Below are 132,779 nucleotides of genomic sequence, written 5' to 3'. Positions count from 1 at the left end.
AACTGAGCAAGTCATGAAGGCTGTGTTGCTACTGATAAAAGCATGGAGACCTATTAGATAAAAAATTCAGGGCCCATCCTTTTTAAAGGAGGGCGGAATGGGATGGGTGGCCTAATCATGTTAATACACATTTTTTTTCAGAATGTTGAGTCTTTTGCCTTTGCAAGAATGAATTATTAATGAACAAGATACAGTACTACTACCATTATAGAAAAACAGTAAGTTGGGGATGTAACTCAGATTAATAAACAATGAGGTAACAGTACTCATAGATACATTCATCTAAAGTCTATTCAATTTTTAAATGCAAGACCAACTTGCATTTCCAAGATAATAGCGATATATTGCTTTTATAGGCAACTTGAGCAATAATCCCTACTCTATGAGTAGAATAGAATTTTTATTGGCCAAGTGTGATTGGATACACAAGGAATTTGTCTTGGTGCATATGCTCACAGCGTACATAAAATAAAATATACATTTGTCAAGAATCATGTGGTACAACACTTAATGATTGTCATAGGGGTCAAATAAGCAATGAAGAAGCAATATTAATAAAAATCTTAGGATATAAGCAACAAGTTACAGTCATACATTATGGAAATACAAAAGCCCTATAGTACAAGTGTTTTCTGGTTTCTACCTCTGTGATTCTGTTTACATATACCACAGAATGAACACAGCCTTGTTACATTTTGCAGTGAGATGCTTTCTCAAAAAGTCCTGAAGCTGGGCCAGCAAAGCTTTGAAAACTGGATAACAATGCTCATCTGATCTCAGCAACAGTGGGATATATTTAGAAATCCTTATATCTAAAATGCCTTTTCACAGCCTCTCAAATAACCTGCCATGCAGGATTTTTCTTGACTAGCGTAGGCTGGCGAAATAATTTCAGCAAATATTTATACTCATTTAGATTCTGAATGTGTATAATTGCTACTTTCTAATACTTTTTATAATAGTTTTAAAGAAAAATGTTTTTGTTTGAAGTATTTATATGCTGCCAAGCATAGCCAGCCTTTGGTAGGCTCATTGGAACATTGCTTCTAAAGGATTAGCAGATTGTTGTGCAAGTCTCAAAAATCTTGCACCAGTTTCACTTTCCTCCAAAAAAGAAAACTTCAACATGCCGATGGTTGAACAAACTGGATATCAAGAATTGTGCCACAATAAAAAGGTAATTAATTTCTCCCCATTTTTATTCATTCTTCAAACTATGGCATTTAATTGTAAAATTTGCATGAATGTGCACCTCTCTTCAAAAGAAAAATAATAAGGAAATAAATAATAGCCAGTCACTCCCTTCCATTAACACTTTGTGTAGATTATGTTTGACTGAACTCCTTGGCATTATTTTATCAGATTAGAATGAGAAAATATAATTGTTTAAATATTTAATGGCCCAGAACCAATTGCCACCCCCACTCCTCACAGCAATTTCTAAAACATTACCAGTGCAAAACACAGCTATAATCTGTGATGTATTTTATTCCCTAGTGAAAATAGGGAACAGGCATGATTTTTAATTCATCCAACTATAGAATATTCAAAATAGCTGCACATGTATAAAAACAGAATTTAGTGAAATACATAAATGAAATGCTGACATTTTAAGAAACATGACCTCACCTCCAAAACTGTAACTTAGATAGACCCATTAAATATTGTCAACCTATGCAAGTAATATATACACTGTACAATGATTCATATTAATACACATCAGTCTTAGAATATTTGTAAGGAAATATTTTTCCTACAACTTCCCCTAGATTTTGATTCATCTCAATAAATACCTAGTAAAAGCCCAGACATACATCTAGACATGCTCTTTAGAGATACCTACCTTATCAACAAGGATGAACAATACTAGGGATGTGGTAGAATAAAAAATAATGAAAAATGTCAATCCACACCTCTTTCCTTGGGGATAGGAAACATTTCTTTCCTTTTATTTTATATGGGTGAGGGAAATAAAACTGCAAAACAACTTACCCTAGAATTCAAATGTTTAGTTTTAGGTGGGCATATTTTTACCAGAGGGTTAAAAACACATCTGGCTCTATCAGTTCCATTGACAATTCAGTCTGCAAACAGCAAAAATGTAATTGCTTTAAACAAGTTATCAATCTTTGCAGCCAGAAAGTACTAGGACTTTAAAATGATTTTATGTCATAAAATACAAGAATTTAATTAAAGGATGCTCTCAGAATAGAAACAAACCACCACTGTTCATAAATATAATAATTGCATAAGTAATACTTCCAGGTATTACTGGAAATACATTGTCAAGTTGTATTGGATTATTTTTAGAGATATCCCCTTAAATTTTGTGTTCAATTGAATGGATGACCATAGATTTCAAGGGAAGAAATGAAGAACATATGTAAGATAAGATTATAGAGAAATGTGCCACACCTTTAAAACAGCTAAATTACTCTACAACTTAGTGAAAACATCTATTGTGTACTAAAGCTTATCAGACACTAGAATCACAAAACTGAGACAAGAAATTGTATCAACGATTATATTTCATTGTTATAAACAGACAAAACATAATGCAAATTGTCATTAAAATTTTAATGAAATACCAGTGATTTTTAAAACATTGTCACATTTTACAAATGTCATATGAAGAGTTCGGTTTCATGCAATCATAATAAAAAGCAAAATCAATATAATAAAATGTGTTCAACTTATGTTTTAATGAATTACTTGGAATTGAGTTTATTGAGGTTTAAGAAGTTATCTACATTTCTATAAATATAGACATTAAGTGACTTTTAATGTCACTAGTGCAGATACATATAACCACCATACAAAAGCTCCATTAGAAGCTACTTCAATTCTTTTGAAAAGGATCAGGATTTTTTTTCTTTTTTTAAAAAAAGCTTACACTTTCAGTATTGGAAAATACTAAAGTGCATTTTTGGTTACCTTCTAACCAGTTTCTGGCTATAAAATTTGATTTTACAGAAGTTTATTTCTTAACAGTCAGAACAATAGTTAACCCTCCCTAAATCTGATCAATAAAATTATACTAACTTTGTTGATTGTGCAGAAGGAAGGACAAATCTATGTTCCTTTCAAGTTCATTTAGTATTGGAATTATAATTTCTCACAGCACCAGTAGAGTAATACAGGCTTTACTTTAGCCCTTTGACCTGCTACCCATACCAACTGATTTTTTTGGAAAAAAAATTGTACCATTAAGAAATGTTTCAATATTATATGCCATCCCCACTCAAACACTGTTTGCATGACTGTAAACAAGAAAAGCTTAAAGCATAATTAGAGCAGACATGTCACCTTTAAATTCTTGTTTTCCACAGTGTCAAAGTTTTCAAGTGAATAATGATTCAGTACATTCCTAGTACTACAAAAAAAAAAAATTCTTACATAAACCTGGCAGTACATTTCAACAATATTGGGCACAAAGGACATGTAGCTTTGCTGATATTAGTTTGACTTACAATGAGCCACGATCAAATTTTATTGCCATCAATTTAATCTAAAGGTAATATTGCACTATAAGAATCCTGAAACTCCTTATGATAATAGTTTACATTTGTCTAATTATTTGGGGGTTTTGTCTAAAACATGTCTTCTTGGAACAAATAAACATGGTCCAAATCTGATTACCACTGCTTTTAAAGATGCACAGCTATTTCTAAATAACTCCTACACACCAAGACATGCTATATTATCAGGAAACTCATCAATACTCTTACATAGTCCATATTTTTTTCTATCAAGCTGCAAATAACATGACTACCACAATAGTAGTAGTTCAAATCATTTGAGTTCCAAGTAGTACTTTCAGAGAAACCAGTGAAAAGCATATACTATTCAACCAATCTTTCACATTCACAGCCTCTTAAATACTGGTTGTCTAGACATTATTTTAAAACTGTATACTGTATTTATCTAAAAATCCTACTGACACAAGCAGTAGGTGAAAAACTAATGCCTTGAATGGAATTTACCTGCAAAGGCACTCTCAGACATGACTATACCATCAAGCAAACCACTCTTCATGTTTATTTGGTTATTTAGATATCCAGATTACATTTACCCACCCATCTGTTTCCTAAACCTTTTATACTATGTAACAAGGGAGCTGCATTTTTTTAAAGTAGTAGTGCCCAAATACATATAGGAAAATCATAAAACCATCTGTCTGCAAAACTTCCCACCAGGCTACATGTTTAATCAATCTGTACAAGATCCAAATGAGCAAATCTGGTGCAGTTGACTTTTTTTTTGTCAAATATCAAGAGAGAATTCACCCACACAGTCACAGCAGCTCATCTTTTCTTCTTCTGTTGCCTCAACATTTTCCTTCGTTTAATTATCATGTCATGCAGTTTCTCCAGTCCTTCTTTAAGACCGTCTCCTATTATAGCACAAGTGGGCTGCAGATGCCAGGGAGTGGAAGAGGTCAGCTCGCTGGTTGCCAACATCTTTTCCACCTCCGAAAGGGACAGTGAATGTCTCAAGTCCTGCTTGTTGGCCACAATGAGCACAGGCACTCCCTGGTTCTCGGAAATCCGTGTGATTTTGTGAAGTTCCGTTTTCGCTTCTTCCATTCTTTCCACATCCACGGAATCCACCACGAAGATGATGCCGTCCGTGCAGCGGGTGTAGGACTTCCAAAGCGGCCGCAGTTTCTCCTGGCCTCCGACGTCCCAGAAGTGAAAAGTGACGGTCTTGTGGTTTCCCAGCGTCACCTTGATTTTCTCCGTGTTGAAACCTTTAGTGGGCACAGTGTTGACGAATTCGTTGAACTGCAACCGATAGAGGACGGTGGTCTTGCCGGCACAGTCCAGCCCCAAGATCACGATGTGGAAGCACTGGAAGGAAGGAAGGCTCGACAGGATCGGCGTCTGCTCCGACAAGCCATTCCCCATCGCAGGGGAGGGGCTCGCGGCGAGCAGAGGGCACCAGTCGCCCGCTGCCGCTGCCGCCGCCGCCGCAAGGCTTCGTCGCCTGTCCCAGGCTCCTAGCGACGATCCTGCTTCCCCGGCAAGCAGACGAGCGCAGGGTCAGACCACACAACGAGCGCAGGGCAGAAAAAGCAAGCCACGAATGCAGAAAATCCCCATCCGCTGGTCAGCTAAAGTCTCGCCGCCGCTTCGCCGGAGGCTCCGAGAAACCACCTTCCAACGCTGCAGCAAAACCCGCCTGTGCTTCTGGTCGGGCCGCACCTCCTTACAGTTTCACCCAACCCATCATCCTTCCCACCCCTTCGTTCACGCTCCGCTCGCCATTGGATCAAGGCGGCCTTTCCGAGGAAGCAATTGGGCGGCAAAGTAGGAAAACCACTCTGCAGGCTCTGCTATTCCTTTTCAGTTACTGGCTCCAACAGCCACCCATCAATCTGATTGCCCAATCTATTTGAACCTCATTGGTCAAGCTGAAGCGCGTGAAGGCAGGAGGAAGTTGGACGTTACCGCCCCGGGGCTGGCCTGCTCCCTTCCCCCCAACCTTCTCCCGCCGCTTTTTTTCCATTCACAGCTGTTGAGAACGGAATGTGCTGCAGCGCCTGTCCCACTTACTCCTTCAAACAGAAAGGGAGTTGCCTCCCGTCCTGTTTTCGAGAGAATGGGAAAAGATCAGTGAAGCCGAAGTCTGGCTCCAGGTTCTCCCCTCCTTTTTTAGCAGGAAACACCCTGCCCGGGCTAAAGAACAACTGCCTCTTGGGCGATTTGGCATGGCGACGCCTGCCACCTATAGGAACATTGAGATTCATTTCTGGAAGTCTTACTCTTAATCCTCTTTTTGCTTTCTCAACGTGGAAAGAGGAGGAAAGGGGCATTTTCAAGATTCATGAGGTGAAATAACGGCTAAAGGCGCTCTACCTAACAAGCTTTCCACACATTTTACAGGCGAGTCTTCGACGAGGGGCGGCACACAAATCTAATAAATTATTATTAAATTATTATTAAGTTCAGTTGCGTTAGGCCAGTAACCGAAGGGTTCTTCCGTTGGCCTCCCCGTGCACTCGTATCCTAGCAACCGTTTTCAAATAATGCCCTCAAGTAACCAGCGAACGCTTTAGAACTGTTAGAAATCCCTCTTCCCACCCCCAACCCCCGGCTTCTGGCACGTCTTTCCCGAACAGCCCTGCCTCCTCGGAGTTCTGCCTACAACGCATTACTTCTCAGCGCTTCTCGGCCATGTCACGTTAATGGCAGACCGGGCGCCTCGGCCAAGCCGGTTCATTTGTATTGATCGAATGGATCAACGCGGCCTTGGTCACCTGATTTTCCGGGGAAAATGTTAATTTTTCCTATTCCGAAAAGAAACTCGCAGTTTTCGGGAAGAATGACAAAAAACCAAACCTATTCCATGGAGAGATTTAAAAACTACCCCTTTTCTCTAGCAATAAAAACATCCCTCCTTAATTGTACAGGGGGTTCTGATTAGAAAATTTGCCGACCTTAATTCAAAATTCCGCTCACATGTATTCATGTTGATAAACTCCATATTATAAGATGTTTCTAAGCCAGAGATTCTTCTTTCTGCTACTTAATTATATTTGACAGCCATTCCAATCTTACTGCAGTGTTGTGCTAATGTTATTCCAGTTGTTAGTACTATAGTCCAGGTTGTCAAACCAAAATTTAACATTGAATTTAACATTGTATATAATTGTGTATTGGTAATGGTGCTGTTATTCCACCCAGCTCTCTGCCTCAACCTTTGTAGTATAGAACCACCATATAAATCAAAACTAATCCAGGGTATATGGTGTGGAATCCCAAATCTTCACTATTTACACCAGGGTCTTATTTATAAAATCACAAGATCTCAAACAAGTTCTGAGCAATTGTTAAAAACTACGTTATTGGTTGTAACATGAAAACAACATATTTCAACAAGATAGGTTATGGAATGAAATTATCTAAGGCAGTGCTTCTTAATTATTTTCTGTTATGCCTCCACCAGGAAGAAGTAAACACCCCCCCCCCCCAACTCTCCACCGGGACAATTGTTTGCAATATTTCACTGAAAAAACTCAAGCAATTGGGGTATAATGTGTGTTAAGTGATGCCTTAATTTATTTGACTACATGCTGTCTGCTGTAAAGATTTTTAAACACAGTAAATATACCACTCTTTCCTCATCTCTCACCGTAGTCACAGTGAAGCTAAGCGCTACATACGCTCAATGTTCCCTCTATTTTTTTTTCGGTGTGGCCGGAAAAGTATAATGTCTCAGCAGCCCATTTTCATGACTGGGTGTGGATCAGTTAGAAACAAAAGGGGGTCACGTGACCTCAGGACACACAGCAATGGTCATAAATATGAAACGGCAGCCAAGTTTTGATCCTGCGATCATTGGGCTGCTGCGAAGGTCCTAAGTATGAAAAGGGTGCATAAGTCACTTTTTTCAGGGCCGTTGTGACTTTGAACAGTCAGTAAATGAACCATTGTAAGTCGAGGACTACTTGCCTTCCCCCCCTAGATGTTTTCTGTGGAGCTTCAAAATGGACTCTTGATCTTCTAAAGAGTGCACTGGTCAGACAGATAATCCTCAACTTCTTTTCTTCTGACCCCAATGGAGGCCAACATTTCTATCTCCTGAGTAAGACGGTTATTAAGTGAGTTCTGTCTCACTTTACCACCTTTCTTGCCACAATAGTTAAGTGAATCCCTGCAATTGCTTGTCAGAAGATCCCAAAAGATGTTCACATAACCCTGGGACATTGCCACCATCATAACTACGCTGTCAAATGTCCAAAGTTTGATCCAATAACCCCTTTATTTTTCTAACAAAGTCCTTCCTTCCTAGAAGGAACAATAGAAAGAATAAAATGGAAAAGGGGATTAAAAGGGGATATAAAAAAATTAAAAAGAAAAGGGTTCGGTTCAAAGTTCTGCTCAGATTAAAGAAATTGGAGTTCGAGAAGGGTTGATTAAGCTTGGAGTATTGTTTTGTTTGCTCTTTTTAAATTATTTTTTCTATTTAGATATATGAATTTAGGAATTGCTGATCAGTTTTAATAAATTTAGAAGTATTGATTATAGTAAGATATATAGAAGGTGATACTGATTTGGATTAATGCATAAATGGAATTGAATTCAGAATTGTTGGGGAGATTAATGATATTAATGATTTTTAATTGATTGAAAATAGAGAATATTTAGAATTTTTTCCCTTTTTTTTCCTTTTCTCAAGTTGAAATTTAAGATTAATAATTAAGTAAGAAATGTAGATAAGTATTGGGCTGAAATAATTTTTAAATTTGGGATTAGGTAAATGCACTATTTAGAAGTGGGAAAGAAGTCTGAAAGTTGTATATGTTTATGTTTTGTTTTTATTTTTCTTTTGTTAACATCTAATTGGCTATACAGTGATACCCCGTCTTATGAACTTAATTGGTTCGGGATGAGGTTTGTAAGGTGAAAAGTTTGTAACATGAAACAAGGTTTCCCATAGGAATCAATGGAAAAGCGATTAATGCGTGGAAGCCCAAAACTTACCCCTTTTGCCAGCCGAAGCGCCTGTTTTTGCGCTGCTGGGATTCTCCTGAGACTCCCCTCCATGGGAAACCCCACCTCCAGACTTCCATGTTTTTGTGATGCTGCAGGGGAATCCCAGTGGGGGAATCCCAGCAGCGCAAAAATGGGTGCTTCGCTGACAATGGAAATCCGGAGGTGGGGTTTCCCAACGAGGGGAGCCTCAGCAAAATTGCAGCATCGCAAAAACACGGAAGTCCGGAGGTGGTGTTTCTCATGGAGGGGAGCCTCAGGGGAATCCCAGCAGCGCAAAAACAGGCGCTTCGCTGGCAACAGAAGTCCATAGGTGGGGCATCCAGTGGCGGCGGCTTGGGTTTGTAAGGTGAAAATAGTTTGGAAGAAGAGGCAAAAAAATATTTTTTTAAATAATATTTTTTATTAATTTTTAACAAGCTTAATATATACACAACATAAAACAGTGCATAGTGAAATGTGCCCACCACCCTGACACACACACATACCCCACCACCATTCGGGGTTTTTTCTTATATAATCCATTTTGACCCAAGAGCAATACAGTCATACCTCGTCTTACGAACCTAATTGGTTCCAGGGAGAGGTTCGTAAGACGAAAGGTTCGTAAGACAAAAAATTGTTTCCCATAGGAAACAATGTAAAGTCAATTAATCCGTGCAACCAAAAAAAAACAAACGCAAAAAAACCGCTGCCGCCCGGCTGTCACCTTTTAAAACAGCCTGGGGGCTTCTCAGCGACACGCAGAACGCCAAACCCGAACTTCCGGGTTCGTCGTTCGGGAGGCCGCCGAGAAGCCCCCAGGCTGTTTTAAAAGGTGACAGCCGGGCGGCGTGGCTTCCCAGCAGTCTCCCAACGCCGAACGCGGAAGTTCGGGTTTGGCGTTCGGCTTCGGAAAGCTGCTGGGAAGCCGCCCGGATGTTTTAAAAGGTGACAGCCGGGCTGGGGGGCTTCCCAGCAACCTCCCGAACCCCGAACTTTTGCCGAACTTCCGGGTTCTGTGTTCGGGAGGTTGCTGGGAAGCCCCCCAGCCCGGCTGTCACCTTTTAAAACAGCCGTGCGGCTTTCCAGCAGCTTCCCGAAGCTGAACTGTTGCCGAAGTTCGGGGTTCGGAGACTGCTGGGAAGCCATGCGGCTATTTTAAAAGGTGACAGCCGGGCTGGGGGGCTTCCCAGCAACCTCCCGAACCCCGAACCCGGAAGTTCGGCAAAAGTTCGGGGTTCGGGAGGTTGCTGGGAAGCCACGCGGCTGTTTTAAAAGGTGACAGCTGGGCTGGGGGGTGTTGGATCAGAGGGTCCTACCTTGCAGAGTGCCCAGCCTGTTAGGACTGAGGCAAGACCTTCCGGAGGCAAAGGTTCGGGGTTCGGGAGGTTGCTGGGAAGCCCCCCAGCCCGGCTGTGACCTTTTAAAACAGCCGGGCGGCTTCCCAGCAGCTTCCCGAAGCCGAATGCCAAACCCGAACTTCCGCGTTTGGCTTTCGGAGACTGCTGGGAAGCCGCCCGGCTGTTTTAAAAGGTGACAGCCGGGCTGGGGGGCTTCCCAGCAACCTCCTGAACCCGGAAGTTCGGCAAAAGTTCGGGGTTCGGGAGGTTGCTGGGAAGCCCCCCAGCCCGGCTGTCTCCTTTTAAAACAGCCGGGCGGCTTCCCAGCAGCTTCCCGAAGCCGAATGCCAAACCCGAACTTCCGCGTTTGGCTTTCGGAGACTGCTGGGAAGCCGCGCGGCTGTTTTAAAAGGTGACAGCCGGGCTGGGGGGCTTCCCAACAACCTCCCGAACCGAACCCGGAGTTCAGAAAAATTTTGCCTCTTCTTACGACGCAAAATTTTTCTGAACCCCGGGTTCGTATCACGAGTTGTTCGTAAGACGAGGGGTTCGTATCTTGAGGTACCACTGTATATCTATTTACATATTATAGAGTGATTCCAATTTATTTCTTATAGCTTGTTCTCGGTTTCTACTCATCATATATCATCTTACCTTGTCCCACCGTCCCATCAGTTGTCTCAATTCAGTTTCATTATCCAAATTTATCCTTTTATCCATAATTTCAAATTGAATATGGTCCACCATGTACCTATACCAATTTTGCATTGTCCATTTTGTCGCATCTTTCCAACCCATAACTATTACTGCCTGAGTGTTTCTATTGCTGCTTGTTTTATTTCTCTAAATTCTCCCATCGCATTGCTTTTAACTAGTACTGCCATTTCCTTAGTGATTGCCCATTGTATGTTTAGCATTTTATTGATGTCCTCTTGCACTTTTTGCCAAAATTCCTGCACTATCGGGCATTCCAAAAACATATGCATAAACACTCCTTTATCTTGAAACCCATGCCAACAAATACCCCTGACATTTTGCTAAAAGTGTGTGAGTTGAACGGGAGTAAAATACCACATGCAATATTTTCCTTCTCATTACCCTGATTCTTGTATTTTTAATTTTCCTTATATTTTCTACTATATTTTTCATCTCTTGTACCTCTACTTGTATCTCATTTTGCCACCATTTAGTCAATCCTTCAACCGTGTCCCGGTCTGACTGCACTAGCAATTTATATATATATTGGTTGCTTGTGCCTTTATACCCTCATTTTTTTCCCTCTTATTATTTTCTCTAACCCTGTCTCCTCCCTCAATAGTACTTCTTTATTCAACCTTTCATTAAGATATTTACATATTGCATTTATTTGTAGCCACCTTCCCTTACCTAACCACCATTTTACACAGTTTATACTTGGTCTGCCATCCTTCTCATATAAGTGTTCTATCTTAGTTATCCCTCTTCCCTTCAACTCTCCTATAACCCTATTTAAATTCGTTTCATTATCTCTATTTATTACATAAAGCGATGACAGTTTAGATTTATATTGTTGTGATTCAGCCTGAGGTTCCTCAGGGACCGGCTGGATCTCTGCCGGATCCATGCCCAGAGGAGGAGGACAGTGAACAGGAGGGGGAGGACCAGGCAGACGGGGGAGAGGAATGTCAGGAAGAGGAGGAGGGAGAGCAGCCTGAGACCCCGGGGGGGGGGCTCTCCCCAGCTAGTAGCCTGGATTCATTGGACGAAGACGCACAGGCTATAATAGACATGAGGCAGCGACGAGCAGCTCAAAGACGGGGCCAATTAGAAAGGTATTTCCATCCCTGAATTGGCAACAGCTGGGTTTGGGTGTGGTTCTCCTCAGCAGGGTTGAAAAGGCAGGCCCGCCCTTACAGTCCTGTGGAGAGTTATCAATTGGGAGTCCTGTGACCTTGCTTCGATCCTCAGCGTCTCTGATCTTGGCTTGTGGCCTAGAAGTCTGAAAGACCTGGGGGAGGCGTGGGTTTTATTATCTCCAGCGTTGTTTTTGCCAGCAAGAATCCTGTTTTATTGCCTGGCCTTTGTGAAACCTCTGTGAAGCTTCATAGTGTTCCTGTCTGTAAGAACAGTTTTTGTTACCTGTGTTTGCTTTGAATTATATAAACTGCCTTTGCTTTTTACCAGTGTGTCTGGCTACTCTTTTTGGTTGGTGTTGGCATCTGGGGGGACCTAGACAGAACATATATAATCCTATTTTCCCCTGCCATTTTTTCCAAATTTCCATAGTCCCTTTCATGGGACGTATTAATTTACCTAAGTCGCTCCTGTTCCACTTTGTAAAGATTAATTCTCTATTCTTCATCCTGTTTATCTTTTTTTCCAATTTCACCCATTTTTTTTCACCTAATTGCAACTCCATTAACCTTTCCATTTGAAAAGCTTCCCTATACAGCTGCAAACAAGGAACTCTTCATCCCCCCTCTTTTTCATTCGCAATTAACCACTTTTTCCTTATTCTTGGTCTCTTATCTTCTTCAATCCAATAATTAAGTTTTTTGTCCCCCTCTTTAAACTTACATGCTGATAGCCCCCCTGACAGCACCTGAAATAGGTACATCATTTTGGGAGCTATCATCATTTTTAAAGCTCTTATTTTAGAGAGTCTCCTTAGCTTTTTCTCTTTCCAGCTCCTCATCTGTTTCAACATTTTTCTCCATATTAATCTATCATTCACCTCCTCAATTTTCACTGGGTTTTTCAATAAACAAATATTTAATTTTTTAAAGTCCCAATTTCAACCCTGATTCTTTCCTGATTTCAGTCTGCTCTCTTGGACCTGTATTTAAACACATAATCTCTGATTTTTCCATATTAACCGAGAGTCCCGATTCCTGTTTAAACTCTTGTAAAATACTTGTTATACCTTTAATCATCTCCATCGGGGAGGCAAAAAAATCTTAAACCTCGATTTGAATCTCGAAAAGTTTGTATGACGAGGGGTTTGTAAGATGAGGTATCACTGTACAAGGTTTTCTTGGTTTATAGAAAAATGTATAAAGAAAAAAGGAAGCACTTTGGCATAATGGTTAATAAGTTAGAAATATAATTGGTGTTGTACTTTTTGAAGGAACATTAAGGAGGGAATTTAAAAGAAAAGGAATTATTACTAATTAGGTTTTACAATATGGCTAACTTGGTTAATTATTGAGATTTTAATTGGTCTCATTCTTTCTCTCTCTTTCTCTCTTTCTCCCCCTCTTTCTCTCCCCCTTTCTCTCTCTCTCGCCCCCCCCCCCCCGACGGTCGGTGGGCTGGTGGCAGCATGCAGTGCATGGATCCATTCCCCCACAGACAGTCATCGGGCTGGCATTGGCCAGCGGCAGCATGCGGCGCTTGGATCCATGCCCCCCCACAGATCATCATTGGGCCAGCGCCAGCCAGCAGCAGCATGCGGCATGTGGATTTGTGCCCCCTCCCACAGACAGTCATTGGGCCGGTGTCAGCTGGCGTCAGCATGTGGTGTGTGGATCCGCCTCCCCCCACAGATGGTCAGCAGGCAGGGGCTGGCCGGTGGCAGCACGCGGTGCATGGATCCACGCCCCACTCACGGACACGCTCCCTCTCATTCTCTCTTTCTCTTCCTTTCTTCTCTCACTTTCTCAGTCGATGGCAGGCACCCGCGCTGCCTCTCTCACATGCTTCCGAGGCGTCGATGACCCAAATGTCCGGTCAACGAAGCAGTGGATGTGATGTGCCGTTGCCTGGAGGCTGTTGGGGTCTGGATGGGACAATTCCATCTGTCTATCCATCACCCTCGGTGGGGGAAAAATCAACTTGGGCGTCCTCGATCCACATCTGACATTAGAGAAACATCTTTCAGCTGGGGGGAGGCATTCGCCCATGTTCCCCTGGTGCACCAGTTGCAGCCCTATTTGGACCGGGAATTACTGCTCACAGTCACTCATGCCCTCATCACCTCGAGGCTCAACTACTGTAACGCTCTCTACATGGGTCTACCTTTGAAAAGTGTTCGGAAACTTCAGATCGTGCAGAATGCAGCCGCGAGAGCAATCATGGGCTTCCCTAGGTATGCCCATGTTACACCAATGCTCCGCAGTCTGCATTGGTTGCCGATCAGTTTCCAGTCACAATTCAAAGTGTTGGTTATGACCTATAAAGCCCTTCATGGCATCGGACCAGAATATCTCCGGGACCACCTTCTGCCGCACGAATCCCAGCGACCAGTAGGTCCCACAGAGTTGACCTCCGGGTCCCGTCGACTAAACAATGTTGTTTGGTGGGACCCAGGGGAAGAGCCTTCTCCGTGATAGTTGGAGTCAGCCTTCAGATAGGGTTTTTCTCGTCCAATCACATTGAGGACTGAGCCTGTCAATCAAAATAGCATAATGTACATATCCGGACACCACGTAATATCTCCAGTTTGAGACTCAGTCCTCCATGAGGAAGGACGTGGAATTCCTATCTGACTGCTGATTAATAGGTAGCCACAAGAAAAGAAAATTTAACACTACAAGACTTTCTTCTGCTGTTATCTCATCACAATTGACTGCATTTTTAACTTGGCTGCAATATTTTACCACAGTAACCGGACTGCTTGTCACAGGCTGTACTTCTCAAAGTCAGCTCAGGACAGCAATCCAGTCATACTGATGACAAAGGGCTTGCCCGATCATTTATTTATTTATTTTATTTTTTATTTATTCTTTGTCCAATATACAATACATATGGAAGAGAATAGACATTAAGTAATATATATAAAGATAGAACGTAAAAAAGAAGAGAATATATATGATATAAGAGATACGGAGAGAATATATATGATATACAGTGAACCCTCGATCATCGCGAGGGTTCCGTTCCAGGACCCCACGCGATGATCGATTTTTAGCGAAGTAGCGGTGCGGAAGTAAAAACACCATCTGCGCGTGCGCAGATAGTGTTTTTGCTTCCACTGCCGCCCGCCCTTCGCCCGCCCACCCCGTTGCTCGCGCCTGGGGTGCGCGCGCGTTTGGGGACTCCCTAGATCCGCTCCCCAGCTGGGGAGCGGATCTAGGGAGTCCCCACCGCGCGCGCGTTGCTGGGGAAAGCGCGCGCGTTGCTGGGGAAAGCGCGCGCGTTTGGGGACTCCCTAGATCTGCTCCCCAGCTGGGGAGCGGATCTAGGGAGTCCCCAAACGCGCGCACTTTCCCCAGCTGGGGAGCGGAGCTGGGATGTCCCCAAGCGCGTGCCGCCCGCCCGCCCACGCCGTTGCTCGCGCCGCCGCTGGGGTCTTACGGGGGCAAGAGGGGGAAGACCCAGGGAAGCCTCTGCCCGGCGGGGAAACTCCACCATCTATGCATGCGTGGAAGGGCACGCATGCGCAGATGGTGGAGTTTACTTCCTGGTTGAAAACTCGCGAAATAGCCCTTTCGCGATACTTGAACACGCGAAACTCGAGGGTTCACTGTATATATATAAGATAGATAGATAGATAGATAGATAGATAGATAGATAGATAGATAGATAGATAGATAAGGAGAGAATATATATGATATATGAGATAAGGAAAGACAATTGGACAGGGGACGATAGGCACATCAGTGCACTTATATACGCCCCTTACTGGCCTCTTAGGAACCTGGAGAGGTCAATCGTGGAGAGTAAGGGAGAAATGTTGGGGGTTGGGAGTTGACACTCGACAACTCGATTGTTAAAATCATATTTTTTACAGTCAAGTTTGGAGCGGTTAATATTAAGTTTGAATCTGTTGTGTGCTCTTGTGTTGTTGCGGTTGAAGCTGAAGTAGTCGTTGACCGGAAGGACGTTGCAGCATATGATGTTGTGGGCAATACTATCGTGTTTTAGGCGCCGTAGTTCTAAGCTCTCAAGACCCAGGATAGTTAGTCTATTTTCGTAGGATATTCTGTTTCGAGTGGAGGACCCCGGCAGCGGCGAGAAAGCGGCTCCTTTAACTCCCGTTGGCTTCCGATGAATGAACTCCTGGCTGGTATTTGTTTTTCCGCTCTACAAGGTGATTACCGGAGTTTGCTCCAGTCACCAGATTTTAAATCTCCCGTGCATGTCCACCATCTTACAGGTGCTGGGGGCTTGCCGCCGCCTCCCCCAAATAACAAACAAAACCAACCAAAAAACCCCCACAACAACAACAAAAAACCAATAGCTTCAGGCTGTGTAATCCAGCCTGTCAGCAGATTCCCTCACTGGGCTGAGGAAAATCTCTATGGAGGATTCACAGCAGATTTCCCAACAGCTGATGCCATGCAAGGAGAACAAAACAACAACAAAAGCAAAGGCATCCCATTCTGAGCGGAAGGCTTCTTTGCCTGTTGAAATGCCTCAGTCATCCAGAGCGGGAGAGCCAAGTGACAAAAAGCATGAGCAAACGCACAAACCTGGCAATAAAGTGGAAAAGCAGTCCTCTTTACCACCTCACTTTTCCTCAACTTCAACAAGCAAGACCAGTCAGCTTTGGATTATGAGAGGGTGTCTCTAATTAACACAAATGTGGTGGGGGAAGGCAGGTTTTTAAGCCCCAGCTCAGCATGTGTCCCTCCCCCCTCAGGTGGCTTCAGCCTTTGGATCCAATAACCCACCCATGGCAACTGCTTCAGTTACCACTGCTAGTTAGTAATATAACAGCCATGCCTACTACACCTGGCAATTCAGGTAGGATAACAACCAAGGACTGTCCAAACAACCCAGCCACCAATATTGGATCCTAACAACATTCAAAATATTATTGCCAATACTATACAACAGTGTCTGGCTGCTTTTCACAAATGGCTGTATTTCCACTCTACATGGTGATTACCGGAGCTTGCTCCAGTCACCCGCAAAACCAGGCCCAGCCTCTGCTGAACCAGCCTCCTTTGCAACACAAATCCTTTGGAGGATTAGAGGATCATAATTATTCAGATACCTCAGATAATGAGAGCCAAGCCTCAACATGAAGTTGAGTGTCAGAGTGTCAGGATGAGGCTCTCTCTGCTGATGAGGCTTTACCAATAGAGCAGCCTACTCCTGCAGGCCTTTTTTCACCAGTCTTATTTAAATCACTTCTCCAGAAGGCTAACAATGCTTCTGATTTGGCCACACCTCCTATCACAGGAACTGGAAACAAAGCTTCTACTTCCCATTCAATATATTGCTGAACAAGTCTAGGCAGTGGAACTTATTCCAGCTCCTCAGCTGTTCATGGATAACATTCAGAAGCAGTTCACTGCTCCTGTGGCAGGCTCAATACGTTCAAATTTTGAAAAGAAGCATTTCAATATAGCTCCTGAGCTAGCAAACTTGCCCAAAGCCCTAACTGTAGATCCTCCTGTGGCTGCACTCCATTCCCAAAATTCCATACTGGGAAAGTGGAGGAGTTGAATCCGGAGGATAGATGTTTAGAACAACTGTTTAAGACACAGTATAGTTCAGCTTGGGCGGTGCGAGCCTCTTCCTCAGCTTTGTTCTTTGCCAAAGCATCATTAATTTGGCTACGCTAACTTCAGAAACAAATACCTACCTCAGAGGTTCGGCTCCACCAGACTGAAGATATTTTTCCCTGAAGGGTAAACTGCTATTTTATACAAAAGTGTCATCATTTATCTGGTTCATTAAATTGCCACAATATATTTTGATATCTTATCTAGTCTTCCTGTGTTACTCTTCATATATACATCCCGACACCTTCAGATAGTTACAACCAGGTCTTGCAACCAACACTTTCAGATAATTACAACCAGGTCAATCTTGAGCTCTGCTATCGGCTACAGAGGCCTTCAAGAAGCTGAGGATGAGCAGCAGTCAAAGGCTACTGCCCAGAGAGAGGTGGGAGATACCATCTGGGTAGTGAAAATGGAGCTGAGCGTGCAGCTCTAGCTGACCGGTGAATGGGCACATGCGCAGGAAGCAAAATCTTATGCAAGGATGCGCACAACAGTGAGATTTTGGCATTTTTCACCTTTTTCTGCTTCTGCACATAGAAGCAAAAAGCAAAAAAACGCCAAAATATCACGTCCCATGCCCCCTCGCGTGAGAGTTTGCTTCCTGTGCATGCGCAGTAAAGCAAATCTCATGCCGGGCATGCCCGCCAGATCTCTGCCTGTGCATTTGTGACCGCTGCCCCCCAGGAGACATCTCGGCACACAAAGGTAAGTGCAGCCCTCCACTGATGAGCACACAAGTTAACTCCTGGTTAGCTCATTGGATTGTTTTTGCTGTGGGAAGAGGAAAAACAGCAAAAACAACAAACCCCGCCAAAAATTAAATGACCAGCATAAATGTTGGATCTGACATAGGACAACTCCTTGCATGAGCTCAGATATGGCTCCAGGTGTCAACAGTAGCATGCATGCCCCAGGTTCGCCGTTACTGGTATAGGTCCTGCTTGAGCCAGGGATTGGACTAGAAGACCTCCAAGGTCTTTATAGTGGCCATTCAAATTTACAACAGTACTGAAAAAAGTATCTTATGACTCTTTCACAATTACAGTAGTCCCTCGATTATCGCGAGGGTTCCGTTCCAGGACCCCTTGCGATAATCGAAATTTCGCGATATAGCGGTGCGGAAGTAAAAACACCATCTGCGCATGCGTGCCACTTTTCCATGGTGTTTTTACTTCCGCACCGCCCGCCCGCTGCCCGCCACTTGTCCGCTGCCCGCCCGCTCACCTCGCCAGCAAGAGGGGAAGACCCATGAAAGGTTCCTTGGGCCGCCTAGCAGCTGATCTGCTCGGCAGCGCAGCAGCAGCCTGCGCTGCCGAGCAGATCAGCTGCTAGGCGGCCCAAGGAACCTTCCATGGGTCTTCCCCCTCTTGCTTGTGAGGGCGCTTCAACGTTTCCGGACGGCAAGCTCGGACTCTTTCTTTTTCCCTCAGAGGACGCTTATGACAGGCGGCTGAGGCTTCGAGTGTGTCCCCTTCCACCGCCAAGGCCTCCCAGGAGTCCACACCCCCTTTTAAGGCGCCCGCAGATCAAGCGCTCTAGCCAGGCCCGGGCGCACGCCCCCTCTTCCCGCTTCGGTGGGCCTGCCCGGCGCGGGGGTCTCTTCCCCCTCATGGACACTCTTCGTGCCTGGCTTCCTTCTCTCTCCTCCCTTCCCCCCGCTTTCCTCCGGGCGTGTTGGAGAAGAGGGTCTTCTTCCGCTCTTATTGTCTTGGGTGGGCGGGAGGCAGGAGCTGCAGAAAGGGAAACTTTTTGTTTTCCTTCGCTCCGCCACCCAAGAGAGCGGAGAGGCAGCGGGGGGCGCAAGGAAGAAGAAGCGGTGGTGGCGGCGGCTTCCTTCGGGGGCAACGCCAGCAAGAGGGTTTTCCCCCTCTTGCTGGCGTGCGTGGGCGGTGGGGAAGACCCATGGGAGATTCCTTGGGCCGCCTAGCAGCTGAGGGTCTTCCCCACCGCCCACGCACGCCAGCAAGAGGGCGAAGACCCTCTTGCTGGCGTTGCCCCCGAAGGAAGCCGCCGCCGCCACGCCCGGCTCGGCTTCCCTGGCTCCTTGGCCGGGTGGGCTCGGCCGAAAGGGGATGGAACTGCAGAGCCGAAGGGTGGCCTTTTTGTCTGGGAGGGAAGATGACGCGCGGGCGGCACAGGGGGGGGGAGGCAAAGCTCTGCGGCTCCAGCCACTTTCAGCCAAGCCTCCCCGGCCACGGAGCCAGGGAAGCCGAGCCGGGCGTGGAACATCGGCGCAGGAGGCAGGACACGATCGGGCGACCGGAGCAGCAGCGCCGCCGCCGTCACGCCCGGCTCGGCTTCCCTGGCTGCGTGGCCGGGGAGGCTCGGCTGAAAGTGGCTGGAGCCGCAGAGCTTTGCCTCCCCCCCCCTCGCCCCTGTGCCGCCCGCGCGTCATCTTCCCTCCCAGACAAAAAGGCCGCCCTTCGGCTCTGCAGTTCCAACCTATTATTATTAAAATGTGTCTTGCTTAACCAAAAGGCCCAGGAGCCGTAAGGCCCCCAAGCCTGCAGCAGGCAACCCCTGCCCCGAAAGGCAGAGAAGCAGCAACGCTGCAAACGGGGGCTAATCACCCCCCAACGAGAGGGCACACGCAGCTTCCGATCGCCTCCCCGGTCCCGGGGAGGCAGGCTGCACCAATTACCCCCCCTACCACACCAGCGACGGGGAATCCCCGAGCGATCCCTCCAACTCCCGGGAGGGACCCCGACCCCCAACCGCTGCAGCAGCAAGGCTCCTCTGAGCCCAAGTCGCAATGAGTGGTGAACCGGCTAAACAATCCGGCTATGCTAATAGCCTTCCCACCGAAACCGACACCAAACCGTTCCACGAGCCTCCGTTGAAGGGCGGCCTTTTTGTCTGGGAGGGAAGATGACGCGCGGGCGGCACAGGGGCGAGGGGGGGGAGGCAAAGCTCTGCGGCTCCAGCCACTTTCAGCCAAGCCTCCCCGGCCACGGAGCCAGGGAAGCCGAGCCGGGCGTGGAACATCGGCGCAGGAGGCAGGACACGATCGGGCGACCGGAGCAGCAGCGCCGCCGCCGTCACGCCCGGCTCGGCTTCCCTGGCTGCGTGGCCGGGGAGGCTCGGCTGAAAGTGGCTGGAGCCGCAGAGCTTTGCCTCCCCCCCCCCTCGCCCCTGTGCCGCCCGCGCGTCATCTTCCCTCCCAGACAAAAAGGCCGCCCTTCGGCTCTGCAGTTCCAACCTATTATTAAAATGTGTCTTGCTTAACCAAAAGGCCCAGGAGCCGTAAGGCCCCCAAGCCTGCAGCAGGCAACCCCTGCCCCGAAAGGCAGAGAAGCAGCAACGCTGCAAACGGGGGCTAATCACCCCCCAACGAGAGGGCACACGCAGCTTCCGATCGCCTCCCCGGTCCCGGGGAGGCAGGCTGCACCAATTACCCCCCCTACCACACCAGCGACGGGGAATCCCCGAGCGATCCCTCCAACTCCCGGGAGGGACCCCGACCCCCAACCGCTGCAGCAGCAAGGCTCCTCTGAGCCCAAGTCGCAATGAGTGGTGAACCGGCTAAACAATCCGGCTATGCTAATAGCCTTCCCACCGAAACCGACACCAAACCGTTCCACGAGCCTCCGTTGAAGGGCGGCCTTTTTGTCTGGGAGGGAAGATGACGCGCGGGCGGCACAGGGGCGAGGGGGGGGAGGCAAAGCTCTGCGGCTCCAGCCACTTTCAGCCGAGCCTCCCCGGCCACGCAGCCAGGGAAGCCGAGCCGGGCGTGGCGGCGGCGGCGCTGCTGCTCCGGTCGCCCGATCATCTCCTGCCTCCCGCGCCGATGTTCCACGCCCGGCTCGGCTTCCCTGGCTGCTTGGCGGGGGGGGGGGGAGGCTTGGCCGAAAGGGGCTGTACCCGCAGAGCTTTGCCTCCCACCCCTCGCCCCTGTGCTGCCGGCGCGTCATCTTCCCTCCCAGACTCCCCCGGCAAAGTGACGTGGAGGAATGGAAAGCTGAAACCGGGCGGTTTGAGTTTCCCATTCCTTCAAGTCACTTCGCCGCTGCTCTCCTGGCTAAACTGTGTGGCAGGAGACAGGCTTTGAGTTTTTGGCTGGGGGGGAGAAGTAGAACCTTCCTAACTCCCCCCCCCCCCACCAGCCAGAAGGAGCGGCGAAGTGACGTGGAGGAATGGAAAGCTGAAACTGGGCGGTTTGAGTTTCCCATTCCTCCAAGTCACTTTGCCGCTCCTCTCCTGGCTAAACCGGCGGCAGGAGACAGGGTTGGGGGGGGGGGGTACTGGGAAGCCCCCCAGGCCGACTGCCACCTTTTCAAACAGCCGCGCCCTTCCCAGCTGAGTCCTGAAGCCAAGCGCCAAAGGCGAACTTCTGCGCTTGGCTTCAGGACTCAGCTGGGAAGCGGCACGGGTGTTTTAAAAGGTCTCCCCCGGCATGGGGGGCTTCCTAGCACCCCCCCAAACCCGGGTTGGGGGTTCGGGGGGGTGCTAGGAAGCCCCCCATGCCGGCGGGAAGACCCAGGGAAGGTTCCTTTGGCCGCCTAGCAGCTGATCTGCCCGGCGGTAATGCAAACTCCACCATCTACGCATGCGTGCAGATGGTGGTGTTACTTCCGGGTAGAAAACTCGCGATATAGCGTTTCGCGAAGCTCGAGATCGCGAAACTCGAGGGATCACTGTATCTTTCCAGACTCCCATAATCGTGTGATTAAACTTTGGACACTTGGCAACTGGTTGATATTTATGACTCTACTGTGTCCCAAAGTCTTGTGATTCCTTTTTGTGACTTTCTGGCAAAGTCAACAGAGAAGCCAGATTCACTTAACAACTGTGTTACTGTGCTGTCCCCAGAGACAGAGATAGTTGGACTTTATTTAGATATTTCTCTTTAAGATATTGCATTAGGGGAAATGTAGTGAAATTGCACTCTGGGTAATGTATGACCACATTTGTGTATTCCTATTGGCTCTGACTCGGGATGATGGGTAATTGGAGAGAAAATTCCAGAGGGTCTTTGTCTTCACTCTTTCATTAAGCCAGCCAGCATGTACATGCTCTACCTAGAGCCTGGGTCAATTCAACCTCTTTTTACCTGCACAATGGGAAGGATTATACTGCAGAAGAATCGCATCATAACTGAGTTATTGTGAGAATTCCTGTAATAAAATTATCAGAAGAGAGGACAACAAGGAGGACAATAGTATACCCCACTTGAAGCCATGCCAAGAAGAGCTCATAACTTTCAAAGACAATCCTGTCCTAGAAGTGATAGAACTCCAGACTAACAAGGAAGACAATGATGTAGACATATCAATAGAGGACAACAAGGAGGACAATGACTTAGCCACCTCAATAGAGGACAAATGTTCTCCACAGCTCATAGAAGGAGAATTTAAACAAGACACTAGCGGAAGCTGGGTTGCACCACTGCCCTTTCAACACTCGCCTAACAACCATGAGCAAGTTTCCTCCCACCTTTTTAACTTGAGAAGACTTATGAACAAGAAGCCTGAAATCAAAGCTCACCTGGTGGAGTTCATGGACAAGATGATCCAGAACGGACACACTGAACTTACCCCATCTCCTAAAAGAAACAAAGAATGGTGGTACTTGCCATTCTCTGGAGTGTACCTTTCACAAAAGCTAGAGCAGAAATGAAAAAGGGAGTCAAGACATACCTCCCTGAGCAGTCTTCAAGGCATCAGTATACAATGCCCGCCTGCTACCATGATGAAAAGAGAGCTGCATGTTTTCTCAGATGCATCCACGCAAACAATAGCAGCCATGGCATATACCAGAATCTACGGCGGGGAGCATAACTTCCAAGCCTCTTTTCCACCTTCTGTTCCTACTCCTGCTCCTGTTCTTGTGGAACCTTTCCCACTTTCTCTTCTACTTTTTAGTCCAGGTCCAGGTCCAGTTTCTGATCCTGTTCCAGGTCCAGTTTCTGATCCTGATCCTGTTCCAGTTCCTATGGCATCTGCTCCTGTTCCTGATCCTGTTCCAGTTCCTATGGCATCTGCTCCTGATCCAGTTCCAGTTCCTACGACATCTGCTCCTGTTCCTGATCCTGTGGAACCTGTTCCAGTTTCTCTTCCAGGTCCAGATTCTGATCCAGTTTCTGTTCCAGTTCTGATTGCACCTGTTCCTGTTAATCTGTTCCTGTTCGTGTTCCTGTCCTGGTTGCACCTGTTTCTTGTCCTGTTGCAGGACAAGAACACATCTCCAAACTCTTGGCACATGGGACTTGTGTTCCAAGTTCTGCCCAGCACAAAGGACGTTCACCAAGAAGATCTATGCCATACCAGTCACCAACCTAGTCTTGCTGAAAAGACAGATCGAGCTTCAAGACTGAACCTCAAGCTTTGCATGCCTTGTGTCTACCTCAGTGTTTGCATTGTTTGATGATATGCTTCATTGACCTTTGTTATTTAGTTTGGATAGACTGTTATTCTATGCCCTTTATTTAGTCAATTAGATAGTTATGTTACATATGTATTGTTTACCTTAGTAAGATAGTTAAGCTGCACTATTTAGCGTATATCTTTGTTTATTTCAATTTATTCGCTAGTTAGTGTGGAATTTTACAAATTCCAGACGGGGAGTGTGCTGTCCCCAGAGACAGAGATAGTTGGACTGTATTTAGGTATGTCTCTTTAAGATATTGCAATAGGGGAAATGTAGTGAAATTGCACTCTGGGTAATGTAGTTCTATATATGACCACATTTGTGTATTCCTACTGGCTCTGACTCGGGATGATGGGTAATTGGAGAGAACATTCCAGAAGGTCTTTGTCTTCACTCTTTCATTAAGCCAGCTAGCATGTAGATGCTCTACCTAGAGCCTGGGTCAATTCAACCTCTTTTTACCTGCACAATGGGAAAGATTATACTGCAGAAGAATCGCATCATAACTCTGAGTTATTGTGAGAATTCCTATAATAAAATTATCTGTGATATACCTTTGTGCTGAGTTATCTGACTGGGAAAAGTTGACCTTGTACCAGAACAGTTACTAACTTACCAGCTGCAATGATTCATTTAGCAACTGAATGCAAGAATGCTCATAAAATGGGGCAAAATTCACATAACAAATTTCTAACTTAACAGTGACAAATTTTGGCCTCAGTTGTAGTCATTAAGTCAAGGACTACCTGTATCCATTTTCCTGATTGAGTGTGATATACAGTAGACTAAAGTTTAAAGCTTAATAAATGTCTTGAAGTGTTTTTGTTAATATGTCTCTCAGACTTATAATGATAATGGAATCGGAAGAAATTTATGCACCGTATTCTAATATAGTTTGGAGAAACATAAAATTAAATGGTTACTTCTGCCAAAATAATTATGTATATTGGAGATAAACTCTTTAGAAAGTGATCAAGATAATAAATTGAACATGTAAGTAAATCAAACATAATTATATAAAAAGAAGTCAACTATTTAACAATAGTTTGATTAAACAGCTTTATTAATTGGAAATGTAAAATTCATATTTTAAAAAATCTTATGTTTACCCCTCCCCTTCATCAATAATAAGAAACTGAACAATTATTCTCACTTTTAGATAACATATTTATCTTGATCCTTCATATTCTCATCAAACTGAGGACTTACATAGTTGGTCATATCAAGAAAGATAAAATTAAAGGTCAAAGCATGCTTCTATATTTTCTTAATCAGAACTGAACATATAGTAAATAGAAATAGACATACCAATCCAAATAATAATGCATAACAGTTCTGTTTCTCATTAAGTGCATAAGTAAATCATTTCAGAGCATCTTAAACTGGAAACAAAAAAAATTAAACTGGAAACAAAAAATACTATTGAGATATATTCTTACAACCAGTAAATATAGTACATATCAGTACTGTAAAAATCTCAATGAACAATTGTAACTAATGAGTTTTTTCTGTATTTCTTTCCTGCCATGTAATGGTCATTGTAATTTTGTGTTTGTGTGAAGAATCAGAGCAGAAGCACTGTAGGTCAATACGTTTTTCTAAATGTTCAGATGTCAAAGGAATATACCGTGTTTCCCCGATAGTAAGGCAGTGTCTTACTATCTTTTTACCCCCAAAAGCCCCACTGTGTCTTACTTTGGGGGTATGTCTTACATCTCCCCACGCGCCTTCGCCTTCCAAGCTCCCCGCGCGCATTGCTTCCAAGCTCCCCGCGCGCCTTCGCATTCTCCCCGCGCGCCTTCGCCTTCCAAGCTCCCCGCGCGCATTGCTTCCAAGCTCCCCGCGCGCCTTCGCTCGCCTTCGCTCGCCACCGCCTCTTCCCCTGCCGAAGCTCAGCTGCAAGCGGCCAGCGAGGCCGATCGGATCCGAGGCGAGCGGCCGGAGCTGCGCCCTCCTTCGCCCGCCTCCTTTCCGCTCGCCTCGGAGCCGAGCGGCCTCGCTGGCCGCTTGCAGCTGAGCCTCGGCAGGGGAAGAGGCGGTGGCGCCGCGGCGAGCGAAGGCGGGGGGCGCGCAGGGAGCTGCCGGAAAGGAGGGTGCAGCTCCCTGCGCGCCCCTCGCCTTCGCTCGCCGCGGCGCCACCGCCTCTTCCCCTGCCGAGGCTCAGCTGCAAGCGGCCAGCGAGGCCGCTCGGCTCCGAGGCGAGCGGAAAGGAGGCGGGCGAAGGAGGGCGCAGCTCCGGCCGCTCGCCTCGGATCCGATCGGCCTCGCTGGCCGCTTGCAGCTGAGCTTCGGCAGGGGAAGAGGCGGTGGCGAGTGAAGGCGAGCGAAGGCGCGCGGGGAGCTTGGAAGCAATGCGCGCGGGGAGCTTGGAAGGCGAAGGCGCGCGGGGAGAATGCGAAGGCGCGCGGGGAGCTTGGAAGGCGAGCGAAGCTGCAAGCGGCCTCGCTGGCCGCTTGCAGCTGAGCTTCGGCAGGGGAAGAGGCGGTGGAAGAGGCCGCGGCGAGCGAAGGCGAGGGGCGCGCGGGGAGCTTGGAAGCAATGTCATCGCCCCCCCCCCCCCGCAATACCGTTTATACCGTGTTTCCCCGAAAGTAAGACATATGTCTTACTTTCGGGGTATGGCTTATATAAGCCGACCCCCCTGAAACCCCCCATATGTCTTACAATCGGGGGGGTCTTACTATCGGGGAAACACGGTAACATTGTCTTTAGCAAATTTTCATTCTGAACAATGGTGTATAGTTTTCTTCTTACAGAGCTTTATAAGATGCAAAATTTAGAGGAGTATTTAAATAACTTGGAATATTAAAACCAACTATTTTCACTTCCTTTCTTAAGCATTGACAGACAAGCTCAGGTATTGCATAGTTGCCTCTTTCAAAAAGTGGGAGTTTTCCTGCACTGTACAATTTTCTGGGTCTTTAAATGTCAGGTTTGAAGAGTTAAGTTGTGATTACTGTCCACAATTTGGCATAAAAATAGATGAAAAATAGATGTTCTATGATTGAAGTATAAGCAAAACTAAAATGACTGCACCAATATAATGACTCAGGAGGAAAGTTTGAACAACTAGACCAATCTTTCCTAAATACTTAATTAGAGAGCTATAAATTACTGAGCTAGTACTCAATCATGCTGGGGTAATAATAGACAAGCACATAATAAACTAGGCAGTAAAGAAAGCTATGTGATGAAAATTCCATAATGTCTTTTCAGAGTGGAGCTCTGATGTTCAATCAGTGAAATTGACAATGATAGCCCTAAATGTTGGCCACAGATTTGGGATTTCTTTCTTCCTGAGCAATATATATTGCTCAAAAAAATAAAGGGAACACTCAAATAACACATTATAGATCTGAATGAATGAAATATTCTCAATGAATACTTCGTTCTGTACAAAGTTGAATGTGCACAACAGCATGTGAAATTGATTGTCAATCAGTGTTGCTTTCTAAGTGTACAATTTGATTTCACAGAATATTTATTTATTTATTATTTATTTGTTTGATTTTTATGCCGCCCTTCTCCTTAGTTTGATTTACTTCCTTATATTGTGTTATTTAAGTGTTCATTTTATTTTTTTGAGCAGTATGTTTATAAAAGGACATTTTCTAATTATGCTGGGAGCATGTATTTATGCTTGTAGAATGTGATTTATGTTTTATTCCCTAAATATACATGCAAGATTAAAACATGGATTTCAATAATAGTTGTTTTTAATCCCCTTTACAAACACATACTCAAAACCATTGGAGAATATGCAGCTATGATACTGTTTACATGGTTCAGTGTTTTTCAGCTATTAGTTCTTCCATTTGTTGTAATCCCAACCCAAAAACCAGCCTGTGAATGTTGGAGGTTCAAAACCTTGTTTTACAATAACAACTGGAGTCCCTTTATCTCTTCCAGAAGGATCAGTCTCAATGTAGTTTTTGGCTGAAATACATGAAATATATTGGAAATGATATTATAATAACATATCACTGCAAAATAATGTTCTACATTTAGCTAATTTCTAAGTCACTTTATTTAATTTCTACATCATTCTTCACCTTTATAGAATCCTAGAGCCCAAGAGGAGTATGAGAAATCTGGTATAGAGCTTTTTAAATAAAATTATTCATGTTTGAAAAAATCTTTAAAAAAATGTTCATTAGATAAATAATAATCAAAATTAAAGCAGAATGCTGAAGGAATAATTGTTTCCCCATACACATAGACCTTGAATTGTTTACAATGAAGAGGACATTCTGAGGATAAGCCAAACATCTGAAGAAAGAGTCCCAAAACTAGATAATATCATTGAGATGGTCCTACAAACAGAGCCAAACATTCCAAAGAAACCACAAAGACAAATTTTCAACTCATGTTAGAGCACAAGCTGGGTGGTATTGAATGAATTGATTTTTAATATATCTAGGTCAAACTGCTGTTATTGGGTATCTTATCTTTTAAGAGAATTATCTATGACAGGGTGGTCCTTTTTATAATTTAAAAAATATCTAATTTTATGAATTTTCAAGCACTGAAAATTCTGACCTGACAGTTTAATTTTTAATAACACAATTTTAATTTAAAGAAAAGAGTGATATATTTTTGCATTGATATTTTCTGAATCACTGAAAATATAATTTGGGTTCACACTTCATATTGAATCATGGATGGATTGATTCATATATGCTACTGAGCACAAACCATGAATTTAAAAGTGCAGTACTTTGATTTGTACAATTTGATTTGCAAGCTAGTTCTGCTGACCAATGGCTGCCAACAGTTTGGCAGATCGAATCTCAGTAGACTCAAGGTTGACCCAGACTTCCATCCTTCCAAGGTTGGTAAAAAGTAGGATCCAGATTTGTGGGGGCAATATGCTTACCCTCTGTAAACCACTTAAAGAGGGCTGTAAAGCACCGAAGAAGTATATAAATCTAAATGCTAATGCTTAATGCTAATACATGAAACCAAAACTAGGCAAAATGCATAATATTTTTACATAGTCTACTCTTTCTCCTGTATTACATTAAGATAGTTTACATTAACCCATCTTAATGAATAGACTGCATGACTGGGCTGATAAGTTACTGTGCTGTCATTTTAGAAATATCCAAATTGTTCTTTGTAAGTCTCCCAATATCTCAGAAGTAGGCTTTTATATATAGAAAAGAGACTTGCTCTTATTGTTAATTTTAACTATTATACTTTCAGTTGTATAAATTGAAGTTCTAAGAGATTGTAAGGCAACTGTCATTTTAACAGTGTCTCCCAAATCAGAAAACAAATATGCATGACATTTGCAAACACACAATTATCTCTCTGATCCCTTATTAGCAAGTAAAAGGAAATGTGTTGTGATGTAATATTTCCATTTTTATATAAAATGCTAACATTTTGTACTTCAGTGAATTGATGTAACAAAGCTAATGTTGGTGTAGTTAGAGATAGAAGGCTAGAAACCAGGAGACAATGAGTTCTAGTTCTGCCTTAGGCAGGACTGGCAAATGCCTACCAGGAGGTTGCTGCAAGGGCTGCAACAACCATTCATTCAGCATCCCACTGTAACTTCAGTCACTGAATGAATAATTGTTAAGGGAGAACTACCTCTATTATGAACCAGCATGTTCTATAAACATAGTTTAAAGCAGTGTTTCCCAACCTTTTTTGAGCCGCGGCACATTATTCGTATTTTCAAAATCCTGGGGAACACTGAAAGGGGGGGGGGGGGCTAAAGAAAAGTTTGGACAAAAAAACCCTCTCTCTTCCTCCCTTTTGCTCTATTTCTCCCTTTCTCTCTTTTCCTTCCTTCCCTTCATTCTCTCTCCATCCCTCTTTCTTCCTTTCTTCCTCTCTTTTTTGCTCTCTTTCTCTCTCCCTCCTTCCCTTCCTCTATGTCTCTCTCTCCCTTGCTCTCTCTCTCTGTCTCTCTTGCTATCTCTTTCTTGCTTTTTTCTCTCTCTCTTGCTCTCTCTCTCTCTTTCACTGTCTTGCTATATGTCTCTTTCTTTCTCTTTGCCTCTCTTGCTATCTCTCTTTCTCTCTCTGTCTCTCTTGCTATGTCTCTCTTTCTTTCTCTTTCTCTCTCTCTCTGTGCCTCTCTTGCTAAGTCTCTCTTTTTCTCTTGCTATGTCTCTCTTTCTTTTTCTCTCTCTCTGCCTCTCTTGCTATGTCTCTCTTTCTCTCTCTCTTTCTCTATCTCTCTTTCTCTGCCTCTCTTGCTGTCTCTCTTTCTTGCTCTGCCTCTCTTTCTCTGCCTCTCTTGCTACGTCTCTCTTTCTCTCTCTCTCTGCCTCTTATATGTCTCTCTTTCTCTCTCTCAGCTGACTGCAAGCGGGAGCCCTGACGGCGGCAGCTGGACGTGGTGCTGGACACCGTATATGCCAGGCACGCAGCGCCAGCATGTACGACGTCCAGCAGAACGTCCAACCGCCACCGTCAGGGCTCCCACTTGCAGTCAGCTGAGAGCGAGCGAGCGAGCAATCCCTCTCGCCGCCGCCATCTCCCCCGACTGCCTGCGGCCGCTGCGGCCACCCCCCCCACTCCCATCGGACACTTGCCGTCGACGAAAGAGGAGCTCCAGCTGGGCGGGGCGCTGCCGGTACTTCCGTCCTGGGGCTCCCGCTCGCAGCTGTCCCCCGCCTCCTGCTCGATGCCGCGGTTTTCGGCGCTCTCCTGCTGGGCCCCAAAGAAAGAAGGCGGGAAAAAGGTGCGAAGAATGGAGCTCTCCTTCTTCCTGCCTTCCTTCTTTGGGGCCCAGCAGGAGAGCTCCGAAAACCGCGGCATCGAGCAGGAGACAGCTGCGAGCGGGAGCCCCAGGACGGAAGTACTGGCAGCGCCCCGCCCAGCTGAAGCTTGGCGGCACACCTGGCCATGTCTCGCGGCACACCAGTGTGCCGCGGAACACCGGTTGGGAAACGCTGGTTTAAAGGTCTCAACTGTTAAAAGAAATATATTTGAACAAATGTCAAAATATTCAGAGCAACAGCCAAAAAAAACGTAAACAGCCAAAGAAAAAACAAAACAAAAATAATTCATTATAGCTACAAAATGTAAGATCAAATAATGAACCAGTTAACTGGTGATATACAGAGAACGTGCAGTTAAAATTGACCCAATTCAGTGGTTTTAAAACATAAGCAACCCATCCTTACATAAACCTTATCTCTCAATGCATGTTTTCTTATTATTAAAAAGCAGTTCCTATCAAACCTGTGCTAAGCCATATATTTTGAAGGGCATCATGATCTCACTATAGAATCAGTCTCTTGCGGAAGAAATCAGGTTAAGCATGGGTTTTCAGAATGCAATAACAGTTGTATGCTGCAGTATTTACAACACTGCAGCCATTTAAAAAACACCTGGGATACCCTATTTGGAATGCAAAACCTGAACAACCTTTAAATGACAGCAAACAGGTAGAAAAGTTGTAGTGGTTTGCTATCATACTTTGGGAGTGCATATTAGATAGGCATTTTAAAAAATAGAAATATTGATTTGCAAAACTGATAAAATTTATTTAATGAACAACTGAAAAAATATGTTAAAAGAGAAGTGTGATAAAGAATGATTGTGGCTGTACAAACAATTGTGTACACTTCAAAAGAAGCAATTGCTATGCCACAAAAATAATTGGTTTATCTTACTCATCATAATATATTGTCTTCTAGGAATAAATATTCCTAATTAGGGATGTACCTGAAAAAAATGATCTCTTACTGAAAACCTTTCTCTTACTTAATACTCTTCTGAATTATTTGCTTTCAATTGTTACGTTGATAAGGATATATATAGGTGCATATCTGAAGGAAAAGGTTGAACTTAAAATATGAGCATCCTGCAAATCAATCAACTATTTTGTTTAATTTCTTACCGGATTTAACAGATTCAGCACGTTCAATTTCGTTAGCATCGTTTCCAATCCAGACAAATACCTTGGAATAACAAGGAAGAGAAAAAACACCCATATATCAGCTTTTGAAATGGAGTTTGGAAATCATTCTATCGATTGAAGTTAGAAAATTTGTGTCTAGTTTTGACCATTATTTTTTCTCATTTACTAAAATACTACAGGTTGTACTTAACTTACTACCAATTGGGACTTGGATTGCTATTACTAAGTGAGGCTGTCTTCAAATGAATCATGACTGATTTTATTACTTTTTTGTCACAATCATTAAGTGAATTATCATAGTTGTTAAATAAATCACAGTCATTGAACACATTCAATTGTTTGTTCATCAGATGCCAGCTGGAAAGTTTTCAATGGCAACCACATGACTCTGGGATGCTGCAACCATGATAAATATTTGTCATTTGTAAAGCACCCAATTTTTAATCATGTGCCCATGGGGAAACTGATGGCCATAAGTGCATAGCCATAAATCATTTTTTTAAAGTGATAACATGATTTTGAATATTCTCTAAACAAGTAGTCATAAATTAAGGATTACTATACCTGCAAATGCATTTCATGAAAACCAGATATTGTTTCACAGCTCATAGTATACACCAATGATGGTGAACCTATGGCATGGGTGCCACAGATGGCATGCAGAGCCATATCTGCTGGCATGCAACCTGTTGTCCTAGCTCAGCTGAAACATGCATGTGTACGCTAGCCAGCTGATCTTTGGTTTGCACATAGGCTCTGGGAGTGTGTTTTTGGCTTCCAAAGAGCCTCTGGGGAGATGAGGGAGGGTGCTTTTACTTTTCCCCAGCTCCAGGGAAGTCTTTGGAATCTGGGGAGGGGATTCAGAAGTTGGTAAACAGGCCATTTCTGGCCTCCAGGGGACCTCCGGGGGTAGGGCATTGAATTATGGGTGAGGGCACTTGTGCTTGCGTGATAGTATGCGCCCATTCTCTTTTGGCACCTGAGGAAAAAAGGTTTGACATCACTGATATAGACATATTAATTCAAGTCTTTCACTTTCCGGGTTCTAAAATAGTTCCTTTATTTACTTAATTAATACCCTACTATTTAATAGGACTCTGCTGGATAGCTTCCAAAAAGTTAAAAATTATAATTAAACTAATATTAAAACATGAACATTCAAACCTGCAATACATAAAGCCACAACAATTAGTATTAAAGCATTAATTCTTGCATAACTCATTTTAAAAAAAGTTTTCCAGTGCAGGCATCTTAGATAAAACACTGGCTAAACATAACGGAATTGAGTAATATATTAAAAAAATCCCCTCTCCACAATTTGATTTCAGTATCTAGTGAAATCTTCCATCTTTCATTTCTTCCTCAGTCTCATCTTGTCCACTGACATTTTCGTGTGTGTGTGTGTGTGTGTGTGCGCGCGCGCGCGCAATATTCTCTTTATCTCATTTATTTAAACAGTTCATTTTTTTTACATTAAGTAGTATTGGTTAGTGATGAACTTAGAATCAAATGGGTATAAAGTAGGTGAATATAACTTTTAACTCTTTCTAGATTTTTGAAAAAACCAAATAGCCATCTTAGACCAGAAAATCAGCATTGAAAAAAAATGTTTCTCCCCTCCTTTCCTATTTGTTGGATATAGAATTTAAAATTTAATTCCCTATTTTTATCTTAAATCACATAAACCTTTATATCATGTACACATTGTATACTTAGCTCTATACTGTAGCTTCTGTCATACAGAAACCCGCTAGTAAAATAAATATTTTACCTGATCCCAAGTATCTAACAACATGACATCATCCTCAGCCAAGTCATCCTGAGTGAACTCTCCAGGGACTTCTTCAATCTTTAGGAAATAATATTTTACTGAATCATACATTTCTCTTATTAAAAACACCCATGCTAGACTAAAATATCTCTTTACTAATGAGATAAGTTAACATCACATTCATATTATTTTAAGATTGGCAGAAGGTGTATAATAAGAGGAAAAAAAGGAAAAGTAAATAAAACTGCAAAAGCTGAAAAAATAGTAACTATAAATAGTGGCTACAAAAGGTCAATAGCCAAATGATATTAGCAATTCAGGTCAAGTAAAGGAAGAAAGTTGTCAAAGCTAAGCATAATAGTTCATGTACCCTGCATGAGGATATAAGCTTATACAGGTGAAACTCAAAAAATTAGACTATTGTGGAAAGTTCATTTATTTGAGTAATGCAAATTAAAAGGTGAAACATAATATATGAGAGAGACTACATGCAAGGCAAGATAATTTAAGCAGTAATTTGTCATAATTGTGGTGATTATGGGTTACAGCTCATGAAAACCCTCAAATCCCTAAATCAACACAGAGTGTGGAATCTTCAGACTGGACTTCAGACTGAATCTTGTTGCGTGTGCCTCTCTATTCTTCCTCCATACTCTGGGTCCCCAGTTTCCAAATAAGATGCAACAGCTTCCTCAATCTGTGTTGATTTGGGGAGCCATGTCATCTGCTGGTGTTGATCCATTGTGCTTCATTATTAAGTTCAGAGTCAACACAGCCATCTACTGGGAGATTTTGGAACACTTCATGCCTCCTTTTGCAGACGAGCTTTATGGGAATGATGATTTCAATTTTCCAACAGGACTTGGCACTTATCCATACTGCCAAAAGCACCAAAATCTGGTTCAATGACTCTAAGATTACTGTGCTTGATTGGTCAGAAAATTCACCTGACCTGAATCCCATAGAGAATCTATGGGGCATTGCCAAGAGACATGAGACCGAACAATGCAGAAGAGCTGAAGGCCACTATTGAAGCATCCTTTATTTTATTTTATTTATTTTGTCCAATACACAATGAGGGTTATAGTGGGTATATATCTATATACACATAGTAAAATACACGATGAAGGTTATAGAGGAGATACTCATAGTAAATATATCTATGAAATAATAGAAAAGAAGATATAGTAATAGAACATATCAATGAAAGAATAGAAGAAGAGATATAGGAATAGAAGAAAGGTATAGGAGATATAGGAGAGCAATAGGACAGGGGACAGAAGGCACTCTAGTGCACTTGTACTTGCCCCTTACTGACCTCTTAGGAATCTGGATAGGTCAACTGTAGATAATCTAAGGGTAAAGTGTTGGGGGTTTGGGGATGACACTATGGAGTCCGGTAATAAGTTCCACGCTTCGACAACTCGGTTACTGAAGTCATATTTTTTACAGTCAAGTTTGGAGCGGTTAATATTAAGTTTAAATCTGTTGTGTGCTCTTGTGTTGTTGTGGTTGAAGCTGAAGTAGTCGCCGACAGGCAGGACGTTGCAGCATATGATCCCAGTCTTCCATAACACCTCAGCAGTGCCACAGGCTGTTAGCTTCCATGCCAAGCCGCATTGAGGCAGTAACTGCTTGCAAAAAGGGCCCAAACCAAGTATTGAATACATATGCATATTTATACTTTTCAGAGGTCCGATATGGCTGATGAGACCTAGAAAAGGCCAACTCTGTACAATCTAATCAGTTGCTGAGACATGTGAGGCCAAAAATGGTCCTTGCATGTAATGAGCCTATCTTGCCTTGCATGTAATGAGTCTCTCTCATATATTACATTTCACCTTTTAAGTTACATTACTGAAATAAGTGAACTTTTGCACGATATTCTAATTTTTTGAGTTTTACCTGTTTCACCTGAGTTAAAAGCAGTACACCAAACTGGCTTAGACTACAAGATTTCCACAGAAATCTTAGCCAATATAAAAATATTCCGATGGCATAATTACAGGTTCCAATGTTTACAACAGAACTACCTTATGTTTACTGCAGAACTACCTTCATAAAAGATCTTAACACAGAATAAATACAGTGATGGGTTCTAAATCTCACCACTATCAGTTTGTGTGCATGCACGCAATGCCAGGGAAGGAGGACAAAGTCTTCCGCTACTGCTGCTACCGGTTCATAGAACCATACTGTACAGTAGCAACCCGCTGCTAAATAAATAGCAATAAATCTATAACATTGATTGGGCACCAGCTTACTATATTTAAAGAAAAAATGATTAATTATTAAATGTTCATTACAAAAACATTCAGTATAGAACATTATGTTTTTGTAAATGAGAGCAGATACGTGTGGGAATTTGTGTTGAACCTGTCACTGGCTCATGTTTATAGTATTCTCATTTGATTAGCTGTAATATAAACTTACATATGCAGAAACTGCTAAGATGTTCTCTTGACCCATTTATATCATTAAGAGAATATGCTCACTAGAAGTTTCAAATCTTAACATACTACTTTAAACAAAGTTCAAAATTAGTACTTGTAGGCTTGAAATTTCATTAGAAAATCAGAAATATTAACCTTTTATTTTGATAAATTATGTATGTACAGTTAGACTATGTAAAGGATAAAGATGTTTCACTTGTTTTAAATTTTATTCTGACCATCCTGGTTACATAAAAATATTTTAAAGGACTTGTAGGCAACTGCTCACTGGTAGAGGCCACCAGATTGTGCAACATACAAACGACCGCTCCGGTGCCAGTCCTTCAGTACCACCAGCCTTTTTTCATATTTTTGGTATTTTTTACTTCCTGCAAATGCACATTTCGTGTTCCCTCATGAGATTTTGGCGTGTTTTTGCTTCCTGCACATGCGCGGAAGCAAAATCACACTGGGGACATACGCACGTAGAGACTCCTCACGCAGTGCGCACAGCACACCAGTAGCAGCAGATAAAAGCAATCTGCCCCTGACTTGCACACTTTAAAATCATCTGCATTTGGCTCAAGTTAAATTACTTTTCTTTATTTTTATTTTTCTAGATTAGATGACAGAATTCTTTAAAAAAGCAACAGTTTTACTATATTTCTAAAGACGTTTTATATAACTCTATCAAGAACACCAAAGCTAAACATCTGGCTTATATTTAGCATTTTACATACTAAATTCTTAAAGTTTTGAAGGCATATTACTTTGACCAAATTGAAATAAATGAACCACATAGTAGCTTAGTGCAGTGTTTCCCAACCGGTGTGCCGTGGCACACTGGTGTGCCACGAGACATGGTCAGGTGTGCCGCGAAGAAAGCAGCTCAGCTTCTGGTCTCGAAACTTTTTGCGAAGAGCAAAAAATTGTGAGAACGGAAGCTGAGCTTCCTTCTTAGCACCTTCCAAGTTTTCCGGCAACTGCAGCGCCCCGCCCGGCTGGAGCTTCCCTGGCGGCTGCAGCAGGTGAGCTTTGGGGCCTGGTGGGAGGGTAGCGGCAGCAGAAGGGCGGCACACAGTGGGAGGGTGATGGCGGCGGCAGCAGCCGCCGCAGCGGGTAGTAGCCCCCTTCTCCCCCCCTCTCTCTCTTTCTCTCAGCAGCCACAGCGGGTAGTAGCCCCCCTCTCCCCCCTCTCTCCCTTTCTCTTTCTCTCAGCAGCCGCAGTGGGTAGTAGCCATGGGGCAGCGGCAGAGTGGTCAGCTGTGAGGCGGAGCTCCGGAACAGAGGTACTGATGGCGGCGGCTAGACGCCGTCGGTGCCTCCGTTCTGGAGCTCCGCCTCACAGCTGACGACCTTGCCGCCGCCCCACGGCTACTACCCGCTGCGGCTGCTGAGAGAAAGAGAGAGGGAGAGAGGGGGGAGAGAAAGAGATAGCAAGAGAGACAAAGAAAGAGAAAGAAAGAGATAGCAAGAGAGGGAGAGAGAGAAAAAGAGAGGGAGAGAGGGGGAGAGAAAGAGACAGCAAGAGAAACAGAGAGAGAAAGACAGAGAAAGAGTGACATAGCAAGAGAGAGAGAGAGAAAGAGACAGCAAGAGGCAGAGAGAGAGAGAGAAAGAGACAGCAAGAGGCAGAGAGAGAGAGAGAAAGAGAGACATAGCAAGAGAGGCAGAGAGAGAGAGAGACAGAGAAAGAGAGACAGAGAAAGAGAGAGAGAAAGAGAGACATAGCAAGAGAGGCAGAGAGAGCAAGGGAGAGAGAAAGACATAGAGGGAGGGAAGGAGGGAGAAAGAGAGCAAAAAAGAGAGGAAGAAAGAAAGAGGGATGGAGAGAAAGAAGGGAAGGAAGGAAGAGAGAAAGAGGGAGGGAGAAATAGAGCGAAATGGAGGAAGATATATTTTTTTGTCCAAACTTTTCTTTAGCCCCCCCACCCCCACCCCCCACCCCGTTCAGTGTTCCCCAGGATTTTGAAAATATGAATAATGTGCCGCGGCTCAAAAAAGATTGGGAAACACTGGCTTAGTGAATGAAATTTAAATGTCAACAGGAAGACAACATTTGAAAATCAATAGTGTCTCAATATTATTCTAACAACCTCAAGGCAGCAACATCTGTGGTAAAAAATCAAAATAGGCAAGATGATAGTACAGCATTGCAAACTAAATCCTGCTTTTTAAAACATGTATATAACACTGATGCACCTAAAAAAGGAACAGGATTGTTTCCACCATCATTTTGCCTGATGTATCCTCCTCAAGTGCCTGATGCTGCTATGACAAAACCTAATATATAAATATTTATAAAATATTCCTTTCATATTTTATGCTCCTGCAAAAAATATTTTTGCTTACTTAAAATATATTCAAATAGATTTATTATGCCCAAGAAATAAACAACCATAGTAAACTGGAAAAAAACTGTCTTAAACTTACTATAAACCTGCCAGTTTTATTAGAGCAACCATATAGACGAGGTGGGTGGTCTTCTAATTCAGATTGCAACTGGGATGATGATTGGTATTGTTTTTTCCCACCAAGTGCAGTCCAAAATTCCTCTAAAAAAGTAACCACAAAAATTACCATGCAGGCATTAGTGACCCTCTTCCTGATTGCCATGTAACACATATATTATTATTATTATTATTATTATTATTATTATTATTATTATTATTATTAATTTGCATGCTCACCAGGTTCATGACCTTCTTCAATTCTTGAAGTTTGACATTTCAGGACACCAGCTATATACTTAGCACCTTTTTCTTCTTCTCTGCTTGCTCCTTTACCAATCCAGGTAAATCCAGACTTAGTTGGCAGTTTCAAAACAAAAACATCATTGGAATTCAATGAAATTGCATCAACCTCAACCTGAGATAAAGAAGGGACAGATTCATAAGGAGGTAAGTCCATATTTCAAATACTATGTAATTGAAATATAAATTGCCATTTATAATCTTAAGAATAATTAGTTAGGAAAAAAGTCTCCATTATATACATAAACACACAAAATAATCATACATTAGGAACAGAAAATATATAAGTTCAGTGTAATAAGCAAATCAGACGTGCAGTCAATATTTCATGCTCTTTAAATATATCAATTCAATTCAATTCAATTTATTAGACTTGCATGCCGCCCGTCTCCCAGGACCCAGAGCGGCTCTAGATTAGATGTCAATATTCTATGGCATCTTTTTGGGGAGGGTATGTGTGCTTTATTAGACTTGTCTTTAGTTTATTAGGTTGAAATTTGGAGACAAGTTGGTGTTTGGGATATTGTAAATTAAATATGTTATGAAGTGGTATCACAGACAAAAGGAATATACAGTATAGAGATCTTGCAAAGAATTGTATTTTTTCAGCTGCACATTAACCTCAATTGTTTTGTTCAGTTTCTTATTTTGATTATCCAAGGTTTATTTTGTTCTAATTTTGTACCCATTTACAATTTTTAATTGACTGATTAGTCTATGGATTTTTAAAAAATAATTTAAAACATTTTCCCCAATTTTATTTCTTTGTAATTTATTTCTTTTGCAAAATTATCTTTTCTAATACATCTTCTAATGCCATCTTGTCAAAACTACTGTTCACCAGCTTATAGTCTGAAGTAATCCTTTTCTTTCAACTTTTTTCTTTCAATTTACAAGTAAATAGAAGTTCATTCAAAGTTCACAGCCTGAACAGATAAGATGTCAAATTTATTTTATTTTTTCAAAGCCCAAGGCCAACAGCTGTATAAGCGTCCACAAAAATCTTTCACTTTAGCAATTCCTCCGAACAGCAGGTGGCACTTCTCATTAGTTCCACAATTCTATTTTTTCTTAATTAATATGTTGATGTTTAATTAAACCAATTTTATTACATCAAATAATTTACTTGAAAGCTAATTCAAAGATCAAATATAAAAGGCATCAAACTTTGGGCTTTTACAGCTTCTTTAATAGTTTTCCACTGTAACGTTCAGTGCTAAGTAGCTGCTTTGTCTTTATTTTTTCCCAATCTTTTTGTTCCCGTTTGAAATCAGCAAAAAGAAAGTCTCAAACATCAATTTGGCTAAATAACTGACCAGCACAACTTCTAGTATTCTTTTTCTCTCCAGCATTTTTCTTTGTTCCTTTTCCCAAGTATCTTCTGATCTTCAATACAAATTGATTTTTGCGTTCATAGCCACCGTAGCTTGGATGGCTTTTGTCAGCTGATTTCCACTGCCACCGATCAAAGGCCCTAAATCAGTTCTCTGTTGGGTTTGCCAACCCCAAACAGATTTTCTTCACCACTTCTCCGGGGCAGTTCTGACCTGGTTACAATTGAACCAATTCCCCAGACGAAAGGGATTTGGGATTCCAATGCAGAGCACGGTGAACTCTGTGTTTCCGTGGTGGTTGGCCACGCCCTTCTCCCAAGATGCATCAAGATATTGAAGAGGTAAACAAACAAAATAAATTTTTGCCCTCCCTGGCCCTCGGAAGCACGTAGTTTGCAAAAACCAGGGCATGCAGGGAATTTAAGAGGCCTACAGAGTGCTCCTGGGGAGGCTAGGAAGGACAAAAATACCCATTTTTTCACTCATTTTTTTCCCTCCTCAGTCCCCAGGATCACTCTACAGGCCTCCCAAACTCTCTGCACACCCTATTTTTTTGCAAAAGAAGGGAGGCCATTTTTGAAAAAAATAGGCCCATTTTGCTAATTTTTGTTTCCCCCTCCCTACATGCCTCTGAAACCCTCTGCCCATTTTTAATGGCCTATTTTTCACTCATTTTTGCCCTTCCCAGCCACAAGGATTACTTTACAGGCTTCCCAAACCCTTGGCATGCCCAATTTGTTGCTCAGTTTTACCCTTCCCAGCTGCCAGGATCAATCTATAGACCTCCCAAATCCTCTGTGTGCCCCATTTTTGCAAAAAAGGGCCATGTTTTTTGCAAAAAGAGGACATGAGAGGCAGGGTTTTTTGAGGCCAAAAGTTCACTAGCTGTATTCAGTGTATAAGATGCACCAACATCTCCACCCTCTTTTAGGGAGGAAAAATGCATGTTATACTCCGAAAAATATGGTAGTTACACCAAGAACAGATTTCTGAATGGGAATTTGTTACCTCTACAATCCTGGTGATGACTCCAAGGTTTCTGCGAATCTGGAACAAGCGGGTTGCAGCAGGGGGCACTTGGCCAGTAGCCCTGGAGGTCCCATCCTTATAAACAATGAGTGGTTTATCCTTGAATAAACTCAACAAATGTGGAGGTTCCTTGCCTTGGCTCACTCTAATCTGCAAAGTATTTTAATATAAAATACAGGATATTTTTAAAGTCTACTGCCCAGTTTTCGCCTCAACAATAGATCTTCATTGCATCTTGGCAGGGATAATTTCTTGAATAATTTAAGCTTTAAAACAAAATTTAAAAATGTATGCTTTAAAATAAGATTGTAGCAGGCATGTAGTACAATTATAAAACTTTAGGTCTGTTCTTTCTCCCACCATAGCAACAGTATAACATGCTTGCAGCAATTTAAATATTCCCTTAAGTAAAATGGAGTGAGTGTATCTTTTTGTGATTCAGGAAGATTTGCACGTAAATTCAGAAGAAAGCAGGGTATTTTCAACACATAGGAAAACCCTACATCTATTTCAAGAAACCTCTTTAACACTGTCTGTTCTTCAAATATTCAAAAAATAATCTAAATTACATTGTGCCAAATTGCCTGGTCAAAAACCTGACACATATTTTGGTCCATTAGCAATATATATCAAGACTAATTTTTCAATCCATATTATTAAAAATGTGGGAAACTGATGTGGGGGGAAAATAGCACAATAACAAAGAACTTTGGAAAATTGATTTCTAGGTTATACTACAAATATTTTTCCTAAAACTATTTTTATCTGGCAGGGGAATTTAATAAAGCATTCTTTCCAACACTATTACTCTGTTCTGTCATTCTTTCTATGGTCATGTATATCCATCCCATAAAACTGAAAGAAAGTCCAGAATTGTTAAGATCTCCTGTTAGGGGCAAGGGGTTGGATTAGAAGACTTCCACGGTCCCTTCCTATCCAATTACAGTGATACCTCGTCTTACAAACCCCTCGTAATACAAACTTTTTGAGATACAACCCGGGGTTTAAGATTTTTTTGCCTCTTCTTCCAAACTATTTTCACCTTACAAACCCAAGCCGCTGCCACTGGGATGCCCCGCCTCCGGACTTCTGTTGCCAGCAAAGCGCCCATTTTTGCGCTGCTGGGATTCCCCTGAGGCTCTCCTCCATGGGAAACACCAGCTCCAGACTTCCGTTGCCAGCGAAGCACCCATTTTTGCACTGCTGGATTACCCTGCTGGGATTCCCCTGCAGCATCACAAAAACACGGAAGTCCGGAGGTGGGGTTTCCCATGGAGGGGAGCCTAAGGAGAATCCCAGCAGCGCAAAAACAGACGCTTCGGCTGGCAAAAGGGGTGAGTTTTGGGCTTGCACACATTAATCGCTTTTCCATTGATTCATATGGGAAACATTGTTTCGTCTTACAAACTTTTCCCATTACAAACCTTGTCCCGGAAACAATTAAGTTCGTAAGACAAGGTATCACTGTATTTCATATTCTCTCTCTCTCTCTCTCTCTGTGTGTGTGTGTGTGTGTGTGTGTGTGTTTATGTATGTTTTTGTAGATTTTCATGGGTATAGGTATGTAGGTTTTGGAATATTCAGGTCTATTCCTGTGTAAGGTTGTTCAAGCGCATGGCATATCTTCTCAGAGAGCTTGCCTTGAGCTTGATAGTAGACAGACATGTGAATTGGGAGAGAGAAGTGAGCAGAACACATGAGGTTGGATGCTTCCCTACTTGCTACAAATTGTATTTCTTCTTGCACAATAACCCTAGTCTCTATCAAACAATGTTTTAAACAGTCTTGGAATTTTGAGATCCCTACAATTTTATTTGCATGCCTAGTGTGAAGTTTGCGTTCTATTTTGTTCTTCCTTATATGGTTTTTACTATGGCATCATCTCCCAACCTGTATTTTGCAAAACAAAAACATTCTTATCCATCATAGTTTTTGGTCCAAACTAACTGTAGACACATTTATAATTACTTGGTAATTATTAATGTTATGTTTTTCTGGTTTTTAATTGTTATTATCTGGCCTTGTTTTAACTGGTTACATTTTTGTATGTAATCCAGAATCTGACCATGGAGACAATTAATAAATTGCAAGGAGGGTAACCTAGGTCTTCTGGAGATTCCTAGGAAAACATAGCACAATACAATTTAGAATTTAACATTTGAAGGGTTTTATATTTGCTGTAAAAATAGGCAGCAGTGCCATCTGGTGATTGATAACTTAACTGCATCCTAGATTACCTAGTAAGGATTTTGAAAGATCTGTTTCCTTTTAAAAATCTAATTAAAACATAAAATAATAGAGTTGGAAGTCTTCTAATCCAATCCTCTGCTTGAGCAAAATACTCTATACTAGTGATGGTGAACCTATGGCACGGGTGCCACAAGTGGCACGCAGAGCCATATCTGCTGGCACACGAGACGTTGCCCTAGCTGAGCACCAAGGTGCATGTGCGTGCCGGCCAGCTGATTTTTGGCTTGTACAGAGGGTCTGGGGGGGGGCATTTTGTCTTCCACAGAGCCTCCAGGGGGATAGGAGAGGGTGTTTTTACCCTCCGCCAGCTCCAGAGAAGCTTTTGGAGCCTTGGGACAGTGAAACACAAGCCTACTAGGCCCACCAGAAGTTGGAAAACAGGCCATTTCTGGCCTCCAGAGGGCCTCCCGGGCGCAGGGAAAGCTGTTTTCGCCCTCCCTGGGCATTGAATTATGGGTGCGGGCACTTGTGCATGCGCGATAGCACACACGCACACTCTTTCAGGGGGGCCAGGAAAAAAAGGTTCACCATCACTGCTCTATACCATTTCAGGCAAGTGGCTGTCAAGTCTATTCTTAAAAACCTCCAGCAATGGGGCAGCCACAACTTCCACTGGTTAATTGTTCTGTTAGGAAAATTCTCTTTGGTTCTATGTTGCTTCTCTCCTTAATTTCTATCCACTGCTTCTTATCTTGCCTTCTAATGCTTTGGAAAATAAAATGATCCCCTCATATTTCTGGTAGCCCTCAAATATTGGAATACTGCTATTATGTCTCTCCTGGTTATTCTTTTTACTAGACCAGACACAACCAATTCCTGCAAACTTTCTTCATAGATTTTAGCCTCCAGACCCCTACTTGCTTCTTTAAGTACTGTATAACAAAAAATAAGGGGATATTATATTCTCTGTAAAAAGACAAGCAGCATTAAAAATAGCTAAAAAGAGACCAAATGATTAATGTTATTACTGAAATTGATTAGAAAAATATGAATATATCTGATATCTGGATTAAATTACAGTATACAGTGATACCTTATCTTACGAACTTAATTGGTTCCAGGACGAGGTTCGTAAGGTGAAAAGTTTGTAAGATGAAACAATGTTTCCCATAGGAATCAATGGAAAAGCGATTAATGCGTGCAAGCCCTTTTGCGATAGGTGGGGTTTCCCATGGAGGGGAGCCTCAGGGGAATCCCACCAATGCGAAAATGGGTGCTTTGGCTGGCAACGGAAGTCCGGAGTTGGGGTTTTCCAGCTGTGATTTCGCTGAGGCTTCCCTTGCTGGCCCACCTCCGGACTTCCGTTGCCAGCCGAAGCACCCGTTTTTGTGCTGGTGGGATTCCCTTGCTGGGATTCCCCTGCAGCATCGCAAATCTGGAGGTGGGGTTTCCTATGGAGGGGAGCATCAGGGGAATCCCACCAGCATGAAAACGGGGGCTTTGGCTGGCAATGGAAGTCCGGGGGTGGGGTATCCCAGCAACACCGGCGGGTTTGTAAGGTTAAAATAATTCGGAAGAAGAGGCAAAAAAATCTTAAACCCCGGGCTCGGATCTCGAAAAGTTCGTATAATGAGGGGTTCGTAAGACGAAGTATATCTATATATGACTATCACAGTGGGCCCATACCAACAAAATGAGGTTCAACACCGACAAATGCAGAGTCCTCCACCTCGGCAAAAAGAACCCTAGACATACATACAGCCTGGGAGATACCCCACTCAGCAGTAGTGACTGCGAAAGAGATCTTGGAGTCTTGGTGGACAATCAACTAAACATGAGTCAGCAGCAGCCAAAAAAGCCAACTCAATCCTAAGCTGCATCAACAGAGGAATACGCTCCAAGACCAGGGAAGTACTAATACCACTCTACTATGCCCTGGTCAGACCCCACCTGGAGTACTGCATCCAATTTTGGTCACCTCACTACAAAAAAGACATCGAAACTCTGGAGAAGGTGCAAAAAAGAGCAACCAAAATGATTAGGGGACTCGAAACCAAGACTTACGAAGAGAGATTGAGAGAACTGGGCATGGACAGCCTAGAAAAAAGAAGGTCTAGAGGGGACATGATAGCAGTTTACAGATACTTGAGGGGTTGCCACGGTGAGGAGGGGGTCTCTTTATTCCCCAGGGCACCAGAGGGCCGGACGAGGAACAATGGTTGGAAGCTGACCAAGGAGAGATTCAACCTGGAAATAAGGAAGAACTTCCTGACGGTCAGAGCGATCAACCAATGGAACTGCCTGCCAGGGGAGGTGGTGAACTCCCCAACTCTGGACACCTTCAAGAGGAGATTGGACTTCCATTTGGCTGGGGTGCTGTAGGGTTTCCTGCTCAGGCAGGGGGTTGGACTCGATGACCTAACGGTCCCTTTCAACTCTATTAATAAACAAACAAACAAACAAATAAATAAATAAATAAATAAATAAATAAATGATGTTGTTTTGTTTGTTATTTCTCTCATGTTTCCTCAAGTTTGCACCATCAAGATTTTCAAATTTCCCAAAAGAGTTCTAACCTGGACAGCGTGTCCGTCAAGTGATCGATCAAGTTGGACAGTTAAGAATGCTGAATGAGTAAGCTCATCTTTTGTTGCATGAGCTCCTTGCCTGTGGACAGAAGAAATATGATTAAATCTCATTTTAAATCAATTTCTACCAAGATTATATAAAGCATAACTCTTTTTTTAAGTCAAGAAGCATAAAGTAGTAGGGTTAGAACACATTTGGAAAAAATAAAACCATAGAAATACAAAACTTATATAAGTAATCTTATTTCAAAAGCTACTTGAAATGATCGACTATTTAGAAGTTTAGGATCAAGGCACACACTAACGTTTAAAGTAACAAGGAGTTATGTTCTATAGTAATAGAAGGGACATAGGAAATCCTAAATTTGTCGTAAAAGTATGCATCTTATTGTACTATTATTTCTTTTTAAATCGCATTGCATTACAAATGTATTATACTTCACAGTGAGTGAGACAAGATCAAAAGCCAAAAGGACTGAGGCTGTATATCTTTTATCTAAAACAATGTTGGTCTTTATTGTTTTAGCTTTTAGACCTATTTTGACTGTAGAACTAAAGTTTTTTCTCACTGTGGTTTTTAGCTATTTGCCTTTCTTGAATAAACCAGCTGGAATTTAAGCCAATTTAAGAAATACCTTTCCAGATTTCAACCTTTTCCTCCACAGTGATAGCCAGATCTTTTATCTAGGCCATGACTAATAAAGACGCAATTGTTACACTTTCCTTTCACCCATATCAGAAAAGCAAAGGTCAATTGCTTTCTCTTTTATGATCTGGCCAACAATTTCGCATTCTTCCTGTAAATTTTTCTCAGTTAGAACAAAACCAAAGGAATAACCAGCCATCACCCAAAACATAAGGTCAATCTTTCTTGGTAGGCACATTAGCAGTCCAATACACAACGGCTGCTAAAAAGTAGAGACTAGTTAGGGCGTCATATCAATTGATCAGAATGAAGACATTTATTTTTTAAAAAATGGAATGAGATGTCAGGAACCACTTTTGATGCAGCTCAGAATACTCAGGCTGAACAGGCTGAGATCTTGCAGAGGATGATGCCATCCCAAAATAAAAGTTGTCCATCATTGTCCCAAGACAAGCTGAGGCACGGAACCATGCTTAGTATGACTCTATGCCAGGGGTCCCCAGCCTTTCTGACCCCAGGGACCACTAAATTATAATTTTAAATCACATGGACCACTAATATGATCTGCCTAATGACCGGTTGGGTGGACGTGAGTAGGTAGTCATGTGATTGGTAGGTGTGCCTAACTCAACGTCTTTTATGTCAAGGGACGCCTCGCTGGCCTCTACTCACCCTTCCCCTCCCAGCCACTCCTTGCCCATCTGGGCTCCTTAGTCCCCAAGAGGAGCTAAGTTGTTGGAGCTAAGCAGTCACCACAAGGAAAAGCTGGTTTGGTTGAAATTGGATCTGGCCAAGAAAGAGGCTCAGCAGAAGGCCACTGAGGCCTGAGCATAGGCTTTCCAAGCAAAGGAAAAACCTGTGGGAGTGGAAGGCCAGGTACCAGCACCTGGAGACTCAGCGCGTTGAGATGGTTAGTCAGTGCCAGGCCATGATGCTGTCCCACTAGAGCAAAGCCTTCACCACCAATGGCACTTCCCTCCAGCCTTTGTCCAAAGCCTTGCACCAGGAGGCTGTAGCAGATCCCAAGTTGGAATTTCTGACCTCTTCCAACTCACACAAAAGGTACCCGAAGGGGGAGACTCTCTGCAGCAACACAAGCATTCATTATATATATCCAACCCAGGGACTGTAATTTGAGGCCCCCGATTTAGTGCAATATAAAAAAATAATTTTTCTGCAGACCAGCAAAATTTTCTCACGGACTATGAGTGGTCCACAGACCACCAGTTGGTGACCACTGCTCTATGCCTACCGTAACCCAACATATTCAAATCATATTCACACAATAATAGCACATTAACTAAACATACCATGTGTAGATAATCTTGCCCTTAGGGTAGGTGTACAATAAGATGTAGCAGTCACCACCATAAAATTGCCCATAGCTACCAGGTTCTATAGGGATTCTGCCATTACTTTCAACTCGCCAAATCTAAGAAAAATAAGGTATGAATGGGAAACTACTGTACATAGCTTTTGCAGATCCTAAAAAAGAATTTTTTCATACACTATCATTTACACTAGGATAATCTATCTGAAATCTTTCACAGCAGAAATAAATCCTGGGGCACATTAAGGTATAGGCTTACATTTCCCCCTATTTAGATATATATAATGAACATTTATAATTTAATATTTATAGGTCAAAATAATAATTTGTTTACTTAATTCAGACTTTGTACCTCAGACATCTGTGAGTCTGATAAAAAGAAAACATTAGTATCCTACAAACCATTAATGGTCTTTTATTTGTGCCTTGACCAGAGATCTCTAGTCTATAGAAACATTATTGAGGAAATAATGCATGTTATGTTTTGTTAAGAGATCATACAATATAATAATGCTCATCTTCCTGTGTAATATAAATTAGAAGGGGAGAAATTACAAAAGTTCTTTGAATCTGCAAAGGATTCTGCAACTAAGAAAATCCTTTTCCATTTCATTGGATTGGGGTTCTAGATATCTTGAGAATTCAATGGAAACAAACAACCGAACTTATGACCTCTAGGTGACCTTCCACACAGAGGATCTACTCTGCTACCTGGAAAGTTTTCTCCGCTTGGTATTCCAGGGAGGGATGTTCACCAGTAGGCTTGTCTAATGTACTGTACTTAACTCCCTGCAGCAGGGGCTAGATAATGGACTTTCACCTAACGCTCTATGGTGAAAGGTAGCCAGCCTCTAATCAAAGTTATCAGCAGGTTCACTAGACTCATTGTCAGCATCTCACGATCCACAGGTTCCTGGGTGGGCGGGAGGTATTAACCTACAATTGGTCCTTGGCAGTTATCCTACCTGGGACCTGATTAGAGTTCCCAACTTCTTTATTGGGGTATCTTTTGAAATGCGTCCTGGTCAGCATCTCTCTACCGCCACTCCCTTAAGGTGGTGTTCCTGGTGGCCACACCAGGTGAATATCAGATACCTAACCTTTCAATTAGAAAGGACCTATGTATTTTTCATGCTGATCATGTGGTCCTACAACTAGACCCTACCTTTGTATCAATGGTGAACTCCATCTTCCACAGGGCCCAGGAACTATTGTTCTTGATTTTTTGTCTCAATCCCTCCCACTCCCTGGAAAGACAGTGGCACACCGTTGATGTGCACAGGGTGCTCAAAATTTATATCAAGCGCATGGCCCAGTCACACAAGTCAAATGTGTTGTTCGTCTGTTTCCAACCTAATATCCTGGATCAGAAGGTTTCCCCTTCCACAAATGATCAATGGCTGCACAGTCATAGCTAAGGCTGATGACATTCCGGCACTATTCCGACCTCACTAAATAATGGTTCACTCAATGCATAGTGAAGCCACAATATTGTTCATCGAAGAAGTCTGCAGAGCAGCAAAGTCTCCTACGCCTTTTATATGCCACTACAAAATTAATGCTTTCGCTTTGGCAGAGGCGGCCTTTTGATGCAGGGTGTTGCAAAAAGTACATTTGGGGCAGGAGGGATCGTCCGACTAGACTTAACCCTCCCTATGGACAGACAGCTTTGGTTTTCCCATACTTGGATGTTGGCTTCACCCACTATGGAGAAGAGGCATTAGTTCTCACTTGATATGCCTCTTCTCGTAGGTTGGAGCTGACATCCAATCCCTCCCGAAGTCAGACTGGTTGTGCTTGGACTGCAAATTGTGAACTGGTTATTCTGTTGACTAGAAGATGGTGGGAACACAACATGAGTCTGTACCATAGTATTTGCCAAAGAGGGGAAAATAGTGGCAGAGGCAGAGATCTACAATTTGATGGACTCAGTCCTGATTGGCTGAATGGATAGTATCATCCCATACTTGGATGTTGGCTCCACCCTATGAGATGTACATCAGGTGAGAACCATTGCACCCTTTCTGTCTCTTCCTTTCTTATAGTTCAAATAAAAATCACCCCTCCCTTGATATTTCTTTCGGGGGGTAGGGGGTGTTTTCCTTTAATACCAAGAAAGCTTTTCTGAAGCCTGGGTGGGGATGTGCAGAAGTGAAAGAACAATTAATTTCCCTTCCCCTGACCTGAGGACTCAATATAAAGATTCCCACAGCTGCACTTGTTAATAGTTAAAATGTTATGCTAAGATATGTCTGTATATCTCACAGCAAAGTTTTATATTTGTGAGTCAAAATACCTTAATTAAAATGTGAAGTGTTTTATCCCAAGTGTTTGGGATAAAAATATTACAAAAATGCTACTATAAAGCAAAACAACTGAAACAGTAAGTATTGGAAATTGACAGCAATATAAGATCAATATGCATAAATACCTCCACTTTCCCAGAGCCATCATCTATCATGTTGTGCTGGGCTGCCATCTGGGGAGATTCATGCAACTTGCTAGCATCAAATTCAATTGGTTCAATTTTTGCCACTCTCTCCATGACATGCACTTTTCCAAAGCCATTGCTTTGATCTTTGTCTTTCCAGTCTTTAAAGAATTGTTTGAAGATGGGTGTCTCCCCTCCTTCTGGAAGAATCTGAATCTATATATCACATCAAATAATTAAATATATACAGTACTGTATATATAAATTGAAATACATATGATTACCAGTACTATTTTCCTCATATATCAGTGATGGTTATCCTTTTCGGCACCAAGTGCCAAAAATTAAGCATGCACGCTCTGGAGGATCAGAACCCGGAAGAGAGCAGCTAGCCATTGCACATGCACGCAGCAGCCAGCTGCACTTCCAAGTTCCATTGTATACATGCGCCAGCTGCAGAGCCCTCTCTGGGAATGCACACCATTTCTAGCTGCTCCCTTTCGGGTTCCGGCATACACATGCATGCTGGCCAGCCAGTCTTCACATGAAGTGCACTGGAACCCGGAAGAACAGCTAGAAGTAGCATATGTGCCTACAGAGAGGACTCTGCATGCCATTTCTGATACATGTGCCATAGGTTTGCCATCACAGTCCTACAATGTAGCAAAACAGTATCGAACAGTACTTGATCCAATCGCTAAATATGCCCCAGATCATAGGACATATTTAAAGATTGGATCATATTCCATAATATTCTGGAATACAAACAAGAATGCATAATTATAATTATGATTCCAAATTTATTCATGTGTTCCAGCCAATATTGTTGGCTTTCTTCTTAATGATTTAAACCCTATCAAGGGGCCTATGAATTGACCAAAATACAACTGTAGATTTCTTCCAAATATTTGCAATCTCTTTCCAAACATTAGTATTTTGTAATAGTTTCTTATTCCATTTTTTTTGGACTTACGTCTCTTGGAATAGCTTCACTGATAAACAAATTACAGGTATAGTTCTTTTCAATGATATTGGTTTGATATATTTCAAATAATCAGTCTGAAGGTAACAATATATACATTTTTGCTCTGTCATTTTCAATTACTTTATAGTGAATTCACATCACAAGTAATTCTCACTGATAGTGAAGCCATAGCTTTTTATATAATAAAATAGTGAAGCCATAGCTTTTTATATAAATGCTGATTTAATATTTTGCAAGCTCAGTCATGTCCCTTTTTTTAAAAAAATGAATCTGTATGATTTCACTATATTCAGTTTTATTTGTTTCATTCTTATCTCAGCATCTACTATCTAAACTAGTATTTCCTATTTGGACTTAATGATGTTTGTGCATAGGACCGGTTCCTGGGCAACAAAAATATTTCTTCTTTCATTCTTTTAATGTACCATTACCATGGTCTGGTACTATCCAATTTTCCATTAGTATTTTTTTTAAAAAAAATGTCCATTGAGTGCCTTAAATTTAGTTTTTCTAATCTCTTTTTAATTGTTGCTTTTTAATAGTCATGTCTAAATACCATTTCTGCAAATAATTCTTTTCTCTGAAGTATTCCCCCATCCAGTCCATGGAAAAATGATCTTCCATGAAACCAGCCCCTGGTGCAAAAAGGTTGGGGATAATTGAGTAAAAGTAATCATTAAATCATTTTTTCCTCTATAACTTGCATGTAATTTATCAAAGTTTACATAATTTTCTCTAATCCATTTTCAATAATGTAACTCTCAGTCCTTTTGTTATTTTAAATGGGATGATCCCATATATATGTTGATATAGTATCAACAATATTTTATATTTATTTTGAATTTTGCTTAGGTTTACAAACATTTTATTCTAATGGCACAGGTAGTCCTTGAGTTACAAATGTAATGGAGCTTGCCTGTTCCATGTGTAACCAAAGAATTCATGGAAGTGAATCTCGTACCTTGACTGAGATCACTCCCTCCTTTTGCTCACGCATTTGCTAATTGAATGAGAGGATCGTTAAATGCACATGAGATATTTCAGGATGGGGAAGGTCATGGGGAGCCTACTGAAAAACAGGCCCTCTGCTTAAGACCACCCAGGACCACCATGTTCCACACAAATTGCTTCCTTTCAACCTGCTACCCGGGATCACTTATCTTGTGAAGATCTAGCAAGCAGTCTCCTATCCAGCCTGACAGATGTGTACTCCCCTCTGCAGTTCGGTTCAGGTCTCTGAGGCTACACCCGGCACATGGCTGGCTGAAGGAGAGCTTCTGAGGGGTGAATCTGCCCTTCTGATGCTCTGTTTGGGCCTCTCCGGGCCTCCCCATACCTGTTGCAGGCCAAAATGGAGCTTCTGTGAGCTGGATCCAATCTTGGAAGGTCATATTAGCCTGCAACAGGTCAGGCAAGGCTCTGGAGGCACGAACGAGTATTGGAAGGGCAGATTCACCCCTCAGAATCTCCAATTCATCTAGCAACATTCAGGACAAATGTTGCAGACCAGCTGCAGTTGTTTGTAAAGGCAAACAACTCCCATGGTGCTCAAAGTTCATAGTTTTGGAACTTGCTTGCAAACTCCAGGGAGTGCTTAGCAAATGGTCACATAACTTTGACTATTTGCTAAGGGAATGCTCATAACCTGAGGATTACCTGTACTTGGAATCAATATTACTTTAGAATTTATCTTATTATCTTTATTAGTTCTACATTTTAAATTTCATTTGACTTGGCTTTTATGACCATCATATACTTGGTGTGGATTTTTTTTTCCTGATAACATAATTCTCTGTTTGAGTCTTCTTGATTATGAGCTGTAGTTTTGGTTCTGATAATGCCCTGCTTTCATTCATTTTATTTTGGTTGCTGATGTTCAAAGTAGATCTTTAAAAATTAAAATCACCTTTCACTTCCCCAAAATCACTGCAATTTTAGAATCAGTTTCAATTGTTTATTTTTCTGTTTTCAGTTTTAGATCTTGGAAATTATTCAGAACTTCGTTTACTTCTTTCAGTTTCAATTCTACAAAAAATTTCCACATAGGCTTTTTTTTTTAAATGTTTTTGTTCCTTACTTTCACAACTCAATCTTTGGTAACAATGCAAGCAGTGCAATATATTAGTTGATTTGCTTCACAAGACGGGGTCGCGCAGCAGGTAGAGTGCTGTACTGCAGGCCACTGAAGCTGACTGTAGATCTGAAGGTCAGCAGTTCAAATCTCATCACCGGCTCAAGGTTGACTCAGCCTTCCATCCTTCCGAGGTGGGTAAAATGAGGACCCAGATTGTGGGGGCAATATGCTGGCTCTGTTAAGAAGTGCTATTGCTAACATGTTGTAAGCCGCCCTTAGTCTAAGGAGAAGGGCAGCATAAAAATCGAATGAATGAATGAATGAATGAATGAAATAAAGAAATATTTTCAGTTTAATGTTCTGAAATATTTGAAATAAAAGTCTCCTCTTTCTTTCTTTCTTTCTTTCTTTCTTTTTTCTTTCTGTGGCTCCCCTTGGCGGACCCAACTCCCCCCCCTCCTCCAGCAAGACTGAAGGGCAAAAAGACGAGAGGGGCTGAAGCCGAGTGCCTGGCAGCGTGTCAGGAGACTTGGACTTTATAGGGACAGGAAGGGGTAATGGTGGCTGGGAACAAATGGGGGAAGGCAAAAGAAGGAACCTGCCTACTCGCCACAGCCTCCTCCTATCTGAAAGTTCTGCCCTTCCCCACACCCAGCTTTGGCCCCTCGCGGGCTTCTGGCAGGAGGGAGCGGCTGGCGATGGATGGCCAGGGCTCCCACGGACACATTTTTGCAGCAAGATGGGGAAATCCCCTCTCGCCCACCACTTCCTCAGCTCGCCTGTCCCACTCCGTTCAGCTCCACATCATCCGTCCACCACTTTTTTTTTAAGCCTTAAAGTTTTGGATTTTCCTAATGGGTTTGCACCCATTATTCACTTTTACATTGATTCCTATGGGAAATATTGTTTCATCTTACAAACTTTTCTACTTACGAACCTCATCACAGAACGAATTAAGTTTGTAAAATGAGGTACCACTGTATATGGAATAATTAGCATGAATGTTTATGCTCATGCAAAACAAATAGCAGGTGGGTCTTTTTGAGGTATTCTTCTAGATACTTCTAACTAATGTTAATAATAGCTACTTAAGAAATTGCCTCTTTGTTTAGAAATGCCAGTACTATATTGTATGATTTTTCTATTTTACAAGGCTTTACTGCTTTTTAGATCACATATATGTAACAAATTTTATTATAGTTTTTGATCTGATTTGATGGTGCTTTTTGTTTACTGTACGATTTTATGTTGGTGCTTTTAATTTTGACAACCTTAATTTTTATAATAAATCTAAAAATTTAAGCCTAGATATGAACTAGTAAATATTTTTTTCCCTCTGAATAGTGGAAATATTTAAAGATACCTCGATTATCGCGAGGGTTCCGTTCCAAGACCCCTCGCGATAATCGATTTTTCGCGATGTAGGGTTGCGGAAGTAAAAACACCATCTGCGCATGCGCGCCCTTTTTTCATGGCCGCGCATGCGCAGATGGTGGAGTTTGCGTGGGCGGCGGGGAAGACCCAGGGAAGGTTCCTTCGGCCGCCCAGCAGCTGATCTGCTCGGCAGCGCAGCGAGGAGCCGAATCAGGGTTTCCCCTTTGCGTGGGCGGCGGGGAAACCCCGATCTTCGTCTGCTCGCTGCTGCTGCGGCCGCCCAGCAGCTGATCTGCTCGGCAGCGCAGCGAGGAGCCGAATTGGGGTTTCCCCTTTGTGTGGGCGGTGGGGAAACCCCGATCTTCGTCTGCTCGCTGCTGCTGTGGCCGCCCAGCAGCTGATCTGCTCGGCAGCGCAGCAGCAGCGAGCAGACAAAGATTGGGGTTTCCCCGCCGCCCACGCAAAGGGGAAACCCCGATTCGGCTCCTCGCTGCGCTGCCGAGCAGATCAGCTGCTGGGCGGCCGAAGGAACCTTCCCTGGGTCTTCCTCGCTGATGCCCCCGCTCGCCCGCCCGCCCCCCGCCCGCCAGCAAGAGGGGGAGAGATAGAGAAAGAGAGAGAAGGAAAGAAAGAGATGAGAGAGGGAGGAAGAGAGTGTGAGAGAGGAAGAAGCAAGATAGAGAAAGAGAGAGAGAAAGAAAGATGAGAAAGGAAGGAAGAGAGTGACGTCATCGGGTGGGAAAAATCGCGATATAGCGTTTTGTGAAGAACGAGATCGCGAAAATCGAGGGATCACTGTACAGTATAGGTAATATATTTTCTGCCTCAGTTGTATCCATAACAATTGGATTATGATAGCTTTACAACTGCAGTTGATATAACTTTACAAAACTTCTTGTGCAATCAGCATATGTTTCTTAAATAAGCATACCTGTGTGTTGGGAGAATAATTCATTTGCTGAACAAATTCCTCAGCTGATTTCATGGCCGCTCTCCTCTCATTTGGATTAGCATTTTTACCTTATTAATATAAAGTAATAGTTCACATTGCAACAATGAAGTCATTAGATGAAAAGAACAGTTCAGAAACTTATTCACAACTGTTACTGATAGTTTTTTTTAAATTTATTTCTGAGCTAAGCTTATTATAATTTTTCAGGAAGGGCAGTGCAACTTCAAATGGCATAATGGAAAATATTTCAGCAAAAATGATAGCAATTTATATTATTCACTGATTATATATTATTCACTGATTCGCTTTTGATGTCGTGGTTATAAATTATAATTAAAAACTTAATTTAATATGGTCAGGTTTACAATGTTACAGATTACGGTGTTCTTTACTGACTACAGGAAGTAGATTTTTAACTCCCAGAATCCCACCAGCAGCATATTTAACAGTTATTCCCAGCATGATAATTTAAAAAACATGCACACAACATACCATACATAAACAGTATAGGCCAGGGGAAGCTATCTCAGTTCCCTCATGCCTGACGGCAGAGGTAGGTTTTAAGGAGTTTATGAAAGGCAAGGAGGGTGGGGGCGGTTCTAATCTCAGGGGGGAGCTGGTTCCAGAGGGTCAGGGCCGCCACAGAGAAGGCTCTTTCCCTGGGTCCTCCCAACAACATTGTTTATTCGACAGCACCCCCTCGCAACAGCTGAAAGATGGTTGTCTAATGTGAGCTGTGGATTGAGGAGGATGCCCAAGTTGCGCACCCTCTCCAAGGGGGTCAATAATTCACCCCCCCAGGGTTATGGATGGACAGATGGAATTGTCCTTGGGAGGCAAAACCCACAACCACTCAATCTTATCTGGGTTGAGTTTGAGTCTGTTGACACCCATCCAGACCCCAACAGCCTCCAGACCCCAACAGCCTCCAGACACCGGCACATCACTTCCACTGCTTTATTGACAGGACATGGGGTGGAGATGTACAACTGAGTATCATCTGCGTACTGATGATACCTCACCCCATGCCTCTGGATGATCTCACCCAGCGTTTTCATGTAGATATTGAATAGCAGGGGGGAGAGAACCGACCCGAGGCACCCCACAAGGGATTAACCTTGAGGTCGACCTCTGACCCCCCACTAACACTGTTTGTGACCGACTGGAGGGGTAGGAGGAGAACCACTGAAGAACAGTGCCTCCCGCTCCCAACCCCTCCAGCCGGCGCAGAAGGATACCACGGTTGATGGTATCGAAAGCCTCAGAGAGGTCAAGGAGCACCAGGACAGAGGGTAAACCCGTGTCTCGGGCCCACCAGAGATCATCCATCAACGCGACCAAAGCAGTTTCCGTGCTGTAGCCAGGCCTGAATCCTGACTGTTGAGGACCTAGATAATCGGCTTCTTCCAAGGACTGTTGGAGTTGGAGCGCCACCACAGTATCAATACATGTCAAGACACAAAGAAAATAACAATAAAAACAACACATAACACACACACCTAAAAGAATCTATGCTGAATACAGATTTGATGATTTCACACTCCCATTTATAGGTCCTTAACAGTTTTACTGTTTTCAAAAAGCCAATTATAAATAATGATCTACCAGGAAAGCAATCAAAGACCTTTCATCTCTTCAGCTACAAAGACTTCAGACTTTGTATCAATGTTTATATGTATGCGCACATGCAAAAATTCTTTCTGGCAGATAAAAATCTTAGGACATTTCACTCTTTCTTTTTGGCCATTAAAAAAAATATATTTTTACTCTGTGGTTACAGTAATAAAACAGAAAACCAGAGTGATCTGTTGAATCAAGATGTTCAAAGGCTTTCAAGCCTTCTTTTAAAAACCATGTGATGAGTATAACAGGAAAATTTTCTCATCAGATTTTTTCTTCTGAGGTCAGTGTCTTTCATTTCAAGCTTCTATTGGCATTTAAAAAGAAAGCAAAGAGACTTCCATTTACCTTTCCATACGAATATCTGTCTAGCTGCACCATAATCCAATATAAAACATTCTTCGGACAAAAGCATTGCTCTTGAGAAGGGATTTTCTTCTGCAACGAGTGTAATCTTCATAGAGCCACTAGCATCGGACACCTGAATATATAGAACGTTCACATTAAGTTCAACCTACAGTTCAGGTAATTTCACATGGTTACTACTTCTAAAGTTCATATATGTGTCTAAGGAGATACAGGGGAGGCCACTTCATTCAACCTTGAACTTTGAACTTTGTGCTCCTGATGCAATGAAAGACAAGAAAAAGCTAGAACCTGGTTACTAGTATTTTATTAGTTTTACTGGCTTTGCTTCGGGGTATTGTTATAGCAATAGCACATAGACTTATATACCACTTCACATTGCTTTACAGCTCTTTCTTAAGCAGTTGCCCTCATTAATCTGGGTCCTCATTTTACCAACCTCAGAAGGATGGAAGGCTGAATCAATCTTGAGCCAGTGGGACTTGAACTGCCAAGCTGCTAGCAATCAGCAATCAGCAGAAATTTCCTGCAGTACTGCACTCTAACCCCTGCACCACCATGGCCCCTAAGGTAATGACCTTAGATTAAAACTATAAAAATAAGTAAATTTTAAATATTTAAATTAAACAATCTTTAATAATGTTATATTGAAACTTTAAAAATGAATTATTAGAGGGAGTTCTGAAAAAAAAAGAGGATTACTAATAACATTCTTTATTGAATTATCTCCTAATAAGCCCAATTTCTTCTCCAGGAGCAGAAGAGAAGAAAAACAGTTGCTGCCTTCATCTCATTTGTTACAACAAATTGGTGCTATAAAAAATGAAAATACAAGAAGCCAAATATTAAAGCATTTCCTACATATACCTAATCATGCTAAAAACAGGAAGCATTTAAATCAGCAGGGACTGCAAATTAGAAGCTTTTCTGGTACTCTGTAAAGATCCTTTATTTGAGTACAGTCTATTTAGAAGTAAATATATCACATGTTTTAGAAAGCGGCACCAGCTCTACAGGATCAAATATAGCACTGTATTAAATCTATGTAAATCCTTTCCAGTTACTTAAATTGGTTCTTTTGCAGTGCCAAACATATTTCAATAAATAAGTGCCAGCTTTCTTTTACTCCAGACATAAAAAGATGGTGAATCAGTGTTTCATTCCATTCCATTTTCCAAAAAACCAGCTGTGCTCTCATGTTCCATCCCCCATTGTTTCCAGAAAAGGGAGCTGAGCTATTATATTTTATAATTTGGGGGATTTCTTTTCTCCTTATTGTTCTGCCCGCGTGTCTCAACCACCCGTAATTATAGGATAATTAGTCCAGAAAGACACACACCACATGATAGAAGGAAAACCCAAAAGTCTTTATCAACAGAAAAACAGAAACAGCTCCCTTTTTAAATGTCAAAGGGATTTTCTGGTACACACAAGGCACAGGTTAAATGCAATCCAAATGCTCACCCAATAACTGGGAAATTGAGTCCAATTCTAAAGTCCAGAAAGTCCACACACAATCTTGAACAGCAAAAACCATGATCTTGACGAAACTATGAATCAGATGAACTGCCACGAGGCTAAAACAGCAGGCTGCTCTTTTATCTGTAGCACTAATTACAGCAGCCCCACCCAACCACAGGTGGCCTCATTTATCTCCTGCAATAATCCTTCAGTTGTTGTCTCCTATGCATCACTCTACGCATGTGTGGATGTGTCATAAATTCTTGTTCAGAATCCAGGGATGATAAGGATGATTGATCTCCTCCTGGGCTGTCTGCCAAACTCCCCTCTTCCAAATCACCCCCACCTTCTTCTTCTTCTGAGGAAACTTCACTCCCTGACTCTATAGACAATAAAACAGGCCTATGACATGTTGATGTTTCCCCTGCATCCACCTCCACATTCCTTGGGGCATGAGCTGGACCAGAGCCAACCACAACACTTATTATGCATTAGAATTCAAAAATCAAGCTGACTATTTTATGGCATTAAAATCAAGACGCTGAAGTTCTTTAGAGAGATTGTCACTCAGAAATTGTATGAGCAATATAAACCAGTAGGAAATTCTATTGTTTAAGTCACAGGCCAGAAAAACAGGATTAGTAGCTTATAACTTCAATTCAAGAAGGAACCTGAGCTGCTGTTTGTGAAATGGGTTCCTATTATTAATAACTGAGAATAACTAGGTAATCAAGAATAGCTGACACCTTTTTCTTGATCACTTTTTCCTAAGGAAAGCTGTCAATTTCTCTTCTCTCACACAATAACTATTTATAATTGCTTCTGCATACATTTGTAATTATTTAGGCATACAATTTCAGGCAAATATTAGCACATGATTTTTTCCTGGAATGGAGAACTCTAAAAAGTCATAAGTCCTCTTCTGTTATTCAGTTGATAGTAAAAGTCTTCAAACTGGGTAAGAATCAACATACATAATAGTCCACTCACTTTTCAGTTAGGTTTCAGTTAGAATGATCTCAAGGGGAGCCAAACTTGCATTTACTTAAATGTAAATACAGTGATACCTCATCTTACAAACGCCTCATCATACAAACTTTTCGAGATACAAACCCAAGGTTTAAGATTTTTTTGCCTCTTCTTACAAACTATTTTCACCTTACAAACTCACCACCGCCACTGGGATGCCCCGCCTCCAGATTTCCGTTGTCAGCAAAGCACCCATTTTTGTGCTACTGGGATTCCCCTGAGGCTCTCTGCATGGGAAACCCCACCTCCGGACTTCCGTGTTTTTGTGATGCTGAAAGGGAATCCCTGCAGCGCAAAAAACGGGTGCTTCGCTGGCAACGGAAGTCCAGAGGTGGGGTTTCCCAGCGAGGGGAGCCTCAGTGAAATCGCAGCATCGCAAAAACACAGAGGTTCGGAGGTGGGAGGGGAGCCTCAGGGGAATCCCAGCAGCGCAAAAACGTGCGCTTCGGCTGGCAAAAGGGGTGAATTTTGGGCTTGCACACATTAATCGCTTTTCCATTGATTCCTATGGGAAACATTGTTTCGTCTTACAAACTGTTCACCTTAAGAACCTCATCCCGGAACCAATTAAGATTGTAAGACAAGGTATCACTGTATACCCCTTCCATAATGTTTTGCTTTAATAGGGCATCATAGAATACAGAAAACAGACATAATACCATTAAGGGGAACGTTATTAGAACATAGGTTCAAAGTGTCAGATTGAAGGCAACAGGCAAAGGCCATGGATTAACACAGTAGAGTCTCTTACAATGTCACAATCCAAATACCAGCATTAGATATTTGAATCCTAATACCAATGTAAATATGTAAATTTCAATATTTATGTGATGATATTACAGGTAATCTTCATTTAATGGCTACAATTGATCCCATTAATAAGTCATTGCAGTAATTTGACAGATCGCCATATTACTTGCAACCATTTTTATTATAGTTATAAAGCCAGCCAGAAAAAGTCATAAATTGGGATAATCTGACTAGGACGCAGGAATCAGTCATGTGTACAACCCAGTTAACAACCACCAGAAATGCAATCACATGATTGTCAGGTGTGGTAGTTGTAATGTCTGAGACTGGTTATAGTTATCTTTTGGAAGATCTGTCGTAACATCGAATTGTCATTAGGCAGCCAGCTGTTAAGCAAGGATTACCTTGACACAAGTTTCATCAATTTCTGTACTTGTCACACTAGTACAATCCTTTGGATATACATTGCATATCTTTAATGTGATAAATCTGACATAGATTTAAATGGCTGAAAACATTTAATTTTATTTAAAAATAATTTAGACTGCCAGGAAGGGTGTGAAAATAAGCATATCACAGTAGCTTTATCAAATCAGTAAAAGAACATGCTTTCATTGCTCCATATAAAAATATCTGCATAAAAAAGATTTTTACCATGTAGAGCTTAGCATTTCTCCTGTTAGTAATATCAGCTGCCTCATCATCATTGTCATTGCCTTCCTGAAGATTTTTCATGGGTCCTAAAACCTGAACATAAAGAAAAAAAGTTGGGTTGAAAGAGAGATAGGATGGCAAAATAATATAAATAAAATGATTATTCTTTTTACTTCTGAATTCTTGACCATTTTTTGGTGATTTTGGTTTTGGTTTTCTCATAAGCCCACCTAAATTTTACAACTTGAGTCAGATGCCTTCATGCCTTTGGAAAGATGGATGTCAAAGGATTGATCTGAAACAGACGCACACTAGAAAGGTATGGTATTAAATACATTCACAGTATTTATCCAATGGAAATATTTCATTCTCTGTCAGCAATGTAATCCTGACCAAAATCTATTTTCTGCTTAGAATGGTAGCAGAACTATAAACAGTTGCTTCATAATCCTAGCAAAAGTTATTTTAAAATGTGATCAATTCATTGGGTTTCTCCACTTTTGAACAGCATCTCTTGGTGTTCTAGTAGCTTCTGGTATTGTTTTTAGTTGACGCCCACTGTTTACAGCTAGTTTTTAACATTTTATGTTATGTGGTTTCTTCTCATTTTCTATTTTTTGCTTTTGTTTCAATAATGATTATAAACTAAGCCTTGAAGCATTTACTAGTGTCACACTACCTTTCTGATTTGATTCTATAAAGGTGCTTTGAGCATATAGATATACAAACAGGCCTATCTGCATCCCATTAATGCAGCTGCATGTCTTTGCAAGACTGAACAATACAATCCTCAGCTACCACATGCAAACACCAGGAAAACACGTGCCCAAACCATAGCAGAAAGGCAACCACTTAGCAGTGGCTCCAAATTGAAAATGACTGACAGCCCATTGGTTAACAAGTCAGTCAAGACAGGATTAATGCCAAAATATAAATAATTCTTCCTGTTGTGACCCATGCCAATTTCATATGTGTTTCTTCATAACTGCATTCTGTTCCAGTTTCCCTGGAACATGTAGAAATATTATATAACATTCCTTTAAACTTATTCTTCCATAAAGTATACTTTTAAACATATACAACTTTTCAAACCAAGAAAGTCTAAAATATATATTTCAGAGCTACCTTTTCTATCATAAAATTCAAACAAGTGAAAAAACCAATCCAGCACAAATTTTTCTAATACCAGTTCTGTGGGCATGGCTTGGTGGGGCAGCACCTTGCTGTGAGTGACATAGAGTTGGCCACACCCATTGTCACATGACCCTGCCACCAAGCCACACCCACAGAACTTACAGAAAAGGCAGCTCCTGTGGCCTATCCCTTTATACCACCTCCCCACCACATTGAAGTACCTTAAAGGGACATCGCAGTCCAGCTGCCTTCTGAGCAGCTCCACTGGTATGCTATCCCTCCTGTGCTGCAGGCCGTTCTCTTGGCCGAATCTGGCAATGAGGTGTGGTCAGTAAAGGGGAGCCACTCGCGGCCCTACTGGAATGCTCAGGAGGGGGCATAGTGGCGGGTGGGGGCAGGATGGGCGTGCATGCATCCCACCCTTCAATTTCCTGCGCGTGTGTGGAGTCATGGCCGAAGCCGTTCCACTTGGGAGCTACCAGTGGGAAGAAATCCTACAGGAAGGAAAGGATTTCTTCCTGCTTGCAGCTCCTGGGTGTGATGGACCACCACCACCATGCAGGAACCTAGCCCCGTGGCTACCAGCAAAGGCACTCTGTTTAGTCTCATGGGGGAACTACCAGAAGGAAGAAATCTGGGACTAAATGGGGCGCCTTTGCCTTTGCCGGCTGAGTTCCTGCCGGCGGCGATCAATCCCGCCCAGGAGATACCAATGGGAAGAAATGCTGCAGAAGTAGATTGCCATTGCCTTCTTCATATCCTCAGAGGTTTTTTTTAACTTTTCAAACTAGCTCAGACACCCTGATATTTCCTAGAGGTCTTTCATACAACTACTAATTAAGCCCAATCTTGCTTAGTTTCCAAACTTATTTTATACACCTGTTAATGAATGACAGAATGCATTAATACCTACTGTAGATACCTAGTCAAAATGAAGACAGAACTAAAACAAGCACTAAAACAAGTCTATTTATAAATATTTATCTAAGGGCCAAATCCTGTGCAAACCTTAAAAACAGGTGCACACTTTAACAATCATCAAGGTTATATAATTTAATATTCTAGGTGTAAAAAGTTATTCTGAGACACTATATACTGTATGTGACTTGTTTTCAAGTCTACTTCATTTTGATGGCAGAAAGAAATATATTTGGAAAATATAACTATATCTGTACAATTAAAATGAGAAAATCACAAAGGCAAATTCTTAAAATAGGGTTATATAGGTATCAAATGTGGAAGACACTTGGAAATTAACTTCCTAGTATAAATACATCACTAAATTCACTTCATATTTAGTAAAGAAAAACTAACTTTATTTGGCTTAATGTCTAACCAGATTATATTTAAATAAGATAACTGTAATGCAATATTACCCAGGGCAGGGTGTATATTTATGAAGCAGAGTTCCCTGTTGACAATGCAAATATTTGATAAGGGAGAAACAGCAAAACAATATAGTATAAAGATAATACAAGCACTTTAAACATATTTAAAACAATAAGCTACCTCTATATTTTTCTGTCCCAGCAAGATATTATACAATAATATAAATAAAATTGTATTTGCCAGCTGGCAAATATATTCATGGTATATGGCTCTTTCTTACTTTGATGAGGAGATTAAGAGCAGATCTAGAAGAATACTTATTTTCAGGGTAATTGGGGAAATGGTCAACTGCAAAATTAAACAGTTCCTCCCCATATATCATTTTTGCATTAATTACAGTAGTGTTGACCAGTGTGTTTTTAGTCTTACTATCTCTGAAATCCCTGAATGATTTGGGTTGTTTGTGTGATCATCTTTGCTTTTAAATATCAATATTTATGTTAAGTTCATGGTCAGGAATCTTGCTGATATGTCCACCATGATTATGAATATAATTTCCTTAGTTCTAAGATGTTTTCCATTGAATAGGTTACAATCAATGGAATAATATTTTGATTAAATCTGAGGATTCTTTTTTACATGCATGAAAATGCTTAGTGGGCCTAGTGTCAAAGGTGCTTTTTTTCAAAAGGCAATTGGACTTTGTAGCACCTTTGGGACAACCATGGCCTGGATGACTGAGAATCTCCATAGGCCCAAATGGCCTAGTCAATGTTTCATCTCAGACTAGCACATGGTATTTCCTTATAGGACATCAGGAGCAAAAGGAGTGAGCAGGGAAATAACTGGAAAAGTTAGTACCAGGATGAGTTTGGTAGTGAACATGAAATGTTATGCACCAAGTGAACATGAAATGTTATGCACCAAGAAAAATCACTGCTCATTCAGCTGTTTCTCCTCAGGTGATCTACAACAGTGGGCAAAAAGTGAGATGTGGCTGAGCTAAAACAAGAGCAGCAGACAACGGTCTGGAGAGGAAGTTCTGATGGCATTGGCAGAAACGCTGAGTGAAAAGGGCAAAAGGAGGAGGGGTTTACTCAGCCGCTACTTGCCAGTTTTCTCTGATAACAGCATTAAGTGAGAAGTAGGAGAAAGAGCAGGCAAGTAGCTTTCGAGACATCTAGAAAGTCAATATTGTATAGCTGGAATATATCTTGGCTTTTAAGGCATACACTGAAGAAAACAACAGGAATTGATCCAAGGTCTATTTTACTATGCTTTCAAACTGGCTTCCAAAACAATTTTCAGGGGGTTTGTGCTCCTGTAATTGTGCTTGTGAGAAGGAAGTTTGAGATTTCTAAGCAGTATTAAACTTTGTTTTAGTATACCTGGGTTTTTGTTTCAAAGTTTAAAAGATCCTATCTTTTAAAACTGCTTAAAGGCTCATAATTCGAGGATTTTAAAATATTTTTTCCACCTGCTTTTTTTAATAAGTAACAGCTTCCAAAACCTGTCAACTGGCTTCTTTATATAAAGAGAGGGATTGTAATTATTGTCCCAGGTAAACTTGTGTTAAGGCCAATCTAAGCATGGCTTAACCTGTTGTTCCACCAAGAGCCATTAATTTAGACATTCATAGATCAAATATTACAGAAGTAAATGAATGTCATGATCCACCTAATCTTGGTGGACCGAGTATCCGACTACCTAGGACTGAGTAGGACTCAGATACTTACTAACAAATATCAACTGTCTTGAAGTAATTTAATCTAATCTATCCCTCCAGTCTTCTACAGCCTGCTGATTTGTACAGGATCTCCAATTTGACCTTGAATGGCAGTTAAAGATTTTTCAACATATTGGGAACATTTCACTCCAAAGTAATAGATATATCCCAGCAGTTTCATAGAGATGATAAATAATAGAAAATAGATGAAACACTCCTTGAAATAAGTTTTAATAAGTTTAAAGTTTTAACTACTTCCTGAATCTAGTTATACTTACACTGCCCAACTACACAAAAGTCTTCGGAGAGGGGCGGCATACAAATCTAAGTAATAAATAATAAATAAAAGATCCAGAAATGTGGATTTATTCTACAGCAGCTTAATCATCTATGATTAAAAACTGCAAGACTGTTTTTAATACTGTAAACTTTCTGTTTGGATTCAACAGAAATTGAAATTGGAGGAATATGGTTAGTTCCTGGGATAAATAAACTATCTTTAGCTAGCAAGTGCCCTATCTCAACCCCAAGTTTAATTTTCCATATTTAGTAGAACTAACAACTTTTATTGTTTCACTTTCTTCCAGTAAATTGTAACAGTTTAACAACAGCTTTCTTTGTAAAACAAGGCATGACTATATTAATAATTGCAAGGTAGAACATAATTTGTAACTGTCCAAGAACCTCTGATCTTAAAAATAGTTAAGATGTTAAGGACACAATCATACAGAATAAATGAGTTGATTGAGTATGCTATAATTTAAGTATAAAGAGTTGAAAAAAATGTAATTTCTTAGAAAATTGTTTAATCACTTTATTCAAGAATGTCTCAGTTTGCTTAAATGATGTGTGTAATCATTCATTAGTTTCCCTTGAAGTGCTTGATAAATATCCATTTATTTGAATAATTTTCATGTGAGAAATCATTGGGGTAGTCCTCTGAGAAGTCCTTCAACTTATTTATTTAGCTTAATATTTGGAACACTGGCATTCTGAAGAAGAGCTCGGTGTAGAGTGGGGCCAGGTAGGATACAATGGGCGGAAGCCATTAGTGCCTTCTGTAAAGCTGGAAAATGGAAGTGCTGTCCACAACCAGCCACCTCAAGCTCCATCAACCTATTGCTGGCAATCTGGACGAGACCGAATGGCTGACATTGTGGCTAGCTCCTGGGCCAGTGAGCTTCAAGCTTTAAGACCATGGCAGAGACTCCCCATTTGCTCCCATGCCCTATTCTCTCTAATGTAAATCTCAGGTGAAGCAATACAGTGCTACAAGTGACCCAGAGGGAGTTGCACAAGCTACACTTACAAACGGCATTGGTGATTGGTCACCGTCTGCCCCTGGGAAACACCTGTCCCAAGCATTGATACATGCATCTCAAATCCCACCAGTTCAACAAATAAGGCTTTACATTGGTAATCAAAGCTAAGGTTTCAAAGCTTGAAGCTGGATAGCCTGGAAGATGGCTCCCTGATCCCTCAAGATTGCCTATGCCAGTTGGTGGGTATCAAGGCAGGCCACATTAAGAGAGCAGTCAGGGGCACAGTCTTCCACTTCCCATCCTTTGAGGCAGTGGCAAAAAAATTTTTTTTTAACTACCGGTCCTGTGGGCACGGTTTGGTGGATGTGGCAAGGGAAGGATACTGAAAAATCTCTATTCCCACCCCACTCTGGGGCCAGCCAGAGCTAGTATTTGCTGGTTGTCCAAACTCCCCAAAATTTCTGCTACCAGTTCTCCAAACTGCTCAATTTTTCTGCTACCGGTTGTCCAAACTACTCAAAATTTATTATTTATTTATTTATTTATTTTATTTTATTTATATGCCACCCAATTCCCCAAGGACTCTGGGTGGCTCACAACAAAGAGAACAACATTTTTTAAAGAATAATATAAAAACTCATAATAAAATTATGCATATCTTTTATGGTCAGATATAAATGACATATCAACAGCCCCAGGCCTGCCAGCAAAGCCAGGTCTTTATGGCTTTCCTGAAGGCCAGTAGGGTAGGGGCAGTACTGATCCCAGGAGGTAGCTGGTTCCAGAGAGCCGGAGCTGCCACAGAGAAGACCCTCCACCACAGCCCCACCAACCGACACTGTTTAGCTGACAGGACGCAGAGAAGACCAACCCTGTGGACCCATATTGGTCACTGGGAGCTGGGTGGTAGAATTTCTGCCACTGGTTCTACAGAATTTCAACCACCACTTGTGTTTCTGCCTCACTTCATTCTGTACCTACCTCCTTCTTGCAACATTCAGCATCCAAGGTAGGCTGGATGCAGAGCAGCATAGGTAGGACACAGCAAGTGGTAGGACACAGCAAGTGGTGGGATCAGAAGCTGCGGAGCACCCAGATGTGTGGTTATTTGTCCCAAATAGGTTATTGGCTGGGGACAAGTGTCCTTTTGTCAATCACCTGGGATGAGAAAGTGGGAGACTAGTGGCAGGTGACCAGGGGTGGGGGAAAACATCAATGGAAGGCCACCTGAGGATAAACACCGACAATGAGTCATTTGCATTGGTGGGGCACAATGAAGTGGACATAGCCATAGGTCCATGGTCATCTGGTTATAGGCCTTTTATAGTTAACTATTAATTTACACTCAGAACAATAACATATGTCATGGGAAAACAAATTATGGGAGATCCTATTCATATATATCTACAAAGCATGTGTGATTAAGCCGTGAATCAATTATCTTAAAGGTAATGATACACAAGAGATTAGCCAACCAAATCTAAGGCTCCTGAATGACATTTTAAAAATTATTTGTTTGTATTTGAATTAAGCTTTTTTTTAGTTCAAGCAATGAGAACCAATAGCTACTCCATCCTGCTCCTGTTCAAACAATTTTTAAAGTTTGTTTTTCAGAAAAGAGTAAGCAGAATGTCATCACAGATGTGAGAAAGAAATAAAGAAAAACATATTTGCTATAGATTGTTCCAATTATCCTCATGCTGAAAGCACTCAAGTCAACCAAATAAAAATCAGTATTCCCACTTTGCCAGTCACTGTGTAATCATAAAATTGGACAGACTGGCCAATGAATGCTGCAGTATTACAAGAATGATATTCTCAATTTGTTAGTTATAGTCCTATGGATTTTAATCAATGAAGTCTATTGATAAGTGAATAGATAAATTGTTTAATAAGTTAAACAAATTAAAGCTTCTTTTTAAAAAAAATTGCTTTGCTGTATCAGAAGAAAAAACACTTTTTGATAACTTGATTTTATGAGAAAAATATATTATACTGTATGTATGGTCACTGAAGGAACATTTAAAAACTACCATGTAAAAATCCTGAATAGAAAACATTGCTATAGGTAAATCCTTGGAATAATAATAATAATAATTATTATTATTATTATTATTATTATTATTATTATTATTATTATTATTATTATTATTATATTTGTATGCCACCCCTCTCCGAAGACTTGGATTGGAATACTAAAAGATACAACACATTGCTGATTCACTCCTAATTGTGATTCATACTCTGAATAATGAAGCCGGAGAAAACCATTTTAAATAGTTTCCAAATTAAAGTTTAGAAATTTAGCTACTTGTAAAAGAGAGCTGCTTCCTATTTAGGACTGAGAAAAAGAACTGCAGGTTAATTAATGATATTATGATTTAATTGCTACTTCCAAAGAAGAAAAAAGTAATTATTATATGTACGGTATAGGCAAAAAAAGAACATTGTAGCTCTGCTTACATAGAAACAAAATAAATAAAATAGGTTTTATGTACCTTCGGGACCACCTTCTGCTGCACGAATCAAATCAGAGAACTTGAAATTCATTACTTAATGGGCTGAGAATGCAGAACTTCATCCCATTTGGTGCTTTTTACACACACGCACACACACACACACACACACTGTATTTTTCAAAGTATAAGACACATCCTTTCTCCCTAAAAGAGGCTGAAACTTTGAGTGCATCTTATACGCTGAATGTAGCTTTTTCAAAGCTATTTTTCCTCCAGCCTAACAAAGTGCTAATGATCTTCCCAGCTTCCAGGCTTTTTCATGGCTACTGTCTCTGAAGGTTATTTCCAGCCCAAAGTCTTTGAAGACTTTTATTTCATTGCTACTCGCTCCGAATAAGGTTTTTTAAAACCCTAACCAGGGCTTAAAATAAAATAAAATAATGTGCTGAAGCTGACCAGACTAAGGACACTAGCCAGATGAATAGCTGGTAGGTAGATTTCCCCCCCCCCTTATTTTACTCCCCAAAAACTATCCTCTCTCTCTCCCCCAATCTCCCTCTCTGCAGGTTTGAGGTGCCTCTTAAATGTCAAGTCATGGATCATTTATCATCTTATCTGCTGGTTGAAAAGGGAATGTGCTGTTTAACTTTTATGACTCTGTGAAAGATATAAGGAAGTTATTTTTCACTTTGAAACAATGCCAGCAGGAAAGTAGGAAGAAAATGACAGCATATTTACCACATTTTTCGGTGTATAAGACACACCGGTGTATAAGACGCATCTAGATTTTAGAGGAGGAAAACAAGGGAAAAAGTATTCTGAACCAAATGGTATAGTATTATATTATTTAATAAAATACCAGTGTAGCAGAATACATTTTACAACCATGTATACCTTTTAAAACCATGTACACTTTTTACAAACTTCAAATTTAACAGCTTCAAGACTTGTGGACTTCAACTCCCAGAATTCCTGCACAAGTCATGCTAGCTCAGAAATGGGAATTGAAATCCACAAAACTTAAACTTTCCAGGTTTGAAGACCCTTGCACTCCTAAACCCTAACTCAGGGGTCCTCAAACATGACATCTTTAAGACAAGTCTTAAAGACAGGCCAATGGGGTTCACAAGCAAGGGGCATTAATGTCCACATTCTTCCTAGGGCTGCCTTTTTGACTGCTTAAGAATGAGTTATTATGACTCTGGAACTGGAAAGGCTGCTTGCCTACACAATGGAAATGTTGAAAAACAAATTAACTGACTGCAAAAAGTCTCCAAGGCAGGGGGGAGTAGTGTAGTTAGCATATCAACTCCTCACTCACACACACACACACACACACACAAATCCCACCTGCTCTGCCTGCAAGAACTCAGTACCCTAAAACTACCAAGTGCTTTCAATATTCTGATATTGAACAATTCTTATTTCAGGTTCTATAAGCAGAGTCAGTTCAAGTTGAAATGGATTTACCAAAAGATGAACAAAACTAACAGTATTTAGACTGTTTATACTTCAACAGGTATCAGGATTATTAAAGGACTGGGATTTTCAAAAATATTGGCATGTGAGATGGCAAAAAGGCTAGCAGTTTAACAAAATTGTGATTAGGGCTATAAGCCAAGCAATTTTTATTCCTTAGGTGTTCCAAAAATTACCAATCACAACAGTCCTTCAGACTATTCTCTGCAATAATAGAATGAAAGTAACCTTCACTCTTAAAGGCAAACTAAAATGAGAAGGCAGGTTAAATTGTAAATCGTATGAGACTAACTAGGCTGGAACCAAGAGATTTGGGATGCAAAAATTAGGACACTAGCTAGATAGTAGCAAAGAGTTAGAATCGTCCATAAATTAGTTCTGTTATCTAGTGATTTCCAGACTTTAGTAGCTCATACCAGGTAGCCGTTAGTAACAACTTCTTGAGAGTGAGATGTAGGAGGGTTGGTGCTTGCATTTTTCTGCAAAAATTAACTGACTGCAAGAAGTCTCCAAGGTAGTTAACACATCCACTCCTCACACACACACACATACACAAATCTCACCTGCTCGGCCTGCAAGAGCTCAGTGCCCTAAAACTACCAAATGTTGCTAGTGCCTCCATCTTCAATTGTTTCTTTCACATAGATCAAGTTCATCAAGAAACATAAGGTACAACGCTACCGTGGAACTGAAGAGGCGGCTTCACCAGGATCAGGGATGAAGGCGGAGGTGGAGTCACATGGTCAGAAGTGAAGGCAAGGACAGTAGGGCAGAAGTAACTGGAAAATGTAACGCGGGCGGGCCGCCCGAATTAACCAGTCCTGGCGGAGGCAGTGGTAGCTGCGGCGGGTCCAGGAGCTTCCCTTCAAGGAGCAGCAGCACCGGGGATGTCACGTCCAAGCCCCAGGCACCCGCTGCCAAATTGTAAAGCTGAGGAGGTCAGCAAACAGGCCCTGAAGGGGCAAAGCCATCTTCCACACCGGCACCATCTTCTGCATCGGCTTGGGCAAGCGTTTGTGGCAGGGGCCAGGCAGGAGCTTCTGAGCTGCCTGAGCCGGGGTGAGCCAGCTCAGCTCAGGCTGAGGAGATTGGAAAACAGACCCTGAAGGGGCAGAGCCATCTTCCACACTGGCACCAACTTCCAAATTGGCTTGGGAGAGCGGCTGTGGCAGGGGCCAGGCAAGGGCTTCATAGCTGCCTGAGCCGGGCCGGCTCTACAATGTGGAAGGTGGTGTGGTGCAGAAGATGGCTCTGCCCCTTCAGGGTCTGTTTGCTGACCTCCTCAGCCTCACGATTCAGCGGCGAGGGCCTGGGGTGTGGATGTGACATCCCCAGTGCTGCTGCTCCTCGAAGAAAAGCTGCAGAGCCGCCTCAGCAGTTGCTGCTGCTGCTTCCTCCGCCAGGACTGGTTAACTTGGGTGGCCCACCCACCTTGTCCCTGCCAGACAGAGGCCCCAGGCAGCCACCTAGAAAGTGACAATTTGCTGCTGGTAGTATGCCCAGCACCCCGCCCATCCTCAGGGCCGAGCTGCCGGCCTTCCGCCGAGTGCTGCCGGGTGGCCTTGGCAGCATTCGATGTATAACATGCACCCAATTTTTAAAACACATTTTTGAAAGAGAAAGGTGTGTCTTATACACCAAAATATACGTTAGTTAAAAGATAAGCGTTTATTTCCAAGATTTAATGAGATATATCTATCTCATAGTTTTCAACATGCAATAATCTAGTGCAAATTAGAATCCTGAGTGAGAGGAACAAAAACTCATAACTTCCTAGTTGGTTTCTCTGTAGAAATATTCTGTGCTTTGGAGATTATAATCATCACATGTTGTATTCATTCAAGGATTTTATACAAATAAATTGAATACATTACCTTTGATTTAGTTCAATCATTTAAATATAATAAATAGCAGGAGTTCTGTGAGAAAGTAATGCTTTTGGGTTTTTTTAAAAAAAGTGTGCTAGATCATAGGTGATTTTCCATCATAAGAGTTTTGCAACTTGATCCAGAATTATGGGATTTCTTTTTTATAACAGATTCCACAACCTAAAAAAAGTTTGAAACTACAGGAAATGTTTGTATGTGTGTGTTCACACACGTGTGTGTGTGTGTGTATGTGCATATATTGTATTATATGGAAAGTATAGCTGATCTATAAACAAAGCAAATCATATTCCAAGCAAGTTTTTATTTTTCTGTTCAATTTTTGAATTTACTGACACCAAATCCCCTATCATCTTCATAATTATTTCTCAAGAAACCAAAGGTCACAGAACTTGAGTTGTCTTGTGTCCACACTCCTTTGAAACAAACTGGACATTTTGTCCTATTTTTATCACTATGGATGGACCCAAATTTTGCCCTTCTCTTCTGCCACTGTTGGTGTGATATTAAAACATGTGGGTTGCAAACTATTCCTTAAGAGCAAGATAGCATTATTATACTAAGATTTCCACAGTGGATTCTTTCAATAGAATTCTATACTACAGGGGTGAGGTCTGGTTTGTTTTCCTGCCGGTTCACTTTGTATGCTCGTGTATATGCAGTACTTTTTAAAAAGATGACGGTGTCTATGGCATCACTGAAAAAACTGGTTTTGGGGCATGGCAGGTCTGGGTCGCTGCCGGTTCTAACACCCTAGGCCATCAAGTTACTACCGGTTCTATAGAGCTGGTCTGAACGAGTAGGAACCCACCTCTGCTATAGTATCATCATATAAAGTTGTCTCTTATACACTATAACAAATAATTATGCTTGCCCCAAAGTCATATCCGCATGTTTTTTAATTAAATATAATTGCTTCTCCTAGGCATCTCAAGAATTTAGCCTGTTCTTGTCTCTAAATTTCCTTGAAGGAGAATTAGATAAAATCTGTTTATACTATAAATATACAAACATTTACCATGTAAATTTTTAATAAAATACATTTGTTTCCTGATACACCTGACCCTATTTTATACTGAACTGGTTCAATTCCTGAGACATTCTCTGGAGTCTCATAGGATAATTTTATTTCAATTTGCTCATTTATTCACTCATTCAAATTATATCAGGTCATTTTTAATACCCATTTCTTTTTGATGTTCATTCCACTTTCTTCAGCCTGCAGCTCACTACTGGTCTACATAAATCAGGAGTGTCAAACTTGATCCCATTGTGGCTGTATCAGAAATTTCTTTACCCATGGCAGACTTAGGGGAGTATGGCCTGGTCATCATGGCCAAGTGGGTGGGCGTGGCAGGATGTCATCTCCAGACAGCCCATGGGCAACTCCGGGCCTATTGTGGGCTGGATGCGGCCCCGCAAGATTGCATCAGCGGAATCCCACCCGGCCGCTCTGTTTAGGGTAACCCGCTCCCTTCTTAACCAGGGGGGAGTTAGGGAGCCCTTGCAGAGTAGTGCCGAGGATTTTAACACGTTTTTCGCTGATAAAATTGCTCGGATTCGAGCGGATCTCGACTCCAATTGTAAAACAGAGTCAACTGACAACGAGTCAGTCGAGGTGACTGGGGCTAAACGTCTTTGTCCATCTGTCTGGGAGAAGTTTGACTTAGTGACACCTAAGGAAGTGGACAAGGCCATTGGAGCTGTGTGTTCCGCCACCTGTCTACTGGATCCATGTCCCTCTTGGTTGGTTTCGGTCAGTCGAGAGGTGACACGGAGCTGGGTCCGGGAGATTGTCAACGTCTCCTTGGGGAGTGGGTCCTTTCCGGCTCCTTATAAGGAGGTACTTGTGCGCCCCCTCCTCAAGAAGCCTTCCCTGGACCCAGCCATACTCAATAACTACCATCCAGTCTCCAACCTTCCCTTTCTGGGGAAGGTTGTTGAGAAAGTGGTGGCACTTCAGCTCCAGCGGTCCTTGGAAGAAGCCGATTATCTAGGTCCTCAACAGTCTGGATTCAGGCCCGGCTACAGCACGGAAACTGCTTTGGTCGCGTTGATGGATGATCTCTGGCGGGCCCAGGACAGGGGCTTGTCCTCTGTCCTGGTGCTTCTTGACCTCTCAGCGGCTTTCGATACCATCGACCATGGTATCCTTCTGCACCGACTAGAGGGGTTGGGAGTGGGAGGCACTGTTCTTCAGTGGTTCTCCTCATACCTCTCTGGTCGGTCGCAGTCGGTGTTAGTAGGGGATCAGAGGTCGACCTCTAGGTCTCTCCCTTGTGGGGTGCCTCAGGGGTCGGTCCTCTCCCCCCTGCTATTTAATATCTACATGAAACCGCTAGGTGAGATCATCCAAGGGCATGGGGTGAGGTATCATCAATACGCCGATGATACCCAGTTATACATCTCCACCCCATGTCCAGCCAACGAAGCAGTGGAAGTGATGGGCCGGTGCCTGGAGGATGTTAGGGCCTGGATGAGTGTCAACAAGCTCAAACTCAACCCAGACAAGACGGAGTGGCTGTGGATCTTACCTCCCAAGGACAACTCCATCTGTCCGTCCATTACCCTGGGGGGAGAATCACTGGCCCCCTCAGAGAAGGTTCGCAACTTGGGCGTCCTCCTCGATCCACAGCTCACATTAGAGAAACATCTTTCAGCTGTGGCGAGGGGGACGTTTGCCCAGGTTCGCCTGGTGCACCAGTTGCGACCCTACTTGGACCGGGAGTCACTGCTCACGGTCACTCATGCCCTCATCACCTCGAGGCTTGACTACTGTAACGCTCTCTACATGGGGCTACCTTTGAAAAATGTTCGGAAACTTCAGATCGTGCAGAATGCAGCTGCGAGAGCAATCATGGGCTTTCCCAAATATGCCCATGTCACACCAACACTCCGCAATCTGCATTGGTTGCCGATCAGTTTCCGGTCACAATTCAAAGTGTTGGTTATGACCTATAAAGCCCTTCATGGCACCGGACCAGATTACCTCAGGGACCGCCTTCTGCTGCACGAATCCCAGCGACCAGTTAGGTCCCACAGAGTGGATCTTCTCCGGGTCCCGTCAACTAAGCAATGTCGCCTGGCGGGACCCAGGGGAAGAGCCTTCTCTGTGGCGGCCCCGGCCCTCTGGAACCAACTCCCCCCAGAGATTAGAACTGCCCCCACCCTCCTTGCCTTTCGTAAACAACTTAAAACCCACCTCTGCCGCCAGGCATGGGGGAATTGAGATCCTCTTTCCCCCTAGGCCTTTACAATTCTATGCATGGTATGTATGTATGTATGTTTGGTTTTTATATTAATTGATTTTTAATCATCAATACCAAATTACTATTGTACACTGTTTTATTGTCGCTGTTAGCCGCCCCGAGTCTCTGGAGAGGGGCGGCATACAAATCCAATAAATAAATAAATAAATAAATAAATGTTTGATAATCAAACATAAATAAATAATGATTGCAAGATGACAGTTTTAACCAAATTTCTTTTCTAGCCTTGACAAGATGCTTCTACCTTCTCATATATACAACAAAAAAATTCATTCATGAGATCTGGCTAGATAAACTATCCAACTAAGACATTTTTAAAACAAACGATTATGATACCTTTAGGAGATCACGAGGTTCACTTCCTTCATCCACAACTATCAACTGTGCTCTTCCATTCCGTTCATTGTCTCTAATCCCTGCTGCAACCTGAGTAGCTTTCAAACGCTCAAATTTATTGCAGGTAGAGCCACACCACTGGTAAATATGCTACAACAGAACAAACAGAATTTCAGTTAACAAAATTTACTTAGGAAAGCATGAATGTGATGTATTAAAAATGTAGGATGCTTGGGAACTTTTCTTCATTTAATGTACATAACAATCAACTAGGGAATACTGAGAGATAGCCATCATCAAGTAAACTCTGTGATCAACAGGAACTTGAACATGAGCCCCCAACCCAAGCAAACACCATTTTACATCTATTTACAACATATATTTTACTGTTGAAATATTTTTCAGAATTCCAACATATTAAACACGTTAGAAACACAAGTACAAAGTTTTGTTTTTCCTTTCATTTTAGCAGATTTTTTTTTTGTAAAATAAAACTGCAACGCTTTCTGCAAGGGGCTACATTTGAAAAGTGTTCGGAAACTTCAGATCGTGCAGAATGCGGCCGCGAGAGCTATTGTGGGGTTACCTAGGTTCGCCCACGTCTCTCCAACACTCCGTGGCTTGCATTGGCTGCCAATCAGTTTCCGGTCACAATTCAAACTGTTGGTAATGACCTATAAAGCCTTACATGGCATCGAACCAGAATACCTCCGGGACCGTCTTCTGCTGCACAAATCCCAGCGGCCGATAAGGTCCCACAGAGTTGGCCTTCTCCAGGTCCCATCGACTAAAAAATGTCATCTGGCGGGCTCCAGGGAAAGAGCCTTCTCTGTGGCATCCCCGGCCCTCTGGAATCAACTCCCCGCAGAGATTAGAAATGCCCCCACCCTCCTTATCTTTCGTAAATTGCTTAAGACCCACCTATATCACCAGGCATGGGGGAATTGAGACATCTCCCCCAGGCTTATATAGTTTTATGTATGGTATGCTTGTGTTGCATGGTTTTTAAATGTTGGTTTTTTTAATGTGTTTTCTTTTAATCATTAGATTTGTTACATTGTACATTGTTTTATTATTGTTGTGAGCCGCCCCGAGTCTGCGGAGAGGGGCGGTATACAAATCTAATAAATTATTATTATTATTATTATTATTATTATTATTATTATTATTATTATTATTATTATTAATTATAATAATGATAAAGGATTGAGAAAGACAATATTGGTTTTTTCACTTTTCCTATGGTAACACTAAAGACAGCTAAAGCAAAAGAAGGTAAGACAAGGTGCTTTTTAGAACTCCAGAAGTAAAAAAATCATTGCTACACTTATACGAAACGAAATGGTTTAAGGTTTTCCATTAATAGCTTCTGCTTTTCCCCACACAGAACTCTGGAGAAACATCCTGTTCAGATTGGGATTTTCCACTGTTAACAAATTGAGACATTATTTCCATGACAGCCTCAATCAAAAACTTTTCATATAGGGCCCATGTATTTCCTTAGAAGTTGGTGTATGAATTGTTTTCCAGTTAGTATTTTTTTATAAAATAGAATAAGGAAGACAATGGCATATTCTTTTCTACAGCCAGTAGAAAAGGGAAGAAAGCAAGGTCCCAATAGCAAGACTCTTTCATAACCTGCTTTCCTTGTCATAGCACTGACCAACAGCACCGGGAAATTAGTCTTGGCCCATTTAAGTTACACACTCATGGTTACAGGCTGTTTCTAATGAATGACAAACTTCTGTCTTCCCAAAATCTCTATGAATGAAAACTCTGTCACCATATTTTTGCCACTAGCAAAACATTTTGTGTCTATAAAAGCCACGTTTTACATTTCCATGCTTGTCTTTGTCTACCTGCCAGAGATATGAACACAATTTTCTAAATGACACGAATCATAAAACCATAAAGCTGAAATGACTTTTGGCATCATCTCAACCAAACCTCTTCCAAAGAATAGGATGCATTACATAATTGTTGACAAATTTAAATTGTTGGCTTCTATTTAAAAACCTCTGGGAAAGAAGAACTTACAACTTCATGTGGTTGTTTATCTAAAGACTCATATCTTATATCTATAGAATAGAATAGAATAGAATAGAACAGAACAGAATTCTTTATTAGCCAAGTGTGATTGGACACACAAATAATTTGTATTTGGTGCATATGCTCTCAGTGTACATAAAAGAAAATATACATTTGTCAAGAATCAATCATCTACCATTGATTAAATATATGTATTACATTTTGTCATTGAAACTTGCACCAATTTTTCAGAATAAGTTACGGATGTGGTGCATAGAACAAAACACTGCACCCTATCACAAGTGAGCTCCAATCAGGATAGAATAGAATGAAACTATTACTTTTCACGCTTTGGACTCTATGCTGCTACAGTATTAATGAATCATAATGTCCAATTTATCTTTTAATCAGCTGCTTCACATTTCAGATTCTTATTTAACTTGTGATCTAAAAGGCCTACTCAAGTCCACCTTATGGACAAGTGTATTTGAAATTCATTCTCGTCCCATTGCTTTTGAGCATCTCACTTCTGCAATTTCTATTTCCTTTTGTAGTAAAATTGCATCAAGGGTATTTTTCATAATTCTGTCTATGACACTTGGCCCACATGCCATGATAATTTCTGTGAATCATATCTCCTGACCACATATAGGGGGAAGAAACTAAATAGAGGATATATCAAGTTTGTCTTGTAAGAATAAAATTGTTTTGGTTCTTCAGCACTTCTACTTTCTATTGAGAAATGAAACAAAATGAAATGTACACACACACACACACAAGTGTGTGTGCGTCACATACATATGTTGTGTATCACATGTTTTTGCTGAATTTGAATATATATACCCTGGTACAGAGCTGAAGGGATTGGATACTGTAGCCTAGAGGATAATTCTCTGCCTTACAAGGCAAAGGTTGCAGGTTCAAGTCCCAGTGGGTATGGCTAGCTGATGAGGCCAAAATAAGGCCGAAATAGATCTATCCTAGTCTCCCTTAATTTTCAAATTCAGCTTAAACATGTGACATATATATATATATATATATATATATATAGTCTCCTTTAATTTTAAAATTTCAGCAAAAAATATGTTTATATGTTTATATAAACATGTTTTTTGCTGAAATTTTAAAATTAAGGGAGACTATGTACATCAATTTTTAAAGTTAAAGTTACAGATTACTTAAATAAGATATAAATTTTATTTGACAAATTTAAGATTTCTAAGAAACAAGATATCTTGAAAATTTTCTTTTTGCAACCTTCACAAGCTATAACTATCAATTAATAGTAGCAAACCACCTCTGATAATGAGTCTTAAATCATATAAATTTCAGAAAACTTTTTCCCAACCTGGTGTTTTCAGATTTTCAGTGGGGGGGATTATTAAAGTTACCAACCAACACATCTGGCAAAGCATTCAAATCAGAGTAAGGCTAGACAATACATTCTGGTTTGATACATTAGATAGTATTTGCAGGACTTTCTCGTTTGTTTTGAAAATCTGAGATCTGTGGCAAGTTACCGTTCCAAGATCTACAATGAAGCAGTCTCCTTTGTTGAAACTCTCCCAGCTAAGGGGAACTTCTGTAGCTCTAATTACTCTCCGGCCCTTGATATGTAGAAGTCTCTGAGCACTTAGGTCATTTGTAATTACATGGTTAAAACCAGAAGCAATACCACCTGCCTGGAACAACAAACACATAAAAGAACTTAGACTTTAGCAGCATTTATTAGAGATCATAACAAAACACGTTTCCACAAAACTTAAATTTGAAGACTGTGCATGCACTATATGTTTGGAGCTGCAAGTACATACAGGCAAAGCAAAAGTTATTTGCTTTAGTTCTCCCACATTCAGCTGTAATCAGTAGAAACAACTCCATCTAAGAACAGCTTCAGAAAGTGACTTCAGCAGAAATGGGAGATAAACAAGGATCACTTCACGTCAAAGACAATTATAATATTTGGTACTTTTGGCAAAACCAAGCTATAATAAACATGGCTATACAATGCAAACAGATAGGGAGTGTTAGAAATAGTTTTTCACATTTTCCCTAGTTTTGTGTCTTTTAGGTATTATCTATACATTTTAAGAACATTTGAGGCTTGACTGATACCACTACCATTATTCAGTTGACATAACTAAAATTCTGCAGTACGGTTGCTAGGGTTTCCAAAGACTGTGAAAAATTAGAGTAATTTTTATGACTTTTCCCATTTCTTACTTTTCCTTTTTTTCTAATGTTAGTATAATTTTTAATTCTGAAGAAACAACATCAGTAACAATTGTAGGGGAAAAGTCCTGTCATTTTCTTCATTACCAATCATTCTTGTTAGCTTATATCTATACTTCTATAATTCATATTTGGTTCTATATATAAACTATAATTCATGAAACAACTTCCTGGTACACTGAAGGAGGTACATTAATCTAAGTGTTCATCAACTGAATTTTCTCACGGAGTTCATAATTCTTTAGCTAAAAGACTTAGTAGTAATTATGCCTATTATTTAAAATGGATAGGAGAGTTACGGCCTCCTTTTATTTCACATTTAATATTACACTGATATTTTAATGTAAACAATTATTGAAAAAGTCTCTTATTTTTACCCTATACCTTATATTTAATGCCTCCTTTGAAGTATCCAACGAATTGTGTGGACTCATAGCCTTGGATTTCTCGATGCTGTACAGGTTTCCCACCAAGATAATCATCCATCTGAACTGTAAAGATGGCTGCTGCAGTGCTTTCATCCTGAGTACATTCTTTACCTACGAGAAAATGTAGTATGGTTCTACTTAGAGAAGCAGAGAAGGAACAATTGTGAATGATTAAACACAGCTGGGCTTAATACAAATAAACCATGATGCTGCAGATTCTGAATAATCACCCAGACTAGAAACCAATTATCCATCTTCTGTAAATTTCTCCAAATTTCCCTTTAAAAAAAAAAATTGTGACCATCATCACCTCATCTGGTGACAGGGACATCAAAGCAACTTCTTGTATAAAAAAAATATTTGTTTGATTTTGATCATAAAATAGTAACTTTCTAAGGAACTGTAGAAAGTTCAAATCAGTGAAAAACTGATCAAAAGATCCAGTCTTCAAACAGCGGAAGACCTATCATATAGAATAGGTCATAATATATTTTATACTGACCTACAAAACAGGACTAGACTTATGAATTTAAATTGTAAGACAGTATTTAAAAAACATACTCGTGATATGGCAGTGAATTCAGTGACAGGTGTGTATTCTTTTCTTATTAAAAGTCTAAGCAACAAAAACATAATGAAAAACAACTTTAACTCTATATGAACAATATTACTGTTTTTCCTGAAAAAAAATATCCTACTAACATAGTTGATTTTAGTTTTTTGCCTTGTTCTCAGTTACAGATGTAATCTCAATTCTCTAAAAGTAATATTTGACTTACAACTGAAATTGAGCTGGAATTACAGTCACAAATCATTACAATTGTAAGTTGAGGCATTGTTTATCAGATTTCAGCAATTCAATTTTTCAGCATTTTTTATTATGGTCATTAAGCAAATACTGTATATTTTATCTGATGGATCTTTTTGGTAAGATATCAGTCCCCATATGATCAAAAGATGCTGCAAATGGCCATAAAGGTGAGTCGGTTGCCCAGCAACTAAAATATCATCACATAATCATGGGAGGCTGGGCCATTGTAAGGCTGAAATCAGGTTGAAAATAACTTTTGGGGAGTCCATTAAAACTTTGAATAGTTACTAAGCAAGTGATCATAAGTACAGGGAAGAATACCTATACTCCCAATGCTTTATATTTTCCTTCTATTTATTTCTTAAATGCAGTGATACCTCGTCTCACTAACTTAATTCGTTCTCTGATGAGGTTCATAAGTCAAAAATTCCATAAGATGAACTTTCCCCAATGTAAAAGCAAATAATGCATGCAACCCCATCCCAAAAGTCACTCCTTTTGCCTTGCACCGCTGGGAATCCGTGCCTCTGGACTTCCGTTGCCAGCCGAAGCACTGGGATTCCTCTGAGCCTCCCCTCGCTGGGAAACCCCACCTCTGGACTTCCGTTGCCAGCTGAAGCGCCCATTCTTGCATTGCTGGGATTTCCCTGAGACTCCCCTAGCTGGGATTCAAAGCAATGCCGTCAATAATAACAACAATAACAACAACAACAACAACAACAACAACAACATTATTATTATTATTATTATTATTATTATTTATTCATTTATTTATTTATTACTTAGATTTGTATGCCGCCCCTCTCCGAAGACTCGGGGCGGCTCACAACATGTAGAAACAAATCATAAGCAATCAGACAAATTTAAAATATTTAAATATTTTTTTTTTAAAAAACCCATATGCTAACAGACACACACACACAGAGACATACCATGCATAAATTAAATGTGCCCAGGGGGAGATGTTTCAGTTCCCCCATGCCTGACGGCAAAGGTGGGTTTTAAGGAGTTTACGGAAGGCAGGAAGAGTAGGGGCAGTTCTAATCTCCGGGGGGAGTTGGTTCCAGAGGGCCGGTGCCGCCACAGAGAAGGCTCTTCCCCTGGGGCCCGCCAACCGACATTGTTTAGTTGACGGGACCCGGAGAAGGCCCACTCTGTGGGACCTAATCGGTCGCTGGGATTCGTGCGGCAGGAGGCGGTCTCGGAGATATTCTGGTCCGATGCCATGAAGGGCTTTAAAGGTCATAACCAACATTAGATTTGTATGCCACCCCTCTCCGAAGACTCGGGTCAGCTCACAACAACAATTATAAACAATATTATAGCGAAACAAATCTAATATTAAAAAAGAAGCATATAAAAACCCTATCATATTTAAAACCAAACAACACATACATACCAAACATAAAATATAGAAAGCCGGGGAAAGGTGTCTCAACTCCCCTATGCCTGGCGGTATAGGTGGGTCTTGAGTAGTTTATGAAAGAAAGGAGGGTAGGAGCATTTCTAATCTCCGGGGGGAGTTGATTCCAGAGGGCCAGGGCCGCGACAGAGAAGGCTCTTCTCCTGGGGCCCGCCAAACGACATTGTTTAGTCGATGGGACCCGGAGAAGGACAACTCTGTGGAAACTTATCGGTCACTGGGATTTGTGCGGTAGCAGGCGGTTCCGGAGTTACTCTGGTCCAGTGCCATGTAGGGCTTTAAAGATGAAGATAATCCCAGTGAGGGGAGGCTCAGGGAAATTCCAGCAATGCAAGAATGGGCACTTCGTCTGGCAATGGAAGTCCAGAGGCGGGGAATCCCAATGAGGGCAGGCTCAGGGGAATCCCAACACTTCGGCTGGCAATGGAAGTCCAGAGGCGGGGCATCCCAGCGCCAGCGGCTTGGATTCTTAAGATGAAAATAGTTTGGAAGAAGAGGCAAAAAAATCTTAAACACTGAGTTCGTATCATGAAAAGTTCGTATGAAGAGGGGTTCGTAAGACGAGGTATCACTGTAATTAAATCTGTGTATTTTATTTTATTTTTTAGTTTTGCATAGACTCTGTTTAGTTATATATGCCCCAGCCCCCCTTTGGCTTTGCAAATTACAGTACATTTATGGGGAAACTCATCTCCAAAAATTTTTTTAGTTCTGCATATTCAAACTAAGCTGAAGGTTTGTCTTCACAACAAAGACATCACTAATGGCATCTTCAGGTTACGATCAGCAAATTTCACTTTTTAAAAATTAAGCTCATTTTTTAAAATGGCAACTATCAAAAAGCACTTAGCCAAACTGAAGAATCAGGAAGTCATCTGCAATGGGCTTCTTTTCTTATTTATTAATCTATCTAAACTTGGTCTTGTTCCAATTACTTTCACTGCTCCTTCCTTTTTGATATCATCTAAGCTAAATAGGATGTTCCAGGAAAGTGTAATGATCTTTGGTTATCTTTTAATAATTTATAAAATGATAAAACTCCTTCACAAAGATTTGTATTATTCATCTTACCAAAATACTGCAACTAATTCCATTTCTCCTAAATATATAGCAGAGTTGCATATGCCTCCATTTAAAGTATAGTTTGATAAGTCATTTATCAATAGCAAATTTCTTGTCTTGCCTTCCAAGCTAGGATTAAAAGTCTGCATTTGGCTTTATGCCTGTACTATCTCTGTAACTGAAATGTCTAAATTCTGTTTTCTCAGAGACTATTTTCCTTTGAAAATAAAGTTGAATTCTATCCACTGAATTGAACACCATTTTTTTATGAAACTTGCACTCCCATTGAATGCAAGATTATCCAGCCAAATGTAATTCAAAGTATGTCTAGATGTTTCACCTCTACCTCATTTTTGATGGATCATTTCCATCAGATGCAGAAAACGCTGATATTGAATGTTGGAAAAAAAGTTAAATATATTTTTAGATAAATCAAGAACAAAGAAACATACTTTTATATTGCATAACATTGTAACCATAGCTGAATATTTAAAAGTAGAATGTTAAGCAGCTGAAGGCTTTTTTATTTCACATGTGAACATGTGAAAAAGTACACAAAACTGATCCAGAAAAAAAAAGGTCATAAGCTGCTTAAATATCTCAGCTACAAGTTACAGAGGATACTTACCGTATATATCATTGCACTGTATTTACAATAGTAGAACCTCAGTATAAATATGGAATACCTTAGTATGCCAATATTCTCAGCAGCTTTCTAGGTTTTTTGCATGTTCTGATTTGAATAGCTGACATTTTTTCACTCTGTCCTTACATCATTCCTTCACCCAGAAATAATTATTTATACTGATCATAATCCAAATTACACAGATGAACTAACACTGATGAATTAGAAAGTGTGTGAGTTTGTATGTAAGACAAATGAAAGGCTTTATTGAATTGACAAAGTGAGATGGAGTTGATAAACAAGAAAATATATCAGAATAATTTAAAAATTGCATATGTATATATGTTTATGTGTGTATGCATGTATGTGTGCATGTATATGTATGTACAGTATGTATGTTTGTATAGCCATATCCCAGATTGTTGGGGGCAATATGCTGATTCTGTAAACCGGTTAAAGAGGGCTGGAAAACACTGTCAGGCAGTATATACTGGTAGGTGTAAGTGCTATTGCTATACATAATTGGCCAGATTTTCTGAAATCTGGTTTCAGAAAAAGAAAGTGACATCTACTCTATCAGATAGCTCTTGATGGTACTATAAAAATATAATGGCTTTATTTTGACAAGACATTCTTTTTTCATTTCTTACACTTCAAAAATTTTGAAATTGACTTCACCCTGCTGGAATCTGTATTTCAAAAGACTCTAAATTATTCATTTCACACATTTGACATAAATGCATTATGTAGAATAATGTTATTGAAATAAACAGCATAAATTAAAAAGGTGAGATTAAAAAGTATTGAACTATTCAACAATAACAACAACAGAGTTGGAAGGGACCTTGGAGGTCTTCTAGTCCAACCCCCTATTTAGGCAGGAAATCCTACACTACTTCAGACAGATGGTTATCCAACATCTGCTTAAAAACTTCCAGTGTTGGGGCATTCACAACTTCTGGAGGCAAGCTGTTCCACTGAACTTTCTCCTTAGTTCTAAGTTACCATACTTCTCTCCTTGTTTAGTTTTCACCCATTGCTTTTTGTTCTACACTCAGGTGCTTTAGAGATTAGGTTGACTCCTTCTTCTTTGTGGCAACCCCTGAGATCCTGGAAGACTGCTATCATGTCTCCCCTGGTCCTTCTTTTCATTAAACTAGCCATGCCCAGTTCCTTCAACCGTTCTTCATATGTTTTAGCCTCCAGTCACCTAATCATCTTTGTTGCTCTTCTCTGCACTTTTTCTAGAGTGTTCAATACGTCTTTAAAAAGTACTTAAAATATGTCCAATACCTTGAAACCTTCAGTTTCTAGAATTTGATTAAACTAATTGGAGCAAATTGCCATTGCAGTTTACCTCATATCCTAAATATCATTATGGAAATCATATTATTAGCACCAGCTATGACATTTAAATGTATGCAAATCACATAAACTTTCCTTCAATTGCATAATGAATCTATAACATAAATCAAGTAAATTGTGATGTATTCTGAAATTTATAAATACTTTCTCATGCCAACTTGTACATTTAATCTGGAGATGCCTTATCCTGCTAATTGATCTAACTTAAATAGAAACAGCAGTGAGTTGCCACCAGTACCATACGTTTCTATGAACCGGTGGCCAAGGCATGAGGCTCTGCCCACCCACCCTGGATGCTTATCTGCATGTGCAGAAGCGTTGTGCGCATGCATGCATGCAAACCTGTAGCGATAGGATTTAGAACCCATCACTGAGTAAGAACGTCATAAACTCAAGGTCACAGTATGATTGCAGGTGTCATTACAGAGAAGGTCCTACAAGTAACTTACCTGTTGACATTCTGAAAATCTTGATTAATGCAACAGGACTGCCCAGAACAGAACAAATAATCTAATATTTATTTATTTTTATTTATTTAATTGGATTTGTATGCTTTGTATACAAATTTGTATGGATTCGTATTAAACATCCTGCTCCCAAACTGATTATGGATTTACAAGCAAAAAATAAAAGATGGAATCTGATCATTAGCAAATATAGCTGTATCTTACCAATGTCAGGTACTTTATCCAGAAATCTGGCTACATTATGGGAATATCACCATATATTTGTAGACATTATTTCATATATCAATATCACCAAGAGTGCACATATGCATTATGCAGGGTATAAAATACTTGTACAGTATTTCCATTCCAGACATTTACAATTTAGTCCAAACTTTCAAAACCTGGCATGTTGCAACACAACTCCCAGAACTCCCAGCCAATAGTTTTGTTATGAATTATAAAAGTCACAGTTGAAACACATCTGGAGAATTCTAAGCTGGGAAAGGCTGAACAAGACTCCATTCTTTTTGTAACATTTTAATGTAACTTTTGTTCTCTGGTTTGCTATGCATGCCTATGTCACCAAATCAAACTTTAGCAACAGTCTTTGCCATACAAATTGCAAGGAAAAGCAGAAAATAATTGGATAAGCTGGGTGAAGTTGGGTAACATTTGAATAGCAAAATTGAAATGTGTTGCAGTCATACAACATCTGGGGAGTAACAGGGAGAAACAATTTGTGAGCTGAGTACTTTCTACAGAGAGACTTATTCATGCATTCTTAAACTGGCTGCTAAGTTCATTTTGAGCTCTTTGTGCTCTGTTCAACTAAAAGCTGAGATATTACTTTTCCCCCCCTCTAACTCCACTGGGGACAATAGCTGCTTTTTCAGCAAATATGTTCCTCCTAACTTATACCAACTTCAATCACTATAGAGACAACTCAACTAGGATGTCCTCAAGCATGTTCCTGATAATGCAATGCTTTCAAGATGTCTTGGACTATAACAACCCCTCCCCAAATAGTGGGTACTTTTAATTCTGTTGGATACTCAGTTCCTTTTACAATATGTGTTGAACTATCACACTTATCTTCCCCTTCCAGCCCTATATCTCTGAAATGGGAACTACTCTGCTCATCCCTAACCAGCATAGACTACTGGCCAGAGATGATCGAATATGTTGGCAATTGTAGTTTGATTCATCTGCCAACCCTAGTTTCAGGAAACTTTATTTAAGTTTGTTTTAATATGGTTTTAGCTAGGTTTTGATTTTAGCCCTATTAATTGCCCCATCCCAGCAGGTGACCCATCGCCCTACCTAGCCAATAGTGCAGATTGTAGAAGACAGCGTTGCTTTTCTTGAAGGTGTGCAGCACCAGGTAGGCGTCGCCGACGTAGAAATCGCCGTACAAAGGTTCGGGCACCGGCACCAGTTCCATCTTTTCTATTCGCCAGATCTGCAGCCCGACCTTTTGGCCTGCCCGGGCAAATTCTTTGTGATAAAGCTCCGGCGGTGCCATCTTGCTGCTGCTTCTGCTTCAAGCGATCAAATCAAATAGATCAACCAAAGTCCTCACTATAATCGGTTGTACGTCTCAACTGCTAACCTTTATCTGCGAATAGCAAAACATCTCTCCCCCCGCTTTATAAACTTGTGTCTGCCCGGGCTCTCCAGCGCCCCGGGAAGGGGAGCGGTCCCGATAGGCGGGTCTTATTTACACTCTCCTACCAGCCTTCCAGCTCAGAAGAAGACCGACGCCTCACTAAGCTCGAAGGGCACCTGGGCTGGCTCGGGAGGAAAGCCGCCTCTTGCCTTGACGATCCATTGGAAACAAGGAAGCCCACTGACCGCGCCTCCCATCGGCTGAAAGACGACTTGTTTGAGGGAACAGCCAGTTCGTTCAGGAAGATCCAGCAGGAAACCTTGAGGCGGCCAAAGGGCTGCGAAACTTGTTTTCTTTCCAGCAACCTGGTTTTCTCGCCATAAGTTCATTTATAGCGCAAAGATCCAGCCAACGCCTTTTTCAAACAAATCGATAAAAATAAAGCAAGTAATATCCCCGTTTTTATTTATACCCCCTTTAGGAAGGACGTTCTTTGAACGTATAAAGCAACTCTGTTAGAATCCTGACATACATTTCATTCGAACTTTTGAATGTGAGAGATGGGGGGGGGGGGGGATTGCAAGATAACTCTGCAAATTTCCGTATCTAAACTAAACTGTAAATGGGATCAGATTCTAAGCTGGGGGGTGGTCATATGAATCCAGCCGTTAGTTAGGGTGATGTTTATTTAAGAATAAGGTTTCATAAACGCTATGTGAATGCAGCTTCACATATATCATTCTCTCTTGAATAAATTAAGATGGCTGAATGAAGAATCAGCTTAGGGGGGTTATGTCAACTAAAATTGGAATAAAAATACAGTATTTGTGATTTGATAGAGAGGTTGCAATGAAATAGGATTAGGAGCCAAACTCTCACTTTTGTGAAGCAGACAAGCAGAGCGGAAGAAGCAGGGGGAAGAGAGCAGGAGTGGGTGTTAATTCCAGCCAGGTTTTGCTGCATTGTATAGATATTATGATCTAGATAAGTGTTTCTCAATCTTGGCAAGTTCAACATGAGTAGACTTCAACTTCCAGAATTTCTTCATCTTAGCAATTTAGAGTAAAGACTTAAAGCTAAGACTTAAAATATTTACCAGGAAGTTACAATACATTTGGTGTCACCTGTCCTTACTATTGTTATTTCAACACAGTGAGAGTTGGGTAATTTGCGAAGACTTTATGAATCACTACAGTGAGATAGGGAAATCAGTGGTGGTCACCATAAGAAGACTATTTTTGGATTCGTAATATGGATTAATTTTGGTTTAATATATGTGAACTTTGACATTTGCCTGTAATTCAGAAATTAGCATGAAGTATGTGCCCATATAATTGTAATTTATTAAAAACAACAGTCACCGTGATTAAGAACTTGTCCCTTAGTACAAAATACATATTTATATTATAAACATGAGAAGAAGGGCAAAGATCTAATAAGTATTTATATCCAATTAGAACAACTATGGAAATATTAGACCGAGACAGCCTCACTCTGGGCAGAATTATATGTTCTTAAAATTATAATCTAGTGGATTCATAAAATTAACATTGATTATGGCATACAATTACATGAAGAAAGTTCATTTTTATATAAATAACTATAAAATTGCTTCTCTTTAGGCTGTTACAGGACTTGTTTTTAAGATGTCATGGAAAGTGCTGTGTTTTTAAGAATTTATTTGCTGCCTAAAAAGATAAATGATACTTTATATTTCTGAAACAGATACAGTAAAAGTCTTTCTGGTCAAGCAAATCTATTTTTGCATAGAAGTAACATTTTTATAAAAACAAATAACAACTGTGCACTTTTCAGATAGAGACTTAAACTCCCTGAGCATCTTATTTACCCTAGTAAATATTTGTTATCTAAATAGATATCCAAAATGTACTGAAAATATAAGATCAGAAAGTGAATCAGTTATGATTAATACTCAGATGGAATTCTTCACTTGATAAAGTTTTTTCAAACCCCTACAGTTATCTGGACAATGTCTTTCAGATATCATTTGCCATTGCATCCTACCTCGGACTGTGAGAAAATAACTGGCCCAAAAGTCACCCAGAACTCATGATCTCCTATATTCTAGCTTGATGTTTTAATCACTATAACAACTGACTTTTTAGCTTAATAATATCAAAAGGACTTGAGCCGCCCTGAGTCCTTGGAGATGGGCAGCATACAAATCTAATAAACTATTATTAAGTATAATTAAAAGTCAGATTAAATCTTAATCAAAAGCATATACAGATTAAATTTACATGGACAAAAATTGGCAATAAATAATATTGGTATGGAGTTTATTTGTAGCACTAACATTTTTTTCAGATCCTGACATCTGACCTATGGAATAATCTTCCTATCCCTGTCCAATTTTCTGCTTTCATTCAATCCCACCCCTTTTCCAAAGATGTGACTGGCCTCAATCCCTGATAGGCTAACATTGGAGGCCACCGTTTAGATATTAGGACCCGGATGTTAGTAAGCTTGCAAGGGGGGATAATGTACATATTGATGTGCTATTGTGTGCTTTGATCTTATTGTTGATTTGTTATGATCACTGTTGGAAACTTGGAATACTGTGATTTTTTTTATTATTATTATTGTAAACTGTCTAAAGTAACATTCAGTGAGTTGTACAACTATATGCAACATAAATAGAAATAAAGAAGCTTTAGTCGGAAATCTTTAAGTTCATTATTAGATCTGATATACAGGTAGGTTATATTCTTGGTCTAACATTATTTTAAATATCTATTTATTTATGTATTTTATTATATTTATGTAAATATCATTAATCCTGTTCAATTGGAGTGTTCTCTTTTTGTCTCTTTCTCTCCCCCCCCCCCCCCCATTTCATGTAGTTTGAGGAAATAGCAGCATTATTTTTCAACAGGAAAAAAGAGGTAAAGACAGGAAATTGTTTACCGGAACTACAAGACCACAGCCCTTTAGATAGCGTGAGACCTAATGTGAAGATGAAATACCTAAAACAGTTCCCACAGTGTGAAGAAAATAACGTGCTCAGATATGGTTTGCATCAGAAGTGGGTTGCTCCCAGTTTGGCACAGTTCTGTGAATTGGTGACAGTGGCGGGAGACTCCACCCACCCCACCTAGGATGCTTCTGCGCATAAGCATTGCATGTCTGTGCTAGTATGCACACAAACTTATAGCAACGGGTTTTAGAACCCACCAATGGTTTGCATGCAGTTACAATATGATTTTGTGACAGTTCTACAGTATCTGAAAATGCAGATTTGAAAGAAACGTGCCCAAAGATGCAAGAAAGTGGCTGAATATGATCTAAATACTTTTTATGGGGGAAAAAAACTGATTGGAAATTGAAAATCAAATTAGAATTAGACTTAGAATAACTTTATTGTCACTTTAAATATACACTAATTAGCATATATTAAAATGAATTTTCATTGAATACAAATCTCAAAGGGTTACCACCTCCAATGTACACTTCATTAATATGACTAAATAAATAAATAAAAATAAGCATATACCTACATATATTATATGACACAGAGAAATAACGCCATATAGTTCTGATGTATGAATGGCAAGAAAAATGAAGCTTAAGTATTTACCAGACGTATGGCAAAACTTCCTCCCAGAGGGGAGCAACAGAAACAGGCCATAAAGTGGATATGTGGGGTCTCTAACAATGTTTTGAGTGCTAAGCACATAGCACTTTTAATCAGTATCCTGAATAACAGAAAATGAGTTTCCTATAATCTTAGCTTTCCTTACCACTTTCTGTATGGAGTTTCTAAATGAGGCACTGCTACTACCAAACCAATGATACAGTTTGTTAAAACACTTTCAATCATGCTTCTGTAAAAAGTGTCCAGGACAAAAGGAGAACAACGTGCTCTCCTTAGACAAATTATACAAATACAGTGGTACCTCTACTTACAAACGCCTCTACATACGAACTTTTCAAGATACGAACCCACTGTTTAAGATTTTTTTTGCCTCTACTTCCGAACCATTTTCACCTTACGAACCCAAGCCCAGGTCCCCGAGCTCTCTTACTACATGTACGCTCTCCTACTGCCCCGCCATGAGGATTTCCCTTTGCCACCCTCTCCGGGATTCCCCACCTCTGGACTGCCAATGCCGACTGTTGTTGACCGAAGTGGTGGAAGGAGAAGCGGAAGCGAGGAGGAGAGACACGTGCCCTCCTCCTCCTTCTATTGATCCCGCTCCTGACGGAACAAACGAGGCCAAAAAAAGTGAAAAGGCTTCTTGATCAGCGGGAGGGAGCACAGCTGCTGGGGATGAAGGCGCTTGTGAGCAGGTGGGGAGAAGAAGGAGGAGGAGGCAGAATGAATGCCAGCAGCCAGGACCACAGAGCTGTCCCCCAGACCCAATTCTACAGTGCAATTTCCCCTTCCTAACTGCCTGGCCAAGAATGGAAAAGAAAGCTGAGTTCTGTGACCTCCCCCTCCTAACTGTATCTCTTTCTCCCCCTCTTCTGTCAGCTTCAGAGGCACCCTCCTCCACTGCCCAGCTCTCCCCACCTCGCCCCATGGGGCGTCCTTCTAGTGCTTCATGCAGACCAGGAACACTCCAAGCTTTGGTCCCACGCTGAGCGCAAATGCCGGTGGGGTTTCCATTCAGCCTGGCTTCCACACATGCCGGGTGGGAAGGACTGCACAGCTGTTTGGGGAAGAAGCCATTAAAGTGCCTCAGAAGCCAAGGGAGGGGGAAGAGACCCACCTAGGCAGTTAGGAAGGGGAGGTCCTGCTGCAGAATTGGTTCTGGGGGACAGCGTTGTGGTCCTGGCTGCCAGCTTTCATTCACCCCCTTTTTCTTCTCCCTTCCTAAAAGCCTTTAAGGTGCCTTGGAAGCCAATGGAGGGAGAAGAGACCCACCCAGGCAATTAGGAAAGGGAGGAGAAAAAGGGGTGGAATGAAAGCCGACAGCCGGGGCCATAACACTCTCCCCCAGAACCAATTGTGCAGCAGGATCTCCCCTTCTTAACTGCCTGGATGGGTCTCTTCCCCCTCCTTTGGCTTTGGAGGCACTTTAATGGCTTCTTCCCCAAACGGCTGTGCAGCCCCTCCCACCTGACCTGTGTGGAAGCCAGGCTGAGGGGAAACCACACTGGCAGCTGTGCTCGGTGTGGGACCAAAGCTCGGAGTGTTACTGGCCCACGTGAGGCATTAGAAGGATGCCCCATGGGGTGGGGTGGGGAGAGCCTGGCAGAGGAGGAGGAGGGTGCCTCTGAAACTGACAGAAGAGGGGGAGAAAGAGATGCAGTTAGGAGGGGGAAGTCATGGAACTCAGCTCTCTTTTCCGCTTTCGGCCAGGCAGTTAGGAAGGGGAAGTTGCGCTGCAGAATTGGGTCTGGGGGACAGCACCATGGTCCCGGTTGCCGGCGTTCATTCTGCCTCTTCCTCCTCCTTCTCCTTGCCCGCTCGTGTGCACCTTTATCCCCGGCAGCTGCGCTCCCTCCCATCGATCAAGAAGCCTTTTCACTTTTTTTGGCCTCTTGTTTGTTCCGTCAGGAGTGGGATCAATAGGAGAAAGAGGAGGAGGGCACGCGTCTCCTCGCTTCCGCTTCTCCCAACGCTTCTTCCAATCTCGAGCCTGGGGTGGGGTGGGAAGTTAAAGCCAACTTCTTTGGGAGCCTTGAAGGGACTCCCCTGGAGGAAGCAGGTGCCAGGCATCGAGTAAAAGCCAGAGAGCCTTGTTTGAGGCCAAAGTACTGATCCTTGCCACCGCCAGGATTCTCTGCCTCCGGCCTGCACTGTCACCAAAAACACTTTCAAGGAGGGTGGAAGCTCCGCCGACTGACAAACTGCCAGACAGCTTCCCGTGCATGTCAATCCACCCACGAGGCTCCCTCCGGGCAGCCTCTGCTGTCATTCCAAAAAATCCCCCCTCATTTCCCCACCCACCCCTGAGCAAGGATCAGAATGCCGGCAGTAATAAGGCAAAAAGGGTGAGTTTTGGGATGGGTTTGCACACATTATTCGCTTTTACATTGATTTCTATGAGAAAAATTTCTTCTTACAAACGTTTCTACTTACGAATCTGGTCACGGAATGAATTAAGTTCGTAAGAAGAGGTACCACTGTATTGTACTTTATCAGTCTTCTTGCTTTCTTGGTCCCGCATGTATTGCAGGAATAAATGAAATGCTTTCCCTGTTCAAATCATTACCAGTGTCTTGTCTTGTACATCAACTAGACCAGCATCTTCTGAAGATCTGGATGTCTCCAACATCCAGACCTGATTGGTCCCCAGTATTTGAGGTCAGGAGGTTTAATGAGCATTGTTGGCTGATTTCTTCAGTTTCACTCTTTAGATAAATATTTTTAGATTCAGATTGTAATATTTATCCAGTTGGTTTTGGTTACTGCAGAATTTATACTATGTTATGTTTCAGATTTAATCCTTGTTTTCTGCCTAGAGTTACTATATCTCACTCTAAAATAAATATCCAGATTACTCAAGAGATACTTATCTTTAAACAACTGTCTTTGTGGTTGTTAGAGGTTTTTTTTAAAGTAATTCACCTTTTTAGTACTGTTTCTTTTTTCTTTTAATTTACAATTAGTAAATTATTTTGAAATTTTGGAAAGATAGTAGATAAATATTTTGGATACACAGTCTATATCTTGCCACTTCATACAGTCTTTTCTATATATCTTCATTTCTTCAGAATGCATGTTTGATATGCAAATTTCTATCAAGTGAAAAATAAAGCTCTGTATCTATTCTATATACAGTGATCCCTCGATTTTCGCGGTTTCAATCTTCGCGAAACGGCTATACCTCGGTTTTTCAAAAAATAATAATTTTAAAATAGTCCGCGGTTTTTTTTCTATACCACGGTTTTTCCCGACCGATGACGTCATACGTCATCACCAAACTTACGCGGCGAGAGATTTTTTATTACAAAGTAGCTGGATGGGGAACTTCCCCACCTTTAATTGTACCCACGGTGGGGGTTTTCTAAAAAAACTTTCTTCCAGGTGTTTTCCGAAAAACACCTCTAAAACTTTGATCTGTTGATTATACAGCCCGGCTCTCCAAACCCTACTTCTCTCATCTCTCTTCTTATCCCCATCAACCCCACCCTCCTTTTATTGCCTCCGAAGACGAAAACTGCCCCGACTCTTACCATAGACCCCTTGTCCCCTGATGTACACTGGAGCGTCAAAAATCCCAGTTGTTGGTACCCCACTTTCTGCGGCCTCGAAGTGGGGAGGGGGAGGACGGATGGGCTCCGGTCTCAGCCCCGTTGGTGAACTCGACTCAGCCGATCTGCCACCCGGGAAGCTTCGCGCTCTCCAAACAGAGGTGCCCGCAAGGCAGTGGGAACCAAGTGAAACAGCCCCGCGGAGCAGGAGTTGCGGGGATGGGAAGGGGGGGAGGAAGAAAGGTGCGTTTGCGTGCGTGTGTGTTGGGGGGGAGCAGGCAATCGCGGGGTCTCTTGTTGCCCCTTCCTCTTCTTCCCAAGAAAGAAAATACACAGCCCCACTCACTCAAAAAGCCCAGATGCTCGGAGAGAGGAAGTGAGGGTGGAATAAATGAAGGCTGGCGTTCTCAACCGAATGAAAGAAAAGGAGAAAAAGTCGCTAAGAAGAGGCGATCTCAGCGGCGGTGAAAACAAAATCCAGAGAAACTTGCGGCGATTCCTGCCCTTCAGCGCTGCTCCAATCTTTTTTTTTCCAAACCGCGTTTGTGCAGAAAGAAACGCCGGGGGCTCTTCTTTGAACGCTCTCGGCTGCCCAAACTGCCCTGCCAACTTTCGTCGCTCCCTGCCTCCAACTTCAAGCCCTTGCGCGGCCATGGAAAAAGGGCGCACATGCACAGATGGTGTTTTTACTTCCGCACCGCTACTTCGCGGAAAATCGATTTTCGTGGGAGGTCTTGGAACGTAACCCCCGCGAAAATCGAGGGAACACTGTATCCACACATTTTACAATAGAGATCAAATTTGGTCTAATGGTTAAGGCGCCATTAGACATTAAAGCAGAGACTATGCATTAATGTTCTACTTTAGTCATGAAAACCAGCCAAGTGAGTTTGGGCTAGTCTTTCTCAGCCCAGCCCACCTCATAGGGATGGTGTGGAGGAGAAAATAGGAGACAGGGAGGGAGGAAGGTATGTTAGATATATTCCCACCCTGGCATGGCGGTGGTGGTTAGATAATTGTAAAAATAATAAAGATGGGATATGTGTGTGTCTGTATAAATATATAAATATATAGTTTCTCCTCAATACCTAAAATATCTCTCAATTACTGGCAATGCAAATCTCTGCCTCTATATCCCTATATATATATGGGATATAAAATATCTAAGGATTTTTTTTCCCCTTTTTCACCTGACAGAAATTTGCATTGCCAGTAATTGAGAGACATTTTTAGGTCTTGAGAAATTACATTTTATTTAGGTCATCTACCTCTGCACCTCTGACATTCTATACGTTTCCTATTTTCTTACTTAGCATCTGAACAAGTTCTTACTAGAAAGTACACCTTAGGGAGAACATTGTTTATCTCAACCACCTTTGCAAATACTTTTCCCATAAATAATCACCAGTTTTTAAAGGTCTTTAAATTCAGATGAATACATAACTGTATGAATATGCAACATTATTTCAAATATTCAAATATGAAATTGGTGGTGTTCACTAATTTAACGTTATTTTCTTCCAAGGAATTTTGGCCAGCATTAATCATTCCAGCTAGGGAATTCTGGGATCTGTGATGTTAACACAATGGGAGAGTGAGTTGTAAGAATGTTTCTTTGCAAATCATCACACTACCAAGATGGATGGCTAATTGGAGATTGCTCCCAAAATGTAAACTATAAATTAAGCTGTAAGATGAAACTTTCATCATATTGTACAGTTTTTAATTATTTGAGAAAATCAACACTGATCTATCAAACCATATGATGACAGCATTATATTGACCATATAAGGTCATACTCTAGTCTCCTATCAACCTATTTCTAACTCTAACAACCCCACAGTCAAGGACTGGGTGACTTTGGGCCAGTTATTCTCTCAGTCTAACTTATTTCATAGGATTACTGTGTAAAAACAGGAGAAAGGAATTTAGGTATGATTTTCTCTACAAAATATGAGAAACAAGTGGGTCAAAAATATTATTTTTTTTAAAAAGTGTCTACCAAATATTAAATTAAGTGCATATTTAGGCTAAGATTCTACTTTCCCTTTATACTTGAATTCAGAAAGGCTTTTAGCTCACAACTTCACTATCTTTGCCTTTTGTATGCATTTTTCTAAGAGCTTTTTAATTGAATTGCAGGCCAAATGCTCTTCAGTTTAGCCTCGGGAATTCCATTACAGGCTATAGAGCACTTTAAAGAGGCTATCGGGCAGTGGCTGATTAATTTTATCTAAAGTTATTCTTATTATAAAGGTGCCAAGATAATTGTGTCTTTCTTTCCTATTTCTAACAGGAAAGGAAAAGACTGTATATGCATATGCAAGAGTTCTAATTTAATTTACTTATCATTTATTCTACATAATTTTTAGATCATTCATTAAAATGAATCTGAATATCAATAAAAACATATTTGAATAACAACTGATAGGCCTTTAAAAATCACATTTAAAAGCTTGGGCAATCAAATGGTTCTCTGGGCACCTTTAATTTAGGCTCTGAAAGCTAACAAGAAATTCTTCAAATCCTTCCTGAAAAATAGAATCAAAGAACTCAAATACACCGTGGAGGTCATCTACTCCATACAGATGTGGCTTCCTTCAGAGAAGGTTTGCTTAATCATCACAAGATTTCACAGGATGGAGAGGATCATTTTTTACAATGTAGTCCCTAGTGTAATCTTATGCCCTGTTATATAGACCTTTAATGTAAATAACACAGATACAAACTCAAGGTATCTTGACTTGAGGTACCCAAAATCAAGGTAAATCTAAACTTTATTGCAGAAAATATGACTTCAATAATCAATGTGATCAACGCCTGGAATACACTTCCTGACTCTGTTGTTACATCCCCAAATCCCTAGTCCTTTCTAGCATCGCAGGTCTTCTATGCTCCAAAAAGCCCTAACAGACTGGTTTATCTATATTTATTATAGATATAGATTAGATGGTTTATGGCTGGTTCCTTCAGCACAGAAAACTCAATAGTTACAAGTGCGTTGACAGAAAATATAGTCATGAGACTATAATCTTTGGGCCACTTTGGGAAACATTTTTATGTTGATTTACAAATTATTGTAATGTATATTTCCACCATATTATCTTGAATTGCTATGTTCCTAAAAGGTCAAACTATAAAAGTCATTACTGTACTGTAGTTATAAAAATATTAGATTAGGACTGGAGAACAGTGTTGGATAGTTACCATCTACCATCTTAATATATTTTAAAGAATGGAAAAATTGAGTGTCAAAAAATAAAATAAGGCATACTAAGTTTTGCTCCTGGAGTAGTGGATTAGTGGGGATTATAAGAATATATACAAATAATAAATACATGTTCCAGGGAACAGGTCAAATCTGAGAAAGAATATTGTAATAACAGAACCTGATTTTGCATATTTACAATATACAGTATATAACAGTAAATAATAATATAATCCTCAGGAATCTTTTTGAGATACACCAGAATTTAAGGAATCAGACAGCTCTGCTTTATTTATAATGCCTGTTTCCCCGCAGCTTATCCTTGTTAATGTAAATATACACTAGAATAAAAGTGCTTAGTGTTTTCAGCCATATCTTACAATACCCTGTTTATACCGCATAGTTTATGTGTCACTAACTAAATTTGAGTAAATGGAATGAATCTTAGTAATTATTATACAAATACTTTGTTTTAATTTTTACCATTCTGAGTCTATTGTCTGAAAAATAATCCCTGTATATATGATGCACTGTAGTAAATATATAGTCATAAGATTTATATCATGAATTTATTTTATAGAATTTAAAATTTTATAGAATTTAAAATTATATATACAGTATATAATTCTTTTTATTTAAAACTCTTCATAAATGATTTACTATGGTAAATATTTAGTTCCCACATTTACATCCTAAATTTATTTTATAGAATTCAAAATAGTATGTATAATTTTCTTTCCTTCTCTTTTATCTATCACAATTACTCTATGAGGTAAACTTGCTAAGAAAGAATGACTACACTGATTTTCCTGGCTAAGAAGCTCTAGAAATTGGGAAATTATGTATTCTAATCCAGTATTTTCACCAATATACAATGAAGATCAAACCTCAGGGACCACCTTCTGCTGCACGAATCCCAGCGACCAGTTAGGTCCCACAGAGTGGGTCTTTTCTGGGTCCCATCAACCAAACAATGTCGCTTGGCGGGACCCAGGGGAAGAGCCTTCTCTGTGGCGGCCCCAGCCCTCTGAAACCAACTCCCCCCAGAGATTAGAATTGCCCCCACCCTCCTTGCCTTTCATAAGCTGCTTAAAACCCACCTCTGCCGCCAGGCATGGGGGAACTGAGATACACTTCCCCTTAGGCCTTTAAAATTTTATGCATGTCTGTATGTATCATTGGTTTTTACATAATGGGTTTTTAACTGTTTTTAGTATTGGATTATTGTTATATACTGTTTTATTACTGTTGTCAGCCGCCCCGAGTCTGCGGAGAGGGGTGACATACAAATCCAATAAATGAATGAATGAATGAATGAATGAATGAATGAATAAATAAATAAATAAATAAATAAATAAATAAAAATTGTAGTAAATGAGAAAGACATTTGATTTATATGAATATTATAAAATTATAAATTCCCTTTTCTGCAGCCCATAGTGGAGTCTTAGTAATGGATATTCAATCAACATTGTCTATAGAAAAAAGTTCTAAAGTAATTTCATTTGCCCATGTATCAAAATATACCACTTATTGAAATAGGTTTTACTGGTATATAATGAACAAAAATGAAAAGGCTAGTGTATAGGTGTTTAATGTGTAGCTAAAGAAAAGGTGTAAAACAGAAGGCTTTAATTATATTACTCATGATATCTGCATCCGGTCCAATGAAAAAATGTACAAAAGAGATGGTTTGCATCCAACAAAGAAAGGAACTGAGTTAGTTGGCATTAAATCCACAGATTTGGAAACATAGAAGATTGATGGCAGAAAAAGACCTCATGGTCCATCTAGTCTGCCCTTATACTATTTCTTGTATTTTATCTTATGATGGATATATGTTTATCCCAGACATGTTTAAATTCAGTTATTGTGGATTTACCAACCACGTCTGCTGGAAGTTTATTCCAAGCATCTACTACTCTTTCAGTAAAATGATATTTTACTGAATATTAGTTCTCAATGCAAGTAACATAGATGTTAAGGCGGGTAAAAATATCAACCATGCTGCCTGTTTTTCACAAAAATGGGTTCCCCAGGGGGTTTCAGAAGGCAAAAAGCATTTGGTCTATAAGACACATGGACATTTCCACCCACTTTTTTTTGAGGGGGGTTGAAAGTGCATCCTGTAGTCCAAAAAATACAGTATATCTTTCAAAGATCCTGGAGGACCAGGGAACTGTCAGAGAACTGGAAAAGAGCTGATGAAGTTTCCATTTTCAATAAAAAGGGGGGGTGACCCAGATCCAGGAAACAACACATCTATCAGTCTGATCTCAATACCGGGGAAGATTCTGGATAAGATAATCAAGCAACCAGGGGTGGATTTTAACTTATCTTGCTGTCAGTTTGCTTTACTCCCATGCTGTGTGGCTGCACTTCATGGGCATGTGCCAAAAAACAAAATAAAAAAAGACAAAGATAAGATGGAAATGCATACGCAAAAGCAAAAAACCTGGAAAAAAATCCTCCCTGAAAAAAAAAATTCCCCAAAAAGATATAGGCATCCACAGACCGGCACCAACCAAACTAGTTCCGTGATGTCATTGTGATATCAACAGCACTTTGCTACCAGTTCTACCATTGCATTCTTTGACAAAGTGACAAAATTAGTAGACCAGAGGAATGCTTTTGATATAATTTACTTGATTTCAGTAAGGCATTTGACAAAGTAAACCGTAACCTACTACTAGATAAAATAGAAAAATGAGGGAGATAGCATCACCACCAGATGATTTTATAACTCCAACACATTCTTTGTTTCTTTGGCTGCCCCAGCTTCACAGTATGTTTTGGTTCAGCCTGAGCCAGATCAAAGACCAGCTGCGTTTCTGCTGGCTCCATGCCCAGGGGAGGCTGAGAGCGGAGAGGAGAGTTCTTGGCAGTCAGACAGTGCAGACAGCAGTCACGAAAGTGAAGCTGATGCAAGGCCTGGGAGCCCTGGGGGAGGGCTATCTCAAGCAAGTAGCTGTGATTCCCTGGAGTCCCTGGATGATGACGCACAAGCTATCATTAGTATGCGGCAGAGATGCATAGCTCAAAGGAGGTATCAACTGCAGAGATATTATCAGCGTTGAATGAAGAACACCAGGGGGTTGGGTGTGGTCCTCATTAGCAGGGAAGGGTTTATAAGGCATGAGAACCATTACGGCAGCGTGGAGTGTTATCAAAGTAGAGTTGGTGTTATCTGCATTTTCTCTCAGCGTTTTTGTTCCTGGCTCGTGGCCCAGCAGTCTTGAAGACCGGGGGAGGTTTGTGTCTGTTAGCAACAGCCTCGTTTGGCCTTAAGGATCCTGTTTTTCTGTATGAACAATTGCTTTCGTGTTGCTTTTGGAGTTCCAGTGCTTTCCTGACTTGTAAGGACATTTTCTGTTGGTTCTTCGTTTTTTAGCATTATAAAACTGTGTTTGGATTCAACCGGTGTGTCTGGCTTATCTTTTTGGGTTGGTCATAGCTTCTGGAGTGACCCAGACAGAACACAGTAGTTATAAAGGCTGCCTCTCTTTTTCATTGTTGGCTGGGTGGGAATCCCTGGATCTAGCTGGAAAGCTGCCACTCTTCATAACTTGCTGAGTGCCTCTCCTTTCTTTGTCACTCCTGTAGAGTAACTTTAGCCTCTTGGGGGCTCTCCAACAAGGAGGACTTGGTGCGAATACACGGAACCCTGGTCCTTGCATCCGATTTTGCCGCAACATCAAACCAGAAGTTTCAAAAATCAAGACAAAAATGTCTTGATGGCACAATCAATATTGCTGTTGACATTAGTCAAAAAATGTAGTGTTATTCGGTTAACTACCAAAAATTAAGCAATAGATTCAGATTTCTTTCAAACTAATGCTTGGGTTTTTGTTGATTTCAAAGGAATTGGAGGAGCTTTAAGAGTCAGTCAATTAAACTCAGATAAATAATAATAATAATAATAATAATAATAATAATAATAATAATAATAATAATTTATTGGATTTGTATGCCGCCCCTCTCCGCAGACTCGGGGCGGCTAACAACAATAATAAACATAACATGTACAATCCAATAATAAAAAACAACTAAAAACCCCTATTATAAAACCAAGCATACACACAAACATACCATGCATAACTTGTAATTGCCTAGGAGGAAGAGCTACCTCAATTCCCCCATGCCTGGCGATACAAATGAGTCTTCAGTAGTTTACGAAGGGTGGGTGGGGGGCAGTTCTAATCTCGGGGGAGTTGGTTCCAGAGGGCCTGGGCCGCCACAGAGAAGGCTCTTCCCCTGGGGCCCGCCAAACGACATTGTTTAGTCAACGGGACCCGGAGAAGGCCAACTCTGTGGGACCTTATCGGTCGCTGGGATTCATGCGGTAGCAGGCGGATGGATGAAAACCATTTATATTCCAAACTAACTCGGGTCATTTAGAGGAGATCAACTCTACTCTCCTAGAAATAGATAGTATTTCTTTTCTATCCAAAAGGTATTTGTTTTCTAGCCAAAATTTCAAGTGGAGAGTGAAGTCTTAGGGAGATCTTTAGTAGCAAAAGACCAAGGCAAAACTGCTAAGCATTTTTCTAGATCAAAGAGAAACTATTTCACATCAACACATAAGATGATTCCTGTTCTGTTTATTAATAAGAACACTTCCTGAAAAACAGAATAAAATGCCCAATCTTTTTCTGGCTTCCCTTTACTCTTGAGACCAAACAGAAGTTGCCTTTGTTGTTGAGAAAACAATCTTAAAACCATTTTCATCATTTAAAGAACAACAAAAAGGAATTTCAGATTTAAAATATGATTATTATTATTATCAAGATTGTGATTCTGGTTCCCAATTCATTGCATACCTTTGCTTTATAGATATTGTGATGACCAGGGGCACAGAACAGAGGCAACACAGGTAGCTGGCAGTTCATTGATCCAAATTTTCCCCTAATGCTCCCATGTTTCTGGCAAATCCCAGAACAAAGTTATCACACACGCACATACACACACACACACACACAGCAGCCACTGAGTGTAAGTAGTCCAGCCCAACACTCCACGTTTGTGCGCCCGGCATGATCCAGGATGGGGGAAACACGGGCGGCGAAGAAGCAGCATAGGAAGAGGGGGGGAATGAAGGAGAACAATTCCTCTCCCCCCCCTGGCCATAATAGTAAGCAGCAGCTAGCATTTCTTACTATCCCCCCCACCGGTCTCCCAAGAGAGAACCGTGGCCGGCAAGTGAATGAAGGGGGGGGTGCCAAACCTGGATGGCTGTGCTGCCCCTCAGGGTTTATCACTCCTCCATCCCCTCCTCAGCATAGGTTTACCGTACTTATGCCGCATTGGGAGCACGAGAGGAGGAGAGACCCTGCCGACTCTCAAGGCCCTGCCGGACCGATCGGCTTGGTGCTGCTGCTGATTATGTCTGATGTCCAGAATCCTCTGATCCGGTGATAGCCAGTTCAAATGATCGGCTTGGTGCTGCTGTTGTTTATGGCTGATGTCCAGAATCCTCTGATCCAATGGTAGCCAGTTCAAATGAAATGTTGAGAGTAATGCGAAAGTTAGGCCTAAGCCTGTAGTCTAGTGAAAGAGAAAGCACGTGTCCTAAGTCACGGACTGAATCAACACTGTGAGCACAATGGCTGCAAAGCAAGAAATCCAGCAGGTCAAGTCAATGAGTCCATGAAACAAACAAGCAAGGCAATTAATCCAAAAGGCAAGAAGAAAGCAGGAGATCCAAGAAACTTCAAATATTGGCAAGGGCACTCAACACTCCAGGCATCTCATTAAGTCTCAGTCCCCAGCTCTGCCTTGTGAAAAGGGATGGGGCACTCTCCTCTTTAAGATAGTCAGGTAAGTCTGTGCTGTTCTTGCCTTCTCTCCACTCTCAGTGCTCGAGGATCAGAAGGGAGTGGTCCTTGATCATTGCCTGAGCTCTGTGTCTCATATTCACTGCTTAGTGTCTCTTGGTTATCCTGCCCCCCTTCCTAATTGCCTATAAGCTATTTGAATCCTGAAAGGCCCTGTTCTTACTTGGCCTGTTCTTTCCCACATTTCTCTGAACCAACAAAGCTGCCCCTTGATCTCCATTGGTTCCAGTTCCAGCTCATCTTCCTCAACAGATTCAGACTCCAATGGGGACATGACAGATATACACTGCTCAAAAATAAGAATAAAATAAAGGGAACACTTAAACAAACGCCAGGTAAATCAAACTTCTGTGAAATCAAACTGTCCACTTAAGAAGCAACACTGGTTGACAATCAATTTCACATGCTGTTGTGTGCATTCAACTTTGTACAGAACAAGTATTTGATGAGAATATTTCATTCATTCAGATCTAGAATGTGTTATTTGAGTGTTCCCTTTATTTTTTTGAGCGGTATATAAATAATGTTTTATGGCAATTCTTCCTAAATACTTTTTATTTTCTAGCCTTTGCAGTCTTATATGGAGATGCAACCAACATAATAAAAATATTGAAACATGGGAAATGTTATAGACTCCAATAACAAGAATAGTCAATTTTAAAAAACCACAATTGTATATGATGAATATCTTCTTGGTTGAACAATTGTACCTTGAATGGACTCGGAGACCTCTGAATTTAGACAAAAACAGCATTTGCTATTATAGCTTTTCATATAGATGAATGCCTTTAAGAGCATGGTTTCAATTTTTATTATTCAAAACTCATAATCAAATGTCTTCAATTTATATGTTATGATATTTTCTTATTGTTCTAATTAGTATTTAATCTCTGCAATGTGAATCTCTAAGGGCAACAAATTGGTAGCAACGCATCAATTTTGAAGACCTTAATATTATGCCGCTAAATGCTATACAACATAACAAAGTTGTCGGTGGACAAATAAACAGTAATACAATCATGTTCAAAAACTAATGAGCTACAACTAATGCTCTCTTGATACGCACTTAGGTTGGATGAATAATTTATTTTTGGGAATTGGGTGGCTTATAAGTCCAAATAGAAAGAGAGAGAGAGAGAGGGAGAGAAATTGCTCAGATTGTGAAAAGAGGCTGGAAATCTTTTGTCATTTGTATCTTAAGTTTGCTTTTCTGAATCATTTCACAATGCTCTTCAGTTTGTACTCTGATGTTTTAGTGAAACCAGTTTTTGTACTGTTAATAGCTTAATATATGAGTTTTCCAGAAATAATAATAATAATAATAATAATAATAATAATAATAATAATAATAATAATAATAATAATTCTGCAGTGATTGTTGCCCAAAATTTATAAATTATTTTCAAAGATTGCACTTTTTTTAAAAAACAAAAACAAGATTCTATTTTTCAGCTATATACAAGACAATACTCTTTGGGTTACAATTGTTTGTTTGTTTGTCAACAAGTGCAAGGAAACAGGACGCATGGAAAAATGGCACCAAAAAATGGATATAAATGAGCAAAACAGCCATAAACACATAAAATGAGTACATATAAATGAGAACGGTAGGACAGGAACAGTAGACACACTGGTGTACTTATGCATACCCACTTAGGGACCTCTTGGGGGGGGTGGGGGGGGGGGGGGGGGGGGGGGCCTCTTAAGAAACATGTTAGGTCCACGGTAGACAGTTTAAGGTAAAAGGTATGGGGGTTAGAGAAACTAACAACAGAATCAGGTGGAGTTTTCAGACATTTACTCTATTGCTCAAATTGTATTTTCTGGAATCAAGATTAGAATGGATTACTCTTAATTTGAATGTATTGATAGCCCTAGTGTTATGGTGGCTGAAGTTAAAGTAGTCTTTAATGGTCAGGATGTTAAGGTAGATTATCTTTTGTACCAACCTTAGCTCAGAATGTAGATGGTGTTATTCAAGCCTAGTGGTATAAGGAATTTTATTGCGAGCAGAGGAGTTGAGTTCTTGTAAAATACCCCTGGATCCTCTCTAATTTATTATTGTCTGAAATACAATGTGAGTTCCAGGCAGGTGAGCAGTATTCAAGGATAGGTCTGGCAAAGGTTTTGTATGCCCTGTTTATTGATACAGCATTACCAGAGAGAAAACTTGGTAAAATAAGGTTGACAACTCTTAATGCCTTTTTAGCAAAGATCCAGAAATGCCATAAGAACATTGTTTTAACAGAATTTTATTGTGTACCACTGAATCAAATGCTATGTAGATTGCATCTATTGCTTTACCTGGTCGAGTTGAGAAGTCAAAATGTTTTTGCTGTGTATGAGTTGCAGATTACATGACAATTTTTCCTAAAACTCAATTGCTTATTAAAGAGTAGATTATTTGTCACTAAGTAGAGGGAAATGACTTGGTTTATAATGGATTCCATAACTTTACAGGTGATGCAGCAAAGGGAGATTGGGCTATAATTCTCAACAAAAAAGCTGGGTCACCTTTTTGAAGATACTTCATAAATGGTGCTCAGTTATACTGGAGGAAAGCTTTATTAGAAAGTAAGCACATATTCCCTAATTTTTGTAGTACCTTATTGATGGTATCTTCAGTAAAATAAGTGTGGATTAGATCATTACAATCAGTTGTGGTATGACTAGGAAATGAGGAGGAGATGCCATTGCTGTTGACAAAGATTGAACTGAAAAAAGTGTTGAAGAGATTAATGATATCATTGTTAAAATCCTCACTATTTTGTCCTTTTAAAGGTGAGGTGGTTTTGAGGTTTTAAGTTTGGTGTTTATGAAATTAATTATAGAAGGAACTAATGGATTTTGTGTGAAACAGCTGTTCCTTCTGTTTGCAGAGGTAATTGGTACATTCTGTTTTTATTTGGTGGCATAAGGTTTTGTATCAGTTTTTGAAGTTAGCTATCTAGCCTGTTGTATTTTTTCATCAAACAGATTTTTTTTTAAATTGGAATTTCCTATTGATATGGGAAATTTGTTCTTTTGGCTTTGGGTGTTACTAAACATACATATAGATTAATGACTTTTTGAATTTAAAGTAAAAAAGTGTTATGTCTTTTGCAGAGTTTCAGTCATTGAATTGGATTTGCCAATCTACAGATAACCGACAACTATGAGATTGTAGTTTGCTTTTTTTGAAGTTGTATTTAGGAGACCTATAATGAGATTCTTTGTATGTAAATTTAGACAAATTTAGACAAACTCATCTGTGGTCATTGTTGGAAAAAGGTTCTTTCATACGAAAGTTATAAATTGTGTGTTAAGGTTCCAAATAGCATCCAAAACTAAATTGGAGTGTGAGGCAAAGTATTTATCAAAGTTCCAATTTATTAATAGAGCTATATTGGCACATTTGGGAGAAACCCAAATCTGAAGTCTCAGGGTTTCTTCACCCACTTGAAAGTTCAAGCCCTTGCCCCCACACCCCAAAATCCATCACATTAACCAATTTTCAACTGCCAATTTGGCAGGAGCATCCATCTTCTTCCATGCAAGTGCAGGAGTGCAAAGACCAAGAATGGCCCTAACTATTTAGAAAGAATTTGTTATGGCTACATGACGAGACGCGATCCCCGCTGGACGGGGGTCTCGACAACCCTGTGGTGGTTCACTTCACGAGGCCCAATCCTGAAACCATTACTAGTGCTTACCAATGAAACACGGAGTCAATGGTCTGGGTAAAGTGACAAAGCTTTATTGTTACAGGCACGCTTCTTTTATGCTCCTCATATGCAAATGAGGGGTTTCAATTGGTAACATTCTATTGGCTATATGCAAGTTTAAGTTTTCCTAATATATACGTTTCTATTGGTTATTTCTATATGCAAAAATAAGGTTTCCTAATATACAAGTTTTTATAGGCTACCCTTTTTTAAGCTTCTAATTGGTTACAAAAGCTTTCATCTAGGGCTTTTAATAGGTTGCTAACTTTTACTTAAAGCTCCTATCGGAGGCTGAGTTGTTAGCCAATCACACTGTTTGTGTCTATCTCTTGCCATGAGCGTGCTAAGGAATTTTTATTGCTCTTTGTTTGTCCAAAGTTCATGGCTAACTTATGAGTCATTCATGAAGCACTGCTTTCAAGCAAATTTTCACTAAGCTGTCCAGATAACTGTCTCTGCATTATCCTAAGCCCAGCTAATTTACTTTGTTTGGCTTTTATTTGGCTTCCATGATCTCTACAGCTACATGCAGACAGCCCTGATGCAATCCCCCCTCCCAAATTCCCACAGCAAATAATACATTTTAAAATATCACAAAGTGTGGCTAAAATGGGTTCAGCCTGATAGGCAGTCTCCCCTCAGGAAAAGACTGACTAACAAGAAAGATAATAACATAGTGGGTTGATACAGCATTCTTAACCACCTCTCCCTCCTGAGGGACATTTTGATTTGTCTGGATATTCATCATGGAATTGTTACACTAGCTTATCAGCTTTTACATTCTAACTTTGCACCCAAGTTGCATCTGACAAAGGATACCCCTTCCAATGGATAAGATATTGTAGTTGATTCCAAAACTATTTTTTTCACCTTTTAATGTTTCTCTCCTTGTAAAATTACAGGGGGAGAGGGTGGTTGGGTTTGTTGTCTTAAATTTGACCCAATCACCTTTGTTAATAAGCTGCAATGTAATACAAGGTTAATTTTCCCAACATTCTAGGCAATTCAATTTGATCTGTGACTGGATTAATGATTTTAACTATTTGGAATGGACCCCAAAATGTTGGCCATAACTTCTTGCTGACCATATGTAGTCAGATATATTTGGTGGATAGAAAAACTTTATCCTCTACTTGGAAGTGGGGCTAGAGTCATTGGTGCTTGTCTGCTTGCTTCTTATAGGCTTCTGCTGATTCAGCTAGTGATTTCTTGGTGTTTTTTCATCCATTGAAGTACTGGTCTCTATAGGTAGCTCAGGCATGGGAACGAAATCCATCCTGCTGGTAATCTGAAAAGGAGTTAGTCCAGTACTACTATGGACAGTGTTGTTATACACTATTTCTGCAAAAGGCAGCAGCTCGGCCAAATTGTCTTGCTGGTAATCTATATAAGAACAGATGAATTATTCAAGCATTGCATTCATATGTTCTACTGCCACATTCGTACTCGGATGAAAAGTTGGGCTGAGTCCTTGTGTGAATCCAATTGCTCTTAGGAACTCTCTCCACGACTTGGGGGTGAACTGTATGCCTCAGTCAGATATGACTGTTTTTGGGATGCCATGGAGGTGGTAGTTGTGCTTGAGTTTTGCTAGTTTTCTGTTCAATAGTAGACCTGAGCAAGTGCTGAAATGAGCTTGCTTGGAAAACAAGTCGATAACTGTCCAAATCACTGTATTCCCACTGCTCTCTGGAGGTTCCATGATGAAATCTATGGTGATCTCCTCTCAGGGTTTGCTGAGGTTGGCCATTTGCTGTAGTAGTCCAGGCAATTTTCCTGGCTGATTCTTCCTAGTCACGCATGTGCTATTGGACCACAGGCAGGTGAAAAATTAATGAAAGTGGGAGTGACTTCCAACTTGCTGACAGCTTTTTCATTTGTGGAAAGCAGGTAGGGAACATTAGAATTTTCTAATGTAGGGGTGGGGAACTATGTCCCTTTTATGACTTGTGGAGTTCAACTCTCAGAATTCCTGAGCCAGCCATAAAAGGAAAATAGTTCCCCATCTCTGTTCTAATACAACAGAAGTTCACTCGGTGTTGTCATTGCAATTTGTGCAGAAGAGAATCTTGATCACAATTATGTGACTAAGAATGCTGCAATGGCACAACTGCGCAGGTTTTAACATGTTCTCATACGCCCTTCATATATACCATTATAACTTTGAACAGCCACTGACTGAATAGGACTACCTGTATTTTTGTAGACCTATTTGTATTAACAATATGATTATAATATAATATTATTATAACAATTATATTTATAATAGTTTTGCTCTTCTTTTAAAGTAAATTAATCAAAACTGTTGATAGCAGTTTAATTATATAATGACATTTTATGATCATTTATTATGTATGTACATATGTTTTGTTTCTTAATTTAACATACACTGAACTAATTACATTAGTACACAGGTATCAAATAAATAATAGTAACATTTAGTAACATATTTTTGGAAATATTTTCATTACTCACAATTAAGCTCCTGTACAGTTTGAGCTATACCTGTAGGCAGCAAAAAGCCTAAAGGTTCTGGATTTATAAGGTTGATGACCTTAGACATTGACAATACATATTGGCCAAAGGATAATGATGGGGGATGGAATGTTTTGGATAAGCGTTTTTCTTGTTTCCTTCCAGTTAGCTGTTGCTTTTGAATGGGAACAGGTATACTTGGTAATTTTTGCTTTGTATTTGCTGCTGTTTTCCTTCTGTTTTCTTTCTGATTCTTAATTGCCTAGAATGAAACAATTAAACACTCACTGTGATTCCTGGAGAGTGTATGCAAAGATTTGCCATAATCCATTTGTGCATTATCCTACAGCATGCATCATTATCTTGCTGTTTCAGACTTCTTTTCTTTCATTCTCAAATATCCAGCAACTTATCTTTTGTCCTTTGCAACCTACTGTGTTTGTTTCTCCTAGAACTCACCTATTTAATATACTCATCCTCACCTCTTGTCTAACTAATCAGCATTTTATATGCCTCTTCGTTTGTGGTTGTCTATCATTTGTTTTTTAAAAAATTCAACTCTCCGATACTGGAACCATAATGATGGCAACACAGGCTGCCTGATTGTGTAACTTTTCACCATATAATAACAGTTAGCATATTTTAAAAATTCAGCAACTAGACAACAAAGCTCACTATTGTTTGATACTTTTCAGGAGTTCAAATAACAAGTTGCTGTGTAAACAAAATAAGTGTAACACAGCTGTTTTAATGAACCATATTTGTTCCAAGCCAAAATAAATCTATCTATGTCCTGAAGAAATACGCTCAGAATATATCACACAACGTATCATGTAATATGAAAGTAATTATTTCAAGGAAAAAAGATTTTTCTATGAAATTCTCAATTATCCAAGTAATGGTTGTCTCAAAGATTTTTTTTTCAGAAGAAAATTCTTGGATGAGAAGTGAAAGGTTTCAAGGGGACCCCCCCCCCAAAAAAAAAAGTCCCATTGCTTTTTGAAAAAAAACAGATTTGGTACATAAGATTGGAGATATTTCTAAATTCAAAATCATATTTTACATGTTTATCAACCAAGTAATAGCAAAACAAAAAAGTTAGTTAAACATTTTTGATATTTATTTAATCTATGCAGACTAAAATATTTTGGTAAGCTATTAAAAATTCTTAGTGAAAGATCACTTGCCTCTTTCAGCCACTGTTTGCTTAATGTTTCTTCTACACGATCTATAATGGCAGCAGATGAACTCCGATTGTATCTATACCTCTGAAAATAAAATAATTAAAACAGTTTGGGAGAACAATTAAATACTTCTGAAATTAGAAAAGTATTTTTTAACTAAATAGGGAGTCACAGCAAAATAATAATGTCAATAATAAAGATTTGAAAGACAAATAAAAATGCCAAATCTAATCAAAACATCTGGCTGACTGTGGAATGAACCATAGCAATAAGGAAACCTCTTATAGAAATACCATAATTTTCAGTGTATAAGACGCACCAGTATATAGGACGCACCTAGATTTTAGAGGAGGAAAACAAGGAAAAAAGTATTCTGAACCAAATAGTGTAGTATTAAATAGTCATAGTAGACATCGGGGCACCTTTGGGAGGGCGCAGCAGTTGGTGAAGGTGTTCCAAGCAAAGCTGCCTCAGCTCAGGAATTATGCAGCTGGCGCCCTCTGCTCGGAGCACCTTCGCCAACTGCTGCACCCTTCCAAAGTCACCCCCAAAAGCGGGAGATTGGGGTGGGGGCTGATGGAGCTGAGCCCGGTCCCCACTGGATGATCGAAGCTGCCCCATGGGCTCCTCCTCCGCCGGCTGCATGCCATGCACCCCACTCATTCCTGGGGCCAAGCCACCGGCCTTCAGCCCACAACTGCTGGGTGGCCTTGGGGACAGCCAGCACTATTTCTGGGGCAGTGCCAGCACGGATCCTGGGAGGAATGCCCAGAATGCCCACCGCCGGGCATTTGAGGCAGGGCGCATGGCAGCAGCTTCTGAGAAGCAGGCAGGCATCCCCTCAATGTATCCAACCAGCGGAAGAGCCTGCGGGCCAGCTTCAATTATCTGGCGGGACCAGGCTCAGCTCTATCAACCCCCACCCCAATCTCCCTCCTTTGGGGGCGCCTTTGGGAGGGTGAAGCGGTTGGTGAAGGCACTCCAAGCAGAGGGCGCCAACTGCATAATTCCTGAGCTGGGGCAACTCTGCTTGGAGTGCCTTTGCCAACTGCTGCACCCTCCCAAAGGCACCTGCGAAGGCAGGAGATTGGGGTGGGGGCTGATAGAGCCGAGCCCGAGCCCGTCGGATGATTGAAGCCACCCCACCAGCTCCTCCGCTAGCTGGATGCATTGAGGTGATGCCCGCCCGCTTCTCCAAAGCTGCTGCCATGCAGCCCACTCATCCCCAGGGCCGAGCCACCGGCCTCCAGCTGATGACTGCCTGGCGGCCTTGGGGATAGCTGCTGAGGCTGCTGACCCCCCACCCCACATCCGGTGTATAAGATGCACCCATTTTTTGATGCACCTTTTTGAAATAAAAAGGTGCATCATATACACTGAAAAATACGGTAGTTTAAAAGACAGAAGAAAATAAACCTTATATATTTTGAATATATATATGTGATTACTTTAAATAATAATTGTAGAGGAACATACTTCCTATGATGCAATTTAAAGGGGAAAAAAGTTACATTTTCCAAATCAGTTCATTGGCAAAAACTGCTCTTAAAACTTAAAAAACCATAGAACTAGTTTTTAAATCTATCTTTTGATATTTGCTTTTTCAAATGTTTCTGTGGAGGTTAAAATTCAGCAAATGAAAATCTTTACTAAGACTTTTAAAATTCCCACAACTAATATTCTCCTTAAAACTACTCAAAATATCTATGCACAAATGCAGATAAAGAAGAATCAAAACCTGACTTATACTAACCGTAAAAGAAGTTGTTTTTGTAGGCCAGGTCTCCTTGGGTAGATATAGCTTTGAATCCCACTTTTGTTCTTTAGACTTGTGGGTGATGAATTTTTCTTTTGAGCTGGACTTTTTTTTTTCATCTTTCAGAGGAGGCAGTCCATGAACTGAAGCAGATTCACAAACAAACATTAGTTTGTGCTTAATAATCATATAATTCTATTGTTAACAATATAAGGACTTAAGCCTGGAATCCAAAATTGTCTACACTTAGAATTTAATTTAATAATAAACAAAGTATGGGCTATTCTTATTACTTTAGGAAAGGCAGGGGAATTTTCAAAATACAATGTAAATATCCAAGTCATGTAAGGTATCCATGGACACTGGTAATTTTCCAGTAATCAGATGGTAGTGGATTGTCCTCCTTTGATCTTTTTTAAACTTCTCAGTCTACTTTATCGCTAACCAATTAAAAAATAATCATCTTAAAGCATGCCTAGACCAAAAAAAGAGGTACTTTTGGAAGTTGTTTTAATATCAACTTTTAAAATGAAAAAGCTATGTGGATGCAAGTTTTCACCTGTAAACTTTTATTGAAGTATCTCCAAAATGCCTTCCCACCAGAAAAACAAAACAAAACATTGAGCAATAGAATTACCGAAAACCCTCATCCAGGTTATTCCTTAGGTATCATTGGGCACTTTGCAAAGTATGCAGATAATGGATTGAATCATATTATTATTTATTATTTATTAAATTTATATGCCGGCCCTCTCTGAAGACTCCGAAGGCATTTATAATTAACTGCCTACTAAAAACATTAAGTCCAGTATTTCTAATAAATACTGAATACCCTTCTAACTCATTAACTTTGATTTTGGTCAGCAACACATTATTAAAAATAGAGACAGAATTAAACATATGGAAGGCACCAATTTTGTGAGTTCAATAGAACTGAAGAAAAGTAAAAGGAATTCTATAGGTCACATACAAATCTACTTAGTCCAAGGTCCCATTTCCCACAATACATGGCTTCTTCTTTATACAGGTAGTTACAAAAGTTAATTTAGTGACCATTCAAAGTTATAAAGGCACTGAAAAAAGGGACATGACAATTTTTCACAATTATTCAGAATTCAGATATTTGGCAACTGTTTCATACTTATGACTATTGCTGTGCCCCAAGATCATGTGGCCACCTTTTGCAGCCTTCTGACAAGTCAGTAGAGAAGCCAGATCCACTTAACAGCCAAACCCACTTAACTTATCAACTGTAGTGATTCCTTAACAAGTGTAATAAGAATTGTCATAAAAAGGGTCAAACCTCACTTAACAAATGCACTTAACATTTAAAAATTGGGGGCTCAATTGTGGTTGTCAGTCAAGGACTACTAATATTATTTATTTCTTAATAATTAACATTATCTAGAGCTGAATATACTTGACAGAAATCAACCTTAAATAGGCAAACAGACCCAGGCATCATACAAAAAGCTAATACAATGGTACTTCTACCTAAGAACACCTCTACTTAAGAACTTTTCTAGATAAGAACTGGGTGTTCAAGATTTTTTTGCCTCTTCTTAAGAACCATTTTCTACTTAAGAACCTGGAAAAATTTCCCAGGAAACTTGAGAGCAGCATGAAGGCCCGGCCAGTTTCCTGCCATTCCCTCTTTAATCCTGCCATCTCAGGCTTTTCTGGACTGCCAGAGGATCCTTTCAGTGGTGCTTAAGGAGGCTTTGGCAGCCCAGAGTGAATAGAATGTTTTCCTTTCTCTGGGCGCTTGGAGAGTGAATATACCACTTTGCTGTGGTGACTACCTCCCATACACCTGGCACGAGGTTGCCTTCCAGAGTGTCTGGGTGCGGAAAGGCAAAAGGGGGCGCTTTGCCCCGGCCAAATCAACTTGGCTTCAGCCAAACTGAAGAGTCACCACAGCGAAGGAAAGGTACCGGCTACAAAGCGAGTGAGCAAGAAAATAGGGGAGCCCTTCAGCATGGGAAGGAAGAGGAATCAGGTAGCAGCAGCAGCCACCTTTCGGTCAAAGGAGCAGGAGGTTCCCCCCTCTTGCCCGCCTGGGTTTCTCTCTCTGGTGCAGTGTATGGGAGGCAGCCTCACGTCGGGTGTATGGGAGGCATGTGCTCCTCCTCGCCGCCTCAGAGTCCCTCTTTTTTTTTTAAAGCCTTAAACTTTTGGAATTTTTTGATTCCCCTCTTCTCACCTTCTTCCTTCAACAGTGACTGTCCTCCTCCTCTTCTTCCTCCTCTGCATCCCACCCAAATTCCGAGCTTTTATTTCTTTCCTAAAGGGTTTGCAGGCATTATTTGCTTTTACATTGATTCCTATGGGAAAATTGCTTCTACTTACAAACTTTTCTACTTAAGAACCTGGTCAGGTAACGGTATTAAGTAGAGGTATCACTGTATATCATGATGGGAATATTTCTATTTGAGTACAAATTATAAGTTTAGATTTAGACCCTCCCCCCTGCACCTCTGTGATATGATTCTGGCAGTGTGAAAGCTGATTCTGGTATTGTGGGGGGGGGAGGGGTGTCTAAATGAAGCCTCTGAAGTGTTTCTGGGTAGAAAATTAGGCCAAAACCTGCCCTGCCTGTGGCTTTATTTTCCCACAACCCATGAGCCAACCACAAAAATATCAGGTTCTACTGTCTATTAACAAGGAGAAACTGTCCAGAATCCAATTGGTTTACTTCACAATCTCTACTTATCTGAAAAGATTAAAGTGGTCAGAATTCACTGATTGGCTTCAGGTCTCCACTGCTATCCCGTTCCTTCACAGGTGCCTGATTAAACATGAATCCTCAGTGGAAACCATGATTTAAATTCAAATCAGGAGTATGATCAGGAAATGTCTACCTATCTCAAGTTAATGTCTTGTGTCTTCAAACTAACAAGAAACAATGGATGGAAATTAAACAAGGAGATAAACAACCTAGGACTAACGAGAACATTCCTAATGGTGAGAGAAATCAACAACAGAACAGCTTGCCTTCAGAAGTTATGGGTGTTCCATCACTGGATGCTTTCAAAAATACACTGGACAACTATTTGCCTGGTGTACCAGCTGCAGCCCTATTCGGGCCAGGAGGCTCTGCGCACAATCACTCAGTCCCTCATCACCTCCTATCTTGATTATTGCAATGCACTGTACATAGGGCTATTCGGAGACTTCAAATTGTCCAGAATGCAGCCACGCGAGTTGTCATGGGTGCACCTCAATACACCCATATAACACCTATACTCCGCAAGCTTCACTGGCTGCCTATCAGTCTCTGGCACAATTCAAGCTGTTGGTTACTACCTATATGTCTTAGGGCCAGATTACGTATGGGACCGTCTCCTGCCACATACCTCCCAGAGACCAATTAGAGCACACAGAGTTGGCCTTCTCCAGGTCCCGTCAGCCAAGCAGTGTAGACTGGCCTGACCTCAGGGGAGAACCTTCTCTTTTGCCGCCCTGTCTCTTTGGAATCAACTCCCACCTGATGTCCGCACTGCTCCTACCCTGCTGGTTTTTCATAAAGCCATGAAGACCTGGCTGTGCCGGCAGGCTTGGGGACCCTAAATTAACACCAACTGACCACCTGTATGAATATGACTTTGCATGAACGTGTGTTGTTGAGCTGCTATTACAAGTTTTAACTAATGTTTTAGATTTCTTGACTTCTTTATTATTGTTTTTTTATGTAATTTTATATTGTTGAAAGCCACCCTGAGTCCTTTGGGATTGGGCGGCATAGAAGTCTAAATAGATAGATAGATAGATAGATAGATAGATAGATAGATAGATAGATAGATAGATAGATAGATAGATAGATAGACAGACAGACAGACAGACAGACAGACAGACAGACAGACAGACAGACAGACAGACAGACAGACAGACAGACAAATATTTGTCTGAAATAGAGTAGATAGAGTGGAATGGAATGGAATGGAATGGAATAGAATAGAATAGAATAGAATAGAATAGAATAGAATAGAATAGAAGAGTTGGAAGGGACGTTAGAAGTCTTCTAGTCCAACTCCCTGCTTAGGCAGGAAACCATACATCACTTCAGACAAATGGTTATCCAACATCTTAAAAACTTCCAGTATTCACAAATTCTTGAGGCAAGTTATTCCTCTGATTGATTGTTTTAACTGTCGGGAAATTTCTCCTAAATTCTAAGTTGCGTCTCTCCTTGTTTAGTTTCCACCCATTGCTTCTTGTTCTTCCCTCAGGTGCTTTGGAGAATAGTTTGACCCTCCTCTTCTTTGTGGCAAGAAATTGGAACACTGCTATCATGTCTCCCCTAATCCTTCTTTTAATTAAACTAGATATACCCAGTTCCTGCAAATGATATAGTATCTCCTGCTTTAGCATGGATTGGACTAGAAGACACCCAAATTCCCTTCGAACTTTTATTATTCTATGTTCTATGTTTTTCCTAGTGGAGCACATATACTTTTGTAAAATAAACATACCCAAAATTGCATATTAATTTGTTATCTTGTCAACATTTACCTTCTTTACTAAGTACTTGGTACAATGATTCTTTATTTTCCCAATTATTTTCAATGTATCTCAGGAAGTATTTGTTGTTTTTAATATGAGCTACCATCAGACTATATTTTCCATCTTTGATAGAAAGAATACCTATAGGCTTAAATTTATCTTACATTATAAGAAAGAAAGTAGGAAAATTAACTTCTTCATTTGGAACCTATTGACTAACACAATTATTCCACTATAGCACTATCCAAACTATTCTGTGTAGTGGTGTTATTATTAACTGTGGTAATCTACATTAAATCTTGTGTGAAATTTTGGAATAACTACAGCAGATATTGAACTTTTCACTAAAGGTATAGTTTCATAGATCATAATCTATCATTTAACATTGCTATTTTTTATATCTGTGAAGTATGGAGAACACAATATATAGCTTAGACTGTCATGTCCTAATGTAAAAAATTGAGGTGACTTCATTGAATTTTATCCTTATTGAAATGTAAAGATTAGTTGAACTTTAAACATCTCAAAGAATTAACGTTGGCACATGATTCCTACACATAAGAGTGTCAAATGGAATTCATAACAAATATTTTATTAACAATCACTAACAGATAACCTTTCTTGAACTTGTTTTAAAAAATAAATAAACAGCTACATGGGACTCAACTCATGTCCATGTCTTTTCAGTCCAGAAAATTAATAACAACAGCAGCAGCATCAGAGTTGGAAGGAACCTTCAAGGTCTTCCAGTCCAACCCTTTACAGGAAACCCTACACTACTTCAGACAAATGGTGGTCCAACATCTTCTTAAAAACTTGCAGTTTCGGAGCATTCACAACTTCTGGAGACAAGCTATTCCACTGATTAATTGTTCTAACTGTCAGGAAATTTCTCCTTAGTTCTAAATTAATTCTCTCATTGTTTAGTTTCCACCCATTACTGCTTGTTCTACCCTCAGGTGCTTTGGAGAATGGGTTGACTCCTTCTTCATGGCAACCCCTGAAATTCACAGACATAGATCAAATTTCAAACAACTCTTTGACTTCTTGAAGTATCTTCATCATAATATCTATTAATGTGAGAAGATCATGCCTAAACTGTAACATTTATATGATCCATGTGAAGTTTCATACTTACCTTAATACCTCAGCAAAGACTTACTTTGGCTTAAACATTGTGATTTGAACTTTAGACTTAAAGGATCCCTGTCATAACTTGTCACAAAATTTGGCATTCCTTGTTCAAACTGCAAAAGGGGACGGGGGGGGGGGGGGGGGGACAAAGGAGAAAGATATGGTTTTGATAGCAAGCAACTCAAAAAACATGTTTCATGAATTATCTCCAATTAGGCATTCATAATGGTTCATTAGGCTAGTAACAACTTTGCCATACTAACAAGTGGCTTTTCCTTTTTGTAACTGAATTGAATTTATTCTGTTCCTTTTTTGCTTCCTTTTCAATTTTATTAGTTGGTATTTATTTATTCAGACTATTTTTCTTGGTTTTTAAATATCAAATCTGTATTGGTAGATCTTTTGAATAATTACTCTAAAATAAACAAATTAATTTTAAACAATTCAGGAACAAAACTCAAATAATCTTACTTTGGATTCATTATGTGCAGATGTAACACTGGAAATAGTAGGAAAGGTGGAAAGAAAGGGAAGAAGATTATGTGTGGAGATTCTTAGTCAACCAGGTCAAAGTTATTTCAAAGATGCTTTTTCAAAAGGCAAATGGATTGTTTTTCCTTGAGGAAGAAGAACAAGAAGTTTCTCTTCTCATCCAAGAGCCTTAATCAGTTGTAATGGCGGGGGTGGGGTGGAGGCCTGATTGTTGAGACTGTGAGGTGGGATGGAAGGTATATTCTGACCAACCTTTTGAAAAAGAGGTAAAAGAGGCCATTCACAACAGATGGGAATAAAATACAATCTATCTCAACATAACAGTTCCAAGAAAATTCCACAAAAATTGCACTCTGATTCACATGACTCTTAGGGCAAAGATAAAGTGGCCTTGAGCTCTCAGGGAGAAAACTGACAACCAGATCATGGTAAAGCAATTACAAGCCTTCCATTCTCCTCCCACACAACCTGGTTAGAACATATCTTTCCAACTTCCATCATTCAGCCTCACTGTCAATGCCTATCCTTCCATCCCCCCACCCCATGGGTGGGTTCCAACATACCTTGATGACAGTTTGCTCTCACCTGTGCTGTGTGGGCACATGCGTGTGTGCATGTGCATGCATGAGCAGTAACAAAAAATCTGGAAAAAATCCCAAAGCTGAAAAAAGGATGGTGACCACAGTGCCAGAACTCAGCTATTGTGTATGCTCAGAAGGAAACCAAAAATTGAAAAAAAATCATAAAAAATTCAAAATAAGAATGGTGATGCCCATGGACCAGTACTGACCGATCCGATTCAGTGATATCATTGTGACATCACCAGCAGGCTGCTACCAGTTCATGTGAACCGGTCCAAATCAAGAGGAACCCACCACTGCATCCCTCCTTCTCCAACTGCAGTCTGAACTGATGGCATGTCTTAGATGAGAAGCAAAATGTTTTGTACTTCATTCTCAAGGAAAAAATAGTCCAGTTGCTTTTTGAAAAGAGAACTACTAACAGTAAGGTAGATAAACTCTCTATATATATTTATTTATTTAGTCAACAAGTGCGAGGAAACAGGACACATGAAAAAAGTGGCACAAATAAATAAATATAAAGAATCAAAACATAACCATAAACATATAAAATGAATACATGCAAATGGGTATAGTAGGACAGGAACAGTAGGAGTGCTAGTGCCGAATAGATGTACTGTTGGGAGACCTGAAAGATGAGGTTGAGTATCATGGACAAAATTTGACACTGACTTGATGGCATATAATTAATTAATCCATTCCAGGAATTGAAATGAATTCATTTTGGGCTTCTAGAAAATATTATAGTTGTTCTTTCTCTTAAGGTAAAAGGATCTGCCATCACCCTTTCAAAAACTAAGATCAGAATGGAGTTATCTTTCAGTTTTCATACTTCGTAATTGATGTGACAAACTTGACTGTAGAAATACGACTTTAGCAACAGAGTGGTTAATGCCTGGAACTCAATATCTAACTCTGTGATTTCATCACCAACCCCACAAATTTTATGCTTAGACTGTCCACTCTTGACAGCACCCGATTCCTATTAAGTCAGTAAGGGGCATGTTCCCTCTTATCAGTACCCATCTTATATATATAAACAATGTCATATCTATGTATATTATAAATATGTACTTGTCTTAATTAATTAAGACAAATACATATTTGTAATTGTTGTGGTTAGCTCTGGCCCAGCTCCTGCCCCAAGGAATGTGCAGATGGATGTGGGGGAAACATCCACATGCCGCAGGCCTGTTTTGCTCCCAATGGAATCTGCTGACGAAGCCTCCTCTGACCAAGAAAGTGTGAGTGACAGGGAAGAGGGGAGTTTGGCAGACATCCCAGGAGGAGATCAATCATCTATATCATCCCTGGATTCTGAACAAGAATTAATGCCACATCCACTCATGTGTAGAGTGATGCATAGGAGACAACAACTGAAGGATTATTACAAGAGAAAATGAGGCCACTTGTGGCTGGGTGGGGCTGCTGTAATTAGTGCTACAGATAAAAGTGCAGCCTGGTGTTTTAACCTCATGGCAGTTTATCTGATTCATTGTTTCATTAAGATCATGGTTTTTGTGCTGTTCAAGATTGTGTGTGGACTCTCTGGACTTTAGAGTTGGACTCAATTTCCCAGTTATTGGGTGAGCAATTGGATTGCATTTAACCTGTGCCTTGTGTGTACCAGAAAATCCATTTGACATTTTAAAAGGGAGCTGTTTCTGTTTTTCTGTTTATAAAAACTTTTGGGTTTTCCTTTTATCGTGTGGTGTGTGTCTTCCTGGACTAATTACCATGTAATTACGGGCGGTTGAAACACGCTGGCAGAACATGTAATACACATAGATATAACATTGTTTATATACATAAAATGGGTACTGATAAGAGTAGTGGGTATTGATCAGATTATAATTTAAAAAAAAAACTAGTAACACATAGTTGTACTACATTATACATCAATTTTCTTTGGTACTCTAACTCCAAATGTACATTTTATCGTAGCGAATGTGGTAATGTACATTTGGGGTTAGAGTGCCAAAGATAATTGATGTATAATGTAGTACAACTATGTGTTATTAGTTTTTAAAAAAAAAAAAAATCTGATCAATCTAACCTATGCAAAAAAGAACAGAAAAAGACTGACATTTATTGCTATTCAATTATTGCTACATTCTCAGTGATAAACCATATGTTTATTTCTTTAGAGGCTCTAAAGATCATAAAACAATCTGTTAATAATACATGGTCCTTTTTTTTCAGAAATAAGCTTTCCAATTAGTCTGGTATTTTGATAATTGACCACACATAAATGCTTGCAGTAGGTTTCATACCACATACTATCCCCTTCCCTGTTCTGCATTCTAATCCAAAGTAGAAGTTTAATTCAAAAAGACATTGCTGGAAGACTTGTGGTGCCATAGTATTGATTACATAATGCTCTATAATCATCTTAGAGCATATTTTATTTTATTTTTATTTGTCAAGTACGTATTAGTAATATGCATAGATATAACATAGTTTAAATACATAAGATGGGTACTGATAAGAGGGACAAGGATGATAGGCATGCTGGTGCGCTTATGCATGCCCCTTACTGACCTCTTAGGAATTGGGTGAGATCAACAGTGGACAGTCTAAGGGTAAAGTTCTGGGAGTTATGTGATGAAACCACAGAGTCGAGTAGTGAGTTCCAAGCATTAAACACTCTGTTGCTAAAGCCCTATTTTCTACAGCCAAGTTTGAGCAGTTCACTTTGAATTGTGTGCTTGTGTATTGTTGTGATTAAAGTTGAAAAAGTCATTGACAGGAAGGACGTTGTAGCAGATAATTTTATGAGCTATGCTTAGGTTGTGCTGAAGGCAATGTAATATTAAGTCCAGGATTTCAAGTCTGGTTGCATAAGGTATATTGTAATGGGTAGTGGTGGGCTCTTGTAAAGTATCTCTGGACACTTTCTAATTTATGTCCGATATGCGGTGTGAGTTCCAGACAGATTCACCGCTGTTAACAGGAAAGCATTTGATAGGGCACTCCTTATTTTGACCACTTGTTGTCTGTTTGCCAGGAACACAGTTATCATGTGGAGCTCCAGAAATGTTGCGGGATTTCAGTTTTGGGACTAGTTTATCATGAACCACTGAGTCGAAGGTTTTGTAGAAGTCTATGTAAATTGCATCTACTGTTTTGCTCTAGTCAAGTTTTGAGGTCCATATGTTTTTGCAGTGTAGTAGTTATAGATTGCAGGATAATTTTTCCCCAAAACTGAATTGCTTGTTTGAAAGTAGGTTGTTAGTTTCTAGCTGGAGGATAATAGATTGGTTTATGATTGATTCCATGACTTTGTATGTGATACAACATAGATTGGTCCGAATTTTTTTTACTAGACCTTTTTTGAAGATGGGGATGACTATGGCTAATGACTATAGGTTTGGTAGGGAACTGGTCCTGTAGGATTTTTAAAAGATTATGCTTAGTGGTTTAGCTATGGCTTTCAGAAAATATTCACATAGTCCATTAAGTCCAATTGACAGAGAGGATTTAAGGTTGTGTAATGCTTTTTCAACATTGTCTTCTGTGAAGTCTATTTGTGTTAAGTCGCTGTCAGTGTTTGAGGTATGATTTCATTGTAGCATTCTTTATTGTTAGGTCCCCTTAGTGATGGGAGGCATCTTGAGTCCTTGGTTTTGTTATTTACAAAGTTTAGAAAGCACGTTTGGATTTTGTGCACAGGAGGTTTTCTTCGTTTGCTGTAATTGTTGGAGCATTCCATCTTTATTTGGTGGCATGTATTTTTGTAGTGGTTTTTGAAGTTAGCTACATAACCTGCTTTGTTTTTTCACCACAGGGATTTTTTTTCTTTTGGAGGGTGGGATTGTAGCTTTCTTATTGATATAGTTAGTTTTTCTTGGTTATGGTAGTTATTAGTGGTGCATGTAGTCTGATAGTTCTTTTGACTTTGAGCAAAAAGATGTTATAGAGATCATTGACAGTTTTATCACCAGAGAATAGAGCTTGTCAGTCTATGAGTTCATGGTTGGCTTTCTAAAAGTTGTACTTGGGTGTCCCATTATTAAGATGATTCTTGCAGATCAAGAATTGAGGCTGAAGTCTATCATGCTGTGGTCGCTGTTGAAAAAGGGTTATTTTATTTGTAGTCCATAAATTGTGCTTTTGCAGTTGCAGAATATGAGTCTAGTATTGTTTGTTACTAGTTGGTCGAATCCCAGATTGGTAACAGCATTGTATAGGGTTGTATGGATGGGTTCAATTGTGCATTGGTTTAAGGTCTAGTTAATGAGAGGTAGATTTGAGTCTCCAAGAAAGATAAGGGGGTTTGGGCAGGAGGCTGCCCACGTTAGCAGTGAGGTTAATTTGTTCGCATGTGCGATGTCATAGTCTGGGGCTCTGTAACAAAGTAGAAAGTGAAGTGTGGTATTTAAGGCCAGATCACAGACAATGGTTTCAGGAAGGATGAGATCATGTGTAACTTGGATAGTTTTTAGGTTTAGCATCTTTTGTAGAATATATCTTATCATCTAAAGATCTCAATTACACAAATAAATTAGTTGAAGATATTTCAGCAAGTTTTAAACATAAAGTCTCATAAATAGTTTTATGATAATAAAACTATTTCTCCTTTTCACTCAAATCTGGACAACAGATTAATAATTTAACTAGATGGCTAAACCCCTAATGAACTGGATTGGAGATCCAGTGCTCAGTCCCAGTAAGATGAATGCACAATATAAATTATAGTAGGGGTTTTCAAGATGAAATTATTCAAGTTATTCTGGATAGAATTATGCTGTCCCTTAAAATTAAGTTCATAATACATGATGGACTAGCTGGATGACCTGAGAGAATAAGGAGAAGAGATGCTATCTAGGAAACAGTTAGACAAGAGAGGGAGGAGCCTCCTTCCAATGGCTTATAGATCAAAGAAAAAAACTAGGAAAGACCCACCCTAATTAGTCAAGCAGTTAGAAGTGGTGGCAGGAAGTTTATACCTTCAAACTTGCAAGATTCTGTTAATGCAGCCTTACAATGAAGTAGAATTAGTACATCTGGTCATGTTTCCTATCTGATTATGAGAGCTGACGTCAATCTTGTAGGTCTAGAAGCCAATAAGGAAACCAACAAAACACCCTTTATCACAATTATAAATTTCTATTTGGTGCATTCTGGGGAGGTACCACGTTTCCTCAAAATTCTATCTTTTGAAACAAGCGTGCAGGCAATACAAATGAACTATAAAGAGATTTCCCTATGAAAAATATTATGGAATGCAAAAACAAAAAATAGTAAAATAATTTCCATGTGTGAATCATTTTAAAAACAGCTCTTGCATGAAAACATTATATTAGAAAAGGTTATTGTCTCAGCTATGTTCTCAAAGCTTCACAGCAATAAAAGTAATATTACTAATTTAACAATATCACAGAGGGGCTAATTTACAACTAATTCATGCTGTGAACAAGTAGAAAAAAACCAATTAAACATAAATGGAAGAAATAAATTTTAAGTTGAACTAGTGTAGAAATACTTGAGTCTAATAAGAAAACTCAAAAATTATCCAGGCATTAACTGAGCAAGGGGGCTGAAGATAAATATTCCAATAGTCCAAGAATTTTCTGAGAACCCACAAGACTTCAAAGAAATGTTTCAAAGGCTATTATTAGCCACATAAACTAACACCACCACCCCAAAAGGGCAATTAAATATGATCCACACCACAATCTTCATCTGGCCAAGGCTTTTTCTATAAATGTACTACTGTGAAGAAAATACACTTTTTTATTTGTTGGAGAACACTTACAGAGTGTTCAACATAGCATTTCAGACAAAATCTTTATATGTGTTGTGTTTGCCACTCATGTTCAAAAATGAGTAAGGCTTTGGTTTAGTGATTATCCCTCTCATCTTGTTGTTTCTGAACTTCTCAAAGCATACCCTATCTTTGTTACTGTTTTGTAGCTCATACAAAATAGGATTGATAGCACCTGTAAAAAGTAGCATAAGTCCCAGATAGGACAATTATACAGATTATTACTTCAGCCTCAGCTGAACTTTTACCTGTCTGTAATCATATGGTTTAGGATCTTGGTATATGTTGCTAGTACTTTTTCCCATCTTCATAAACATCATCTCGGATCCATAGCAGCTTGTATAAGGAAATCTAGTAACAATCTTTGTTTGTTTGTCCTCTTCTGGTCGTCCCAGATAGTCCTCTGGGACAATCAATCTTGATCTTATTCTATGTAATTCTTCAAAAAATGTCTTTTTTTCCTTTTTTTTCAGCTCATGGTACTGTCCAACTGGCTTATGTGAAGATATATATGCTTTATAACTAAAATCCGGTGGTTGGCACGCCCATCCTTGTCTTTCTGGAGGGGCTTTACACTGCTGCAATATACGGATTTGATTTCGTTCTAATGCTAACTCCAGATTTGTAGTAAATTTTCCTTTTGAGTCAAAAGAACATAAGGATGGCTTCTTGATAAGTGCACTGGGAAACATAGTGTACTTCTCCCCTTAAGTCTGAAAAAAAGTTTTAAAAATGAAATTAGTAGTATTGGTTATTAAATTGGCTTTCTATGTCAGTGAATAAATGTATTATTCTAATACGAACATCTAAAATTACAAGAATTCCCTTTAATGTACACTGAATATTATTACATTTACATAAGACTGTCCTTCAATAAAACACTCTCAGAACCAATAGTTAGAAGATGTAGAAAACACTGGAATTGTGGCACATCTCAAGTTTATACAACACAGCACTTACTGTGAGAATTAGGTAGAGAATCACCAATAACAAATAAATACTGTATATTAAATCACCGGTTAGCCTGCAAGCTAGACAGCCTATGTTCCAACAAAACTATGAGACATATAATATAGACTGTAATGGCCAATCATGTGATTTCCTCTGAATCAAGCAAATACATATACAGTATTAGGTAACAAGAGTAAAATATAGAATGAATTAAACATGTTGAATAGTTTTACTCATCTTTACCTTTCTCAAAATACTCATGTTGTATTAGATTTTTCTTCAAAATGTTGGAGCAAACCAACCAAAGAGAAAAACTCACCGTAGAGTTTGTTCTGGAAGATGTTTATGCCTGTTTGTGGCACAAAGAAGCCCGAGTGCATAATTGTATTCAAGTCATCTGAGTTGCTAAGAAACAACAATTTTGCCATAAGACTCCATTTACAATTTATATTTAAGCGCCTCTGAAAATAGTGTCTCTGTTGTGGAATAAAGTTAATGTAAAACCTGGCAATAGGGAGACTCATTCAGTGACTTTGTTTAAATTGCTAGGAATAAAAAAGGAATAGGAATAAAAAAGGAAAAACAAAAAAAGAAAGAAAAAAACAATATTTTGCCTCATCTCTTTCCTTTTTTTCCAAGATGAGATTACTGTACAAATAAATATTATAGTTACTAATATAACATTACCATTAATAGCACTACATGATAGTATAAGTTTCCCACACTGCTAGAATCTATAGTAGTAGGCCAGACTAATCCATTTTTACAACATATGAAACAATCAGTACATATTATCACGTAACTATAATAGTCCTATAACTTAGCACTAGTTTATTAGGACGTGTGTCATCTGAAAAGGCAAAATTATGTTTAGCTATGTTCTTTTGCTTGATATTTGACATTGCATATAATCAAAAAAAGTTACAAAATAGGTTATAACCATTATTTCTAGAAAACTTATACACTACTGTTAATACAATGCTACGGTATTTATACTGCTTATGACAGTTTGTTTACTTAAATTCTGTGTAAGAGATTATTTTGATTATCTATTTCCCTGAAATTATAATTTGAAAAGCTTCATATATTTTAAAACTTCAATTACTGAATTAATGTTGGTGAAATATAATAGCATTGTTCTCCTATTTTATTTTTGAAGCTTTTGTTGAACCCTTTCTTCCATGTTTGGGGTCATTGCTTAGTTGTACAAAGTGACAAACATAAACAAACATAAACTGAAGAAATGCTTCCATGTGAATCTATTTAGCAATTGTCCAGATTCTTTTACAGAATTTTATACTTTGATACATTTTATACATTTGATTTGTAATCTGCTCAATGTTTTCATACCATTGCTTTTATCTTCTTCTTTTTTTAAGCTAGGAGAAAGAAAAATCACAAAAGAGAGAAGCTGTCCAATGCTTTTTCATTAGCAGAAATTTCAGGAACATCCAAAATAAATTCCAATTTACATGAAGCCAAGTGTGCATTCATGTTCCCAGACCTGGACATCAAGAGTTAGATTAGGATTTGTTAATCTGATGTCAGGCACATTAAGCAAAGAAAAAAGTATGAGATATGGCAAGAAAGAAAAGAATCTCAAATTCTCTCCTATCTACATTTTTAGTAGGAACCAGACTATTAAAGACTTCTGGAAGTTATACAAGCTTGATTCTTTGTGAGATTGGGACATTTTGATTAATCATATAAAACTATTTCCAACTGTTTCCCCCTAATGAACCAACAAAATTACCTTTATTGTATCTTTCCCCACAATATAGGTTTAGTAAAAGTGCAAGTCTTACTTAGGAATGTTATTTCATAGACTATTTATTTATTTTATATACCAAAGTAATAGTGGGAAGAGTCAAAAGAACAGATAATTCTCAATTCACATTCATATCTGAGAAATGATAATTTTATTTTTCTAGGAATCAATGTTTTATTTGTTTACATAGCATTGATCTTTGACGGGAAACTTAGTTGTCACACTATAATGTACGAATCCTACAAACATTCTATTCAGTGTTAAATTAAATATTTAAAGTTTTGACCACAATAGTCATTTTTCAGATTTGGCATATGATCTTTTGTCTGTTCGTGCACTGCAAACAATGCCTGGAAATTGTGTTTCTTCGCAAAGAAAATATATAACAACAGCTATGAGAAGGCACAAAAGGTTAACATCGAAGCAAGAATAAAAAGGATACATATAATGGGTTCATGCATTTGCCTCTGATGAAATTATATAAGACCCTGTAAGATAAAAAAAATTAAACTTGGTTTTCATTAGTGTATTTTTATATTGAATTCAATATATAGATTATTAAATGATGTCTACTATTGACATTTTATCAATAGTTATTATACTATTCACTAGTATTAATTAATTACTATTACTAAGATAATTAAATTATATTAATTTTGTATTATTATAGATTATTAAATGATTAATGTATTATTTAAATTGTCTGCTATGTCAATGTAGTCAAAAAAAAAGAGTTACATCAAATTATTGTTTTGTGTTTTCATTAACTGCAAACCAATTCCTCAGTGTATATTACAGTAAAATGACTGTTTATCACTCAGGATGTAAACATTGAGATAAATTGCCACTAGATGGCAATACATTACTTACTATATATAGTACTGTGACATAAACTTTAGAAAAAGCTTATACAGTAGTTTCATTTTCTAATCTACATAGATATATTTTTAGATATTTATTTAGATATTTTAGAATTTTTAAAATATGTATATCTGATTAAAATTTTACTGATTAAAAGTCCACTACAAAAATGCAATAATTTTGTGAAATGAGGGATCATATAAATTTGAAAAATAAATTATAAAAACTACATTAATTTAAAAAGTGGAATGGCAGACTCCTAAAATAAATTTGAACACAGAGACAAACAACAGTATGGAATTTCAGAATATGTTGTGGGGGGGGGGGGATAGATTATTTCTGAGATGTCAGATACATTTGGTAGGAGATACACCTGGTGGGATCCAGAAGAAGGGCTTTCTCCATGGTGCTTCCCTCTCTCTGGAACATCATTCCCCCAGAGATTAGAATGACCCCCACTTTAATAGTCTTCCAGAAGGCACTGAAGACCTAGTTCTGCCAGCAGGCCCTCAGAACCCAGAATAGGATGGAGCCAGGGTTGGTTTCTAACTTACCTCATGGATGGTTCGCTTCCTCCCATGTGGGTGCATCATGTGGGCATACACAGGGCCCAAAAATCCAAAATAAATAAATAAATAAGTCCACGGAGAGGGGCGGCATATAAGTCAAAGAAAGAAAGAAAGAAAGAAAGAAAGAAAGAAAGAAAGAAAGAAAGAAAAGCCAAAAACAAGATGGCGACCATATGCACATTGCCTGAAACTCAGCTTCTGCACATGCTCAGAAGAAAACAAAATTTAAAAGTCTAATTTTTTTTTTTAAATTGCAGTGCCCAAGGACTGGCACCAACTGAGGTCATCATTATGTCACCAGTGGGTCCCTACTGGTTTGGGTGAACCAGTCTGAATCGGGAGGAACCACCTCTGAATGGAGCCCATTAAATTGTAAGTTACTTGCTATTAAATCAATTACCTTCTCTTTCCAAAGATTGAGTTTAATGACTTTGAACATTTGTATGCTGTAAGATTAATGGAAATCTGAATATAAAAGGGACAGACCATTGTTTTGAGGCAACTTTATCAAATTATTGAGTATAAAACATGAAGCTTATTTCCTCAACATCCACTTACTTATTTTTCTGATTTTTTTTCTGCTTATTTTTATAATTTTGTGTCTTTCATTTTTGACTTTGCGTTTTTTCCCAATTTCTGCAGCCATAATGTACAATTTTACTTAATTAAGCTCCTGGATCAACAGGAAGAAGAAAATTTATTCCAATTACAGGTAGTCCTTGACATTTCAGCCCACAATTAAGTGAGTTTTGCTGTATTTTATAACTTTTCTTGCAACAATTTTTAACTGAATCACTGCAGTTGTTAGCTTAGTAACATGGCTGTAAAGTGGATCTGACTTCCCCAGTGATTTTGCTTGTCAGAAAGTTGCAAAGGGTTTTCATAAGTCCCTGGGGCACTACAACCATCATAAATATGACCATTTGCCAATCACCTGAAGATTGAGCATATAACCATGGGGAGGCTGCAAATAGCAGTCATGTGAAAGATGATCATAAGTGACTTTTTTTAGTGTAACATCTTTTTCGAGGACTATCAGTAAAGTGCAGGGGTTTATGTCATTTGCAGATAAAACTATACCATACACTCAATAAAGGGCTACCAAATTTTTTGCCAGCACACTGTGGGTGCAGCTTATGCAGGATGCCCTGATTTTTCTTTCAGCATCTTTCAGTGCAAATTGTGTGCCTTGGGGTGGAGCTCCATTTTCGCTACCCCACTGCTTCCCCCCCCCCCTCGGTCCGGCCATTAGCCCACCCCTGCATACACTCCTCAATACACTCCTTGTGAATTCTTGCATATTTATTTGTTTATTTTATTTATTAATTGGATTTGTATGCAGCTCACAACAAACATAGAATACATAATAAAACAATTTGATCCAATTAATAACAGTTAAAAGAGTTTAAAAACATCCTAAAAATTTAAAAGCATCCAATTATCATTCACTCAATCAATAGATTATTCTAAAGACATTCGTTAGTCGGAGGGGGGTAGATCTAATGGCCCCAGGCCTGACGGCAAAGATGAGTCTTCAAACTTTTTCGGAAAGGAGTATGGGGGCAGTGCGAATCTCTGGGGGGGGGATCTAGTTCTAGAGAGCCGGGGCCCCCACAGAGAAGGCTCTTTTCCTAGGCCCCACCAGCCGACATTGTCTGGATATGATCCTTGTATACAAGAATGATAGATTTTTTTCTTGGTATGTTGCATTTTCACCAAATGTATTATATTCAAATAGCCCCAAAATGTCCCGTTGGGCTTTAGGCAACATCATGAAAACAGAACTGCTGCTTCTTTTTAATAACCTGTTGTATTTGCCTACCTGTTAAAGGCAAATAGCATTACCTATGCTAGTCAACCTTTCATAGTATTGTTCCAGAATGATACTCTGCTAATTGGAAATAACTTTTTCCTCAGTCTGATATTTGGAATTGTACTATAACTTCATTAGAAATGGATTGGTAGTAAAATGGGACTTCCTGGACATATTTACTTACTTACTTACTTACTTACTTACTTACTTACTTACTTACTTACTTACTTACTTACTTAAATTTAAAAGCTGCCCTTCTCCAGTGGACTCAGGATGGCATACCAAATAAAATTAATGCAAAAACTTAAAAACCCAATTTTTTTAAAAAAAAACATTCATCCAAAATTCATCTAATATCACTAACATACTATCAGCCACAGTGAGGTGTTAATACAATGGTGCCAGGCCTGTCAGCAAAGGTGTGATTTTAAAGCCTTTCAGAAGGCCAGGAGAGTAGAGGCAGTGCGAATCTCTAGGGGAAGTTGATTCCAGAGGACCAGAGCAGCCACAGAGAAGGCCCTTCCTCTCGACCCTGCCAGTCATCATTCTTTGGCTGATGAGACCTGGAAAGGCCAACTCTGTGGGATCACAGAGCTCACAGAGTGATTGTGATATACAGTCATACCTCGTCTTACGAACCTAATTGGTTCCAGGGGGAGGTTCGTAAGACGAAAGGTTCGTAAGACGAAAGGTTCATAAGACGAAACATTGTTTCCCATAGGAAACAATGTAAAGTCAATTAATCCGTGCAACCAAAAAAAAAAAACCCGGAAAAAAACGCTGCCGCCCGGCTGTCACCTTTTAAAACAGCCTGGGGGCTTCTCAGCGACTTC

General features: G+C 40.3%; 2 protein-coding genes and 1 long non-coding RNA gene across 3 annotated transcripts; 1 reads left to right on the top strand and 2 right to left on the bottom strand.

Moving 5' to 3' along the window:
- Positions 1-2,562: 2,562 nt before the first annotated feature.
- On the bottom strand, positions 2,563-5,347 carry ARL4A (ARF like GTPase 4A). The gene has a single exon (XM_070729138.1). It carries the CDS (start codon positions 4,905-4,907, stop codon positions 4,305-4,307), a length of 603 nt encoding a protein of 200 aa, XP_070585239.1. The 5' UTR covers positions 4,908-5,347; the 3' UTR covers positions 2,563-4,304.
- A 21,752-nt stretch (positions 5,348-27,099) lies between these two features.
- Positions 27,100-88,331, bottom strand: SCIN (scinderin). The gene is made up of 16 exons (XM_070729711.1): positions 87,897-88,331; positions 80,798-80,952; positions 79,702-79,863; positions 76,154-76,303; positions 61,274-61,366; positions 57,362-57,494; positions 55,373-55,461; positions 50,009-50,224; positions 47,558-47,679; positions 45,590-45,680; positions 40,803-40,973; positions 38,398-38,575; positions 38,141-38,262; positions 33,276-33,353; positions 31,484-31,544; positions 27,100-27,555 (listed from the first exon to the last, which is right to left on the bottom strand). Exons 1-16 carry the CDS (start codon positions 88,096-88,098, stop codon positions 27,422-27,424), a joined length of 2,157 nt encoding a protein of 718 aa, XP_070585812.1. The 5' UTR covers positions 88,099-88,331; the 3' UTR covers positions 27,100-27,421.
- LOC139154757 (uncharacterized) lies at positions 57,814-64,891 on the top strand. The gene is made up of 3 exons (XR_011556970.1): positions 57,814-57,949; positions 61,499-61,592; positions 64,699-64,891. It is a non-coding gene; the product is annotated as an uncharacterized lncRNA (long non-coding RNA).
- Positions 88,332-132,779: the final 44,448 nt, after the last annotated feature.

This window comes from Erythrolamprus reginae, chromosome Z (assembly GCF_031021105.1).
Source record: "Erythrolamprus reginae isolate rEryReg1 chromosome Z, rEryReg1.hap1, whole genome shotgun sequence".
Lineage (NCBI taxonomy): Eukaryota > Metazoa > Chordata > Lepidosauria > Squamata > Dipsadidae > Erythrolamprus > Erythrolamprus reginae.
This window is presented reverse-complemented; position numbering and strand designations above follow the sequence as displayed.

Coding starts and splice junctions, on each gene's coding strand:
- SCIN (XM_070729711.1), bottom strand. CDS start 88,098: ATGGCACCGCCGGAGCTTTATCACAAAGAATTTGCCCGGGCAGGCCAA. Junction 61,367..76,153: donor AACCTCGTGATCTCCTAAAG/GTATCATAATCG, acceptor CTTTATGTTCAG/GTTTTAGGACCCATGAAAAA. Junction 27,556..31,483: donor TGCTGAATCTGTTAAATCCG/GTAAGAAATTAA, acceptor CATGTATTTCAG/CCAAAAACTACATTGAGACT.
- ARL4A (XM_070729138.1), bottom strand. CDS start 4,907: ATGGGGAATGGCTTGTCGGAGCAGACGCCGATCCTGTCGAGCCTTCCT.